Here is a 144,110-nt window from a genome sequence, read left to right as displayed (position 1 = left end):
GAGAGGGAGTAATCCGGAAATCACCTCCAAATGGGTGGATAAAAGCTAATTTTGATGGCTCTACTAAAGGTAACCCAGGGGGAGTTGGGTGTGGGGAAGTCCTTAGAGATCATAATTGTAGAGTGATAGATGTTGTGGTTGTTCCTATTGACATTGCTACTAGTCACAGTGCGGAAGTGATTGCGACTTTGTTTACTGTTTGTAAGGTTATGCAAACCATCATTAGGAAACTATGGTTGGAAGGGGATTCTTTGAATATTATTAATATGCTTAATAATAATTATTCGGTTACTTGGAATATTGAAATGATTATTGAAGAAATCAAGTCTTAATAATTTTGAAAAAGTAATTATCACACATATTTGCCATGAGGTAATAGGGTTACAGACTAGATTGCCAACAAAGCTGGGAGTGCGAACATACCACTTTTGTGGACAAATGACCTAAGCAAGGAAGCATCTTTAAAGGCGATCATTCGACTTGATGAGCTAAATGCAATTGAAGCTAAATATAATGCAAACTTTTATTAAGTTTTTTACTAATATCAAAGGAAGTTGTAACTTTAATGATAACAGAATTCTTTTTTCCAGGAGGTACCTCTTACTTATTACCTTCTTAACTTGGCACGTATTGTGGGTGATTTGTGATTGTAATGAGAAAGATTGATTTTCCTGTTATTGCTACCTCTTTCTTCATTGTAGGAGTTTGGCGATTGGAGTGAGTTACATAATAGGTGGTGAGCCAAGGAAGCAAGAGCCACCAAACTGTAAGCATTGGAAGGAGAAAATGATTGTTTAGACCGTTCTTCATAAAGGTAAGGTTAATGATTACTTTGAAAGATTGCATGGCTACAAACCCCATATTACTGAAGAATTTTTTAGAAACTAAGCTAGGGATGTTGTGACTTTGCATGGGGTTTCTATGAATATTAAGAAAGAGTTATTGTAAAAAATAAATGGGCTTTCTATTGGGGGAATAAAATTCAAGGAGAATAAAATCTCGAACGCTGCCTTGAATTTTTTTTCGAAGAACCTTGAAGAAGAGAGAAAACTAGTTAAGGAAGTGGACTTCTTCAATCTTAACTACAATAAGGTTTTGTGGGAAGATGTTTTGTCATGCATTCGTGAGTATTTCATCCTTGATGGGAGATCCAAAAGAGTGCATAATTTTCATTTTTGTTTTTTTAAATCACTTCAGATACAAGGACATGGTTTCTTTTCTATTCTACTTGAAGTATTCCTTGTTAAACAACCTCAATGCACATAGAAAATGATTTCTAGGCATGTTCTTCATGAAGGACCGATCCTTCTTATTGAGGAATATTGTAGGGAGAATGCTTTTAAGCTCTCTGTGTCAACTGGTAAAAGAAAGAAGACTTGTGGGAAGGAGACTTTGGATAAATCTAGTGTTAAAAAAGTCAACGCACAATGTTAAAATTGAGGAGATCAAGGACATTGACACTAAATCAAATAGTGACTGGGCTAGTGAGAAGAAAGGTGCAACGAAAAAGAAAAACATGAAGGTTAAAGGAGAAAGGAAAAGTAAGAACAAACGCGAGGTTGGAGAAGATAACTCGGTAGAGGAAAAGGGCCCACAGAAGCAAAGAATGAGAATGGAGAGGAAGGAGAAATAGAGAGTGGAGATTTTAGCTTGAACAATGATGGGTACTCGGGCAGTTAGGATGATTGTGTGGCTAAGTCAAGCGAGACAAGGAGTAATGTGGGTTCTTCAAACCTTGATATTAAGAACCTAGGCAATTCTTTGATTTCAAAGGACATTATTGTCTAACTCAGCACATATAGCTTTTTAATGCTTGGTCATGCTTGATCTTCATGTTGTCCCTCGACACATACTATCCTTAGCTTCTACTGTTTGGGTCGACCTCTATAGCACTCGGCTCATGTGTTGCCTCCTTTAAATCTCAAAAATCATTGTATACTCAGCGACACTTGGTTTGCTCGACAATCACTATATACTTGGTGATGCTTGGTTTGTTCGAAAATCACTGTATACTCGGTGACACTCGATTTGTTCGACAATCACGACTTCTCAACAAAAACTAAATATATAAATTTCTCCTTTACATAGCTCGACCTATATAGAATGGCTCGATTGTAGTGTTGACCGACCAACTCTACCTTGTAAATGACTAAGTCTTTTGCACTAATTGACAATATTGTGATTGACTTCAGCGTAAACAATCTCCCCCTTTGGCATTAGTGGCAAAAACACTTTCCATGATCAAAACTTGACATACCAAAAACTTCAAAAAATGGGTACTCCTCCTTAGTATGTACACCATACCTATAGCTTAGTCTACATATGTTGTTATGACTTGCTTTTTCAAAATCTTTTCCAAAATATTTTCTTTTGTGTTTCAACATCAGAACATAAAAATCCTTATTACTCCATTTCTTCTGAGTATAAATATATATGTATATACTCATAGTTACGTGATCATCATATACTATTTCCCCCTTATTTTTGTTACTTAGGATTAGAAATATTCAAATGGACCTCTAAGAGTATACTAAATACTTTTGAAAATGGATGGTGCAATATAATAATGATGTCCATTGTGTTGTCGCAATTAATATTCAATGTTTCAAGGACCTGCTTCTCAATCTCTATCTTGGCCATTAAATTCACCATGTTATCAGTAATAGATAAGTGTTGGTTCTGTACAAGATCCTCTGTAGTTTGTAGATGCCTTTGCATGACTTCCATATGAGGTAATAACCAAGCTTGAATAGTAGCTACCTCATCTCTAATATGGCACTCTTCATGTAATATTTCGGTTTTCTTACCTTGCAATAAATTGATCTATGTATAATAGACCAAGTTGGAATTTGAATCCATACTCAGTGTGTTGTTGTCCCTCTAAAGACCATCATCAATCTTATCCATTATTTCCCTGATAGTCCTATAGTATGAGGGGATATCATTGCATAATTTGGAAAACAATGTATTTGCAATTGTAACTAGTTTTTCCAAATCATTAATGAGAGTAGCTAACTCAACCTAGCATATTGCTATCTCCTTGGATACCCTTTGTAACACTCTATTTTCAAAATTTCTTTTTGACCACTACATGAGCTTTTCCTGTGTGTCAACGTGAGGGTCATTCAATTTCTCCACTATCTTAACTAATTGTTTAATTAGGGAGTTTTTTCATCTAAATCATCAACTACTATATCAAGAAATATGTCCTTGATGTCATATAATACTTGTCTTTGTTGATGTTCCCTCCTCATTTATGTTTACTTGGCCTTTCTTGCCAACAAATCACTCAAAATTCTCATATATTTTCTCCTCAGCCAATTTGGATGTATCCCAGTTAGGAATTATAATCTCCTCATCCAATATAACAGGTTTACCTTTAATTATTGATGGAGGCTTCTCTTTCTTCTTTAATATTTTACGTTTTGAGTTTGGAGTGCTTCTATTTGGCATTGTCTGTTGGAGATCTTTGAGTATGTACCATGACTCAATTTTTGTTGCTCCATCTTGGTTTCTGGACCTTTCTGTGACTCTTCACTTGTCTTTCTTTCCTCTCCTTTACTCTTGTCTTCATATTATTTCTCCTTATTGTCAATTGTATTGAGTTTACTAGTTGAACTCAACTTACCTACCTCCTTTTCTCCCTCCTGCTGAGGTCTTGAGGCACTTGGCCTCCTACATGTAGCAGAATGATCTTATTCATTTAAGTTCTTGACTCCATTCTCACCATCTACACTTACATGAACATTGCCCTCATTGGCATCTTTTTCTTTGACTAGCTCAAGTGTGTTGTTCCCTTCAATAGTCGACATACCCAATTTTCTTGACTTCACCATCTTTTGCTTCATCTTTGATAACATTTTGCCTTTCTGTAAAGAATAGTAGGAATAAATGGTGTGGAGTCTACCAGTTGTGAGCATGTATGTGTATCTATCTTAGGATAGTATTTTACTTGTATTAACATAGGGTTTGGATTAAGAAATACCTCTTGTGGTGATTTGAGTTGTGGATCTTGCTCCTTCTATTCTTGCTCGATCAACATAGTCTTTGCTGGTTCAAAATCTTTATTTGTTGTAGCCTTCAATAGATTCTCGTCAGGCTCATCCTCTATTTTCACTATTTGCATTTTCTCTCCCACCTTGTTGAACCACATCATCATCAAAATATTCTTGTCTATCCAATTCTACTTGTTCATCCTCCTTTTTCTCATCCTTCTTCTCATTTGTAGGAATTAATCCATATACCTTTTTCCATGTAGTTTTGCTCTCCTCCACTACATGTTCAATTTTATTTTTCAGAATCATAAAGGCTCTCATTTTAGGAATAAATTTCTTAGTGTAATCTTTCATATCTTTTGCAAATTTTTTCCTACTTGGTTCAAGCATAACTATAGCAAGTACACCCTCCCTAATTTGTCTTTAAGTTCTTAAGGAAAAATGCCATCTTTCATCAGCTTTTGCATAGTTCATTAGGAATCATGTTTCCTAACTCCAGTAGGGTATATTAAAACTTACCCATCATAACTAGAACAACTTCATCAACTTTGTTCTTTTCAACACCACCTAATTTTTCATACTTGATGAAATGAAATCCAAAAAGTCCAACACTTTCCCTAATGTTGTGACATATTTCATCAATCGTCTATGGGGGCTTGTGTACTACCACATTGAATTGGCTTTTATCTTTAGATTTAGTCTTCTTTGCATCATTATCAATTACAAGACTTCTCCTAGGATTCTCAATAGGCTTGCTCAACTCTGCCTCATTAACATCACTCTTCCTCTTAATTATAATCTTCCTCTAAATAGGTTAAGTAGCCTTAGCTAGCTCTTTCCTTTTCTTAGATACAACTGCAGTGGTGGAAACTCTAGTCCTGTCCCTAGTTACCCTTGGTGGTGCAAATGTAGGCTTAGAAACTATTTTTATGTTCTTCTACACTCGAGGCTCAATAATCACAATTTCTTTTCTTTTTCTCTTATGTGGCTCAGAAGCCACTATCTCTTTGTCCTTTCCTTATGCTTTTGCTTCTTCATTCTCATCTTGTTCTCTATCATCACCGCTCACATCCTCACCTTTTCCTTCAACTATTTATAGAGGAATTTCCTTCTAAGCTCCTTCTCCTAGTGCTTTATCCAAGTTTTTAATCATGTTCCTTCTCCTCTTATCTATCTTAGGAGCATGGAGTTGTAAAATAATTTTCAATTTTGTAGTTTCATATATGTCGAGTGTGTTGGCATCCTTATCCACTTCCTCGGCTAGTAAATAAGTAATTTGTGCAGTAACTTCATCAATGTTGACCTCATATGGTAGAGATATGTATGACTACATGTGCATATGTGTAATCTATGAAAACTAAGAAACATATAACTTTGTAATACTGATCAGTAAGGGATTGAGGAATCCTTGTTCTGTTATTCATCTTTCTCTTGAACTCTTCAAAATACCTATCCATAATGGTCTCAAAATTTTCACCCATCTGACTTATAAACTCATTTATTTATTGTGTTACAAGTCTCTTCCTATCCCAAACAATACTACCAATTGTAGGAAATGAATTCTGTACATAGAAGAAAATGCAAATAATTAGAGATCCTAACCTACACAAAATGTTCTTCTCTTTCCTAATACAACCCAAGTTCTTGGCTAATTGTGTTAACTGGAGATCTGTGAGGTCATAACTGTGATCTTTATTTATAATATTCTATGCCAATTCCACAACAACACAAGGCACGCTATCAAGTCAACTTGACTAATAAAATTTGTGAGCAATGACTCTGACATCAAACTCTATCTCCATATCCTTAATAGTAGATATTGTCATTCCTCTTTTATTCCATTTCACCAATGTGTTGGCTTGAATCACATCTTTTCCCTGATAGCGAATGGTCTTTAACCTATTCGTAACAGGGTAACTTGTGACATGATGGATGATCTTCTTTATAATCCTTACTGGTCCATCTTCAAACTATAGTTTCATGTCATGGATTTGGCTCAAGACAATATTTATCCATTCTACCTTAAAAACCCTTGGGAAATTTAGGGCATGTGTAAGCCTTTCTCGACAACATGTTTTTACTCATCTTTCAACCTTCTATTTTCGCATAACTTTTCGTATGCAACCCTCAATTTAAAATTACCTATCTCTATGATTTTGCACATGTAGCACAATCTTACATCGTGAATCATTATGACCCTAGGTGGGATCAATGACAAGGCACCCTAAGAATCACCCTTCATTGCAATCTATGGATATTATTTAAATATAGGTTGGGGACAAGCTTCATTTTTAACTAATTGAGCATTACTAACCTTTAGTTCCATGTTCTTCTCATATTTAGATGAACTTGATGCCATTCTTTTGTCTTAGGGTTCGATCACAATCTTCTTTGTAACTCGACCTTAACACAACTACACACAATTCACTCTTATCATCGAAGGCACACAACAAATCTTTTAGAAACTTGCACAAATTTCTTTGAAAATGCTTCAACTTAATTCACTGTTAGAAAACTTGAATGCAAAGTGCCTAAAATAATTCACAAAATTCATTATACAGCTTGAGAATTCAATTTTAGGGCCTCATTAATACTTTGTACCTCTAGTGGGTGTAATACAACTATCTCGACCTTCACTACAAAACTCAGAAATCTCACTTCCTTTTGTTTCTCGTGGCCAATACCATGACTCGATCAATACCAGCAATTATACTCAGCCACTTAACACTTTCAGGACTTCAATATTGGCACTCGAGTATCATTAAATCCTCAACTCGGTAACTAAATACATTACTTAGCTCAAACTTTGGATATTTCCTTATGCATGTAATATCATTCTAATTTGGATTTTCATGCATTCAGTCTTAGGAACCAATGTAAGATTTGACAAATTAGAATACAATTCCATACATACCTTTTTACCTTAGTTTGAGATGGGGGAATCACTTAATCCATTGGATTGGGTGATCACAACTTCACCATTTGCATTGTTGCTTCCATCATATTTCTTCTTCTAGGTTTAGTTCATATGGTTTCTCACTTCTTCAATATTGACCTTTGCTTTGCTAGTGTTTTCTTCATTCTTTGATACCAGTGCTTGATTCATGCAGTCCCTACTTAGATGACTGACCTTTTGATTGTTAAAACATTCTAGACCAATTTTTTTCCACTTTCCTGATCTCCCCCTGAGATGTATCCCTGCATAATTTTCTCCAATGTGTTCATACTTGCCACAAAATTGACAATTGACCCAAGTATGATAATCCCAATTTATAGTATTACCTTGCATAGTTGCATTATCTTGACCTTTAGGTGTCCAAATCTGTTTTGTATTAGATCTACAATCTTGTGCCTTATGACCATACTTCTAACATGTGTAACAATAACCTTATGATAGGGAGCTTCTTCACTTTAGAGCTTTCTTGCTCTTCCAAGGCTACTTCTAGCCTACTTGGGGTTACTATTCCAAACCCCAACCTAGAGGACTCCTTTCCAATCCCCTTTCATCAAGAAATTGACCCAAAAAAACCAGTTTTCCTTCCTCTCCCTTCAGTTCACCAACTATGTACTATTTAACCTAGAATGCCAAAAATTCACCAAATGCACCTAAAAGACCAAAATCAAGCTTGAACCACCGTTATGAGGTTCTTGACATTTCCTACCATTCTGCATCATTCTTGTGAGTTTCACACTCCCACAACTCCAAATTACCCTATTTAGCCTTGTAGCCCTAAGAGCTCCTATTAGCCCTCCTAAAAACAAGGAACAAGCTCCAACTCCCAAAAAATCTTAATAAGGCCACTTGGTGTCTTCAAAACTTTAATTTCCTATGACCTAAACTTGAAGATTTTTCACGTCTTAGCCCCTTGGGATGACCGTACAGTACAGCTTTAGAAAACCCTCATTTTAAGGGTTCTAAAGGCAATGACAAATAATCTTTCACCAAATGTTCCAAAATACACTTCCAACCTCCTCCTCTGAGTTATGGACTCTTAGTAGTCCCCTCCCACATTTCCCAAACAAGATTGGCTCGTGCCAATCCACTATTCATACCAAAACTTCATTTCAAGCCTTCATTGCTCCTTGCCAAGCCTTCAATGTTTGCCTATGGCTCACTTGAAAAATCCACTACTTGTCTTTCATAAATTCTAAAAACATTAATTACATAGTATAAAAAGGCCTTTTCTTGATTTCCAAGATCCATGGTGTTTAGACCAAGGAAATTCAAGGTTCGGCCATTAAAGTGTTGGAATCACAAAACTGGACAATAGGAACACAAAGCCAAAGAAATTTTTGAAATCTTGTAAGATGAATGCTGAAATCAAAAAAAAATGCACAAACTAAAAACATGACCCAAAGTCACTATTCCAATCAAAGTTGTAGGTTCTTCAATCAAGTTTCTTTAACAAATCCTTCAAACCACATTTATTGTCAATCAAAATTCTCCCTTAGATTGTGATGTCTATACAATGGAGTATCCAACCCTTTGCAATGAGTTGAAACATGTTTAAATAGGCTCCCTCCTTCATTCTGGCCTTTGGTTCAAACCATAACTACCCAAGTAGTTTGTTCTTCCAAATCGTCCAAAAAGTTGCTATGTAATTTTGCGAAAATTGCAAAGTTGTCAATGAGCAACTTTTTGACAACTTTTGCAGTTTTGTAAATGGAGCCTACAAACTTGACCAGTTTGTGTCCAAACCTTCCAAAATGATTTCAAAACACCTAAGGACCATGCTTGAACAATATTGCCCCTTTTTAGACCTTTTTTCCACAGTCTTCCTTTTGAGCAATTATAAGCAATTTTTGCCTACCAGGACCTAATAGACAAAATTTGACTCACATTCTAAATCCTCCCTATCCAAACCTCCTAAACCTACCTTGGGACTATATTCATAGTCCTTATTACCTCAATGGTTGGTTAGACCATTTACAAACCCACAAAAATGCATTAGGGTTTCACCTTTACCCCTAGGTGCTCCTGCACCATTCTCCCTCTATAAGAAGGAAACTAAGTTATTGCTAGAGAGAGGAATTCCTTGCTAATGCCATGCTTCTTGAAATCAGTCTTAGCAATCCAAGTGGCCTTAGCTTCAGGTGCATCCATCCACTTCACTAGATGTTCCTTGTACTTTTCTTCACCCTAGAATCCAAAATTCTCTCCACCAGTGGTTTCTTCTTTTCAAGCACTTGTAGGTCTAAGAAATCCTTACTTAGCTCTTCCTAACACTCTACTTCATCCATCTTAGGACCCTTATAATGTATGAGGTCCTTGACATTAAAGATGGGAGATATATCCATGTCCTTGGGTAAGTCTACCTTATAGGCATTGGGTACATACTTCTCAAGTAACTTGCATGGCCCAATACTCTTCATCTGCAACTTACTTGGGATGCCCTTTTGCAACCTGGCTTTGTTCAGATAAACCATCACCAAGTTTCCCACTTGAAACTGCAATTCTCTTCTCCCTTCATCCTTCTTCTCCTTCAATCTTTGATTTGCCTCCATCAATGTTTGTTTCACCCGATCATGCACTTTTTTCATGGATTGAACAAAGTCATCAATATGCCCACTAATGTTGGCATGAGTTGGTAAATCTCTAAGCTCCATGACGCCCCTTGGATGAGTTCCATACACTATTTGGAAAGGACATAACCCTGTTGTCCCATTCTTGCTATCATTGTAGCCAAATTAAGTTTGATGGATGACTTGTTCCCAACTTTGCCCATACTCCTTGGTTAGGTAGCTTAATAGGTTTCTTAGGACCCTATTGATGACTTTTGTCTACCATCTGTTTGTGGATGGTAGGAAGAACTATGTGATAAATTTATTCCAAGCCCCTTCCATAGGGTCGTCCAAAAGTGCCCCATAAAGTTGACATTTTTTTCAGCAACTATGCTCCTTGGTAAGCCATGTATCCTAACCACCTCCTTGAAGAATAGATTGGCAATATTACTTGCATCATGTGTTGTCTTACATGGGATGAAATGGCTCATCTTGTTGAACCTGTCCACCACCACAAGTACACTATCTAACCTTGTCCTAGTCCTTGGCAATCCACTATGAAGTCCATGTTGACGCACTCCCAAGGCCTATTAGGAATAGATAGAGTTTGGTAGAGTCTTGCATTTGATGAAGTTCCCTTTTCCTTCTAACATATGCCACACTAGTCAACATACCTCCTTACATCCCTTTGCATCTTGGGCCAATAATAGAACCTCTCTACAAGGTCTAGAGTCTTGTTAAGGCTAATGTGCTCACTCATGCTCCCATTATGCTTATCTATATGAGATTCTCCCTCATAGATCCCCTTGGATGCATAATTGTTGTCCCTCAAACAAGAACCCACTCTGTAAGGTGTATTCAACAAAGTCACTATGAAAATGATTGGCGAAATCAGGACATACCTTGCAGGCCTCTAAAAAATTAGTGTCTTCTTCATATAGGTCTTTGAATACATCCAATCCTATACTCTACAACTTGACCTCTTGTACTGTTAGCCACCTCCTTCTCAAAGTATTTTCCACCTTATTGTTTGTCCTCTTTTTGTGCTTGATAGTGAAGGTATAGGATTGCAAGAACTCCATCCATTTGATGTGCCTCAGACTTAGCTTCTCCTGTGAGTTGATAAAGCTTAGTGCTTGATTATCTATGAAGAACACAAACTCCTTAGGCAATATGTAATGCCTCCACTTCTTGAGGTCTTGGAGAAGTGCATAGAGCTCCAAGTAATATGTTGAATACCTTGTCTTAGCTTCATTAAGCCTCTCACTAAAAATTCTATGGGTCTACCCTCTTGTCTCAAAACTGCCCCAACTGCTATGTTGCTAGCATCACACTCCATCACAAATGGTTTCTCAAAACTAGGAAAAACCAATATTGGTTGTGTTGCCACTTCTTTCTTTAACCTCTCAAAACTTGCATTTGTTGTCTTGGTCCATGTGAACTTGGTCTTCATGCCTCCTTTGATGGTGTCATTCATGGGTGCACAAATATCACTAAACCTTCTCACAAACTTCCTATAGAACTAAGTTAGACCATGGAAGCTTTTGACCTCAACAGCAGATCTAGGAGTAGGCCAACTCAAGATTTCCTCCACCTTGTCCTTGTCCATCTTTAGATTCCCTTGGGATACTACAAATCCCAAATACATTAGCTCCTCCTTAATGAATTCACTCTTCTTTAGATTTACTATCGACTTTTCCTCTTGGAGCTTCCTTAGCACCAATTCTAAGTACTTCATTTGTTCCTCCTTTGTCTTGTTGAAGATGAGGATGTCATCTAAGCATACAACAACAAACACTCCTATGTAGTTTTTCAAGACCTTATTCATGACTCTCATGAAGGTACTTGGTGCACTGGTAAGACCAAATGGCATTACCAACCACTCATAAAGACCTTCAATAGTTTTAAATATAGACTTCCACACATTCCCCCCTTTCATCCTAATCTGGTAATATCCACTTTTGAGATCAATTTGGGAAAAATACCTAGCCCACATAGAAAATCCATCAAACCCTTTATCCTAGGAATGAGAAATCTGTATCTAATTGTGATTCTATTAATTGCCCTAGAATTAGTGCACATCCTCCACTTACCTCCCTTTTTAGGTTCTAGGACAATTGGTACAACACATGTATTGATGCTCTTCCTAATCAACTCCTGATTAAGCAACTCTTGAACTTGCTTGGCAATCTCCTTGTTATGCTGTGGAGTCATCTTGTATGCACCTTTGTTTGGCAGTGATGCTCCTGGTATGAAGTCAATTTGATGACTTATAGATCTCTTTGGGGGTAATATTGGTGGTGCTCCATCACAAATTATATCCTTGAACTAATCCAATAAGTTTTGTACCTCTGTAGGTATGGTTGTTTGTGAAGATGGCTTCTCCTCCGTGAGCTTCACCATGATGGAATAACCTACTCCTTCACCTTCCTTCAAGTCCTTGAGGAACTCTTTCCCACTCATCAATAATGTCTTGGTAGTAGTCTTCTCAACCTTGTCTTCTTCCAGTATGGACTACTTATTTTCCTTCCCGTGATGTATTGCCTTCTTGTAATACTACCAAGGCCTTCCTAAAAATAGATGGCAAGCATCCATGGGAAACACATGACATATGATCTTATCCTGATACTTACCAATAGCGATGTCTTCCCAAACTTGTTCATTCACTAAGATGTTCTACCCCTTGTTCAACCAAGTCACCCTATAAGAACACACATGTGGTATCTTTGTTAGTCCAAGTTTTTGTGCTGCTTCCTTTGACATTATATTGCCAGCATACCCTGAGTCTATAATTACCTTTCATACCTTATCTAGTATCTTGCAATAGTCCTAAATAGTGCTCTTCTCTATTTGGGTTCCTTCTTTACTGGTTCTTTAACCAAGACTCTCCTCAACATGATATTTTCTCTATTCTCTATGTCAAGGTCCACTTCACCTACCTTCTGATTATCTTCCTCTTGGATGTATGTGATCTTCTTTTCTCCATAGGAGGATGATGTCTTCTCTGGACATCTATAGGCAGGGTGCCCCAACTTTCCACAGTTATAACACTTTGTATTGCTGAAGTATGAGCCTCTGCTATTGTTCCTATATTTGCCTCTGCCACCATTGTTGGATCCTCTTCCTCTACTAGAGCCTCCCCTTGGACTAGTCTCACTGGCCTACTCATTCCATTTGGAATACCCATAGCTTCTCTGCTCATTAGTCTTCCCACTAGAGCCTTCTCCTGAGCCACCTCAGAAGTCCTTATGTCTGCCTTTGTTCTTGGAACTTGAGTCCCCTTTCTTCCTCAACTTATCTTCCACCTTCCTACCATTTGAAAACAACTCTACAATGTGGTGAGACTAAACATTCCAGTTAGCTATGGTTTCTTCGCTTCACTCTCTCTTTCGTCTTGCATAAACTCCCACCATGTAAATGCTTGACCTTTCAATCTAGATTTTGCAAATCTCACCTTTTGAGCCTTTTTTTGTCCCTTCACATTCAAGGTAGTTCTCAATGCTCTCAAGCCATTCTAGGACCACCTCTGCATTCATCTTGCCATGGAAAAGTGAGACATTTTCTAGGCTCTTTCCTCCAAAATCCTTGAGGGCTTTGAGGAATTGTTCTTTTTCACCAATTGGAGGATTTGGTTCAGGTATCTCATCCTCCAAACTCACCTTCTCTTTACCCTTGTTGAAGTCTTCATCTTCCTTAGCTTGGGTTGCATCTTCCATCTCCCTTATCTTATATTTCATCTCCTCTATGGCCTCATCAAAGACCCTAGTCTTCTCTTCTATGAGCTTCTTTTTCTCATCTACCTCCTTTGCCAACTCTGCATTGGTAACCATCTTTGATGATCCACTTGACTCAATGGAATACAATATAACACCACAAGCCACAATCTTATGGCTTTGATACCACTTTGAATGGGAGCTTCTTCACTCTAGAGCTTTCTTGCTCTTCCAAGGATACTCCTGTCTTATTGATGGTTACTATTCCAAACCCCAACCTAGAGTGCTCCTTCCCAATCCCCTTTCATTAAGAAACTTACCCAACAATTTAGTTTTCCTTCCTCTCTTTTTAGTTCACCATGTACTGCTTGACCTAGAATGCCAAAAATTCACCAAGTGCACCTAAAAGACCAAAATCAACCTTGAACCACCATTATGAGGTTTTTGATACATTTCCTACCATTCTGCATCATTCTTGTGAGTTTCACACTCCCACAACTCCACATTACCTTGTTTAGCCTTGTAGCCCTAAGAGCCCCTATTAGCCCTCCTAGAAATAAGGAACAAGCTCCAAATCCCAAAAAATATTAACAAGGACACTTGGTGTCTTTATAACTTTTATTCAGTATGACCTAATCTTGAAGATTTTTTAGGTCTTAGGCCCCTGGGATGACTGTATAGTACAACTTCATAAAACCCTCATTTTAAGGGTTTCAAAGGCAATGACAAAGAATCTTTCACTAGACATTCCAAACTCCACTTCCAACCTCCTCCTCTGAGTTATGGACTCTTAGTACTGCCCTCCTTCATTTCCCAAACAATATTGGCTCGTGTTAATCCACTGTTCATACCAAAACTTCATTTCAAGCCTTCATTGCTCTTTGCCAAGCCTTCAATGCTTACCTAGGGCTCACTTGAAAAATCCACTACTTGTCTTGCATAAAATCCAAAAACATTATTTAAATAGTATATAGAGGCCTTTTCTTGATTTCTAAGAGCAATGGTATTTACACTAAGGAAATTCAAGCTTCAACCATTAAAGTGTTGGAATAACAAAACTGGACAACAAGAACACAAAACCTAAGCAATTTTCTAAATATTTTAAGATGAATGCTTGGAATCAAAAAAATATGCAAAGATTCAAAACATGACCCAAAGTCACCATTCCAATCAAAATAGTAGGTTCTTTAATCAAGTTTCTTTAACAAATCCTTCAAACCACATTTACGGTCAATCATAATTCTCCTTCAGATTGTGTTGTCTATAAAATGGAGTATCCAACCCTTGGAAATGAGTTGGAACATGTTTAAATAGGCTCCCTCCTTCATTCTAGCCTTTGGTTTGAACCATAACTACCCAAGTAGTTCATTCTTCCAAACTGTCCAAAAAGTTGCTATGCAATTTTGCAAAAATTAAAGTTGTCAATGAGCAACTTTTTGACAACTTTTACAATTTTGCAAATGGAGCCTACAAAGTTAACCATTTTGTGTCCAAAACTTCTAAAATGATTTCAACACACCTAACAGCCATGTTTGACAACATCTTGGCCCTTTTTAGACCTTTTTTCCACATTTTTCCTTATTGAGAAATTCTAAGCAATTTTTGCCTATTAGGACCTGATAGACAAAATTTGACTCACATTCCAAATCCTACCTATACAAACCTCCTAAACCTACCTTGGGACTATATTCCTAGTCCTTATTACCTCAATGGTTGGTTAGACCATTTACAAACCGAAAAAATGCATTAGGATTTCATATTTACCCCTAGGTGCTCCTACACCACCTTCAAATCTAGATGCTTCTTGTATCTTAATGGTCTTAGATTTACATTCTTGTGCTTGATGTCCATGCTTGTTATGATTGAAATCATTACGTTGAATTTAAGCTTAGCATTAAACTTACCAATTATACTTTGACAAGTATTTGTTGTATGGCCCGATTTCCCATGGTGATAACATGTAGGCTTTTTTTCTTTGGTTTTGCATTTTTTATTTCTCCATGCTATGATGACTCTCCTTTCTTAGTAGATTATATGATGTCAGTATACCCTAACCTAGTAGTGTCATGAGGTCTTCTTTGTGCTCTTATTTGTTCATCAAGTTGTCTCATAACCTCTCGAGATCTATTTATTCTCTCCATGTTTTCTTTTTCATCTCTCAACTGAGCTTTCAATTGATTGTTCTCATATCTTAGATTTTCAATCTCTTCCAGCTTCGTAGAAATATCACAACTGGCACTTAATAACTGATTGATCATGTCAAATTTATTGTGAGTCATCCTTTGTACTTCATTTCTCCTTTCATCAAGACTTGTAGCCATCTTCATTTTATCTTCATCAACCATCACCTTATCTTCTCCAACCTTTTTCTTTTGTTCAATCTCTTCACATAGTCTTACTAACTGTATTTCATGTTCTCTTTTCAATTCTCTATATTACATCAGTTTCACAAGATCTGCCTTCATCACATAGGTCCTCAATGATTTTCTTCTTGTATTGTGTGTCATTTTTCTGGATAGCCATCTCCTTCCTTCTCTTTAACGATTTATTCAGTTTCTCCTTGGTAGCCTTGACTTTCTCAAATGCAAGCTACAATTCAATCTTTTGATTTTCAAAAACCTTTCCTAGTTTGTATGCCTACATATCCAAGATCTTTGATTCTCAAGTGGTTAGACTTATTTCTTAGAGAACACTGCTCTGATACTAATTGTTCAAAATCTAACTAGTAAAGTAAGAGAGATTGAGGCGGGGGGGAAGGGGGGTGGTGAATCAGAATCTATGAAACATTTACCACTTCAAACATAAACCATGTTCATACTTAATTCACCATACACATCTTTACCTTAACCTTAAACCTTAACATACAACACTATATATCATGTAATATTAGATCTAACATATAATAACATGAATAACACATATAAGCAATAATCAACACATGGGACCATATATGGTAATGTAAAAACCCTCCAAGGTGAAGGTAAACTTGCGGAAGGGATGACACCCACAAAATCTTCATTGTTGTAGCAATAAAGTTTGCTTGTTAGGGCCACAAAGTTTGATCACTTATGATGATCTACCCTATGAAGGGTCTATCCTATTAAGAGCTTACAAGATTGTTATTTCTATGTTGATTAAAGGATTTAAAATACACAATTAAGTGAGCACTCTATTAGGATGTTCACATAGGCTTGTTAGGACTCATCTTTCTAAAGGGATTGATTATGTAAATGGATCGTCTCATCCTAATGATAGATCATTATGTGTGATGTAACATGTTGATGCATATAATCTTACATAGTTGAGTCTAAAGAATTATAAATAGTTTTCTTTGATTTTCATCTCTGTGGGCTCTGGGAAATTCATGTCTATTATTAGTAATGTGGCCTTTCAGTGAAAAGACCACTCCCAACTATGGATATGCAACTAAAGATGGATTAGGATTGGGAAAATATTTTTTTTATTGTGTGATTGGGGATAATGAATGTAAGGAAGATGGAAATGGAGGTTGGATGAATGTTGTCAAAGAAACTATTCGTGCAAAAGAAAACCTATTATTTGTGTTAATAATGAAATTATGTATCACAATGATATATCAAGGATTTAAGAGAAGGATATCAAAGATATCAAAGGATACATAGCATAAGGAATGATATAATATGTTGATTGTGAAAGGATGCACAAGTACACAACAGATGTATCATAGGCTATTAGAGAGAGAAACAAAATTGGAGAAGATATAAAAGGACTTAAAGGATAAATACTTAAGCATTATTGATCATGATAAGACATTAAGTAAGGCATATGATGGATTGTAAATCTTAAGAAGTATAAAAGAAGAATCATTGAGAGGTTTAACTTATTTAGAGATCACTTGGCACCCAAGATTGTTTTTCTACAGAAGAAATTAGATATCTTACTAAGTGTAAAGAGATATTATGAGCACTTTGTACCAATAGACATCAATAGAGCTAAGGTAGATGATTATGGAATTTTCATAGTAATTTGTGTGGGACAATTTGTCAAAGCAACATGAGATGTTGGACTTCATACCCTGAAGAGGAAATTTTTTAATTGCATAAGACTTTTTTCCTTAAAGGACAGTTTTGGGAGCACCAATTTTTGACATGTATATAGATTTTTGACTCACCTTTGTCATATATTTCAAAGGGGGATAAGTAATCAATATGTTTTTCCTATAAAGGATAACAGATAATGGGAGGAATAGTAACTAAATATGAAAGGTCTATATAGATCACCAATTATATTATAAGGGGTAGCATATGCATAGAGTAAGGGAGAACATAGTAGTATTTATAGATTGTATGGATCACAATATCTGTATGGATAGATGGTATATATGGATGACCCACATTTTGGAAATTTGCAATTATGAAGAAGTATTACTTATACTTAGCCAAAATTTCATAGTGTTTCCATCAATGTCAAAGGGGGAGATTGTTGGAAATTTGGATGACGTAACTTGACAGGAGTTTTCATTAATGGAAACATGTTGTCAAGGTGAGGTTGTTGAATGAAAAGATTATGTTAATTATCCGATAACTATGAAAATTGTCTAAGTATCAAGAAAGATTACATTGCATAGTTAGATAGTTTATTTTGGAAAGCTTCATAGGGAGCATGTATAAGTCTAAAAATTGAAGGGAATTTAGTTTGTAAATAATAGAAGATATATCTAAATCCACTAAAAATAATGGTATGATTTGCATATATTTTGGCAAGATTTTCTAGATACAGTTTTACATTGTAGAAATAAGATAATTAGCTAAGTATTGGAAAATGGGTCAAGGAATTTATTTGACTTTTCAAATAAGAAACTTGAGAAGGTAGGGAAGACATCCTAGATGTTAACCCTTAGCTAAAATTTTCTAGTATTGATTTTTGGTAACATGTGAGGTAGTGCAAGGCCGACAATTTAAGGGTTTTAGTATAAAGGAAGGAGCTTTTGTTTATCGAAGTAGCCAATTGTCTTGTGATGATATGATTGACATATGCAATCCTTATTAGTATTGTATAGACATGAAAGTTTGATGATTATAAAAGATAAGAAAGTTGTATGCATGATTTGATGTAAGAAAATACAAAGGATTGATCAAATATTGAAGATATCAATACATTCAAGGTTTTGGTATTCATCTATACTACTTGCAAAGTTGTATATGCTTGCAAGAGTGGTGATCTTATCTTCTTATTGTAATCATAACTCATAACAAGGTTAAGTCTTCTAACAAGTCCTACCCTTTAACATGGACATATACACCCTATGTATGTAATAGACTCTTAACAGGGTCAACATATTTACAAGATAGTTTTGATTAGTCAGTCATTTTGTGGGTGTCATCCCCATAGGGGTTTTCCCAAGTAACAAAATATGGTGTTATGAATTTATTTATGTTATACTTGTTATTAATTTTTAGTTCACTCATTTATGAAAGTTTAAGGTTTTCATTTGATATCCATAGTTGGAAAAAAATAATTTGTGGAATACTTATTCAACAACAACTGCCTCCAACCTCTTAGTATTCCCTATTCCTAATAGTAAGAGCCTAGAGCCTTTGATTCAATTTCTTTGTCAATTTATTCACAAGAGTATCCTTTGGTACATCATGGTTTTGTCCCTTTATGTCTTCAAAATTTTGTTGTCACTCTTGGATGTGTTTCTACTACATGACTTTTTGAAAAGAAATAGATTTGACAAAGTTTTCATCATCCAAAAATTTTCTATATGCCTGCATTCTAAGATCCCTAGGCAACATACCTTTTATTTCTCAAGTAGTTAAATATGATGTTTGAGCAACATGAATGGGAGGAATTCCCTCCATCTATTAGCATGAATGTTGATGATACTACTTTGAGAGAGTATCCTAAGCATTGAAGAATATTGATATGTTGCATTCATGATTGTATTCGTCATTGATGTCAACACAACAATAATTATGTTAAGACTAGAAGAATAGCAGTTAATAATCTTAATCTGTGTAAGAGCACAGGAAGTTTCAAATGATGTGCAGTGGAAGAAATTGTCCTGAGGTTGTCTTGATGAAATGGTTCGAAGGACTAAGTCTGATTTGATGTTGTACAAAAGTTAAACCTATTTTGCTAGAAACTATGTGGAAACAAAGCATTGGAAGATAGAGTTTTGATGATCTATCGCTATCTTTCATCTGAGATGTAATGAAGGTGATGTGCAGATAATAGTGATAGAGAAAATTCGTATGGTGATGCCAGTGTGTGCGCAAGACATGGTTTCACATGTGTAAAGTTTGGTATAGACTCTGAGCTGACAATGTTGTTGTGATTGTGAATTAATTAATTATCTTTTTTTAATTAATTTTGAAAGCCTCAAGGCCAACTCAAGGAATTATTATGAAGATATGTTATAAAGGAAAGTGGTGTTTTGTATTTGTATAGAGACTTGACTTGAGAGAATCAAGTGGAATGTGAAGTATTAGTGCACAGTGCAAGAAGAAGCAAAATGTGTGTAAGCAATCCAAGGGATCATTGGATTTGGTCACAAGATCTGAAGGAGTAGAAGTCCAGTTGATAGGATAGAGATAGAGGAAGGAAGTACATTACAGTTATATTATTCTTCAAGGAATAATACATAGATCATTTGGATAGTGGGTTCTCTAGTTGTTTGGGTAATGGGTCCAGTTGTCTTCCACAACTCCTAATAGGGTTGGCACAACTCCTAACAAGGATTCAAAGACTCCTAACATGGACTCATATGTAATGAATTTTGTAACAGACTCCTAACAAGGTCTATCCTCTAACAAGGAATATTTATATTAGTACATCATCTTGTGGGTACCATCCCCACTGGGGTTTTCCCTAGACAACATATTTGGTGTTAATTGTGTATGAGTAATTTTTTGTGGTTTCAATTTATATTACTCACATGGTTAAGTTTGTTTAAGAGTATTGTAAGTGATGATAGTTGGATAACTAATTCACCACCCACCCAACCCCCCCCCCCCCCCACTCTCAATCATATTAGTGGACTATATATTCTAACACCATCATCATTTTTTAAGGAATAAAAATCACATCCTCTTTGTCAACCTCATCCTCACATTTGGAGCTAGGTGAATCTTAGTGATGTCCTTATCATCATCTTTGTCCTCCTTTTCAATTGGTTTCTCCTTTTTTTTAGCATTCACCAAAGCCACCTCTTTAGCAACCATTTTTTCTCTAGAGTAATCTCATGGTGATCTCTTGTGGGTGATGGATCGTGTGGATGAGGTGGAGGAGGAGAAGGAAATCTTCTAGGTGGATCAACTACATCCTCCCTACAACACTAGCCAATGGTCTTTGCCAAGGGGCCTTTCTCTAATACACCATCAATTCCTTTCCCTTTCTTCTTCTCTTAGATTCTTCAATCTCCTCAATCTTTTAATATTGTGTTGGTCTTTTATGCCCAATGTCACCCTAAGGGGATACCCTATCATCAATTTTCTTATGAAAATCAAGACCCTCTATAGATTCAACAAACACCACTTTGGCATTCTTGCACTTTCCAAGATTCTCATTTAATGTAAGATATATTTCAACAAAATTATCGAAACCTTTTCTCATTTTTAGTGCCATGTGTTCTCTTGAACTACATGGATCATATTTTGGGTCAATTTGGTGGATGTTAGGCATCATATCTCCATATGTGAACTATTTCTCCCTTTAGCCTATATTTTGAGATTGAATTGATTCTTTAATACATCCTCAGGGAAATGGAAAGTATGTGACCCTTGTGGTGATAATTTCACCCTTCTCGTGAATGCTTGATAGAAACATTTTGCATAATTCAATCTATACACACTAACTATCATCTTGTAAGGTTTAATGCATCACCAATCCCTATCCATCCTCCTTTAGTAATATAAAAATGATGAAAAAATAAGACACTTTTGGAAATAATGTGCCCTTTCCCTTCTTGGGTGGAAGATCTATAGCTTGCAATTCTCATGTTTGTCTCATTATCTTTAAAAATCTCATTCTTTGAGTGACATGGAAGGTCATGACAAGTGGAACATCTAGAAAACCATTAATTCTAAGCATAATACTTTAATGATAAGGGATGATATCTCTCCAATGGTGGGATATAGGAGGGAAACATCTCCACTCAATAAGGTCTCAAGATATGAACCAAAGGAGATGGGATTCTCTCCTTAGTTTTTACTATTTTTTACCTTAACATTTTAGCAAATTATTCATCAAATAGATTAAAGCTTGGCTTTGGAAAATTAGGGACATGAGAATGGACCATATTTGAATTGGCACCCTCTTCTTGAAGATTCAAAGTCATGGATTCTTTGAAATATGTCATGTTTTTACAAAGGATCATATGCATAAGTAAGGAAAACTGTTGGAATTTTGGTGTCTCCCCATTTTGTAACTATGTTAGCCCTTTATTTATTTTCTCCTCCAAATATGTGTAACTTATCTTAGGGTTTGAATCTAAAGATACATTCACAAATTTTCCGCGGTAAAATATCCATTGTTAGGTAATCCCAAGACTCGACATAAAGAAGTGTGTGTATCCCTAATTGACTTTTCATAGTTCTTCACTTCAAATATCCCTTCCCCTAAATCATTCACAGTGATCTTTATACCACCCACAGTCTTTAAATGTGCATAAATAATCCTTACCAAAACCTTTGAAGAAGTCTATGTAAAAGAGTTTTTAACTTTTCAAAATTAATGTCATCTATATTTAGGGAAATTTTGTTCAGACCAAAGGTAGCCTTAATCTCAATAGTAGTGATCTTTACTAGAGTCTCACCTTCTAAGTATTTGACATCCTTAGTAATTGGGTCATACCTGTTTTCTAGTGTAAGAAATAGATTGATGTCTAAGAAAACTGTTGGGACCACCAATTTACCCAAGTCATATTTCCATGCATTCCAGAGCAAGTTTCCCATATTCCATTGACCATACCATTGTCTGAAAACTTATAACCCTAGAGTTGGCATGAAAGACTCCCTTAACCACCCATATTTCATTGTTAGGCCAAGGAAAATCTTCATTCCTAAGTTTCTCCATTTAACTGGAGACAACTTCTTCATTGTTGATCCAAGAAATTGATCAAGAAAATTGTCAAAATTGTGTTTATCCTCATAATTAAGTTTTTTAGAATGGTTTTTTCATAGGTATAGTTACAATTTCATAGTTTCAACTTACTAGGATTTTTTTTCACAAGGGTACAACATGACTATGTTGTTGAACATTACCGTACAAGTTTCGAACTGTGCAAATTTTATTATGGGGGGGTACTATTTTAATTTTATGTTTCCTTTTATAAAACAAAAATTATTAAAAAAAATATATAAATTGGGAGAGGGGATATGAACTTCCCCCTAGTTGCAAGAGCAGTAGCCGTTGTAGCAGTGCATGCTACCAAGGCAACGACTGCCTTTGGTAGCCAAACTGTCTTTCGACTTCCCCATTAGGGGTTATGTGATATTACATCGGAGGTTGAAAATTGCATTTTCCAATGCATGGTAATTGCAATTTAGTTTTTTTTATAATAATTGTTATTTATTAAATTTAATTTATGAGTCTAGTTTTTTTTTTTTGATCGGTAAGAGGCCGAAGCCAAAATTAATTATTATGTATTGTTATTAATTATTATTATTATTTATTAATTTGCAATTAGATTCGAACCCAAGACCTCTTTGATAAGAGGCTCACAATTTACTATTGTGTTGTAGGCTCTTGCCTTATGAGTGTAGTTTTTTAAATATATTTAGTTTATGTTTATTTTATAATTGTTATTTTATTAAATTAAATTTATGAGTATAGTTTTTAAAATATATATTATATTTAATAATATTATGATTGATATTAATAATTTAATTATTACATTACTTAACTTAATATTTATTATTATTATTAATTTAATATATAAATATTATTTTATTAATAAAATTATGAATATTATAATTAATAATTATTATTATATTTTGATAATAGTATTTAATAAAATAAATTTATTTATTAAAATATTATTTTTTAAAATTTATTTTATATATTAAAATAAATGAATAGATATTTTCCTTTTGTAATTAAGAATATTTTTGTTATAACGAATGTTATTCTAGAAGGGATTTAGTTATGAAATATTTGAATACAAAAGAAATCTTATTTTATTGTAAACTTAGGAAAACTCAGACGTATAGGACACTTGAGGAAAACGAAAACTAAAACCCTTTTTGAAGAAAATGAATTGAACTATGAAAACAATTGTTAAAACTTTTGATGAGATGGGTGTTGTATTTCCTATTGGGGTTCGGGTTTTGACTTATTTCTTTGACCAAATCAAGATGCTTACTAGAGGCTTGGGAGTGTTTGTTCTATGATAATGTTATGGATAGTTTTTTATCACGATCTTTTATACTCGATTATGGTAATGTGTTACGTGTTTCTATGATGAGTTATGATCTGTTGGTGGTTATTACTTTCTAGTTTTCTTGTGTAGAACTGAGGTGAATGGTGTGACTTTCTGGTGTAACCTTTGAGTCTTGAATCAATTATCTTTGGATGCTTTCCAGTTGCTTGTATAAGACTGAGGTTCTTTTCCAGTCGCTTGTAAAGGATTGAGGTAAAAACTATGATTCTATGATTTGTACTTTTTTGAGCCTAGGGTGGGTAATCTATGTATATGTTGGAAGTCACTTGCAATGGAGGCCGAAGCCCTAAGTGGTTTCCTAGGTAACCCATTGTAGGTTATTTTAATAAGTGATAACATTTTATTTAAATGGGTTTAAAATGAATTAACAAGAATCATTATTTTTCCTTGTCTGTGCCTTGAGTGCTAGTATAGGCTAGGATGGGAGTAGAGAGGATGTTTGGTTGCAAGCTCGCTTCGCTAGTATGCCTTGTCAGTACGAGAGGATATTGGTGCCGCATAGAGACACTAGGGGGGCAGAGTCTAGAGAGGCTACCAAGGTAACCTTAGAGTTGGCTCATGCGATGACACTTGCCCACTTACATGGTAGATTTCCCATGTGTCTTTGTTGCCTCTAGGATTGGACGATACTTGTGTCTTGGTACCCTTTAAGATAGTTTGCTTTCAGGTGTTTCCTTGACCTATATGTTTTTTAAATTAAAAGTGACAAAAAACAAGTGGGTCGGCCCATATACAATCAAAAAGCTAGTAACCAGCACATTACCAGCCAGAAACAACAGCTGACAAAAGAAAAACTAAGCAAGGTTCCAAAAGTCTGCAGAAACAACCATAGACTAGCAGCTAAGCTAACACCATAAATGAAATAAACTAACTACGAAAGTTCCACAAAAACCAAAATGGCAACCGGGCCAACCCAAGTTGTAATTACAACTGAAAACCAACAAAACCAACACTGCCAGTAAGGTATTAAAAGTCTTGGATACAAAGATCCCAGTAACTGATAAAAACATTAAAAAAACTTAGTCTTCATTTTTCCCTTTCCCCTTTGCGTGTAGTAGGATCTGGGCCTAGTTATTGGCAAGGAACTTGAAGAGCAACATATGGTCTTCCATATCCAAGCCCACGTCCTCCTTTTCCTGTGCCAGCAATTGAAGGGTAGTGGCGGTAGCATGGGTAACTTTAAGGTCGAATTTGGAGAAGGTAAAGAACCCCTCCTCCAAAGCTTTAACCCTTTTTTCTAGGTACACGTATCGCTCCTCCATCACCTCGGTCCCATCCTTAGGCCCCGCTTCACCCTTTGCAGCATCCTCCTTCATATTTGCACCTGTAATTTATCCTACAAAACCCGTGGGTTAGAGGAAACCTTTGAATTATCCTTAACAGGGGATGAAATGGTTATGGAGGAATTATCCCTCTTGTTATTCTCCTCACAAAAGGTAATGGGTTTGAGGGAGAAGCTGGCAGACACATGGGTGGTCTTAGTTTTCACCGCTTTTCCAGTAGATGCCTGGGTCTGATTATCATCCATCGAATTGCCCCCAGAGTTAAAACTTTTCTCCCCCTCCTCATTACCATCATCCTTCTTTGATTTGTAAATATCTTCCTCCTCCCTTCTATCACTATTATTTCCATAACTATCTTCCTCAACCTCCTCAACTGGGTATCTAATGGACATCTGTTTGCTCCTAGCCTAGGTCTAAGTAAGCCTACCAGATCTTCTCCTAGCTTTACCCCCAGTTTCCTCCCCCAAATCCTCTCCAACAACCTCCACCAATTTTTCAATTTTTATCTTCTTGTTTCCCTTTTGTTCCATGACTATATCAGGTTTTTTATTTTTCTTATTTTCTTTACTAGGGGATGGCATGGGGGTATGAATTTTTGTCCCTGTACTTAAGCTCGGGGGGGAGTTCTAACCATGGCATGGGTTTTCCACAACCACCTCTCTAGGGGGGTACAAGGCGAGGTGAAACTGATAAAGGCGAAAGATTAAGCCTTGATGAATTATGGTGAAATTTAAACCTTTTACTCCTTTTTTCCCTAACACCAGTAACCATGTCGTCAAGAGAATGCAGCAGAAAAAAAGGAATAGAAATGAAATCCCTATTTCTAAAATGGTTCAATAAAGGGAAATGATAGTAATATCATACACCAAACCTGCCCTCTAGGGTCAAATACCTCATAAGGACTAGGCACGCATCATCCCAAGGGACGGGTAACTTGTCTCTTTTGAACGCTCCTCTATAACAAATCGACTCCTTATCCTCCACGAAGAAGTTATTCATGTTGGCCTCGTCAGTAATTTTGGTAACCTTTCTCCATTTTTCCCCTTCATGGAGAGGCCAATCGCCATGGCAATAACTTCTTCAATGACTTGGAAAGTGATACCATTGATGGTAACCTTCCTATCACTCTAGCTATTCACAAACTAGAGCGCGCAATTCTCATCATACCCAGCCATCGACTGCATGTAGGGTAAAAACCCCCCTTCCTTTAGTAAGAACCAAGTAGCCATTTTGTCCTTAAAATTCTCAATTTTTGTTGGTTCCAGCCGATTCAGGTCCCCCCCCCCCCAATATCAATTCCTCCAATTTCCGACACCCCTTCTTTAGTAATACGCATCTGAACCTTTTCAGCTTCAATCTTTCTACAACTACACTCCGCCTTATGCCTTTTGAAAAGATGTAAATAAAATGTGTAGACCCGTGCTTGATGAGCTCCAAAATCCCATACAATGTTATTATGGGATTCATGAATCTGTAAAATCATAATTTTCTCACCCTGACGAATTCTAACATCCTAATTAATAATATCTTTCGTACTTCCCTTTGGAAAGTAATTTGAAACTTGCAACGGGATACCATAATTATGAAATGATATTTCTCTTAATTCGTAATCACTCCATTTTTTGTTTGTACGACCACGTCTGCTCTTTATTTCCAAAACGCAATAGTTTAATTTAGTGATCAAAATCACCGTATTGCCAAATTTGGCCTTACTTTTAAAATTTGTAGACAATATCTTGAATTGTTCTTGCTTTTTTCATTGGATATCAATGACCTTATATCTTCTTTGAGATTAGCTAAATTCTCCCAACACGTGATTGCCATAGCATTAAACCCCATGGCAGTCGCTGCATCTACCACCTGATTGCCCTCCTAGTAGATGTGCTGCAGGTGGGCTATTTTCATTTCATTCAAGACTTGCTTGATATCCAAAATGATATTTCGAATCTTCCACCTCGATCTAGCCTCCCCCTTAACCAAGTTAATCACTAATTCGGAGTCCCCTTCTATTGTTAACTCCATAATTTGTCTTTCCCTAGAGAGTTGAAGACCCCATAATAATGTCATGGCCTCTGCCTCATTATTGCTACCATTCCCCACCTTTCCCACATATACCAATAGCACATCACCATTCTTGTCTTGCAGCACACCTCCCGCTGCTCCAATTCCTCCTTTTGCAGCACCATCAAAGTTTAGTTTATACTGTGTTATGGCGAGGGGTCTCCATCTTGTCTATTGTCTCCTTCTCATAGCTGAGTTATCAAAAAGGAAGAAATCCTCATGACGGCCCCAATTTTCTACCACAAGGCTTTCAAGTCTAAGTGGCTCCTCCTTTGGAATTTTACATTTAGCCACTCTTAAATTCTCCTTTAACAATTTGTTGATTATTCCAAATACCACTTCCACTGTTGGTTTTGACTTGTGTTTTGATATTTGTATGGGACTTGAGTTTATCTCTTCAGCATAGTGGGAGTGGACCATTTAGGTTCCACGAGGTCAAGTGGTAGTGCATTTTTCTTTTACCATTAAGATCCGATAGTTCAATGTCATTGCTAGAGTTCCTTGTTTTGTATTACCTTTATTTATGATCGTATATTTCTATTGGATGGTTATATCTTGTTATATTGTACTTGATTTATCATAGATCTTATGAGATGATGTATTTTATATATGTTGTATATTCTTTGAGCTTTTCATACCCTGTGACTTGTATAATGGATGATAATGCATTCTAGTTATGCCAAGTGGTAGCTTGTGTAATTGTATATTATTTAAATGGATTCATACTTGTGATTATTCCATGATGTGGTTTTGGTTATGTGTTATATTTAATATTAATAAAACTTAAATGTGATTCAACATCATTGACCCTTTAAGAGATGTAATATGTTATGTGCTTCTTATGTATATGTGTATGTTATTGCTTCCACTATATTATATTTGTTGATGTTATTTGGTTTTAAAAAAAAATGTTTGACAAACTTAGTGAAACTTTAGGTTAATTTCTTTCGGGTTCCCTAGTGAGGCGTTACATAGAAAAAGTTCTTTAATCAAGGTTGACCTTATAATCATTTTGTAAATCCTTTAATCAAGGTGACATTCCAATGGAATGATCCAAAGTCCTCTAACAAGGTCACTCCTAACAAGGTGATTAAATCCTTTAACAGGGACACATTTAACAATGTGTTGTATAACCTTTAATAGGGTTGGCTCTTAACTGAGCTCACCTTAGAAGAGCGAACAATTCACAACATGTAACTTGGTGGTTTTTCCCAAATTGAGTTTTCATGAGGTGTCAAAGTGTTATTTACATGTGTGAATGTTATTATTATGCATGCTATATTTTTATAGCAGTTTATTTACTTCTAGTCGACACATATAGGAAACAGAGAGTTAAGAGATTGCATGAAAAGTTAATTGTTGACTATATGCTATGTGGACAAAGTTGTTTTCTAAGATTGATTAAAATGTTTGAAGTTAGTAAAATTTCAATTGGTACATCTGGACCTGAGGATAATCGATTCACCCCCCATCTCAGTTATTCTAAATCATTATAACAAAATACCTTCAAAGACTCATACTTAAGGCATTAGAACAAAATGGGGGCCCATATTTTACATACAAGAAAAGTAGAGGTTGGAGGATAACTCGTGACTTTGATGTCCAAATAATTATTCAAAAAAGAGAACCAACCAAAAATGAGCTCATAAAGAAAGAAGTCCAAGAGTTGTGAAACCAACTCGCACATATGCAAATGGAGAAAGAAAAGCCAAAACCTCATTTGTTAAGACCATATGTGCTCTTTTGACAAAATTATTTACATGATGTCATTTCAAAGGGATATAGAGGTTCCTAAATATGATAAATATGATGGTAATTGTGACCCACACGATCATGTTAGATATTTTTATGCATGAAAACACATATCTCACGAGGCACTTTCCTAAAAGCTTGAATGTACAAGCCATGGAGTGGTTCACCAAACTCTCCCCTCCTCTTAAGGCATTTGATGAGCTTGAACAAAGGTTTATTAAATATTACTCATATAACATGCAACACCCCATTACCATGCTAGACTTATTCAATATCAAGTAAAAACATAAGGAGCCTTTTGTTACATACTTACAAAGGTGGAGAATCTTACACTCTAGGTACCCCCATTAAATCCCCGAGAATGAGAAAATCAACATTTTCATTAGCACTCTCATACTTGAGCTATACTATGATCTTAGGAAATAAGTGTTCACTGCATTCAATGACATGATTGAGAGCACTTATTGTATTGAAGATATTGTTGTAAAGAAAGGGGATATAATCCTAAACAAAGACAAAAATAGCAATGGGAATAGTACAGAAAAAGTAAAACCTTGGAATAAGAATTAGTATATAATTAATGATGGTGTTGTGGATGCATCTAAAACCAAGGAACTTTACTTTTGACTTAATTGATGATATCCTTACTACCATATAACAAGAGGTTACAAGAACAAATGACTCTAACAAGTCTCAAAGCTATGACAAACTTAAGTTCACAAAGTTCTCTAGGCTTAAGTGTAACTTCACTCCATTGGTTCATTCATACAATGTGATCTTAAAGACATTTCTTGTTAACAAGCTTGTTACATTACCCAATAATTCAAGACCCTATGATCTCATTGTCAAGCCTTCTTGGTGGAGATATGATCATTTTTGCAACTACCATAGGAACAAGGGTCATAACAAGGATAATTGCCTTAAGCTCAAAGATGTGATACAAGATATCATTGATGAAGGAAAAGTTAACATTGATGGGTTGGTTAAGAACTCCACTCATAAAGATTTCAAGGACCTTATCCCAAAATACGAGAAAATAAAAACTTCAAAAGCAAACAAGAAGAATCATGAGGTCAATATCAACTATACATACACCAACATAGACAACGTCATAAACATGCTTGAGCCTATTGAGGAGATTATTTATATGATGGGGTCTAAATTTGATGAGGAACCTAACTATGATACTGACAACGAAAGACCTAAGGTGATTTTGAGAAGTCTCGATTCCTACCAATCATTTGATGGCAATAGACCTATGGTTTCACTTAGAGTTGCAGATTCCTCTTTCTCCTATGGTGAAAGACTAAATGGTGTTACTAGGGTTCAATCCAAAGTTGTCCTTAAGGTCATAGATAATCCCAAACAAGATAATGCTAAACAAGCAGGGTCTTCCCCAAGTGCTATGTCCACCTATGATCTTGTAAACCAATTGCAATGTACTCCCACTTAGATTTCTATTTTTGACTTGCTAGAGTTATCTCCTTTGCACAGGGGGATCCTAGATAGCTAGTATCCCTACTGACACTGATGCAAACAAGTTCCAAGCTATGCTAAATCACATTTCTACTCCACATTTCCTAACATTTTTAAAAGAAGATGATAAAGGGCTTAGTCACCCTCACAACCTTGCATTGCACATTGAGGTCCAAATCTATCACACTCAAGCTAGGTGAGTGTTGATAGACAATGGGCAAGGTTAACTATAGTTTCTTTCAATTCTGTTCAAAAAAAATTACAGTAAAATATTATGATGAAGTTGAACACTCCTCCAAGGGTCTTATTATGCTTCCTATTTGAGTTGGTCCTGTACAAAAGGATTTGGTATTCCAAGTTCTTGAGATTTTTCTTACATACAATATTTTTTAAGGAAGACCTTGGATACAAGAAAAGCAAGTTTCCCCATCAACTTTCCATCAATGCATTAAGTTCCCCTTCAATGGTATTGATCTCTTGATTCCTAGGGATAATTACATGTCAATAAACACACTCACTGTTGTTGAATCTCTAGTTCAAAATAAAAAATCTGCCAATGAAGTTAGATCCTCACTCACTGACTAAGGGAAAAAGCTACAAATGATGAGCATTGGTGTAGGTAAATATATCTTACATTCAATTACTACATTACTAGTTTCGCCATACTCCTATGAGAAACTACATGAACACATGAAACTCTTGTCCTCATCTATGACTATTTATGATACATTTTTGTAATCCTTAGTCCTATTATAAGATTAAAAAACAAGACCAAGCTATTAGGGATTGGATGTATAGATAAGAAGACCCAGTTGATGGGGTTATACTTGCTACCTCTAAATCTCCCAAGAGCTATGGAAAAAGCTATCAATTTCTCGAGAAGATGGGTTACCTTGGACATGGAACTTTGAATGATAATAAACATGCTCTTGTTGAACCTATGAGTCATACTAAAGGTCACAAAAGTAAAGACACCACTAAATTGGGCTATTGGGTTGATGACATTCTTACTATTTATTATGAAGAACCTCCTACGACTAGTGATTTAGATGATGAGATTCAACCTATAGCTACTATTGTTCTAGAAGATGATTTCATTCCTTCCACCATCATCCTTTGGGGAGAAAATGAGCTATCTAATGGTCACATTGGTGAGACTTCCACTTCTAGACAGATTGAATTTGATGAGTTTGACATAGAAGACCACAATAGAGAATGGATCAAAAGAAATATTGCTCACTTTGCAGCTTGTGATCAAAGTACCAACTCAAATGAATATGAATGGGATTCCTTTTCTGATGTATCTCATGTAGTAGGAGTGGATTTTTGTACATGTCTATACTAATCAAACCGACATAGTTGATGAGTCTTTCATAGGGTTTGATGAGTTGAACTCTCAACTTACTCTAGTGGGCCATGTTGATTCTCCTAGGTCTCATTCGAATTTGGGTATCTTTAAAGATTTCCTTATAGGTCCTAACTCTCTTGTCACTAGAGATAATTCCTTCCATATCAATAATTTGGAACCTTCCACTTTGTTATCCCTTGTACACCTTGATATCATTGATTGGTCTGTAGAAAACCAAAGGCCTGAGCTACCATTTTTTCAAAATGACTATGAGATCACCTACTATGTAAGTGTTATTGAGCCCATAGCCTCTTCCAATGGCAAGCCAATTGTTTTCAAAAGGTGGCAAAGCCACTTGGTATATTATATATTATATGTATAATTTTCTTTTTATAATAGTATTGATTCTAACATAAGGAGCTCTTACAGAAAAGAACCAGGAAGAAAAACTTTGTTCATGACTCCATCAATATAAAACAAAAAAGAAATGAAGGACCACTAATTTGGGTAATAAAATAAAATCCCAAGATCAGTGCCTCTAATTTACATTTGATAGAAGAAAAAAGAAGAGGAACGTAAAACTATAATCTAACTAATACATACAAGTATCCCAAAAAGTCACAATATTCTAGAATCTATGACTTCATTTACATAATATACCTAGATATAGAGCCAAAAGATTGTTGAAGTAGTAATTCTTGGCCTCTATCATCGATCAAAACCATATTGTTGTAACAAAAGGAAAAATACAAGTGGCAAAAATATACAACATATTAAGCATCTTATTCCTCCATAAAACCTATTATAGGATCTGAATGACTGAGCTTAAGAGTAAGATCACAAAGAGGATGGGAAGAGGTCGAAATCTATGGGGAGATGAGTGGCTGAGAGGATGGGTCACTAGATGAATGATATTCCAAGAGATCCAAAATAGAAAATACAACCAGATGCAAACTGTTAAAATAATCTCTTGACAAGTGCAAACCATATTATTGTTGAGCAACTTTAGCCAGACGGAAGGACTATCTCTTGAGAGTCTTTTTAATACTCTCTAAAACCACATAAATACCATGATTGCTAAGAATTACATGATGGTGAAAAAGACCTCCTATGAGAGCATCACCCCCCAAAGATCATATTTCTAACAAGCTTTTGCAATCTTGCCTCCCTATGAAAAACTAGGCTTGACAAATCAACTAACAATCAACTCAAGATGAAATGAAGATTACAACATGTCCACAGCATTTGATAAGAATACTGACAAAATCTAAGAAGGGTAAATTATTCTCTCTTTCCTAGAGGAAAAAGAATGTCATGCCCAATGATCCTCTTTATACCTCTATGAATAATGTGGGCATTTACAGAAGAAAATAGATGCAATCATATCATCTTTGCTATAAGAAATGACATTCCCTACTCTTCAATTTCCAAAAAGACTGTAGTTTCTAGGATAATAGTCCATATGTAATGTTGAATAGACATAATAGAGCTCAAGTAAATAACTAACCCCTACCAAAGAATTGGTATGACATGACATAATGCTGACCACAAAGAAGAACCAGAGCACAAAGCCACAGAAAAAACCCCCTAGCATAAGTTTAGCAAGAAAACAACATACCCACAAAACCAAAACAACTCAAGCTTAAGGCAATTAAAAGCCTTAAATTTGCTATGATAACATTTAACACAAGAAGAAATGAAATCCCTTGCAATATATGAAAAAAGAAGAAGGCATGGATGAAGTACGTTTGCATAATAAGAGAGTAATGCTTGCATAATTTCGCACAAGCAACTAAAGTTAAGCCACTCAATGACACTCAAATAAAGTACACAATTCTAAAATACAAAGAGAAAATCATAATCCAAACATCAAATGAAAACTATTGTTTTCCTCCACATAATCATTCCAAATATATAATGATAAGCCACCAGACAACTATCAAATTAGATACACAAATGTGAAATATGGAAAGAAAATTAGAGTCCAAACATCAGAAGAAAATTGTTGGACATCTCCATGTAAGCATACCAAGTACAACTAACGAGGGCTACTCTAATTTAATGTTAGATCCACTAACTGTTAAGACCATCGCCATCTCATCTTAAAATATCCACTAGCCTCCAACTACTAATCCTATAATATCATGCCTAATACCCCCATATTAACATCATGAAATACATACTCATAACCATAATTGTTTATAAATATAAACTATATAACCAATTATGCATAAATATAACACACATGATGGCATTAAACATACTAAAATAAAATTAGTAGCTCGCAGTTAGCAAAACTAAGATGACTCATTCTTGATGATTGAGATTATGGTAGGAAATTTTTCTGATGAGCCAATTGTTAACATGAGTAAGTTAGATATAAAGTACCTTAGTCATAAATTAAAATGGAAAATGAAAAAAGAGGTTCTAATGGCGAAAACCACTTTCTGGCGGTGTCAAAGCCAAAATATCATAAAAACAAAGACATATTTGAGGATGAAAACCTCTTAGAGGTGACCAAATATGAGGTACTTGGTAATCTATCGAGCTATTTCCAAGATATATCATCAATTTTGATTGAACCCACACAACCTATCAACCATGGTACATAAGATTATCCTAAGATAATACATTTAGCTCAGTTGCTATTAGCTGAGGAAAAAGAGTAGTTTAATCAATTCTTCCAAGAAAATAAAATCAACTTCGATTGAACATATGTAGGCATGCTCGATCTTTACATTGACTTAATTATGAATAATTGTTCTATAGCTCCTAGTGTCAAACTTCTCAAACAAAAACTATGGAAAATGCATCCACTCATTGCCTTGTTAGTGAAAATTGAGCTCGAAAAGCTCCTAATTGCACAATTTATTAGAGCTATAGATTATGTTGAATGGATATCCAACATTATACCTATTTCAATGCATGACAAGTCCATTTGATTTTGCAATTTTTTTTGAGATTTAAACAAAGCCTTCCCTGATAATGACTTTCCACTTCCAAAACATGATAGTGGACATGACTACAGGCTATGAAATGTAGTCCTTGATGGATGGATTATCGGTATACAATTAGATAACAATAGCTCCTAAAGACCAAGAGAAGACAAATTTCACTTGTGATTGGGGTACCTTTTGTTGGAATGTTATGCCCTTTGGTCTTAAGAATGTGGGTTCCACTTATCAACTAGCTTTGACAACCATCTTTCATGACACACTGCACTAAAACATGGAGGATTGTGTAGATGACACCTTAGCTAAGCCTAAACAAAGAAATACACATTTAGATGACTTGAGTTTGATATTGGATTGTATGGAACAATTTTAGCTTAGGCTTAATCCTAAAAAAATGTGCTTTTTTTGTCACCTCTAGTAAGTTTTTAGGCTACATCATATCCGCTAAGGGCATCGAAGTTGATCCAAAGAAAGTACACACAATAATGGAAATACCACCTCCTAGAAATATAAGTCAATTAAGAAGTCTTCAAGGACATCTACAATCTATATGGAGGTTTATTTATTACTTGGTTGACAGGTCTTAACCATTCAATAATAATTTGCATAAGGGATCTATATTTGTGTGGAATGATGAATGTGAAAAGAGCCTAGCTCAAATCAAGAAATATTTGGCTAAACCATCTATTCTCATTCCTCTTATTCCTGGGAAGCCCTTGATTTTACACATTTCAGCTACAACTACTTCCCTAGGGGCATTACTAGTACCACATGATGAGAATGGAAAGGAATGAGCTATATACTATATCAATATGATATTAGTTACTTATAAGATCAACTATAATAACATTCCAGAAAGCTTGTCTCACTGTCATATTTGCCTCTCAAAAGTTGCGACATTATATGCTAGCTCATACTACACATCTGGTTGCAAAAATTGATCCTCTTAAGTACCTTCTAAGTAAAGATGTGCTTACAGGTAGGCTTGCTAAATGGATGATGGTTCTATCAAAATTTGACATTTAGTACATTGAATGTAAAGCCATCAAAGGACAAGCTATTGCAAACCAACTCCCTGATTTTCCTCTCCAAGATAATGTCCCTATGTAGATAGAGTTCCCGGATTCATAAATTATGTATGTCACAGATAGGACTTGGAAATTATTCTTTGATGGATCCCATACTCAAAATGGTGTTGGTGCTAGTATTCTATTCATTACACCTAATAGCTATACAATTATTAAGTCTTACAAGCTCTTGTTTCCATTCATAAATAACCTAGTAGAATATGAGCCTCTCACAAAAGGCAAAAAATTAGTTATTGAATGGAGGATAACTAAGCTACACATTTATGGAGACTCCCAACTTATCATAAATAAGATTAACAATGACTATCAAATCAAGGGTGACAAGTTGATTCCATACAAGAAACTAGTTGATGCTCTATGAAACTATTTCTCCTTTGCCACTTTTTAATAAATTCCGAGGGCTAAAAACAAGGCTCTAGATGTTATGGCTACCTTAGAAATCATCTTACAATTGAAAGAGCATGAATCTTGGTTCAAATTCTTGGTGGAAGGACTACATTATCCCACCTATAATTTCCCTGACAATTGAGTCATTTTCTTTGTCATTGGTCATGATTCTTCCTGTTAATGCTACCATCTACTCCACTCTTCATGATCAAATTGTCCCTGACAACCTCACTTGCAACAAGAAATGCTAACTCATTTGAAATGCTTCCCATTATACCCTTGTCTCTGGTAACTTGTATATGAAGGGTCTAGATGGAACACTCCTTAGGTGCTTAGAGATGCATAAGTCTGAATGGGCATTAGCTAAAGTCTACGATGACATTTGTGGGTCTCACTCGAATGAGCTTGCGCTTGCTCAAAAACTACTTAGGACTAGTTACTATTGGCTTACTATGCAAGAAATTGTCGTATGTTATGCTAAGTCCAACAAAAAGTGTTAGCTACACAATAACTTGATTCATGCCCCTGGACATGAATTAATCTCATTTATTACACATTGGTCTTTTCAACAATGTACCTCTGATCTAGCATAAAAAATACACCCTAGATCTTCAAGTGGATATAAGTTTATTATCATAGCTACAAAATAGTTCACTAAGTGGGTTGAGGTTGTCCCATTTTCTGCTATTATAGGGAAGCATGTTGCTTTGTTCATATTGAATCATATGATTTTTTGCTATGGCATTCACTCCTCCATAATCAATGGCAATGGAGGACAATTCAAAAATAAGGACCTTAGCCAACTCAATAAGAAGTTAAAAATTAAACAACATTGGCCCTCTATCTTCTACCCTTAAGGGAATGATCAAGCTGAGGCTTCAAACAAAACATTATTGAAAGTCTTGAATAGAATTGTGCATAAGTCTAGGAAAGATTGGTTGCAGATTAATCCTGCACTTTGGGCATATGGAACTAGCATACACATGCCTATTGGGGCTATGCCTTTTGCCCTAGTTTATGGGTCTGAGTTTGTTCTACCACTTGAGGTTGAGATTCCTTCCATGCGAGTCTCTCTAAAAAGCCTAATCACTGATAAAGATTATAGGGCTATGAGGATACATGAACTTGAGGTCCTAGATGAATGACGTAAAGTTGCTTTTGATCATATGAGGACTTAACAAAAATGCATGTCTACCAACTACAATAAGAAAGTTCATCCTAGAGAATTTTGAGTTGTTGATCTTGTCCTTAAATAAAATCCAAAAAATAGAAAAATATAGAATATAAGAGCAAGTTCAAATCTAATTGGTTGGGTCCCTAAATGGTTATTGTTGCATTTGGATCTAGTTCTTATCATCTCTCTACACCTGAGGGAGAATAGCTCCCCAAGCCCATTAACATACTTCACATCAAGAACTTATATGGTTAGTGCTTTTGCTTCTTAACACTTACACATATCTTATGATCCTAAAAATTTATATATGTTGCTGAAAAAAAACCCAAAAAATTAGAAAAATTGGCAGACTTGAGTCTTAAAGAGACAATCAAGTGACTCACACACACACACACACACACACACACTTAAACACTAAAACTGGATGAGATTTGTTGGCATTATTTCTCTTTGTGTGTTGTCTATGATGGTTTATCTATTAAGTTCTCCCTTCCTTATAGTCTCTCAAGGATGTCATGGACTAGAGGACTGGGAAAATTGAACATGTTTTCTTTTGCCTTTTGCTTGTGGGTATACCTTGTCGATCTTAGGTGTCCTAAGCATCTTGCTTGTCCCACTTGGCACTTGAGATCTTCAAATGTATCATCCTTGTCTGCTTTTTGCAAGTGCATTCATATGGTCATCTTGACATTTTGTATCTCAATGCAAGCACAATCTTGACACACTAAACTTAGGGAATCTAATTGCACTTCCATCTTGACCTTTATGTCTTTGATGCATACGTTGGGTTCCCGAACCCCTATATGATATATATCATATTCATATCCTTATAGTTTACACTAGTGATGATTATATGATTTTTCGATGTCCCTAATAAGGCTTGATGATAAAAACTATGACCTCATTATATAACCCTTGCAATTGCACCTTTACATACTAGCTTGCATTCTAGGGTTCATTTGTAGTTTAGCTTGCATTCTAAATGTTGAGAGGGTCCTCCCTATCTTTGTAGGTGTATCTTCTAACTACATTCCACTCCTCTTGCTTCTTCTTGAACATTCCCTTTGCTTCTTTTTAGTCATATCAACTTAATGCTTCTTTAATTCCTACCATCACGAAGGGTTAATCTCATAATCATATCTAATCTATCCATGTTTTAAGCTTTTAAATCATGAATCTATATCATAACATAAAGCCAAACATATGAGGTACATGTGGCTCCTGCCTCTACTCTTCTCTCTATTGTTGTCTCTCCACTTGAGGTCATCTCACTAGCCTCTCTTCATTTGTTGGCTCCTCCTCTTATCTGACCTTGCTCCTTGTTGTGATGTGGAGCCTAATCAGACTTAGAGGTTAATGTTTCCTCACTTTATTCGAGGTGGTTTCCCCCTAGATTTTACTATGGGGTTTTGGGGGTAACGCCCCCAAGACAAGATCAAAGGGGAAAACCCTAGGTGCTCTTAATGAACTTTATGATTATATTTGTATTTGATTTGTAATCCAATAGTCCTTGTTCAGGAGGCACAACAACTCTCCATACTACATAGCAATAGGTAGCTCTCACTCCATGATGCTCTGACTCTCACCTTGTTACATATCACTATCTCCAAAACTCCTCACCACAAATACACTCACCTATGAGTTGCTAGTCCTACACGACGATGGTAATGCATGCTTGCTAGAGTTTGGCCTTGAGTACTCTAATCCTTTGATCTCTCATATCCTATCCTCTAGTTGGTACATATAGCTCTTTCCTCTGCTCTTGTCTCTGTTGTTGTCTCTCCAATTGAGGTCATCTCACTAGCCTCTCTTCATTTGTTGGCTCCTCCTCCTCTCTGACCCTGCTCCTTTTTGTGATGTGGAGCCTAATCAAACTTAGAGATCAATGTTTCCTCACTTTATTCAAGGTGGTTTATCCCCAGATTTTACTATGGGGGTTTGGGGGCAATGCCCCCAAGACGGGGTCAAAGGGCAAAAACCCATGTGCTCTCAATGAACTTTATGATTGTAAAAGATGTCAGATGCTATTTTTTCTATTGGAATACTTATTCTAGCCCTAATTTTGTAAGCAACAAAAAGCTTGCATAAAATGGCTTAGGTTTAGGGATTTCACAATGTACGATGAGATTGTAGCTTCTTGTGGTGGTTTTGAGTTGTAAGCGATTGTAGATTGTAATAACTAGATAATAATAATATTGGACTTGACGTTGGTGGATGTAGCCCATGGATTGGGTGAACCACATTAAATCTGTGTGTCTTGTGTTCTCTTTTGTGTGATTTATTATTTTTTGATATTGGTTATATTTGCATGTAATTTTTATTTATGTCTATGGTTACTCCTAACACTTTTCAACCTAGTTTGACTATTGGATGGACCCCTGGAGCCACTAGGCCTATCTCTCCCTCTTCCTCCTCTCCCCTCGTCTCTTCCATCCTCGTTATCCCCACCTCTTCCATTATCCCCTAGCAAAGTATCTAACACTGTAAATCATGGGAATGACCTCCTTCTCATCTCTCTAAGGTAATCGAGAGAGATCCCCACATTTATTTGAGCTAGGAGATACTCCTAGGCTCTTTGTTGTAGCCATTGTGTCTCATCCAAACATTCTATGTAACACAACATGAGTAGCTACCCTAGGTCCTCCTCCATGAATCAAGTGTATGTCATCGTCTTCGTAGGTACTTGTTATCTTCACCCAAACTATCACCATACATGACTAATCACAAACCTCTCAATAATACCTATATGCATCCCTATCAATGGTCAATTGTAAAACATGTATCCTAGCTCATTTTGTGTCTCCTACCATGCCTCATATCCCACATATGGCTGCCACTCGAATGGGGCCAACTCATCTAGTATCCACCTGTAGAAGGATACATCTCCATTGCGTGACTGTGTAATAAACCCTAAATATCTATAGATATAGAGGAATCCCCTCTCTCGTGGCTATACCAGTCCCATGCCCACACATGTGCCAAAATTGCTTTGCATGCCCAACTCCTCCCCTACCTGTACATGATCTCATGTAGCTCATGGTACATGTCCACTAGGATAGATGGGCCACACACCATCCATCTCAGCCTTCGTATGAGATCCATAACCAATTCAGCCCATCCACATGGAAATACTCACTAACTCTTGTTTTTTATTAGTTCTTGTGCTATGAGGGAGCACATAATGTATGCTACCAAAAATTGGTCTCCATATTGGGTTATCATCTACACCCAACCTATATGTCTATATAAGATAGTAACATCACAAAACACCTCATGTAATGCGACTCTGCCATCTATTGGGGATTGATCAAAGTAACCCATGACATACAAAAGCTCACACATGTACTAATATCAAACAAACCTACATACACATTAGTACAGAATGTACTCTACTCAACTCACCAGGCCTCCATGGCATGACACTCGAAGGATGTGGTACACATTCTCTAGTATGATGGTGGCCTCTCTAGTGTGAAGATGAAAGGTGTTGTGTTTGTATGCCTCCTCTTGGCCAATGTTGTTAGTAATCCATGTTTTTCCCATATATGGGGCTACCACAATAAACCACTAAAACCCATGAATCTTAGTATGACTCTCTTGGTATCGTCTAGTTGGGGCACAAGTCTCAACCCCACTACCTCAGGTGCTCTAATCAATAGTGATCAATAATATCACATGATATTTTGTGATAACCTATTAAATCCCTTGAAACACATGCTAAAATGCTCAAAATAACTCAAACAAATTGCTCAAACGTTAGATACTTAGTGGTGGACTTCTTGTGGTTTCACAACGCACAACCCATTTCTTCCAAAAATGGGAACCCCTTAGTATTTTATTTTTTTGCTTTCCCAGACCCCTAGTTTGAGGTTTGAGTCTTTTTTTGGGGCTTTACTAGAGTTTATGTCTTGCTTGGTACCCTACCTGAAAAAACCCAGTTGTTAGACTTAAGTCATTTGGACCAGAAAGATGATTAAAAGGTTAAGGTGTGCACTAGTGCACCTAGCGCACATGCACACCTATCATGGGTTTGCAAGATGTGGAAGTATGCATGAGCACCCTTTGGAGGTGCACACATACATGCCCACTTATCCAAGGTGCATAGGTGCACACCTTTCACAAAACTTAAGCTAAGAAACCTATGTAATTGTGTGCATATGCACACTATTTCTAACCCTTTAACCTAAACACAAGTATGGGTGCACACATGAGAAACCCATCAAGGTGTGCATGTGCAAACCCTTCACGCTCCCTCACATCACACATTGCAATGTGTGTAGTAGCGCACATGCGCATGTGCATGCTCCATAAGGGTGCTACACACTTAATAACCTTGTAAAGGTTATTTAGCACACCTAGCACATCTATTAAGGTGTGCAAGGTGCGCTAAACTACATAAACATAGTTAAAAGGGGGGTTTGACTAGTTTTGTGAGGGTTTTAGGGTTTTGGGTCTGGTTTTTGGCAATTAGGGTTTTATTTTCACCCCTCCAGACTAATGTGTTTATGTTTTTTGTAGATAGAATGGCTTCCTCGTCCACATCACTTGCAGAGAAGATGACTCTAAAACTAGTTATTTTCAAGTTTCAAGGGGCACCTAGGAAATCATGCTTTCAGGATGCACATTTGGAGATTAGAGATACAAAATTGGGACATATAGATTGGAGCACGTTCCTAGTACTTTGCAACAAGCCTAAGGAGAGGTCCTTGATGGTCTCAACACTTTTAACATTAGGCTTGGTTAATTGAGCTTCACATCCCACATTAGTGAAATATTTAGAGTTTCTCATGGCCTTGGTAGAGAATTACATGGCAGAAGAAAGAGTTGTGAAGAGTATAATAGGGGAGATAGTCCTAGAATTAAGATCGAGGAACATTGAGAAAATCTTCCATCTTCCGAGAGTGGATCACTATGTGAAAATTACTTATCATCAAGCCAAAAGATGGTATAGGGAACATGAAAAGGAAGCTAAAGAGATCACACAATCATCATTCTTGATTGATAGAACACTGGTGGGAAGAAGAGCAAGCAAGGTATTCCATGAAGGTATTACATGTAGGACTAGAGGATACATGAAGGATGACATCGAGTATTCCATTGTGTTTCTGAGTAGGGTTCTAGGTTTACCGACAGTTGGGCACCTGAATATTTGGATGGTACATTTCATCAAGACCATCAGAACAACTAAAGTGTCAATTGATTGGGCCACAATACTAAGTGAAAACTTAGATGAACACTTGGTAGGAGTCAAATTCAACCCTAAGTTTTACGTGACATCATTATTAGTGTATTTACTGGCGATAAGGACAACTAAATATCCATGATTGTATAAGAAGGGACACATGCAAGATGCTAATGCTTGGCCTTACATGATGTATCCCCAATTGGTAAAGAAGAAGCTTTCAGATTAGAGAAAATAATACAAAATAGTCAATGATGCTTTCATTTTTGTAATCATTAGGTTCATTAAGGGTGATTATGCCAAGAGGATGTCAGTAGAGGCAACAACAAGGATTGCAAAGATGGGTGCCTATTACATCCAGTTCAAGACATTCACCTACCTAATGGTAGTAGGCACAATGGTGAATTTGAGGAAACTCTTGAGATATCCATCAGATAAGCTTATTTTATTGGAGATTACAAGACAATTCATATCTACATATGATAGATTGAGGAAACAACATAAGAAGACCTGGGTATGGCCCATCACTATAGGTTTGTTTGAAGTAGAAAGGAAATAGGATATCATGACCTTTTATGTAGAATGGGATCAATATTCCTTGCGAGATTACAACTCTTCTCATCTATTTTTTGATAATATTGGCAGAGTTCAAATTTTGGCAGGGAAACAATTTGTTTGCGAAGATGTAGTAGAGGATCATTAGATGAATGCAACAAATGAATATGCTATCCAAATTAGGGATTATTGTAGGATGACTCTATATCTGGCGGGTAGCACCTTGAAAATAAAGATCCCACTTAAGGTTGTCCAACAAGACACTCAAGAGGTCTTGGATCCCTTGTACAATCATGATAAGATATTTGATAGGCCAATCATGAATACAAAGGTTGACATGGAAGAGAATGTAGATGCCAATCATAGGGTGAGACATTAATCCAATTGACAAAGGGTTGAATCAAGAAGCCCTTTAAGTTGGACCTAGTTCCTTAGATTGTAATATTTTAGGCCACATCATGCCCAGCTAAGAGTAAAGGTGCAAAAATAATAGTACCAACTTTCCCTGCGCAATCTCTAGTTAGGTTGGAAATGATATATAAGCATGACATGGAAGTTGGTTACTTTATGGCGAATAAAGGGAACAATAAGAGGAAAAGAGTTTCTCCATAGCAAGTTGAACCCAAAGTTGAAGAACCTCAACAAGAAGAGGCTACTCAAGCCCAAGAGGTAGATCAATCACCTAAGAACCAAGAGCCTCAAAATGTAGAGGCAACTCAAACTCAAGATATTCCACCGGTGCCTCCCTTAGAACAAGCCCCAAAATAGGAAGCATAGGAGCTATCCCCACCTGTACAAGAGGAACAAGCCCCTCCTTCACCTACTAAGAAAGCTAGAGTTCGATCTACTATTAGAAGAACTAGTAGGAAAAAGATACAAAGATAGATTATACCTATTCTTCTAGTTCTAGAAACCATCCTTGAAGAGGATGAAGAGGATGAAGAAGATGAAAAAGACTATCTCCCATTGAGTCAAAGGACACGCTTGGCAAGGGTTGCCCAAGAAGAGAAGAGGAGGAGCTCCACCATCATGCCACCATCTATTCCTAGGCAACCTATTGAGGTTACAACTTTAGAGGATGAGCAACAATAGTGGATAGATGAGCAAGAGGGGCAAGGAACAAGTATTTTCAAAATATCTGATTTTGACTTTATGTCAGTAGGGACTAAAATGGTGGGTGATAAAATATGACATATACCCATGAACCAACCTTTGGGAGAGGATTGGAATCAAATGTAACCTCTACCACAAGGATCTTTAGGTACCTCACCACCACCATTTCAAGATTTGTCATATTTGGACAAAGTATCAACCACTCCTCTCCCTCACTGAAGAAGAAAGAGCGGTGTGTGAAGAAGAGCCTAAACAAAGACCAATCAATGAAGTATCTGAGGAAGGACAAATACTTGAAGAACCTCAACAAACTTCTCAAGATACAAAGGTTGGGACTTTTGATACAACAGATGCAGGGACACCAAATTTAGATCTCTCGCAGAAGGAGAAGACTCTGGAAAGGAGTGATAAGGGAAAAGGGCTTGTTGGAGAAACCTCCTCTTCAACCAAATACTTGTCTCCTATGGGCACTTCACCAACCTAGTTGAAGAGGGAAGTTATGGTCTGACAAAAGTGATATCTGAACCTAAATGAAGAGCAGACTATGGATGCACTAGTAGAAGCCATCAAGAGGCTTGAGCCACCTATGGGTGATGCACAAAAATTGACCTTCATAATGACAAATAGAGATCAAGACCTACTTTCTCACATAGTCATTCCTCCTCCACATGTTAAGACCAAAGGTTTCACTCCTGTGGACTATCAAATTACAAAGTCCTATTAGGAAAGCCCACAATAGATACAACCAAAGTAATGATCACTAAGGGCACCAGGGAGGTGTTCAGGCATTTTGATGATATTGAGAATGACTTAATAAAGTTGCACAAAGAAAATGAGCTACTAAGAGGATATCTACATGGAATTGTCTGTCCATTGGATCAAGACCACCCAGAGGTTACTCTCATTGTGACACTAGAAAGGAGAGATAAGGGGAGTGTTCAAGTTGATTTATTTTTGGGAGCATATCAGCAATGGTGTAACAATTTTGAGTAGAAGGGTGTAGAGATAATACAAGCTAATTTGAACCTATTGCATAATGTTTATTCTAATGCAGAGAAACTGGTATCTATAGTAGTCCAGGATTTTGGGCTTATTGATGAGGTACATACTTGGGGAAAAGCCCTCCAAGCACTCTAAACAATAAAAGGTCAAAGGTATCATACACTCACAGAAGTGTATACAATAGATGAAATTGATAAATTTGAGGATTGGATTGAGAAGATAGCTATTAGAAATAAGGTCATGGAAGAACTTCATGAAGATATTTAGAAGTTAAAAGGTTAGTCTCAAGAGAAAATTTTGGATGCAGATATGTATTATGATGTTATTTCCCTTGAGATTTTTGAAGATGAGCCAAAGATGAAGCTCAAATCAGCATAAGCAGTAGATGAACAATTTTGAAGAACTTTCAAGGATGCTTAACTTCCCAAGTAGCAAAGATTATAGAGAAATTTAGGAAAAAACATCTAGACATCGCTCTAGTGTAATGGAGAGGAAAACCTAGAAGCTAGAAATTCAATTTTGACACTTGGGGATTTTTTATTTTTATTTTTTTGAACTTGCTGCGCAGTTGTACTATTCCAAAGGTGCACCATAAATTTTGAAGAAGTCAGAGATGTGTCGATAATTAACTACCAATTCCAAATTTAGAGCTTTCCATGCACTAGAAATGTATTCTGATGATAATTTAACTCCTAGAAACATTCAGAGAAGGCCAAGCTTCCATTTTTAGAGCTTCCAGTGACTCCCAGATCCTCTTATAGCTTCCTTCTTCTTATCTAATGCTTCTTTATTTGTTTTAAGACATGAAAAGGCTCATGCACCCATTAATTGGTACAAACAAGGACAAAGTTCTATTTTAACGCCATTTAGAGAGTCAATTTATACATAATTAGATTAGTTTTATTAGTTTTAAGCATATATTTGCATGAAGAGATCTCTCACTCTCAACACAAATTGAGGAGATGATTTTTTATAAATTGAGGAATGTAACATGTATTCCAGCTTGTTATTTTGATGCAATGATATATGCTTTTGGTGCTCTCATGCTGCGTGTAGTTATTCTTGCTAGAGTGTGTTATTTTTTGTGGATTCTTGTTCATGATAATAATGGACCAATAGTTTTGTTGTGTTGATTTGATTGTGCAATATTTTAGTTCTGGTGTTTGCTATGTGTTGACAAATTTTGCTTACATACAGAGTTGGAGAAGAGATCACCCTATTGTTCCTACATAGCTTCTCATCTCGCTTGAGGGCACTTTTTGTGGCCTTGCAATTGAGGAAGCACTGCTCCTATTTTCTTTGGTTTCCTACCCAATCTTTTCAATGATTTAACTTGCAGACGTGTTGTTACCATGGTTTATGTCTGTTAGGAATTTTCCTTTCATGTTATTTGCTTTCATCTCTCCTTACTTAATCTTCATTATTTTCTTTGCTAACCTTTGGTTAAATTAGGAACTCATATAGTTGGATTATTAGATTGCATTCATTTAAAAATAGAAAGTACCATAAACATATTTTTTTTGTGGTTAATTTTGAAATAGCAAGCAAATTAATCATCTTATTTGAAATTGGTTCGAACCAACAAAGGCCTCTTTGTGAATAAAAAACATTTATCTTCAACTAAGCGGATTCTAGTAGGTTGCAAGGTCACCTGGAACCTTGGAGTTGATCCCATATCAGATTTTCAAGAGAGGAGTTTAAAAGGATTCCTACCATTAAGCATTGTGTAAAATGACAGCTCAACAAGACTGTACTACAGAGGCTAGTTGTGCAACTAGTTGCACTTGAATTAGTGTGTCTTAGTCAAAACTCTCCTCTGAGCCATCGTTCTCTCTCTCTTTCTCTCTATTACCTAAGCTCTCAAAACTTGAATAAGAAAAATGACCCCTTGGGCCCCTTATATAACCTTTTGACCCTATTTTGACCTAATTTTTTACCTCCTTGGGTTTCTGTGAAAATTGCACCCCTACCTAATTTTGACATCTTGGATCCATTTTTGGGATCAAAATTGAAATCCGAGTTTATCTTGCTAGTTAAAATTGTATTTTAAAATTCTTCCTTCTTCTATGTAGCTGGCTAACTTTCAGAGGTTTAATCTTTGAATCTTGTTAGGGCAATCATCATTTCTACTCTCTCTCACTTTTCTTACTCATTCCATTTTATTCCATCTTCCTTCTTTATTTGACCTAATTCTTATGCTTTACCTTTCTTAGTCAAACTCAATCAAACTTGGGCACATATTTATTGCTTGGTGGTCACTCTTTAGTATTAATCACTTATTTGTCCTTGGGGACTTTGCTTTATCTCAATTTGATCTAGATTCAACTCATTCTTGCATCTCCTCTATCTCATTTCAATTTCTATCCCGAGGGGGCAAGAATATTCTATCATTGCTGCAAATTGCTTTTTCTACTGTGACTATCTATTTCTTAGGAGCATATGCTTGACCTTTCCATTTTCCCTTCATTCATCTACTTGCTTTGGCTACTTGGCTTGTTGTATTGGTGCTTGTCTCAAGTATTTATATTGTTTATCTCTCTCCTAATGTTCAAATTTGCTGCTAACTGACTGTACATTCAAGATTTTCTATCTCTCTGCACTTCATTCTTTGAAGTAAGATCTCTTTATCTACTGCTTTCTTCGCTTCTTCATTCTTTGACTTAATGTTTTCCCAAATCAATTCCATGTCAAAGAGTGGTAAATGTAATCACTCAAAAATGGTCATTTAGGCTATGACCCCCCTTTCTAGCATTTTTTCTTTATTTATCCATCATTTGTTTTTTATCAAATCATTTCTTCATCATTTATTTGATTATAACCTATGGTTCGATCACTATATCTTAAGTTCCTATTTAATTAAATTAACTTGCTCCCTTTTAATTAAATAAAGCCTCTAAAATTCTCTTAGCTTGAGTGTGCACAAATAAAACATTATTCCTATTTTAAAAAGAAAAGAAAAGTCATTTTGTCTCACATGAGGGAAACACTTTCCAAGATGGGTGGAATCTTTATTCTCCTCCACACATATTTTTCCTCTTAAACATCACTATTGATCTTTCTCAGGTGAGATGCTTACGCGCATGGATCTCTCAAGCTGCATTCTCCACCCTTGATAAGAGTTCTCTCGCCTCTTAATATCAACTATCCATTTATCTTTAAAAGGGATGGCTCTCTCCTCATTCTCTAACCTTATGTTTATACTAATGTTATGCTGTAGGATTTTTAGGTGACTTTAAAGCTTTTGAGAACTTGGAGTATCCTCATTCGTGCATCTTGCATTCTCATACTTGCATTATAGCTTACTTGCATATGGTTTAGCTTTCTTTTGTGCTTTAGTTTAGCTCACATAGTCTAAGTAGGAAGGCTTGTAAGTCTTTATATTTTATTAGCTTAGCTTGCATCTTTCATTTCATGTTAGTATAGCTTGCATTGCATTGCACTTGCATTGTGATTCTTGGATATTATCATCCTTGTTCTTATCTTTGAATCTCTCACTGTATGGTGTACCTTGCAAGGGTCGCATAGCATGGGCCATTTGAGATCCACCATAATATTATTTTGCACCTTTGCATGTCATAGATAGAGAGCTATAAGTTGCCTCTTGAGATGCTCTCTTTTATGAGTATTCTTGAGAATAAGGGTTTATAGAAGTGTGCTTGATTTTTGGTATACACAAAGTAGGTTGTGGAGGAGGGTTAACCATAGAGTTGGATAAGGAGGAAATGAGAAAAAGGGCATTGGAATGTAGAGTATCTTTAATGACAAAGTAGAGGGAGTCCAATTCATAAATAATGGAATGGGAATGAACAAACTATGGGGTAGAAGATGCTTACAGGGGAGAAGACAAACTAGGTGAAGTTGGTGAAGGATGATGAGTGTTGATAGGAGGGATGAAGTGTTAACATGAATGTTGATGGTATTCCTTTGGGGGAGTATCATAAACATTGCCAGAGCATGTGGAGATTAATAGTTACATTTATGATTGTGTTTCTCATTGATGACAACATAGTATGGTTTCTGTGAAGATTGGCAGAGTTGTAGACAAAGAATGAGGTTGCATGAATAATGTACGAATGGTCAAGTGAGGTGTAGTTAAGGACATGTTCTATATTGTGTCTTAGTGGCAAGGTTAGGTGGGAATCAAGTGAGTTAAAGAAATACAAAAGATATGTCTGATCTATAGAGAGCAATATACAAACAAAGTATTTGAGAAGTAGTTTCTGATAAATGGATTATATCTCCTAACAAAGATAGAATCACGATGTGCAAAGTTGTACAGTGAAAATAGATAGTTTGATGGTGACATTAGTGAGTGTGCAAGGTCTGGAGTCACACGTGTGAAAAGTTGCAAAGACTATGAGTCAATAGTGTTGTGTAATTGCAAAATAATTAATTATCTTAATGTAGTTCTATTATAATTAGTTGGGAAACCCTCAAGGCCGACTCAAGGAATTGTTTTGAGGACATGGTATAAAGGAAAGTATTTTCCTTGATTGTAAGAATGAAATGTGATTGAGATAGTACAAACAAGTGCAGAGCATTTGGTAAATGTGAGTAAGCGATCTAAGTGATTATTGGATGCAAAGTTTGTGACCTGGCATCAAGATTAGAAGAAGAAGCAAAAGTCCAGTTGAAAGGACATAAGAAGAGGAAGTTCAAGTATAGTTCATTTCTATTATTCTATAAGGAATAATACAAATATCATTTGGACACTAGGCTCATTGGTCTTGCCCCTGAAGCTATTTGGATAATGGGTTCATCTGCCTTCTACAACTCCTAACAGGGATTCAAAGTCTCTTAATAGGGACTAATATGTACTGAATGCTTTTATTGACTCCTAATAGGGTCTAACCTCTAATAAGGAATATTTATATTAGTACATCATTTTGTGGGTACCATCCCCATTGGAGTTTTCCCTCTGATCAACAATTTCCCTAGTTAACATATTTGGTGTTATTGTGTATGAGTATCTTGTTATGGTTGCTGATTATATTGCTCATATGGTCAAGGATTAATAAGGTTGATAAGTGTTATAATATTTGGATAACTTATTCACCCCCTCTTAGTTATATTGGCGGACTTACATTCTAACACGAGGGATAAATGACCAGTAAGCATCTCTATATCATGTTGATCAAGAGGACTAGGGACATGAGCCCTAGATTTGTGCCTCTTCTTACCCTTAATATTCTTTTTAATTGTAGGGCAATTTATTCTCACATGCCCTTTCCATTAAGGCCACCAAGGTATTCAATAGAGAATTTCAATTGTTTATCTTCATGTTCTATACAAGGCAAATTTGGAAGGTCAATAACTAGTTTGACAGTAGGAAGAGCCCTAGTATTGTGGAAGACAATGAAAGGAGACTCATCCATCCTAAGTGGGTAAAATCACATATATCTGTCACCTTTTAGGACATCTAAATCTATTTTAGCCAAATCTCATTTCTCTATCAAAACTCAACTTTCTTCATAAAGTAAAAATATACTTTTATAGATCTCAGAGTGAAGATCATCATCATATAAATTTTGTAGTGTTTTGATTAGTTATAATATGTTATGATTTCAGAATATTGCAAATAGGTATTTTAATATTTGAGAAGATGCTACCTCAAAAAAGGAAAAAAATAGTAAATCATATAAAAAAATATTTAAAATTTATATTTAGAATAAGAGAAGAGAGTGCTCTTCAAGAATATGTAATTTTTTTTGAAAAGGTTTAAATTTGATAGGGAATTTTGAGTGCAGAAAAAAGCTATTGATATAAGTTCAACTTTGAATACCTATAATAAAGAAAATATACTTCAAAAACCAATGTTTGTCTTTTTTGCATTAGCTATAGATGTCATCTATAACATATTTTTAAATCACATATATTTGTTTGACGTGAACTACACCCCATACTTTTCACAGTAAATAAAAGGACTTTAGAAATTTAAAACAAAGAATAAATTCTTGCTCAAAATAAAAAATAAATTTTTTATAGGCATAGAATTCATTCAATTTTACACATTTCATCAATTTACATCATCTTCAAATTTTAAACACAAATGCCACTTTTATGTCGTTAAAGTTGAATAGTTTGCGTTTTGTCATCCTTTTTCTTAATAAAAGCTGACACAGGTTTGTCCTTTTACTCAAACACATTACTAATAGATTCTAGGGTTTTGGGTATCCATCTCCAAAGCAGTGGCATAACATTTTTAATGGTCACCCATCTAGGAGACAATAAAGTGACAACTTCATAATTATTAGTTTCGAGTGTCCATCCAATGGCCCCAAAGGATACAACCCAATAGAACAAAACTATTTCTTTAAGATTTGAGCCTGACTATGGGCTTCATAGAAAAGAAAGAATGGAAAACCTTTTTGAATCATGTGGTAGTAGGAAAATGAAAACCCTAGTTTTCGCACCAAGTAATATAAAACCATTTGTTAAGAAAACTCTTAGAAGGAAACATAGAGGGGTCCAAGACAATAACATAGATATCAATATTTCTTAGTCTACCCTTTTCCAAGACAACAATAAACTCTCTGCATTCTTTTAATTACATATCCATGAGTTATACACTTAGTTGTCAATATCTACTTTTAATTTAGCTAATACTCCCCCTTCCACTAGTTTGCTACCATATATTAGAAACAACTAAGATGTAGTTGTATCTATCTATTATAACTATTAAGACATCACCATTTATAAATTATCTTCTACTATATAAACATAAATCTTGACACCTCCTTTTATTGATTGATACACAGATATAAAATTGTACTTCCTTTTATTTTTATTATTATTTTATTATTATTATGTCCATCTTTTATTAAGCCATCGATTAAAAAAATCAAATAAACATAAATTTAATGCTAACACCGCCTTTTATTGATTGATACATATATATAATAAAAAATTGTACTTCCCTTTATTATTATTATTATTATTATTAGTTCCTGCCTACGACATGAATACTTATGGATCTCTTCAATTTCTAAAACCAATTAATTTGTCCAATAAGATTTCAGAATTATTCTGAGTTCAAAATTTATTATAAAGTTCACATTTTCATCTTATTTAATGAAAAAACAAAATACCATTAAACTGAAATCTTATTGGCTCATAATGAAAAAAGCAATGAAAAAATTCATTTTCCTTTAAACAAAAATACAACTATTTTTTGAACACCTCTATTAATGCAAGCATTAATTGTAACTTTATCTCTATTAATGAATGCATTAATTTCAATCTTATCTTTTCCACATTTGTGACAAGTGGATAAACTTTATAAAAGAAGATAATAGTTTTAATTGATGTTTATTTTTTTCATTTGTAAAATGTTATTCAAATATAGATATTTTAATCAAATATAACATTTTAACTCTTTTAAATTGTCAAATTTTGAAAATTATTTTTTATATGCTTTAATTTCATATTTATTTTTATTTTAATTTATATATAGTTTAAATTAGAATTTAATTATTTTTATTTTTACATATCTAAACGAATGCTTTTAATAGATTTTTTTTTTTTTAATATAATTTTATTAAATTATACATTTATCTAACATATATAATTTTTATTATATTGATATTTTTATAAGTGTATTTCGTTTTTTTAAAGCATAAATATTATTTTTAAATTAATTTATGTTTATTTATTTTTATGCATTAGTCAGGAAGTAAATTTAATACCTTTGTTTTTTATCCCTTTTTAGATACCCGTTTGAGTGCTTCCCACGCTATTTTATAAGATCAATTAAATGTCAAAGTAATTGGTAAATTAGTAATTAGTCAATTGAAATAGAAATTATGCTTTATTTATTTATTAAATTGGTTTTCAAAAAATTCTCATGTATGTATTTTATATTTACATTACTAAAAAAAACTACGAAGTTTGAAAAACTTTATTATGTCCACATCATGCAATAACTCTACTATAACAAAGTTCTCAAATTCTCGCAGCTTCCAAGATTCTGAAGATTTGAAAACATTACATTAAATTGCATGTACAAAAAAATCTACTCGTGTGCATAAGTGTGATTTTAGTAATTAAAAAAATCTTCAAATTTCTAAAACTTTCCTGTTATTTTCAATTTTGTTGCTATTTTTACTACTTTTGCTCTTTAGAACATTTAATTAAGCAAAACTTATACATATCTTTTGAAGGAAGCAATTGAAAGTATAATATTCATGTTTATTTTTAATTCAACCTTATTTTATGGTTATTATTTTTCTGCACAATGCAAATTGAACAATCATAAATATATTCTTAGAAATTATAAAACTTCTAAACAAACATTTCATATCTCACAAACTCAACTTCATAGATCTTTAGACTACGACACATTTAATATCTTAAATCATCATATTCGGCAAGAACTTAGGCGCTTGCGCCTCTTGTTATTATTATTATTATGTCGATCTTCCTAAAACATATTGAGCCATCGATTCGGAAAAATCAAATAATAGGTAAAATGTTGAGATAGGTCAAACTATAAAGAGAAGAGTGTGAGGGTATACATAATATTTTCAAAAATTTTATTGGAGAACACCTGCAACTGGAATCCGTATAATTATTGTATTTTATTCTCTGCTCGTTGTTTCAACATTCGTTCTTCTTTCACCATGGAAATTTTTGCCCCCGAGCTACGAAAGAGCAGATCGAAGGCGGTTCTTAATACGGCGAGAAGGATATAAAGATTTGCAGAAATCACAGATGAGTTTTACTATTATCCACAGAACATTTGTTCTTGACACATTTATGGGCGGAAAGATTAAGCAGCAGCCAAAGCAGAGCCAGCGTTGGGATAATTACCCCCGCTCGGTATCATCATTCTCACGAAGGAATCTTAATCGTCAAAATGGGCAGCGGGGGGATTCGAACTGTGGACTCTCTAGAAGAAGAATCAAGTCTGCTGGATCTTCCTACAGAGGTGTTATTGAGTATAATGGAGCGGGTGAATGATGTGGTGGACTTGGGAGCCGTGGTCTGCACATGCCGCCAGTTTCGGATCATGGCTAGGGTTGTGCCTTTCACTGTCAAATTAAACCATTTGAAGTGCTTGCCTTCCTCCAGGGTTTTGACAAGGGCGGTTCTAAAGAGCATAAGATCATATATGCCCTCCACTAGGGTTTTGGACTTAGCCGGGACCTGGATTATTGATGACGACGTGGCAGCTGTCTTGGCAGATTTGAAGAACTTGGACTGTCTTGTTTTAGACACTTGCCAGAAACTGTGAGTTGCTTTGCAAAATCCTTTAAATGGAGAGATAAATTTTACAAGAAAATTCAGTGTTTTCTGGACTACTTTGATTTTGCATGCAATAATTTTGCAGTACTCTTCTAGGCCTCACACGGGAACGGATATCATCACCAAACGTATATGAATCACCAAACGTATATGAATCAAACACAACAATTTGAGAGTTTGGAATTTTCACTCTTCGGGTCGACGTAGAGTTTTCGACTATATCATACAGTAAATTCTGCATTCATTTTTTTTTTTTTTGGGTTCTACAGCTTTGCCGCATTTTTACTGGAGTAATGTGCCAACTTATATAGGGGAGAATTTGAACCTTGGGCATGGACTATCTGTTAAGGATTAACAATATTAAAATATAAAACAGAATAAGAGGCAAAAATAATAATAAAAAAACACAATAACACAATGGTGGAATGTGTTCACGTAATTTGGACTACATACACTAGAGAAACAGTTGTGCACTTCTTTCTTTTATCCAACGAAGTGCAAATTACAATATGATTGTCTCACATTACACAACCACTTATTTGTAGGCCTTTCAAGGTAGATTACAAAGATTGGTCTACATGCCAAGATAGTAGCTGACTTCTTAATCAAATAATAAACAACTTTGGCTTTGGGTCACTTCCCTCTAAATACCCCAAATGCCTAGCATGGGCTCTAGCCTCGGTCTTCTGGGCCTTGTAGGAGGGACTTTAACCTTCTGCACTATCTTGTTAACTGATTTAAGGGGAAAATGTGGCTGATGAAGTCACTAAAATTTGAACCTAGTAGCATGATCAGCTGCAACATTCCAACAATCTCCCACTTGGAGATTGTGCTGACTCTACACCAAACAATCTCCCTCTTGGAGATATGATCTTGGATGAACATCGCTGCACTTGTAGCTCCCATTGGATTGACACACTTGGACTTGACTTGACTCTCTTTTTCACTAGTATCATGCTTGAAGGCCAACAAAAACTAAGCAAAAAGTCAGTTTATCTCAAGTTGCTACCTTGGTCAACATGTATGCAGGAGTATATTTTCCAACTTCAACTGCCCATCATTTGAAATTGAGCATATGAAATCTTATCACAACTGTATATGTTCCATCTTAGAGTGAAGGGTTGAGTTCTTCGCAATTTGAATGACATTTTGACTATCACTATACATCCTGCTATTCTCTTGCTGTTTGCCCAATTGCTTGTTAAACCTTTGTAACAAATCATCTCCTTACTAGCCTCGGTAGTAGCAACATTCTCTGATTTGTGGTGGAAAGTGCAACAACTTTTTTCAATTGTGAAATCCAACTAACTTGTTTTCTTTCCACCTATATAGTCATACCTTGTTGTGCTCTTCCTGCGATCAATATCTCTTGTTAGATTTGAATTAAAATACCCTTGGAGAGTAGAGTTAAAACCTTTAAAACATGGTGACTTTGTAGTCATACTTCTTAAATACCGGAGAATCAACTTTATAGCATTCCTGCTTATAACCCCCATTGCATGTGCAATATCTGGCCTTGTGTACGGCCTGACATACATCAAATCGCTAATTGCAATATCTGGCCTTGTTTACTCCCTGACATACATCAAATTGCTAATTGCTGAAGAGTTATGAAACCTTGGACATATAGTCCATACCTTCTTGTGTCTTAGGACACAATCTACTTAGCCAATTTTAATTTTAAAATGATCGGGCAAAGGCGTACTGATTGCTTTTTGCATATTGCATTTAAAATTTTTTCAACACCTTTTGTATGTAAACATTTCGAGACAACAACTTGTGTAAACATCTTGAGACAATGTTAAATGTGTAATTTTTCTTGTCTCCAGTTATTCTCATACCAAGAATTTGTTTTGTTGCACCCAAATCCTTCACAACAAATGTCTTTGCTATTTTTTGCTTAAGCTCATTTATATACTATATGTTAGATCTGACAACAAGCATGTATTCAAAATATAATAACAAGATGCTATAGCTACCATTATCCAAATTTGAAAATAAACACAATGATGAAACTGACATTTGCTGTAGCCATGTTCAGCCATAAAACTATCAAATTTTAAATACCATTCCCTAGGTGCTTGCTTTAGGTGATACAAGCTCTTTTTAAGTGACACACAAAGTCCTTACCTTTGACCTCATATCCTTGTGGTTGCTACATAGAAATCTCTTCTTACAAGTCTCCATGGAGGAAAGTTTACTTTACATCTAATTGTTCAAGATGCAAGTCTTTCGTAGCTACAAGACCTAAAATAGCGCAAATGGAAGTCATTCTAATATAGGAGAAAATATTTCATCAAATTGATACCTTTTTTGTTCAAAATCTCTTACCCTAAGTTTGGCCCTATAAGGGTTCTTGCCTTGATGTACTTCTTTTAACTTGTAGACCTACTTGTTTCGTAGTGCTGTTTTACCTTTAGATAATTCAACTAAGCCCCAAGTTTGATTATGTATCAAAGAGAGTACATTGCCTCTGTCTTTCCTTGCGCCCACTTCTTTCTGCTTTCAACTTGCATTGCGTTTGCATAACTTTTTGGCTCACCAAAATTAGTCAATACTGCATAATATAATGAGAGAGAGAATCATTCAGGGGGTCTACTTATCCTAGTAGATATTCTTGTAGAAGTTTGAGATACTTGTTTTGGTTGTGCTATTTTTTTTGGAATTGACTGTAGTATTTTTTTGGGATCTCATCAAGCATTGTGTATTCTCTATTTTCCTTTTCTTATTTCTTTTCCTTCAAGCGATCTTTATACATGACCTTCTCATTGAAAATGACGTATCTCTTGTTTTTTAAGAAATAAATCTAAGTCTTTCGAGAACAGTAATCAATAAAAATCACATAATATTGAAATCTGCTCAAAGATGCCACAGATATTGGTTCACATAAATCAGATTGAATCAGATTTAATTTATTTTTATAGAAAATAACCTTTAACATTCTTATCCAATGCGAATAAGCTTTGGTAAACCAACAACCATCTACTCAACCATCTACTCAATGGATGGAAGAGCTTTGGAGTGTAAGTGAGCAAGTTTCCTATGTCATAGCTAACTCGAATTGATGGAGTCATGCTTTAATGCTTGAATAAGATGAAGAGAAAGTTTGAATAAACTCTCTTGACAAACACCAGTTACATGGGCAGATTTGATGCTAGAGTTCTTTGTCCAAGCAAGAACTTTTCCTTCAGAAAATGCAACTTGATACCGTTTGTCCTCCAATGTTGAAATCGAAAGCACATTTCTTTTGATTTTTGGAACAACCAAGACTTCACTCAAAAGAAGAGGGATGCCAGAATCTAGATGTAACATCCCATTTTTCCCAGCCTTAACTAACAACTATCATAACATTGAACATAGTCACTTGTTCATATTCATGAGCATGAGAAGGCCATTATAACAGCTATTTAGATGTTCATATGAAAGAGTTTAACGACAATAGTAGATTAAAGAAGCATTCAATCAACAAATGCAATGTATATAACTGCCATCATAACTAACCATTATTGTAACAAGCTATTTCTCCATAACAATTTAAACATAAATAAAAGATACATTACTTCTCATAATCATATGAAAGACAGTTATAACAGATTAACTGAATTGTAGTCAATTGAAAAGAGAGTAACTACTTTAACCATATTAACCATCTAAACATATCTTCAACTGAACTCGCAAGAACACAAGAGTAAAATACCCGTTAAAAGAAGATAACTTGAATGTGAATCATGTCTCTGTCTTGTACAAGTCCTGGCATTTGGTGGAGAGGAGAAGCATTGTCAAAGACTTAACCTCCCAACTGTGGACCCTTAACTATCCCCACACAATCTCAACTGAAAAAGGGCCCTCCCTACCCAGGATTTGGCATGGAAAAACGCTGTCTTGCCATTGAGCATCTTGGTTTTAGAGTGTCGGCTATGCAACCCGCTAGGATATGGAGTTCTTCCCATCAGCCCATCTATCCAACTGCTAGCAACTTTGACCTCTAGTGATCACAACAAGAAGCATGCCATTAAATCTACCTTGGCCCGAAACAAGACTTATACCTATTGATCACCATGAGCTGACTCAGTCTAAATTACTTGCTTATGTTCAATATTGATTTGTTTAGTGCTGATTATTCTTTTTCTCTTGCAGATTATTTCACATAATCATTGATTATTAGACCACACCTTTTATCTCGACCTTGCTGGTCATCCTTGATGAATCTTGGTGTAGTTTTCCCTTCATTTTTGATTAGCTCTGTTTATTATAGAGATGATTTCCCAGCCCAACCTAGGTGTATAACAGATTTATAACAGAAGGTTCTTCAACATTTAATTATCATTATTAATAATATCTATGATGGTGCCCTTCCTTATCTCAGAGACATACGAGTAATGCCGCTGTGTAGGGATTGCACAACAATGTAATCTTCCAAACAATTTAAATTTTGATATGAAACATGTAAATATACAGCAAACAGTTCAAACTCTTTTCATAAGAGCAATTCATGGTAATGGCTGAACAATAATGAAATTTTTATCAACATGGATTCTAATCCATCAGGCTCTGCTCATGACATTAGTATTTAGTCATGCTATATGCCTAACTCAGAACCCATTCTCATATAAAGAAATGGAAAAAGATGGGTAGAAAGGAAGCACGACCTGGCTTGCAAATAGAGGTCTCGTCAGCCTCAACGTTGGTAAGAATTGTTATGCCCGACACAACTCCTTGGCTCACAATGGATTCAACTCATAGGTGAATCAATGACACTATATGTGTGAATCACAGATGAGAAACAGTTAACTAATATGAATTTTATCTCAGAAATAAATCAATGGTTTATGGAATGAAATTGCAGATAATAACAATGGCTCGGATATAATTCAAGGGCTCATGGAATGTAATCGTAGGTAAGAATAGTAGAATGAAATCTCAGATATGTAGCACTATGAATGCAGAGTGTGGATAGTAAAAACAATTGCTCTGATTGGGAGTGAATATGTTTTGCTAAATAAGAATGCCAATCGCATAAATAAAGAATGCTTTTCTCCTTCAAATGCATTCTTAGTGCCAAGATATGCACTCCTGGTAGAAGTTACAAACAAGATGAGGAAGGTGGCAGAAATGAGAGTTGTTGGAATAATGATACATTTGTCATTAGTTACAACACTTATTTGATTCTGAATGCTTACCGAGTTCATCACTCAGTTTACAGTTCATACCGAGCATTCGTTGGTTACCAAGTATGTTCAGCAGTGTTTACCGAGTCAGGAAGGTAAACAAAGGTTTTAGTTATCGAGTTTGACTCAAAATCACATAGTTAAATCCTGATATTCACATCACAAAAAGGTTTGTGTTTACCGAGTCAGAAAGGTAAACAAAGGTTTTAGTGTTTACTGAGTCAAGAAAGTAAACGAAGGTTTTAATGTTTACCGAGTCAGAAAGGTAAACAAAGGATTTAGTGTTTACCGAGTCAGGAAGGTAAACGAAGGATTTAGTATTTACCGAGTCAGGAAGGTAAATGAAGGTTTCAGTGATTACCAAGACAGAAAGGTAAAAGAAGTATTCAGTGCTTACCAAGTGAATCGAAGGAGTTAGTTTCTACCGAGTGACACAATGTTTACCCAGTCACCAGTGGTTACCAAGTTCCAAGCTACTCAGAGTGATTAGTATGGACCGAGCCCCTACCTCTACCGAGTGCATGACGATGTTGTGTAATGTAGTGGATGCCGAGTGTCAGAAGGTCACCGAGTGAGTTTGAGGAACCTGAGTTTTCTACTATCTGACCGACTCAGTAATGTTTTGTCCACTTGTGTTTGGCCGACCTTGTTGCTGTAAATATTGGAATGGTATATATGTAATGTATTGTGCCATTTGCAATATAGAAATGATGAAGAGAAGTAACAGTGAAGTAAGAGCGAATTGAAAGAGAATCAGCAACGGAGTATTCAACAAGGTTATCAAGGAGCAGCAAAGATATATCCATCACATCAAGTGATCAGTACATAAGATCTAATCAGCAAACTAGTTGCAAGCAGATCCACTGCTTCATCCTAACAGGTGAATCAGTTTTGTAAATCCTTTAACAGGGTAGACTTAACAGTCTTTTGTAAATCTCCTAACAGAGTGCATACTTCATTGTATGTTTGTAAATCCTCTAACAAGGTGGATCTAGCAGTCCTACTTGCTCCTAACAGGGCAGATCACCAGAAGTGATCACTGTAAGCCTTAACCGGCCAACTTTATACTGCAGTATTGAAGTTTCGTGGGCATCATCCCCACCCCAGTTTTACTTTCAATTTGAAAGGTTTCTGGGTCACCAAATCAGTGTGTTAATCTTTTCATGCGTTTAGTAAAGTAGATGAATGAATGGTGAATTTGTTATTATGCTGAATTGGTTTTAATTTTAAAGCTTACTGATTCACCCCTCCCCTCTCAGTAACATTGTTAGACCTGAATATTTCCAACAATTGGTATCAGAACTTTGTGGTTCTCAGGACAGAGCTTGACAGCTTGAGCAAAGATCAAGGACAATGGAGATATTCAGACTTGACAAAACTATTGAGAATGAGAAGCTAGATTTGGAGATGGCCATGGTTCAACTCAAAGAAGCAAAGGAACATCTTTCTCAATCCCTAAAAAGAAGAAAGGAACTTGCAAGACAAATAAATGACCATTTTTATGTTGAAGAAAGGATTGAAGATTTGTTACCATCAAGTAATTGAGAAGAAGCTGACAAAGCAATCAAAGAACTTTTAGAAAAGAATGGATCTCTGCAAGAAGAGGTAAGAAAGCTTAAAAGAGAGCAAGAAATACAGTCAATCAGGCTATGTGAAGTTTTGGAACAAAGAAACAAAGCACAAGAAGAATTGGAAGATAGAAGTCATGAAACTCAAAATCAATCCCTTGAACATGAAGATCTAGCAGATCAACTATCCAATGCAAATGAAGAAATCAGGATTCTCAGAGCACAAAATGAAAGTTTATAGAATGACTTAAGAACTGAGAGACAAACCAGTGAAAGCTTGGAAAATGATCTAAAAATTGAAAAACAAGTCAATGAAAGGATGATGAAATCTCAAGCAGACATGAATCAATTGAATCAGCAAAATGAGCAGAATTTCTATAAGCAAAAAGGTAAAGCTGGTCTTGGATACAAGGAAGAAGGTGAATCTTCTGAACAAGGTACTCAAAGGAATCAAAGACCTACTTGTAATCATTGTGGCAAGATAGGTCATACATTTAATAAATGTTGGAGTAATGGTAAAGGTAAATTCAATGGCAAATGTTTCAATTGCAATCAGCATGGTCACAAAGCCAATGAATGCAAGGAGAAACCAAAGTTTGAAGGCAAGTGTCACAAATGCAAGAAACAAGGACATAAGGCATCTGAATGCAGATCAAAATCACTCAATCCAGCATAACAAATTGTCAAAGCAATATTTGGTTGGGATTACAATACTTGGTGTAGATGTCACTATTGTGGAGAATATGGACACATAGGAACAAACTATAGAAGGCATCACCTAAGGAAGAAAGATACAGCCATAAGATGCTATACTTGTACTGAACTTGGTCATATAGCCAAGAATTGCATGAATATAGGAAAGGTTGAAGATTAAAAGAAAACTAGAGCTAATAATATTCGAAAGCAAATGAAACAACAGTGGATTCCTAAGTCTACAGAGCAAGAAAATTCAAATGATGGAAATGTCACTCTAAGAATGGGTGACTCCACCATTCCTAATTAGACTTATCAAGAAGGATAAGGGACTGCATCTTCAAGCCATATCCTAAGCAGTTCCAGAAAGAAGGAGTGGAAATGATAAATCAGTATTGCAGATACAAGTCATAATTCACAGTGTCGCATCTACCGAGTAGGGTTGATTTTCAGACTTTACCGAGCTTGGTCGGGAAAATAAGAAAGGTTTTGTGTGTTCACCGAGCTGCAAGGTTTACCAAGTAAGTCGGTGACTATTTATAAAACCCTAATTCTCATCTACCTACGTACCCGAGCATTAATGACAGGATTTCGATCAAAAAGGGCAGAATTTGATCTCATTTTTCACCGCGAATTCAGAGTTCACAAAGCAAATATATTTTCAAGTGCATCCAAGCGAGTTCAAGTGATTTGAAGCGATTTTCCAGCAAAGAAATTGTGTTACGAAATCGTTCTCTCACCGAGTAGCAATGGCATCCGCAAGCACCAGTGGCAGCAAGGCGAAGAGAGGTTCTGAAATGCTTGTGAAGGGAGTCGAATGGAAGGCGCCCAATTTCAAAATTGTTCCTGCCATCGCTGAATCACTCGACCCGCATGGAGCTCAATTGCAGATCCCTCCAAAGGTACTTCTAATCAATGATATTCGTACTCATTTCAAGTGTACTATGCAAGAAATAGGGACACTAGATATGGATAGTACCCTAGCCGAGTTATGCGTGGATGGAACCCTAAAACCTGAGTTCAAACATTTGGAAACCAAAGGCTTAACCCATATCATCTGCCAAGGAGTTTCCAAGTGAAATGGGTGAGGTATATCTTAAGCCGTGTGCATAATGGACAATTGTGGTTAGAACAACCCATCCTCATAACAAAGAAGATGATCCACAAGATCACGGGTTTACCAATGTTGACCAAAGCCAAAACCACCAAAACCCTAGGTCGAGATGAACTCCAGAAATTAACCCAAGCTGAATGGGATGGCAGAGGTTTAAAGCTCAACAATGTTTCAGATATAGAACTGAAATTTGGTATTTGTGTTATTGCATACAAACTGTATAGTTCCAGCAGGTTGAATAGTGTACCCTGTGAGGCTGTAGATTTGGCATATAAAATTGTAAAGAAAAATATGGAGTTTGACCTAGCTGATGTGCTATTAAAACAATTCAATAAAAACATGGATAACATAAGGACTGCAAAGACAAACCCTTGTAAATTTGGTTCTTTGCTAGTTTGTTTATTTTTCTATGTACAGAAATTCTTTCCATCTAAGGGTGCAGTTGTATGGAGGAAAGATACTCCAATTTTGTATCAAATAAACGAATTCATAGCAGAAATGGGTATGAATTTTGACAAAGTAATGGATAATTATTTTGAAGATTTCAAGGAAAGGATGAACAACAGATTCAGAATACCTCCAAAACTTGTTGAAGAGTATAAGGATGATGTCTGTTTCATGGTTGACTGTGACAGAGTCTACATCCAGGCAGTCAAACCCCGAGTGGCATGGGTAAAACCATTGCCCTATGAACTGAATATTGATGATGCCAGAGACATCATTGAGGCACTGGTAAATGAACCAGTGGATCCCAAGTTGCCTGCATTTGGAACCTATGAAGAGGCTAAGGTTAGAATAGAGCTTGAAATCAAGCTTCCTCAAGCAATCTCTAAAGGCAAGAGAAAGATAAAAAAGCTAAAAGCTGATACTGGACCTCTTATGCTTACCGAGGGCAACGATGAGGATGAAGAAAAAGAAGAAGAAGAAGAGGAGCCAGAAAAGGAAGCAGAACCAGCAAAGAAAAAGGGTAGGGTAATCATTACCAAACCTCATGCGGTGTTCACAAGGAGAACCAGGAGAGGCAAGAAAGAAGTTGTGTTCAGCAAACCTACTCTAACATTTGAAGAAAGGATGAAACAACTAAGGATTGGTGCAGGAATCAACAATTTCAAGGCATTGAAATATGAAACCAGAACTCCTGCTGAGCAAAAAGAAATTGAGATCTGGTAATGGAGAAGTTGGGAACTTGGAAATTCTCCCCAGACCAATTTGTTTCCCAAATTCCTGCTGAACTGTTTGATAAAATAAAGGTGAGATGGGAGAACGCCGAGCAAACAGTTAAAGACATTTTTGAGCAAAGATTACGAGAACTGGTCCCCAGCCTAACAGATGCAGAAATCAAAAGGGCATTGAAGGATCATGAAGGCAGAATGAATATGAGATTTAATACATGTCTCATATTGCTAAAAAGCATTGAGCCAGTTGTTAAAAATGCAACTGATGTCTGGAGTGATGCATATAAACTGCATAAGACAACTGAGGAACCCATAGAGATCAAGGATGATGATGACAATGGTGATGATGAAGAGGATATGGATGGTGGCAACATCATTTCCATGGAAGTAACTGATGAAGACCTTGAACAGGTAATGAAAAAGAAGGAAGAAGAAGAAAAGGAAGAAGAAAATGTTGAGGAAGAGGATGATGCAGTCAAAATTGCAGCAGCTGTCATTGCCTCCCTTCCTCACTCTCCACCAAAGACTGTAAAATCTACTATGGAGATAGGATCTTCAAGCAAGATTGTGAGCACAACAGAGACATCCATTGCTCAATTTCCTCTAGTCTCCTCTCAGCTCCAGGTTTCTGTAATACAAGTGCCAAGCACTTCATCTACCGAGCTGGCGGTCACTTCTTCAGTTACCGAGCTTCCAAGCACATCATCAGCCACCGAGTCATCCACTGCAGCAGCCACTTCACCGAGTGTATCTCTTCCACCTGCAGCTTGTACAGTAAGTCTTCCAAGTTTCATATCAATTTTGTCTTCCTCAGCCACATTGGCCCCAATTTTTGCTCTAGTCAGTTCTCCAACTGTAAATATACCAGTATGTACATCATTTTTGAGTAGTACATCATTTTTGGGAAGTATATCAAGTTTTGATACAGCCAACACTTCTCTTAGTTTACCTTTAGTTGGTCCCATTCCAGTTTTGACAACCAGTCCAGCATCATCAACTATTGTTTCAATTTCAAAGGGCAAAAGTGCAGTCACTGCAGAAAAACCAAAGAGATACATGTTTTCCAGTAAGGCAGTAGATGAAGAAATAGATCTAGATAAGGACATTGTCATTCCTAAGATAGATCTAGATACTGCATCAGTTGATGAAATGAGAATGATCAGTCAGCTATTAGAGCAAAAGGCACAGCAAATGCAGCTAAGGAATGAAAGGGACAGAGAATTCAATATAATTGAGAGTGCTAAAAACATAATAACTGAGGCTATAAGTGTTGATGTGGATTCATCTCAACACATTTTGTTACAGCTAGAAGAAGCGGTGAATAAATTCAATGAGGATATCTCAGGACAAGAAAAATTAATAGAGAAAGCAGAAAAGAAATTTGAATATAAGGTGCTTGAGCACATTGCTCAGCACTTAGCAATAAAACAGGTTGAATTAACCTCAATTTTGTCTGACATTGAAAATTCTTTTAATAATGTAACCTCACTTTTTGCAAAACTTTGTGATGTTACCGAGTATACAAAGGAAGTAAAAGAAAAGTTGAATAAAATTGATGCGGATATGAAGGTCAGTGCCCAAATGCTGCAATCTGACCACAGTGCAAGTTCATCCCATCATCTGAGAATCAAATTTTTGTCAGAGAAACAGGCAGAATTGTTGAGAGAGGAAGCAAGGATCAGGTCTACTCTGATTGGCATCCAGAATATGATCCTTCCTATCATGAACACAATGCAGAAGCACATTGCATATTCAAAAACATTGATCCATGACAATAATTTCTCTGTTGCAGACCATGTGATTGAACTTTCTGCAAAAGTTCAAGTAGCTTTCTCCACATGTAAAATCCTGCAAGACAATTGGGATAAAACTCTGCAACTAATTCTTCAGGTACATTCTGAGTTTATCACACATTTTGGTGTCTCCATGTAAATACATTCTTTATTCTTTGGCATTATTGTCAAAAAGGGGGAGAAAGCAATATATAGAGGAAAATCAGAAAATCAGACACAGAAGGGGAGAAGGTAATAAAGTAATAAAGAATAAAGTCATATAACTCATGTAAAAACCTTGTGTATATTGTATGGGGGAGTTATATGTAAGGTAGCCCATGTATATTCAGCACAGCAGAATCAAATCAGTTTTGTCAGATCTTGTATATAAATTTTGGCTCATAAGTGTTTTTGTCACTAATGCCAAAGGGGGAGATTGTTGGAATAATGATACATTTGTCATTAGTTACAACACTTATTTGATTCTGAATGCTTACCGAGTTCATCACTCAGTTTACAGTTCATACCGAGCATTCGTTGGTTACCAAGTATGTTCAACAGTGTTTACCGAGTCAGGAAGGTAAACAAAAGTTTTAGTGTTTACCGAGTCAGAAAGGTAAACAAAGGTTTTAGTGTTTACCGAGTCAAGAAGGTAAACGAAGGTTTTAATGTTTACCGAGTCAGAAAGGTAAACGAAGGATTTAGTGTTTACCGAGTCAGGAAGGTAAACGAAGGATTTAGTATTTACCGAGTCAGGAAGGTAAATGAAGGTTTCAGTGATTACCAAGACATAAAGGTAAAAGAAGTATTCAGTGCTTACCAAGTGAATCGAAGGAGTTAGTTTCTACCGAGTGACACAATGTTTACCGAGTCACCAGTGGTTACCAAGTTCCAAGCTACTCAGAGTGATTAGTATGGACCGAGCCCCTACCTCTACCGAGTGCATGACAATGTCGTGTAATGTAGTGGATGCCGAGTGTTAGAAGGTCACCGAGTGAGTTTGAGGAACTTGAGTTTTCTACTATCTGGCCGACTCAGTAATGTTTTGTCCACTTGTGTTTGGCCGACCTTGTTGCTGTAAATATTGGAATGGTATATATGTAATGTATTGTGCCATTTGCAATATAGAAATGATGAAGAGAAGTAACAGTGAAGTAAGAGCGAATTGAAAGAGAATCAGCAGCGGAGTATTCAACAAGGTTATCAAGGAGCAACAAAGATATATCCATCACATCAAGTGATCAGTACATAAGATCTAATCAGCAAACCAGTTGCAAGCAGATCCACTGCTTCATCCTAACAGGTGAATCAGTTTTGTAAATCCTTTAACAGGGTAGATTTAACAGTCTTTTGTAAATCTCTTAACAGAGTGCATACTTCATTGTATGTTTGTAAATCCTCTAACAAGGTGGATCTAGCAGTCCTACTTGCTCCTAACAGGGCAGATCACCAGAAGTGATCATTGTAAGCCTTAACCGACCAACTTTATATTGCAGTATTGAAGTTTCGTGGGCATCATCCCCACCCCAGTTACCTCCAAGAGCCATCAATAATATAAAAATAGGCTGGTGGAAAAAAATAAAGAGCAATGACTTAAAATAATAATAATCTTAAAACATTGAAGAGCTGGAATAATCATAAAACATTGACATAGGAGGGAAGTAATAATTTTGCTCCTTATGTTTTACAAATTACAATTGTTCTTAGTTTGTTCTTGCTCAAGTGAAGACTTTTAATTGTCTTATTAAATATGTTGATCTATTTAGCTCATGGTGATCACTTGGTATACCCTTTGCTTGCCTAGTTCATTTGCCATTGGCCATGGTGGTTGAGGACTCATACTGTTAACTCAATGGCAGGTGGTGCTCCCATACCCAATGCCCTCTCTGACAATGCTTTTTCCCCCCCTCTTTGTTGTATTCCTACTAAATAAAATTGCCATGGTAATAACATTATTCTCAAATCATTTTAACAAAATCAAATTACCATGGCAACTAACCATTTCCAATTCATAGGACATCTTAACTTTTAACCAATATGTCTTATTCCCATGAAATCATAACAAATAACCAATACTTCAATTTCACATGAAACCATAATGAATAACCGATTTTCACCAATGAATTCATGATCGCATGAAGTCTCAATGACTATATGGAATATTTTAAAATTGAGGGAAATAGGGGATGTAACAGTAGATGAAGAGAAGTGGTTTAACACCTTTTACTAAATAACTCACACTATCTCCAGTTATCATTTGTAAGTTGGCCTTTCTTTCTACCAAATCAGAAAGATACTCTCGATATCTTGTAATGTGACGAGAAGCACCACTATCAATCAACCAAGTGTTGTTGTCGATTAGAACATTGCTTAAAAGAGCTGAGATGAAGAGAATTCCTCTTGAGTTGTCATTGGATTATATTTTTAGGTGACACCTCATTGTTGGTGTAAATAAGTATTTACTTATTACACTTACTTAAGTTTTGCTTAGGTTAATGCATTATTTAATTATTTTGCATTATTCTATTATTATTTTAGGTGAGACACTTAGGAGTTTGTGTACTCTCATTGAGTTACGCAACTCTAATTATGCACATGGTGTCTACAACACAGGAGTATGCATCATTCACTGAGTTGTCATGTTGACAACACAGTTATCCACACTCCTCATTTAGCACATGTTGTCTACACCATTGATTTGCGTGCTAGACCATTGTAGGCTTATCCTCACATCATCGCACTTAATCCCGTGCTTAATGGAGGATAATCCATATCTGGTGGACATGTGCCTGGTTGTATGACATATCATGATGCTAACTTCTATGCATTCTAGAAGCTCTCCTGAGGCCTTTATATTCAGGCACTCCTAGTGTACTCTTGAATCCAATTATTGAATGAATATCGTCATTCTGATCATACTCTGTCTATTTTGGTCTACTGTATGCTTGTGTTGAGTTCTTTAGTTCTTGGGTGAATTCTGGCCTAAGCCAAATTCTTACACTCATCAACATTTGCAGTAGAAACATGATGTTTAGATCTTTTTGCACAATCACAAGTATAGAGACCATACTTGTTACATTTGAAACATTGAATGTGAGGGAGGTCCTTCTTCTTCTTTGGTTCCACAGTTGAATCAAATTTCTATTTCTATTCCTCTCGATATTGTGTTTCTCCCTTCACTTCCTTTCATTATGAGAGTTTCGTCCATTTCCTTTTGCTGCCAACCTGGATTCTTCTTAATGCAATCAACTCTAAAATGATTAAACTTGGGAATTTTAGATCTTCCACAAATACCTTGGATAAAGGACTCCCAAGCTTGAGGAAGACCATTCATTGTCAACATAACTAGGTCCCTATCTTCAACTTTATCTTCAATGACATAGAACTGATCTTTTAATTCGAAAATCGTCATGAAGAAAGACATGAAAGACTCTACTTTAGCTGTTTTTATATGATGAGTCAGTTGTCTTAAGGCAAGAGCTATACTGGTATGGTTGATCTCGTACATATCTTGAAGAAAATTTTGATGATTTATTGTAAGTTCACGACTACTCCCACGGAGACAAATTTGAGGAAGTTGACAGTTGTTGCAGCTAGCTCTGATATGGTAAATACCGTCATGTATAGACATCTGATTGGTTTTGATATATCTAGTGAATTCTAGGCCAAATATTTGTTACGCAGTGAGTGCCATTTGTCAGTTCAATGTGAACCAAGACAAATTCATTTAGTTGCAGCCAAGCATAACTTGAGATACTTGTGAGGCTCAACTGGATATGGCTTCAGATATACTTCAGATGTAGATATGAATTTACAATGTTATTTTGATTCTGTTTAGGCTACGTGTGTAACTGATATGAAAAACACTTCTAAATGTTGCCAAAGTTTGGGGTCTTCCATGATTTCCTGCTGTAGCAAGCAGCAGACCTCTGTGACTTAAATCACGCAGAAGCCATTTTGATTCTGATTAGGCTACGTGTGCAACTGATATGAAAAACACTTCTAAATGTTGCCAAAGTTTGGGGTCTTCCATGATTTCCTGCTGTAGCAAGCAGCAGACCTCTGCGACTTAAATCACGCAGAAGCCGAATACATTGCATCATGGGTAGCAGGTCGAGAAGCAGTGTGGCTCAGAAGCTTCTTGGAGGATTGTTTGGTTAAGCATTAGAGCCAACTGTGATTCATTGTGATAATCAAAGTTGTGGGAAGCTATTTTTGAATCCAGTGTTTCATGATAGAACAAAATATGTTGAGATTAAATATTCTTACATCAGAGATATGGTGCTGGGAAAAGCAATTCAACTCAAGTATAATTTCACTATTTTTACTGATGGACAAATGGTTGACATTCCAATCAACCCTCTCTCTCGGGTGAAATTCGCACCTTTTGGACACAAGCTTGGGGTTGTGGAGAATGTTCTTCTTGCTGAGAGGGAGTCTTAACATAAGTTATCTTTACTATGTGCTAAAATGCATATTTCTTCGAGAAGGAGAAATATGAGGTAAAAGCCCTTCAGAGATATTGCTCTTTCCACTTATGGGAGTAGCCATGGTGGACATCATGTTGAGAGAGTCCATGATGACATCATGTTGAGTGACTCCATGACAAGTGTGTGCTAGTTTCATACGTGGGAGTAGCCATGGTGGACATCATGTTGAGTGATTCCATGATGTTATCATGTTGAGAGATTCTGTGATAAAAAACTTTTCCACAAATGGGTGCAGTCATTGTGGATGTCATGTTGAGAGATGCCATAACATGGATTGCTGGAAAGATCCTCCCTAGCTAAGAGGGAGTGTTGCAGATATAGTTGGAGGAGATATTTTTCTCTGCAAAATACAACTAAACAAATGACTGATGCTGCATTCCCTGTAATGTGTTTCGATCCATTTCCTGTTGGTGTTGATTCACTCCAAATATCAGTTCATATTTCCTTTTGTTGTCAATGTTTACTCGTGTATCAACAGGCACTTGAAGATAATGAGGTGTCATATCCTTGGTAACTGCTGACATTTCAAGTTGACACAATAGACTTGCCCACCTCTTCGTCTGGGAAGTTATATTCTCTCTTCTTGTTGACATTTGCTCTTCTTTGAGGTGGTCAACTTGGAAATCTTTTAGCTGGGAAGTTCCTATGTTCATCTATTCTCTTTCTTGTCTATAAAGATGCTGGATATACTCTATTTTGTTGTCTCAGTTAAGATTTTGGTTTGTGAATAATGTCTGAGAGAGATTGTGATTGCATTACTTTAGTGATATATTTTTGGTGTGTATTGTAAAATTAGACTTCTATTATTGATTGATAAAGTGATAGTTATTTTCATAATCGTATGACTGATAACCCAAATCATTAACTGCATACCCAATAAAAGTACACTTCTTGGATTTTGCCTCAAGCTTTGCTCTTTTCAAAACATGTGGGTGGCCTAGATACTTTATACAACACTCAAGTAAACAAACAAAAGCATAACCTATGAATCCCCTGATACATCATTGGAAGATGATGCTGAGGTCAAGACACCTCAAGCCATTGAATTGGTGGGCATTGCAAATCCACTCTTTAATAGGAATGCTTCTGTAATGATATGGCAAAGATGGCTGAGAACTTGAAAGGGCAACCAGTTGATATTTAATGTTAAACAAAGGAGAGGTATTACTAAATAAGCAATTGCAAGAAGATCTTTCTATAACAGAAGTGATTAAGAACTAAAGACAAAATCTGCAAGTCATTTGTCCATGAATACAAAGAGGGTTGACACTTCAGAATGTTTTGTGATATGAGCCTATTGCTGAGAGCATCTGTCATCCCTTCTGTTATATTTAGGTATCGAGATCAGCTTCTTAAAAAAACTTCGATTTTTGTTGATAAAACATTGGCAAAAGACTCTAAAACCATGATTTTGCCAAAAATTGTCAAAAGCACTTGCTTCTAACAACAAAATGCACTATGATTTTGTGGAAAAATAATCAAATGCTCAATCTAATGCTGAAGCTACACATGATTTTGTGAAAAAATTGTCAAATATCTTTGTTTTGTGGGATTTGGAGAAAACCCGCTATGATTTTTTGTGGAGGAAAATATCAGAAAAGCCTCCCATAAATTTTTTTGTGGAAAAAAACTAGAAACCCTTCCATGATTTTTTTTTGTGGAAATTTTCTAAGAAAACCCTTCCATGTTTTTTTGAAGAAAAATATGGCAAAACCCAGCTCCAAAAATCCATTAGTTTCGCAGAAAAATCGCCCTCTGTGATTAGAAAAACTAGCTACACTCAATCACAAGAATATTGAATTCTTGCAAATTTGAAGAAACTTCATTTTTTTGGTGAGAAATAGTGAACAAATCTGTAGAAGCACAATTTTTGTTTTTAAAGAATGCCAAAAACAAAAAAGCCTTGATTTTATTAAAAAAATACAGAGCAAAAGACTTCAGAAAATTCTTTATGAGATGTTTAGGAAAAACTGCAAATTTATTCTATTAAACTATTGGCAAAACAACTGACAATTTTTTTCTAAAACAATCAGGCAAAAAACTTCTTTAAATTTCCTCGAAAGCTTTAGGTAATTATACCATGATTCTTATTGGAAAAACTCTCCAAAAACCAACCTATGCTCCAATATCATGAAATGATAATTAATTGATTTCAGTATTTCACAAAGGAGAGGAATACCCCTTATATAAACATTTACAAGCTGATCTTTCTGTAAAGGAAACGATTGAGAACTGACAATATAATAGAAAGTTCCTAAGCTAATTAAACAACTTAAAGAACATAAGTTATTGAAAACTAAGGGATTGACTTAAAAGTTACACACATTACCATTATACTAAATATTACAATATCACTTAATAGAACTTAAATGGTATCTTGAGGACAAAGAATTTGGAAACCTTGAGGGCCTTCAAAAAATTATCCATTTTTTAGGAAGGTGTAATTAAAAGGGCCTTCAAAAAATTATCCATTTTTTAGGAAGGTGTAATAAAACTAACACAATTACTTAGACCTTGGAGTAATGTTGGTTGATAAGATAAGATAATGATATTAATGTCTAACAAAAGACCACCAAAAGGTCTATGGGACTGGAAGATTACGACAATGAGGCGGCAACAACAGGAGCACCAAATGGTGTCCGAAAACAAAAGCATACAACAAAACAATAAAAACATAGAAATAGAGAGAAGGCCAAGAAAAGACTAGGAGTCCTTTTTAGGTAGAAAGAAATCAGTCACAGAAGGATATGCCTGCTGATGGGTAGAAGCTATGCTCTATCTCTGGGAACTCGGAGAGGAGTGTCGCTGCTGCAAATAGCCGGTACAAAATCTGACAGATTTGGATGTAATATCCCAAACCGGAGATTTACTAAACTTTCCATTCAACAATATATTCTGAAATAAAACATTGCAGATCTTTTCCGGCACAATCGTAACCAGTAAAAATCTCAATAGATATTTAATCAAATTCTTCTTAAATATAATATCCAACTCGACATAGATAGATATAATACGATGTAACAATAAAACCAGCAGATTCTCCACAAGAAAATAACCGTCTTTCCAAGATATTATTCAGGATTTGAACATATGAAAGTATGTCAGAAATCAGTAATATAAAACCAGCAATGTAAACCATAGGAAATAATCCAACAGATAGATATCTAGTTGTTTCCTGAAACTGATATTCAACACTTGAATACATGAAGATGTATTACGAAACACAATAGAAAATCAGAAGATTGACCATAAGATATTAACCTGTTCTTCTCATAATAGCATTCAAGATCCAAGCAAATAAAATGCGTTACAAACCAGTAATATAAAGGACCAACAAACTCTTATACAACTCCTTAGAATACATTATTGCATTATACAGCAACAATACAATAACAGACTTCCAACGTCCAATCCTAAATACAGCTTAATAGTTAGATTGGAAAAACTTAAGAAAAGAGCCTGGTAAGCATTTGCAAAACACCTGAATTGATGTCTCCTCGGACAATGGGTTTGCATCCACTATTTGCCGGCACGAGAGGCGACGTCCTCATACTGGCTAAAAGCTGAAGCTTTTCAAACACTCTCACAAGAGAGAAACTGAAATCTGAAATAATTAATCAAGCACGCCTACCAATGAGCCTCTTTCCCCATTTAATACACAAACTAAGACTCTTTGACTCCCCTTTGGCTTTCGTCCTATTCCCTTGTGACTTCAACTTCCTTCTGATTATTCTTCTTATTCCTCCTTGACCTTTTGCCCTCTTTATAACATTAAATTGATCTTTTAATATTTTGAGTCTATGTCTCAGAGTCAATTTTAACATTATATTAATAAGGCTTCAATATTTCTAATGTCCCAGAAAAGGGACATTACACTGGAATGACCGAAAGAGTTGGTAGAACTAGATGACCTTTTCACACCACACAAAGGAGATAAGGGTGTGAAAAAGGCAGTAATGAGCTGAGAAGATGTATGCCAGTGAGGAAGTAGTGACTGTAGCATACTGTCACGGAGTGTAGTGTCCTCCTGAAGATAAAGTGTAAGACACCTTTGATCATAGTAACTGAAAAAATCATAAAGAGAGAAACACGCCAGGAAGAGATAGAGAAATCTCCCTTTGATCTCATAGCATATAGGGCAACGAAAAATAAAGTGAGTCTCTGTCTCATTCTCATCCAAAGTACACAGCCTACAGATCCGCTTCTCGATGTTAATATGATGGTCGGTCCAAGCCCGAAGGAAGTGAGAACCAACTTTGAAAGACCCTAGGGGGATACGTAGGGCGTGAGACCACCGCTGAGAAAGGTAGCGAGGATGAACAATAATCCCATCAAAGATCTCCAAAAAGTGCTCCACATAAAAGGACATCCTCGGGTGTAAACCACCAGGCGGGTTAACCTAGGTAGTGGTAATGTACTATCTGTAAATGTCAAGTTTGACATGCTCATTTAACTCCTACTGTGAGGGGAGAAGATGAGCAGGGGCATTCAACGAGAACTGGTAAGGGGGGAGGCAGTCAATGTCAATACCAATCAAACCCAACAAAGAAGCTTGTGCATACCTGCAGGGAGCTCGTGAACCAGACTTAGAACTCGCAGTAGTAACCGAAGACCAATATGCCAAGTAGGAGTACCGATAAGTAAAAGCTATATTAATACAACTTTAGTATTGTAGTATAGAGTGTAGTTTTTCAATGGAATATAAATGTGAAAACACCACAACTACCTTATATTAAATATTTTGTTTTCTTTGTTCAATAAAAGGCTTTTGACTTGTATTTTATTGATATTAGATTAATTTTACATTTTTAGCCCTGTTCAAAGTGCAGGCACCGGGGGAAAAACAACGGGAAAGAAAACTTCTGATATTGCCTAGGAAATAACTTCCCATCAAATAGAAAACACAAGGATATTTGAGAAGGCATACTTTCTTTTTGCATCGGTTATCAGGCCCTTAATGGATTAAATAGTTTCAGCAGTGAAAGTTTCATTTCCTTGCCATGATGTGGGTTTCAAAAGGCATTCCTTCTTTATGCGAGGAAATACAATTCATAAGATGTCAATGCTTATTTGTTCATTTGAAGTAATGTCTTTTACTGTTGCTGTCCATTCCTCTTATTTGTGCCCTGTAAAAACTCATCATTTGACTAAGACCAAGACCATTGTTAGATACTTAGATACATAAATTGTTATAATATTTTATATATGTAAGTCTAGTATTTATACATATATACATATACATGTATATATGTATATATGTATATATCTATCTATCTATATATATGTATGTATGTATGTATATAAATGATTTCTACTGTTAGTATACATGCATATATAAATGATTGATAAATGATTTCTATTGTTAGTGTATATATGTAAATGATTTCTATTGTTAGTATACATGCATATATAAATGATTTATAAATGATTTCTATTGTTAGTATACATGCATATATAAATGATTTATAAATGATTTCTATTGTTAGTGTATATATATATGTATGTGTTGATGCGAGTTTTGTGTCACTACATAACATATTAGTAATTGGATGCTTGATACAAAATATCAAATACACAATTCCTCTCTTGAAAAGTTATCTCTCATGGGACATGAGTATAACTCCAATGTTCTTTACACCGTTGGATACTCGCTCAGTTTTATCAATGTGATTTGCTGGTAATCACGTAGGCGGCCTTACGTTTTCTTGTTTGAGAAAAATTTGGATCTTGGTGAGAAAATGGAGATGGTGGTTCGGTGTGAATGCTAGATGATGTTGATGGCGCGATGATGGCAATGTAGGGTGAATAGCGATGGAAGGTGAGAATGCCGATGTTTTGGTTTACTTCTCTAACTAACCTCTTCTAAGCATGAAATTTGGCTGCTCAACTACTCCTACTCCTAAGAATGGAAGGTTAGCAGATGGACGGGGATCGAATCTAATGAAGGCTAACCAGCGGCCCTACCTCCATAGATGCAACGCTTCAAAGGAAAGTAAACTAGATCACCACACAAAGCCTCCCAACCAGCCGCTAGGATGCTAGTGGCCTAGTGTTGACCCCTATCAAACATCTACCAAAGCTACCATGCAACTATCCATTTTATTTTACTCTTACTCTAACAACTTGAAATGAAATTGCTTCAACTTAAAAAGAAAAATTTAACTATGTGGAAGTAGAAAACATGCAATAACACCCAATGTTCTTAGTCAACATGCAATGAAAAAGAGAGCACTTTGGTATTATTTTCGCAACAATTTCTCCAACCCCTCTCTTACAAATGAGAGCCAATGGCCTTATATAAAGGTCCAAAATACAATGGACGGTAGAGATCAAAACAAGATCGACGATCCAGATTGGATCCAAAACCCTAATTAGGGTTGCCACCCCATCGGCCAATGAGAAGGCACCAAAATGGTGGCCAATCAGAAACAAACACTTGTCCCATTCTAGAAGAAAGAGAAAGTTGCCACTTGGGCTTACATAAGATGATCGTCTAATATAATTCTTCCTTTCTCTTTTGTTCTTTTAGCTAAGGCAATGAACTTAGCTAGCCTTTCGTTAACTTCTTCCATAGGAGGACAAGGTGTGTGCTTCGCTCGGAGTTCTGCTGACTTTGCCACGCTGTTTGCTGCTTGTAGTATCCTTTCGTGATCCTTCTCATATTCCTTTGCAAACCCAATAAAAGCATTGAGTGAGGAAAGGGTGTTCAGATGTTTCCTTTTGACGGCAGCCTTTCCTAACTCATCCAATCTCGATCCAAGTCCTGTCTCACTGACATCCTCCTCTCTAATACCCTCAAAATCAAGCGCCACCCCAACGTCGCTCATCATGGTCGAAATGGAAGTGTCGACGCTTGGGCCTTGTTGTGCAATCTCATCATGAATTTCTTCAAGTGTTCTGAATCTGGTAGTCAATGCGACATACCAAGATTCAACTATGCTCAATCCTCTCTCATCAACCAACCGGGCTCTTTCCAAATATGCCTTCGGTAGCCTAATGAACGCCTGCAGCCTAGGAATAACCAAATCCTTGATGGGAAGAAAATTCTTCCATTCCTCTTCAAATAATCTGAATTTGTTTCTAACAGTCACCAATGACTGGAATGTTGAGATGAAGGAGGGCAAGAAATTTCGCCCATCTTGGATTGTATCATAGATCCAACCCCTTACTTCATGTAACTGAGCTGATACCTCTTCTGAATTGCTCCCGCTGTCTTGAGGAAGGGTTGCCTGATGCAGCTGTTGGATTGGCTGGCAATCTCTCCAATATTTGTTTTCGGCCTCCAACTTTACTATCTTTTCGTTTTCCTTCCTCAATCTTTCTCCGATTGATGCTATGCCTTCCTGAACCTCCTCACATTCCATATCATCTGTATTTCTTCCCAAATTATGTTCTACTATTTCGTACTCCTGGGCTGCAATCTCATCCGCTGCCTTATTGACTATTGGTATAGCAATCTGAACCCTTCGGTGACCATTACTGTGGCTTCTGATTACCCTTGCCACCGTATTTGCCATCTGTTTTTGGTTCTCGCTATCATCCTTTTCTATTAGTCCTTGTATATCATCAACTGCGTGAGCCATTACCACCTCGCCTCTCGGCATAAGCATTTGCCTTAACCATAGTGGTGCAGTGCATCTCCCCAAATCCGGATTCGGTTCGACCAACAAAGCATCACCAACGGCCTTAGACGCCTGACTTATCTCTTCAATATCAATCGGCCCATCTTCTTCTCTACTAGTTTTTGCCATATTTCCTTGCTGGTTCTCCGAGAGAGGGGAGTACTCCGTACTTTCACTGTAGCCACTTGATTCCGAATCAGAGCTCACCTCCACTACGGCCCCTTTATCACTCGAATTGACCTCTTGGCTTCTAGCCTTAGTTATACTCTCCCTTGACGGCGCTGCCCGCTGTCTCTTGGCTGGAGGCTCCGAATGTTCTTGGCTTTTCTCTACCTCCAAAGCCCTCTTCTTGCTATTTCTAACTGTCTCCGATTGCCGGCCACTTCCTTCACCCTTCTGTCCGATTGATTCTACTAGACCTTCCTTCGGTTTCATCATCTCATAAGTAAGGAGAACCTTTTGTCTTTGTAGCTTTCTCAACTTGGCATTATACCACGACTCGGTATGCCAATCTACTGTCCTTGTGACTGCCTCCAAGGAAGGATCCCGATGATCGTCCCAATCCACTGGATTCAACTCTGTTCCAACTACTGTCTCATAGTCTTCTCTCAACACACTACGATCATCCTCCAATTGATCGGGAATATCAAGGCCTCTCCATCTGATATCTCTCATCATGTTCACCGACAATCTCGAGAAAGCTAGCTTTCTCACGTGAAAATCATCCTTTGCATTGGCTCAAAAGTCCTCTATAGTGGGAACATGCTTAAATTTGCTTTCATGAGATGCCTTGATAAGACCAACAGGGTCGAATCCTTGCCTTGCTCTGTACCATCCTAGATGATACCACTCCAATTCCTTTTCCGCAGCCTCAAAGGCGGCCCGATTTGGGCAACTATCATTGCCAATTATAATTGAGAAGGAAACGCCTGTTTTCTCCTCATTCCTCATTACTCTATCATAGTGCTCAAGCTGCCTAGCCAATTCCATCAAAACTACCTTGTCGGGCGAGTATCTTGGAAGCCTCTTGGGACAAACTGTACTTCCTGCCACTCTAATGTATGTGAATTGCGGGAATTGGATGAACCAACTCCCAAACTTCTTAATCCTTGCTTCTGCTTCCGATGAAAGTCTCTTAGCAGGCGCCCCTTGTAATACCCTTACTGTCTTCATGGCGAATGCATCGCAAAACATCTTGTAATCCTTGTTATTGTGCAAATGAAGCTGCGGATAGCATTCATGCACCAAATATTGCCCCGGCCCATTACCAACCTCTCCTAAGGCCCTAAGTCCCGGACTCTCATACAATCTAGCAATTAAGTAAAACAGATAGGATCCCATGTAGAATTGCCTTTGGTTTTGAACTGTTCTAAGTTGCAACTCTAAATTTTCACTTATGATCCTAGCCCAATCAAATTTTCCTTTTCCCTTTCCAATTTCATCAATGAAGAAGTACATCCAGTTTTCGAATTGCATAGCTTGAGCTAGGCCCATGATCCGGCTGAGAAGAACAATGAGATCGCCATATTCTGGCTTGAAATCTGCCACTGTAAGCCTTGTTGATTTGTTAACTCCTTTCCTTCCTTCGTGTATCCAATTCCGCTTTAGATGTGAGAAGTAGGCCTCTTGGTTACCTTGAAATGATTTGGCCGCCTGATCCACCATTACAACTGTCATGCCCTTGCTCTGGGGAATATTAAATGTCTCTTCAATTGCTTGTTCGCCAATGTTCGCCAACACTCTCTTCCCTTCGCCAAAAATGATGGATTTACTGTCTAGATCAAATCTGGATGCACACTCCATAATCAATTCCGGACAAGGCAAAGTAGGAGGAAAAGCTGCTGCATGTACAATTCCGCTCTTGTATATCCTCTTTGCCAAGGGGGATTGTCCTTCCTTTAGTCTGTCCCTCATCCGTATCATGTCCACTGTAGCGATATTAGTATCGGTTATTTTCTTCATTTTGGAGAAGAAGGAAGTTTTGGGCGTCATATCCTCTTTGTCTTTCTTAGCGTTTGCCCGCTTGGGATTCTTACTTGCACTATCATCCTCCATGCTCGTCGCCCTATTACGGGATGGTAGAGTGGTGGACCAAAAGGCAAGAAGAACCAAGTAGTGCAATTCTTAGAAAAGAGCGAAAGAATGGATGTCAGCTTAAGCACTCCTTGCAACTCTAGATGATGACTTTCACCTTAACTAATAATCTTACAGCAACTTTTCGGAACCTGGGATATGACATCAAAGAATTACAAATCCCTTTGCAAATTAGAAAACAAAGCCTCTAAGCTTATCCAACACTTGCCTTCTATGCAAAAATCAAACTTTCATATGTATCTCTTCTCCCAACAAAATTGCCCAAATCTGATATAAAAATTGCAACCCCTCTAGAAAATCAGAATTTTGTCTTCCACAAATTTCGGCCCCCACAAAATTCGGCTCCCACAAAATTCGGCTAAGCATGAAAAAAAATCTGCCCTTCCACAAAATTCGCCCAAGCAAAGAAGGAGCAAAATCTGTAAAATCTGCCACCTAGGGCACAAATCGCAGCCCACAAAGTGGAGCAAAAATCCCCAAAAACGCAAAAAATCTGGCCCTTAGACAAATCACCCAACAATGGCAATGGAGAAATTGCCCAAAAATCGCCAAAAAACTGCCTTCCACCAATTTCGCCCAAGTTTGGAAATCTGCCCTTGCTTCAAATTCGCCCAAGCATGAGGAGCAAATGAATTGATGAAAATGAAATGGGAGGGGACTCCCTTTATAGTAGCTTTCACCTTCCTCTCAGGCTGGCCGACTTGGTCCTATAGAAAAAAAAAAACCAAAATTAAAGCTAAGTTAGTGGCCCACTTTAAATACTTTGCCAAAATTTTAATTTTCTAAAATGAAAACTGCACTTTTAATTTACTAATTAACCACAAATTGCAAAACGAAATTGAATGGTGCCTTGGGGATGCTAAAAATTTCTATTTAATGAGGGTTTGCTAATTAATACATCCTTGAAGTTGAATTTTGGCTAACCAAAAGCCATTTCTTAATATTAATTTACCAATTTCATTAAATACCAAAAGCTTTCAAGGCAAATTTAATCTATTGAAGCCAATTTTTGCAATTTTCCTCTAAATCGATTTTGCTAAATAATTAAAATTTTATGACAAAAAATAAAATTGCCTCTAGAGTAAAAATCGATTTTGCAATTTAACTTCATCTTACAAAATTAAATTCTATTTCACCAAAAAAAATAAGATTTTCCAAGAACCTAAGTCTAACGAAAAATTTCCTTATTTGAAAATCATTCAAATTTACAATTAAATCCAAATTTTCAAAAGAAATCGTCTAAGTACAAAATTCACAATCTTATCCTGCCAAGTTGAAATCAATTTTGAACTTATTCGGCCTAAGGATAGAACTGATAGCTCTGGAAAATCAAGTTGAAACCGGGTGAAAAATACATCTAACCTTCTCCACTGGCCCTAAAGGCGATTAAAAAGGGGGTCCCCAAGATTTTGGGGCGATGTGTGAAAACCTCACAATAGTATGTATGTATGTATATATGTATATAAATCATTTCTACTGTTAGTATACATGCATATATAAATGATTTATAAATGGTTTCTATTGTTAGTGTGTGTGTGTATATATATATATGTGTGTGTGTGCATAAAAATGATTTCTATTGTTAGTATACATATACATATATATTTATGCATATAAATGATTTCTATTGTTAGTATATACACATATACACACACATATGTATGTATGTATGTATATGTTTACATACATACATATGTGTGTGTGTGGGGGGTGTTGGTTCACAAAACCACATATTGGAAATCCAAGAGCTTGTCAATTGTCCAACAAGATTCCACAATTACATCTGGCCAATGAATGAAAATATTTTTAAATTCCCCTGCACTTCAGGCTTCGCTACACTTAGGCGGTAAACCTTCACTTTGAACCTGATTGCTCAGTTCAAAGTTTTTATATGGCGAATTTGATGAATATGAATTCTTAGGTTGGCAAAATATTTAAAACTTGTTGAAAATGAAATTTGTATGAATGCTTTTATATTTGTTTGTGAAATGAATGTTATTTGAATGGAAGGAATAATGGTTATGAATTATGTATATGAGGGATATTGAACTTCAAGACTTTAGATGGTAACCCATTTTCTTAACATAAAATGCAGACCTGTCCCTTATTCCACCTTTAGCAAATAGAGTCAAATGTTAGGAACCTGTGTGTTCCTTCTGTTTATTTTGTTAGAGTAGTGTTGTTGGACGCATATGCTTTGTAAGTCGTCCCGTGAGTATATTTTATCATCCCACATGCATAGGTAGTATTACTTTTCTAGATCGTACCCAGTATATAAGAATAGGTTGAGGCCCTTGATGGGTACGGACGAATTTATTGTATTGAGCTTGCTCAAAGGAGGTTACCCCCTCGAAGTGGCCTGCGATCAGTAGATTCATTCTGAGTTCTGCTATCACTTGGTATTCTGTTATTTCGAGCATTCTCACGATATTGCTATAAGGAGGTTCTTCACATCTGGTATCAGAGCACTCTCTTGGGCTCGCTGGGTGGAAATTACATCAAATTTTTTTTCTGTCGTGGCCTTCAGGTTCCTCTCACTTCTAATATCTGTTATTATTGCAATAACTCTTTTCAGTTGTTCTGTCTGTGAGTGAATTTTTCTAAGTCGACTGTTCAAAAAAAAAAAAAAAAAAAAAAAAAAAAAAAAAAAAAAAGAAAAGAAAAAAGAGAGTAAAAATTTTTCTGTTTTTTAGTCGTAGCTTCCTTGTTTGCTTTCTGTTTCTGCTCATACTTTCGCAGAACGTCTGCAATATCATTTCGCATACTTCCTTCCTTGGCGACCCAACCCCAAATTTTACATATCAAAGCCCTAAATCCCTCATTTATCTAATTTTAGGGTTTGCCCTATCTTTTTCACCTCTCATCCAATCGCCACCAAACTGAGCCACAATATTCGATTCCTCATTTTGCTCCCTTATCCCTCTTGGACTGTTCGCCTCATTTCGCCTCCCTACCCTTGAAACCCTCATTTTTCTTTTTCCCTTGTCCCCAGGTAGTCTCCCACCACCAGTCGAACACCCATTTCCTATATAAGTTTTACCCAAATCCAAGTTTGCCGTAACTAAAAAAGTTTTTGTTTCTCATCTTCTACCCATTCCAAAAAAAAAAAAAAAAAAAAAAAAAAAACCTTGTTTTATGGTTGTTATGCGTACAGGAGCAAAAATCATGGAAGAGGAAATTGCATCCCTCAAAACCAAACTTCAAGATCTGGATGACAAAATTCTGGGTCTTAACTTTCAGCAGTCAGCCATGAGCCGAAACCATTCAGGAGATACTGGGTCCTCTTTTGGCAATTTCCGTGGACCAAAGCTTGATTTTCCACGCTTCGATGGTTCTGATCCGACTGGATGGATCTATAGGGCAGAGCAGTATTTCAGCTTGCATAATACTTTGGATAACCACAAAGTCCCCCTTGCATCTTTTCATTTGGAACATGAAGCTCTTCAATGGTTCCGTTGGTACATCAAGGCTAATGTAGGCCCAACGTGGAGCGAATTGTGCACCCTCATTTTGGAGCGCTTTGGCCCTAGTTCCTTTGATGATTTCACAGGAGCACTCACTAAACTGCGTCAAACAGGCACTGTAAGAGAATACCAGACAGAGTTTGAAAAATTAGCTAATCACACAGAGGGCTTGTCTGACGAATTCTTCCGTAGTTGTTTTGTCAGTGGTCTGAAGGATGCACTTCGCTCAGAAGTCAAAATGTTTCGACCTACTACAATGATGGAAGCCCTTGGGTTGGCTAAGTTAGCGGAAGACAAGATTAGTGCTCTACAACGCTCCAGATCTAATTTTGTTCCATTCAGAAATACAGGTTCTCACAACCCTCCAGTCATACCAGCTCCCAGAACTACTCCGATCAAGCACTTGTCTGAAACAGAGATGCGAGTCAGGCGAGACAAAGGGCTTTGTTATAATTGTGATGAGAAATGGTCTCGGGGCCATAGATGTGTTCAGCAAAAGCTCTATCTCTTGGATGTGGATTCTCCACCGGAACTGGAAGAATATGTAGATGCTCAGGAAACAGTGGATGATGAGGTTGAGCCTCACCAGCCTGAACCTCCTTCACCAGAAGCTCCACCAGAGATATCTGTCCATGCTTTGGCAGGAGTCACTACTCCACAAACCATGCGGGTCCAGGGTTTCTTCAAGAAGATCCCTCTTACTATACTCATTGATTCTGGTAGCACTCATAACTTCATTGATCCACGAATAGCCAAACAGGCTGATTGCTTTATCCATCCCTGCTCTAGCTTTGAAGTCATGATTGCCAATGGGGGCACTTTACCTTGTAAAGGGAAATGTCGCAATGTGCGTCTCTCTATTGGAGATTATAACATGCGCTCTGACATGTTTGCCTTACCCTTAGGTGGCTGTGATGTGGTTTTGGGTGCCCAATGGTTACGCACTCTTGGCCCCATTCTCTGGGATTTTGCTGAACTTTGGATGTAGTTTTCAGCCGAGGGGCACCAACACACTTTGAAAGGCTTACAACCAGGGTCTCTCAGCATCATCAGTTCACACCGTATGGAAAAACTTCTTAAGAAGAATTCACATGGTGTCATCGCTCAGCTCCATTCCATTCAGATGCAGCCATCAACAGTCTCTAGCACTCCTGCCGATCTCCAACACATTTTGGACAAGTATTCTGGTATATTTGCTGAACCTGTGGGATTACCTCCTTCTCGTCCAGAGGACCACCGTATTCAGCTCCTTCCTGGCAGTGTTCCGCCCAACATCAGGCCCTACCGCTACCCATTTCATCAGAAGACCGAAATCGAGATACTTGTCTGTGACTTACTGAAGCAAGGTATTATTCGCCCTAGTACCAGTTCCTTTTCTTCTCCAGTTCTGCTTGTTCGCAAAAAAGATGGGTCATGGCGACTCTGCATTGATTTTCGAGCACTTAATCATCTCACTATAAAGGACAAGTTTCCCATTCCAGTTGTTGATGAACTTCTTGATGAACTTCATGGGGCTCATTTTTTCTCCAAGTTAGATCTTCGTTCTGGGTATCATCAAATTCAGGTTCATGAGGAGGATATACCTAAAACTGCCTTCCGCACACATGATGGTCACTATGAATTTTTAGTCATGCCCTTCGGCCTCACGAATGCTCCTTCAACATTTCAGGCAGTGATGAATAACATATTTCGACCATACCTCCGGAAATTCATTCTAGTCTTCTTTGATGATATCCTCATATATAGCAAAACTTGGGCTGAGCATCTCCATCATCTGGAGCTTGTCTTGCAACTTCTCTCTGATCATCAACTCTGTGCAAAACTATCTAAATGTGTGTTTGGCCAGGAGGAAGTGGAGTATCTCGGGCATATTGTTGCACACCATGGAGTGCGGGTGGATCCTACAAAAATAGATGCCATGAAAACTTGGCCGCATCCTAAAACTCTCAAGAGCCTTCGGGGTTTTTTGGGGTTGACTGGCTACTACCGCAAGTTTGTCAAAGATTACGGGAAAATTGCAGCACCATTGACAGCTCTGTTAAAAAAGGATGCCTTCTCCTGGACCCCTGTTGCTGAGACTGCATTTGAACAACTGAAACAGGCTATGTGCAGTACACCTGTTCTCGCGATGCCAGATTTTTCCAAACCCTTCACTATTGAGAGTGATGCTTGCGGCAATGGATTGGGTGCTGTTCTCCTGCAAGATGACCATCCTATTGCGTTCACTAGCAAAGCCCTCTCTGGTAAGAATCTAGCCCTCTCTACTTATGAAAAAGAAATGATGGCTATTTTGCATGCTGTACAGAAGTGGCGGCCATACCTCTTAGGGAGTCATTTTTGCATCAGAACCGATCACCAAAGTCTGAAATACTTCCTGGAACAACGGGTATCCTCTCCTACACAACAGAAATGGGTCAGCAAACTCATGGGGTATGATTATGAGATCACCTACAAGAAGGGTAAGGAGAATATTGTGGCAGATGCTCTTTCTCGCACATTTGATAATCAAGCTTCCCTTTCCGCTATTTCTATGCCCATTCCCAATTGGTTAGCGTCTGTTCAGCAGGGCTATGACAGTGACTCTTCTTTATCTCAAATCATTCACCAGCTAGCCAATAATCCTTCTGCTATACCACATTACTCTTGGGATGGTGCTTCTCTTCGATACAAGGGTCGGCTAGTGCTTCCTCAGAACCCAGCTCTACATCAGGCTATTTTTTATGAACTCCATGCTTCTCCTTCAGCAGGGCACTCAGGCTTCCTCAAAACTTATGCGCGAGCAAGGAGAAACTTCTTTTGGAAAGGGATGAAACAGACGATTCAACAGATGGTGGCTGAATGTGATACTTGCCAACACCACAAGGGTGAAACGACCCTCCTTCCTGGCTTGCTCGAACCATTGCCCATCCCTACACGGATTTGGACTGATATTTCTATGGATTTCATTGAAGGGCTTCCTAAATCCGGTGGCAAGACAGTGATCTTGGTTGTGGTTGATCGTCTCTCGAAATATAGTCATTTTTGTGCCCTCAGCCACCCCTATACTGCCTCCTCTGTTGCACAACTCTTCATGGACCAGATATTTCGTCTTCATGGACTCCCTTCTTCCATTGTCTCTGATCGTGATGCAACTTTTACCAGTCATTTTTGGACTGAACTGTTTCAGAAAACTGGCACCAAACTGAAGATGAGTTCGGGCTATCACCCACAAACTGATGGTCAAACTGAAATTGTCAATAAATGCTTGGAAACTTATCTTCGTTGCTTCACTTCCGAGCAGCAACATCAGTGGGCCAAGTGGCTCCCTTTAGCTGAATGGTGGTACAATACCTCTTACCACACTGCCTCTAAAATGACTCCATATGAAGCAGTCTATGGTCAGGCACCTCCAGTGCTCCTTCCCTACACTCCCAACAGCTCACCAGTCCAGGCAGTTGACATAGTTCTCCGCAGCAGGGATCAGATTCTTCGTACCTTACAGGATAATCTTCACATGGCCCGTAATCGGATGAAACAGCAAGCAGATCAACACCGTTCTGAGCGCTCATTTCAAGTTGGGGATATGGTTTTTCTTCGTCTACAGCCATACAAACAATCCTCCCTAAAGCTGAAAGGGCGTCATAAGCTGGCCCCAAAATTTTATGGGCCTTATAAGGTTCTGCAGAAGATTGGTTCAGTTGCTTATAAACTGGAACTTCCTCCTTCTTCCCGCATTCATCCAGTCTTTCATGTTTTTTGTCTAAAGAAAGTTCTGGGTACCACTGTCAGAGCACAAACTACTCTCCCTGAAATGGATACGGAAGGATCCATTATCCTGGAGCCGGTGGCAATCATTGACCAGCGCACTCGCCAGCTTCGCTCTCGCTCCATCTCTGAGGTCTTGATTCAGTGGCATGGCATGCAACCAGAGGATGCTACCTGGGAACCCCTTCTTCAGATTCAACAACAATTTCCACACCTTAAGCTTTGAGGACAAAGCTTTTTTCTAAGGGAGAGGGGATGTTAGGAACCTGTGTGTTCCTTCTGTTTATTTTGTTAGAGTAGTGTTGTTGGACGCATATGCTTTGTAAGTCGTCCCGTGAGTATATTTTATTATCCCACATGCATAGGTAGTATTACTTTTCTAGATCGTACCCAGTATATAAGAATAGGTTGAGGCCCTTGATGGGTACGGACGAATTTATTGTATTGAGCTTGCTCAAAGGAGGTTACCCCCTCGAAGTGGCCTGCGATCAGTAGATTCATTCTGAGTTCTGCTATCACTTGGTATTCTGTTATTTCGAGCATTCTCACGATATTGCTATAAGGAGGTTCTTCACATCAAACTCCTTCAAATCCTTATGTACAACCCTGAGAGACAGTATTATTATTTATATCATCCGCTACTTCATAGGCTAAAACTTCTAATTGAATTTAATTTCTTCGGAGAACCAATTAGACAAAATTCCCATAGACAACATCTCGTCTGCAAATTTTGATAATCAAAGACTTATATTGGAATCAAATTTTTAACTTTAGCAACAATTGATTTAAAATCAATAATCACATAGGACAAATCCGAACAAAATATCTGAACTTCAATTTTCAAGACGAATAAGAAAAACAGGGTTCTTGCATTAAATTTATAAAATGAGTACAAATGATCTTTACTTATTTACAGTATTTTACATATCCAAATTTCAAATAATATTTTATTCCTCCTTATAACTAAATTACATCTCATTGGTACTTCTCTTCCGAATATATCTTTCTTCTTCTTTTTTTCTTATTATTTACAAATAAATCGCACCCGTTTGAATTAAGAAATCTCTGGTTTAGATATATTCTTTCTTAAATGTGCATCTTAAGAATGACATCACTTCATAAAATATTGTAGCTAATAATCTTTGACATTATCGGGTATGAAATTTTTGTAATACTTCATCTGCTTAACACTGGCAAACCAATTTGTGAGTGTTTTGATGCCGTGAATGACTCACTGAATCATGACGGTGGAGCTTTTCTTCATGTGGGTCTTTTGTGAGTGTTTTGATTCCACGAATGACTCACTGAATCGTGACAGCGGAGCTTTTCTTCATGTGGGTCATTCTCTGTCACACGAGGCTTCCTGTCCATAAAAAATAATTACTTGGCGTTGGATTCCAGTTGACGGAATTGTTTCTTGAATTCCTCTACCCTTCCACATGTGCAATATGAATACACACACACCTATATATTGTTGCTGCTGTATTCTAATTTCAAATGAGTTCATGATTAACGCTACATATGTCTTTAATATTCCATGTCACTGCTTATATGATGTTGCTTAGTTAAATGATTTCTTTGCTTTTTTTTAAATGTTGTTGTATGGTCACCACTTTTCTAGTTTAAAAACATATGTGATTCTTGTTCATACTAAGAACTCCAATCTTTCATCTGCTGACTGAGCATTTTCTTGCTGCTGCTTGAACATCTTTGCATTTGAGAACATATGATTCATTGACCATCGCTGCATATCACTCTAAACATTGGTCCATGTTTTGTAGACTTATATTCAGCGCTGCAAACAGTATATTAAGAATTATTATTGCTGCTACTATAAGTTAACTTCACCATGACATGACTGACATGATTATTGTTGTTGACTGCTCATCAACATGTAATGTTGTCTTATTTGTATTTACTTTATCCTGATATTTATATACGTTGCACATCTTTTCCTTGCCATATTCGCATGTAGACTTCACATGTTGATGTATTTTCTGTTTAGACGTCTAAAGGTTTGGTCTGAGTTCCTTTTATTTTCTTTATCATAATTAGTTACTCCATCTGCTAAATGAATTCTCTATTGATGCATCCTCAAAATCATACTTGTTCTTCTTACGTCACTAGCCTCAAAGCTATGAATGTTAACACTAGAAGTCTCCTGCTCAAGTTCATCTTGTTTAAACACATCAGTGTGATGTATGCAATTTCCTTTTTCCAGATCTTTAGAGGATTCAATGTAAGAACTATCTCCAGACGTTCCTGATACACTGGACACAATAGATTGAAGGCTATTATTGCAGATATAAGTTATAGCATTTAGAACACTCCAGTTTAATGTGTTTTGTATTCTCAAAAAATATCATTGTTTACTCTTCAATTTTCTTCTTCATTATGTTGAAATTCTTTAGAGTGACAACCATCAAGGCCAACTAAATCTGCATTTGTTCTTGCTCTATTGGTTTACATTTATCAAGTCTGACTTTAGAAGTTTCTGAATGTAAATTTTCTAACATTATTTCATAAATGGAGGTCCTAATTTAGGGCCCCATCATGTGGTGCTTATTTAAAGATATGTATTTAAATGATTTTGAAATTTGTTTGTATATACACGTGTGTGTGGTGCTTATTTATAGATATGCATATAAATGATTTTGAAATTTATGTTTATATTTCTTTGATGTAGAGTCCATCGGCTCCTTGGTTACCCAATTCATCTGCCATTTTATTCCCTTCTCTGTATATGTGCTTAATTTCATTTCTTCGTGTATATCTAATAGCTCAATTGTTCTTTCTAATATAGAATTTAATTTCAAATATTGGGTTCCATGATCTGATTGAGTTAATATTTATTTGAGAGTCTCTTTCTATTTCTAGCTGTTTTGTCCCTAATTATTTTTCTAATAAAAATCCTGTAGCCAATTCCCCAATTTGTGCTATGTATTTACTATTATTATTTCCTCCAATTAAATACTTAACATGTAATATTTGTTCTTGATAGGTAGAGGGTTAGGCTCTGTTTGTTTGAATTAATTAACAAAAAAGATTTTGCATACACTGTTGTTGATAACAAAAGAATCTGTTCAAGTGTCTGGAAACAACTTTTGTTTTGAATCAATGTTTTGGATTGCATCAGAATCGTTGACAAAACAAGAAGAAACTATCAAACCAGGAAGAAACAAGAGATTATAGTGTCACCATAGACCCATGATAGAAACCAATTGGGAAACACGAGCTTGTTAATGAAGCAATTGTGATATGAGTATTTACATACATGATAATTGATCCACGAGTTGACATTATACTATCAACTGGAAAACATTTTAGAGAACTGCACTACATATGATTGGAATTTACACGGAAGTAAATGGAACAGCAAAAAAAGAAACTAGCTTGGTAATACCCTTGCACTGGCCAGACCATCAAATTGTTAGCATCTTGGCTTCAGACCAAAGGAGTCTTCATTGCTTGACCAACACATTCTTTAAAGCAATTTGATAGCCTTTTTGGCCTTGGCAACATTGAACCTCTTGCATAAGAAAGCTTTTCATAGGGTGTGTTAGCTCCTCCATTTCCAGTGTTGAAGTTTTATAGCCGTGAGAGATAATATGCACCTGAGATGATATGTTGTGGTTTCTTGAGATTCATCTTCTGTTCTTTATATGAAGAGACATGCGACATGTGAAGAGACACAGGTTTGGAAATATGAAAAGGTATGCAACATGCAAAGGGACATGCATTTGGAAATATGAAGAGACTCACATTTGGAGAAGTAAGAGACTTTTGGTTATGTATGAAGAGTCTCTTAATTCAAGATATATATGATTCCTTTTTGTGATGAGTGTGGTATTCAGTTAGAAGCATTGGACTCAGATCTCTATTATTTAATAAAAGAGGTATATTATTGGTGTGGCTGGGTGTGTCCCCTCAAAGTGGAGGGTTTTCCCAAGATAAATTGTTGTGTCTTTCTGTGTCTTATTGTTCTTCATTTTGTTTATTGCTATTTATCTTTATTTCTGGGCAATACATTAGCATGGTATCAGAGTGAGTTGGATAATAGCACATAAGGGTATTCAAGTTTTGGTAGTTTTCAAGATTGATTGGGGGCTGTATCAGACTAGTGTGTAATCATTGGAAGGAAGGAAAGATATCTGATTGCAGGTGATTGCAGGGAAGAGGGAGTGTGTCTCTTGCAGGGGATGAGACACCTTCATTTTTGTCTGCTTGGTTTTGATATTTTTTGTGGAAGTTGGGAGCTACAGGATTTCAGTTTAGAATTAATTATGACGATGAAACCCAACTCCAGTTGAAGCTTGTTGCTGTGAGCCTAAGGTAACATGGAATAACAATGGTTAATGTTTTTAAAAGATGAGACTTAGCTTCCTGAGCATTACAACATTCATGCTTTACTATTGGCAATATCCTCTTCTAGAATCAAACTCTACTACAGTTACAGGGGCTCAGATCAGATTGAAGATGAATTACATTCAGAATGACTTTTCTGGGTTCATGGTTAATAGAGGTGCAGTTGCATTGTACCATCGAGCAGGTTTGGCTCTGTCTTAGAAGTCACAATTGAACTATATTAAACATTCAGCATAGGGAGATGGTTGGGGAGAGTTTTGTACAGATTCTGTAGACATGAATATCATGCAAATTTTTCCAAATATGTTTATCATTTTTTTAAATGAAGAACAAACCATTATTAAAGATGTTTCTGTATTGCCTTAGAACCATATGGAAACGTCACTAGGAGTTGTGTTGGTCGATTCCTGTAAATGTATTGCTAAAAGCAATTTGAAGCTGAGGTCGTTTATCATCGTAGGGAGGTAGTAACAAATTGTGCTTTCTAGATGCTGTGGCTGAGAGGCACACCAAATTGAAGGAAGCTAACAAGACCTAGCTTGTTGTTAGTGTGAAAACTTTTGTATGAAGAGGGTGACATACACTTTATAATTCCCATGTGAGATGGTATTACTGGAACATAAGTATCTACAGGACACAGCAGGAAATGTTTAGAGAGCATTTCTTACAGTGTGTAAAAACTCTGTCCCATTAATCTTTTGCTTATTGATCTCAGAGGCGCCTTTCCCCAAGTCATTGGAAATTGAGTTTTGTCAGAGAGTTTCAGTGCGGCTGTGGGCAAGTGATGAGAGTCATATCAGGCTGTATATACTTAATGTTTATTTATAAATACAATAAAAATGTTCTATTATTTAAAATCATATCGATAGCTGGCAGTAGAGAGTTTGGAGAAGGATGCTGGCCATGTTCTCCAACCCATCTTTGATAATCACTGATTGTTCACATTGATTCCTTAGCCAAACCTGGGAAAACTTGGGATCACCAAGATGACTACTTGTTCTTTGAAACTTATTAATTTGAGCAACTCCCTAGTTAATGTATCAGATATACATTTAGTTTTTCCTGGAATATATTTAATATCAAACCCATACTGTATCAGAAATGATTGCCAACATGCATTATCTTTATGGTAGCTCATATTTTATTTTTTAATGTGGTAAGGTTGATTTGATTTATTTGGTGCAGGACATCATGTGTGGCAGATGCATTGGCAGTTTCGGTAAGAACAGGTCCTCGAACCATTAGCTTGCAGAGGTGCTTTGGAATAGGACACACAGCTGCCGGTAACTTACTTGCTGCAGCAGCTGTGAGTGGATCACGTCTAGAATGCATTCTGTTTAGTCATCTTGATCGCTTGGATATTCCCAGGGATATCCCTCTAGTTGAGAGAGAGGAAACCAACTTTCATGTAAACTCACATTGGTCAAGAATGACCAATGTTGGTGCTGGATTACGCATTCTTGCATTAAACAATTGTGCAAGTCTCAGTTTATTTGAGTTGGTATCTGTGGTAAGTGCTCAGCTTTATAATTTCAAACTTATTTGAGGCTGTATGTAATGTGTTTTCTTTTGTTTAAGAATTGATGGTCAAGTTGTTTAATTTGTGAGTTAGGCTATGACATGTCCACTGCTGGAAATTTGGATGCTTGGAGGCACGATTGAAGGTCTCGGTCTTCTCCGTGGTGAGAATCTGCCAGAAGAAAGAGTACATACAGCTGTTTCAGCTCTAGTCAAGGCGACTAAACGTCTTCCAGAATTACGTGTCCTTGAAACCACTTTTTTTCCGAGCAGCATTGTTCAATCGTTAAGGTATACATTTAAATTTGTAGAGTAATTTTACATTGTATGCTTCTGTTTTATGATAGATGTGCTTCAATAAAAAATTGAAAGGTTAATAGAAAAGTTAATGAATATTTCTCAATTTATGTTTATATAATGTAATTATTATATGAACACAATAAAAGGAGCCTATTAAGGTAAGCACTGAAGTAATTTCATAATAATGATTCATTCAAACCGCAATAATTTCTTTGTAATAAAATGACATCAAACCATTAAGGATATTCATTTACTTTCAGGAATATTCTGAGAGCAAATGGTCTAAATGTTGAGAATTGAATATCTCCATTTGGCTTGATGCTTCATATGAGTCAGCTTATTGCGTCACCCCTGAAAATGACAATGAGGCAATACAATTAGTTGTTTTAGGGTTAGGACTACTGATATTTCTCTTAGAACTGCTGAGGAACTTATTGCAGTGATCTGTGACCATGTGAGCTTCGTCCTTATATAAATATCTACCATTACTCATGGCTCAATTTTAAGATGCATTTTCCGACTCTAATTAAAATTTAAATGGACTACTTGAGGTGTCATCCTGGATGTGAAGAGCACACATGCAACACTTAGAAGGGTGGTGAATCGGTATTGCAGTTTGTTTTTAACCTTCTAACCTTGAAATTACATAAAACATGAAATGAACAAATCAGTTTTCTTGTGGAAAATCCTTTCCATTAAAAAACCACGGTATCAAATAGCTTTCATTAACTTAATGAGCGTAACCCAGATTACAAAAGTGAGCACTGACTCATGGAGAGCATCAACCCTCCATTTTTTTAAACATACACAGCATTTTAAAAACCTGAATACTGCTGTAGCTATGTATGATATTCTCTTACTTCAATCCACGTGTCACTTTCATAGCATACTCAACTCACTTTTTAGTACAGCCCGGTCAGTCCCCAAAATAATTATCGCACCACTCTTTGTGCTGAAATGACGTCTACAGCTCAATGATATAACTCAGCATCAATGATACACCCTTATAATTTGAAATGCAGCTCCCACTGCTTTCAGCAGAAAACAGCAAGGAGCTCAAGTTAGCTGCTGGTAAAGCTCAAGACATAGAAGGACTACAGGCTGAATATTTAAAGTGGGATGCTGAAACCCTGGCACCACACATCACTAGGATTTTCAACAGTGTCAATAGGGAAGACTTTCCTATAAATTGGACAACTAGTGCAGTGATTCCACACCACAAAGGCGGAGACATAAACAACCCTTCTAACTATCGAACTATCATGATCAATCCCCTCTTCGGAAAGTTATTTGGCAGCATGGTAGAACAGAAAATCAGTAAATGGGCTGAAACAAAAGGTAAAAGAGTAAAGGGGCAAGCGGGCTTTAGACCGAAACACTCTACTATAGATCACGGCCTCAAATATTTGGTAGAGAAAACTTGGGACACTCAGGGGGCCGAGGATTTTTGCTGCTTTGTGGACTTTAAAAAAGCATTTGACACAATGCCACGTAACGAACTTTTTTGTATAGAATGGAAGAGTTGGAAGTTCCCAAGGAACTTAGGACTATTGTTCACAGATTATAAAAATAGGTCAAAGCTAAAATTAGAACGATGGAAGGGCTATCCAAAGGTTTTGGCAGCAACATCGGGGTTAAATGGGGGTGTCCGCTATCTCCAACCTTATTTGGACTTTATATTGACAAGCTGGAAGAATGGATAAAAAAGATCAATGGCAAGGAGGTGTAGCTGGCTCACTTTGCGATAAGATTGCTCCTATACGTAGATGATCTCATCATACTTGCTAAGACGACTAAGGGTTTCAAAGAACACTGAAAGCACTAGAAAGTTTTTGCCATGAAGTGGGATTGCCAGTGAACACTAGCAAAACAAAAGTTATGATCTTCTCGCTGAAAAAGAATAGGGGTACATTGGACGAGTTTCTGTTTGAGGGTAACCCTCTTGAGATTGTGAAGAGTACAAATACTTGGGTATAGATTTTCAAAACAAATTCAATTGGGATACATGCAAATCAAATAGGATTCAAGGGGGCCGAAAGGCGTTGTATTCTCTACAAAACAAGTGTAGGAACGCAAAATTATGGGATTGGATGTCTATGAAAACCCTTTTTGGTCTGCTGATCATTTGAGTGATTCTGTACAAGTGTGAAGTTTGGGGCAGTAGTATGTCCGAACAGAAATGGCGACAGGTAGAAAGAATTCAAAAGCACTTCATTACATGCAATCCCAAAATCAAGATTACGGTGCCCTATCAGATCTTTTTGGCCGAGGTGGGCTCTTTTCCGTTAGAAGCTGTTGCATTGGTTTGGATGCTAAGTTATTTGAAGAAACTCAAGGTTTGGAAAAACATTGTTAGTCCAAGCTAGTCATGGATGAAAAACTTGTCGGGCAAAAAGTCACATGGATGAAGCAAAATGACAAGTGGATGTGAAAATGGGATGTTAACATCTACACTTGCCTGGATAGCAATAAAGAAATAAAGAAGTTTGTCATGGAAAAATTTCGCAATATTATTTGGACAAGACACAAGGGGCTGAAAAATCCTACTACACTAAAGAATTTAACCCCACTTCTAGTCATGATGAAAATGCCTATATAAGGGCTCCTATTAATTGGAGAGCAAAAATGTTGATAGCGCAACTCAAAACTAGTTCATAGTGGCTGAGATGTGAAACTGGTAGATGGTAGGTTCGAAAAGAAGAGTGGGCAAACATAACTTGTTTATTCTATAATATGGGGGTGGTACGGAGCACCGCTTTGTCAAGGATTGCCTGACGTATAGTGACATCAGATTTGGGTATGTAGAGATATTAGAGAAAAGAGACTTAACTACCTATTTGAGGAGAATCAATTGAAGAGAACGATGACTCTGATTATCAAAATTCAGCGACGGAGAGACGAGTCAACCAAAAGTTTACGACTAGATTAATTACTCCTCTCCTTTGGGGGGGTGCCTATGTGGGTCCCATAGGCTTCCTTAGCCTTGTGGACGTTATTAAAATCTTTCATTTCATTTCATTTCAACCAAGAAGAGCAACAACTCCATTTGACCATAATGCATAATCAGCAAATTGGCAATCTCAATCAAATCTTTGACATCAATGATAAGAATTCTAAGAGGATGTGCTTTTACTTGATACTCATACTGTACCTAGTACAAGTATATAATCCTAAATGATTGTATGTAAATGTACAAACTTTTTTAGTCAATATAATACATGAGTTCATATCAATTTGTGCTAGAACCTTGTTGAGGCTATATAAGTTTATTCTTTCTCTATTTTGTTTTTTCTCAGCCCCTACTCCAAGTTTGTCTCCGCACATAGACTCTTTCTTTCTTTCCATTATAAATAACATGAGATGACAGATATATTCTTAAACAATGTTTTAGTTTTGGGTTGTTTTCTCTTGAATTCAACCTTGTTATGGGTCAATTTTGATGCCTTTTGTGATTAGGGGTTACTTTCTCAGTTTCCTTGGTGGTGTGTGTATCTGTAACTTGCTGTCATTTGCATTATGAGGTGGTATTGCTCAGATCTAGAGCTCAGTCGGGAATGAGGGTAAATTTTTTAAGACACAGGCAGTGTTGGGGTTTGCGATAGGGATTCTAGGTTTGGAGAACAAGATTAGGGGGTTTACAAAACTGAAAGAAATGAATAATAAAGCTTTAATGGGGTATTACCATATTAGTGATGATGAGGACGATTCTTAGAGACTTGATAGTTTATGTAGCTCCTATTCTATGGCTATTTGTGATACTAGAGAATATATTGCATGAGATGTTGCTTATGTTCTATCAATGTCTGTTGTTTTGGAGAAACTCATGCATGATTTTCGTCTTCTATTCTATGGGTGCTTATGCTTTAAGAAAAAATTGAGAGATCAATAGAGTTGGTATATATATTTCACAATAACCTGCTATTTGTATCCTATGTGACCTTTGTAAAGAGGAAACTTAACCTTAAAATTAAGAGGAGCATAGGGAGGAAGTCTGCAATCAATTTCTTTGTTATTAGTGGGTTGTCAATGCTGTATTTACATATGGATTTTTATAGATGTGCCTATTTTTGCAATACCCAAGGGTTGGCTTATTATGAGGTAATTGGTAAAATGCTTGATATTAACAGAGACCAAAAGGTCAATATATACAAAAGAATGAGATGATGTTTCTTTAGGAAACGATCGTAAAGAATAGAACATTCTATTCTAGAGGAAGCAAAAAACGAAAGCAAACTAATGCTTAAGATATTTACAAGAGATAACCATTAACTAATAATAGACGACTTATCTATAATTGTAATATGGCTTGTCCTTGGCGATTTATGTTTGGATGTAATTTATAAAGGTAAGTCCATTCGCGAATTGTTCCCCAACTATAGTGTGCAATTTTTTTTTTCTTAAATTGCTCGACCTGCATTGGATAGTTTATGTAGCTCCTATTCTATGGCTATTTGTGATACTAGAGAATATATTGCATGACATGCTACTTATGTTCTGTTGATGCCTGTTGTTTTGGAGAAACTCATGCATGATTTTTGTCTTCTATGCTATGGTTGCTTATGCTTTAAGAAAAAATTGGAAGATCAACAGATTTGGTATATATATCTCACAATATCTTGCTATTTGTACCCTATGTGACCTTTGTAAAGAGGAACCTTAACCATAAAATTAAGGGAAGGAGCATAGGGAGGAAGTTTGCAATCAATTTCTTTATTAGTAGTGGGTTGTCAATGCTGTATTTACATATGGATGTTTACAAATGTGTCTATTTTTACAATACCCAAGAGTTGGCTTGTCCTTGTCGATCTATGTTTGGGTGTAATTTATAAAGTCCATTTGCGAATTGTTCCCTAACTATAGTGTGCAATTTTTTCTTCTTAAATTGTCCGACCTTCAATCCTCCTTTTATTTAATTGTAATAAAGTATTAGGAAGGATATTGATTACCTTTCTTATACATGTTACAAGATTCAAGAATTGGCAGATTAACGGATTTCCGGAGTATTGATTGAGTAACAGAGGAACAAATGTGTTCCTTATAAAGAATTACAAGGACGTTGTTTCTTAATGTATACTGAAGATGAAATTAGAAACAAAACTGAAGACAGGATAGGAAACATTCCTATTTGGACTTAAGACAAAAGAGATAGGATAGGAAACATTCCTATCTAGACTGAAAGACGGACTATAGACAAGTAGTTGACCATTATAGAAAGTATTTAACTAATCTTAATACCCTCCCTTAATGGCCAACGTACGGATGTCGGAACATTCTGGGATTATTAAGACCCTCCCTGGATCTATAGAATGCTGAAACCAAGAAGCTTTGCCAGAAGAGTGGTATGACTCAAAACAATTCACAATACAAAACTTCATTTTTGTGGAAAAAACGGTAAAACCTAGAATCTCACGCAATCTTGCGTATTATAGACAACATGAAATGTTTTTTAAGGAGAAAATCAACAAACCCAAAAAAATAGAAACAGATTTAGAAGGCAAAAAATGTAGCTTCGCTTTGATCAGGAAGCTCGACAACTTGTGCTATTTCCAATGGTTATAATTACGGCCATTGAATTGTAGGTTGCCCTCCAATATTAGATTAGTCAAAGATGACATTTTGAAGAATTTAGGTACAAACTTCAAGATTGAAATTCAATAGGCAGAGATTTCAAGGCAAATTCCTAGCTGACCCAAAAAAATCAGAAAGTGACCCAAAAGAGAGCTCAAAGAACCTAGAAGGAATCTGTTGTCGTTTTTTGGATCTGAGGCACAAAAATCGAGGCACTTGGAAAAAATGGATGACAACCCAGTTGAGCTCTCGAAAAACCCACGAAGAATTTGGAATCAAAAATTTTTCCGACACCAAAAATTAGGGTTTCGAAAAAATGGCCCTGGCTGAAAAAAGCTTGAGAAAAACTCAGATTTTTTGATAATGATGGCGGATTTGTTAAACAAAACGCTGTTGGCTTTCACCCATGAAGTCGTTTTTGGATTGTGAAATAAAAAATGACACTGTTTGTGCAAGAAAGACACCATAAACTGCACTCAGAAAAGACTATGCCTAGATTTTCAAAAAATTTCGAAAGGAAATAGACGCAAAGAATTTCGAAAATTTCAATCATGAAATTATAAGAGTTTTCGAAAAATTCTTTATAATGGCTTTGATACCATGTTACAAGATTTAAGAATTGGCAGATTAATGGATTTCTGGATTATTGATTGATTAACAGAGGAAATGTGTTCCTTATAAAGAATTACAAGGACGTTGTCTTTAAAAGAAACAATGTAGATTGAAGACGAAATTAGAAACAAAACTGAAGATAGGATAGGAAACATTCCTATCTGGATTGAAGACAAAAGAGACAGGATAGGAAACATTCCTATCTGGACTAAAAGACGAACTACAGACAAGTAGTTGACCATTATAGAATGTTTTTAACTAATCTTAATATTACATTTAGAAAGCAATGGATGACTACATCTTGAAAATGAATTAAATATCTTAGTCGAACTTGATGCTTCATATTAATCATTTAATTGACCATAGTTACACTACCGTAGGGGACGACGGGACGGGGGGACAAGTTTCCAGGATGGGGGGACGAAGGGCCTTAATATGGGGACAGTGGGAGGATGGTGGTGGGGAACAAGAGGGTTGTACATATTACACATATGCTAGTAAAAGTTATAGTTATGAAAAGATGTTTTGTGATATAAGATATAAAGATGTAAAAGAGTAAATACTTGAATATTGCATTGAATTGGAACATCGAACATTGAACATAAATAGTCAAATAAGCAAATAGTCAACACCGGGACGTCCCCCCATCTTTGATGAGGTGGTGGAATCTTGTGGTGCTACTGGGGATTGGGGAACGAAGCCCCCAAGTCCTCAGCATGTCCTTGCCTCTTGAACGTGGGGCTAAAAGGGGGGGGGACGCATCCCCATGTTACCATGTTTAACTCATAGAGCATATGCAACTTGAGATTACTTGTAGGAAAAAATCATTGCCATTATGCTTGCCTATTTACATGCTTATTTAAAATTTTGTTCAGTTGATCAATTTAATTATATTTTAAAGATTGTCAAGTTTTTAGCTATTATTGAGTTTTTGCTAAGTTCATGGGTATGGGCCAAATTTGAGTCTTTCAAGCTTTATAATCTAGGATGTCTCATTTGCCCAAAAGGGAGTCCTAGACCAGCTGCATTACAAACTAGTACATGGTTTTGGTCTAGTCTACATGTGGGGCCTGATAGGCTTTGACCCATAAGGGGTGTTTCGAACTAGACCACACCTGCTTAGTTTGGACCTAGGCGAACCAAGCTATAAAACATGGAACCACTAGCAAACTTGGTCTTGTAGACGATTGAAGTCATGGGCAAAGTTGGTTCTTTTTGCTAATAAATTTTTGACATCCATTGTTACTATTAGAATATGTCAATGAATAGAAAAATAATTCCTGGTGCCTTTTTACAATACTTTAATTTGTTTTTGATTTTGTGGAGCACTACCCCTTGACCCTACCTTGTATTGCAATAGGGACCACCTCATATAATTATATATATCCATAATTATATCTGACTGAAGCTACCAAACATCGACACTCCCTCTTAACTAGGGAGGATAAACACGAGAGATATTACACCATTGACAATCTTTAGGAATGACACATTAAAGAAATCTTTGATTAAAAGATTTCTGCTATCTTGATATCATGAGTATTGTCTTTTAGAATATCAACATATGATATTCACCAAATAATCCGAGTAATGGTCTCCAGAATATCAACACCTGACATTCACCATGTACTCAATAAGGTAATGGTCTGTAGAACATCAACATATGATATTCACCATTTTGATATCACAATTGAGTATTGGTCTCCAAAATATTAACATATGATATTCACTAGATACTCTTTGAGTAATGGCCTTCATAATGAGATGCAAGATATTCACCAAGTATTGTGAGTAATGGCCTCCATAACATCAAGTCGTATGTTATTCACCAAGTACTGTGAGTAATGGCCTCCAGAACATGAAGTCGTATGCTATTCACGATGTACTTTGTGTCATGGCCTCTAGAACATCAATTTGCATAACATTCACCATATGCTCAAGAAATGTTTATAAGGTATTTGCACACGCATTCTCATAATGCTTACCATATAAACATCCATCATGCAAGGTATGATCTATCATGCTCTGCATAGACATCATAAGATATCCTTCATAATAGAAAATTAAGTTATCATAAGATTGCCACCTTTTAATGTCACTTCCTCATGATGTACACATGGGGTAGGCCCATTATAGTCACGAGGTATATTTATGAATCACAATCCTCTTGATTGCTATAATTTATTGATCATTTGGAGAATCCATCTCCACATGGTTTACTTCCTCTAAATCAATATGACCAAGATTATTGAAGGTTGACTGAATCACATCCTCTATTTGCTCCTTGTCTTTCAAGGTTGCCTTTGATGAAGTGTTAGACTCCCTTTGAATCCTACAATAACAATCTCAGAAAAGATCAAGGAAAAATAGCTCTTATAATACAACAAAGACTCTTAGTAGTTTAACTCATGCATGTTATAACAAGATAAATACATCTCATTATTATCATGATTCACATATAATTTCTCAATTGTATAAATTTTTATATTTATACTTTTATATAAATTTATATTCAATAATCTACAATCGTGAGAAAATGGTTCAACATTTATAAAATGAGAATTGATAATGATCAAATTATATATACAACATAATACAGCTCAAATAAATATTTAAATATATACTTATATTCAATATGCATATTTTAACCTACGCTTTCAATATATTATTTCCTCATTTTAAAATATACTCCCTAACCTTTTCTCTATCAATATTCACTTAAATGCCCATTCACAATGAAATAGATAAAAACTTACCTCCTTGTCACATTTACCGTGTGTTATCCACTCCAATTGGGTGATTCGTCACCTTTGACAAGACGTCCAATGCATTTTGGTCCTTTTTAATTTCCTTACTTATCAATGCTTATTGTCAACGTCATTCTATTGAGTTGTGTATGATAAATGATAATTCACAGTGCAGACTAATTTTGTTCGTACTGTTCAAATTCCCAATCACTCACTGTTCTATCTAGTTGGTCTGTAGTAGTCATATCTGGAGCACGAATTCTATTTATTTCTGGGCTGAGATACCTGTCGTGTGATGTCTCTTTGACTTCCTCCATGTCATTTCTACTGCTATCAAATTTCTTTTTTAAATGCCTGTCATCAGTATAGAAATCACTTTCCCTTTATTCTCCTTGAGTATAATCCCCTATTGCAAGGTATATACTGAGGATGAAGGTGTATAATTTCAAATTTATATTCGCTGTAGATTCTACAGTTCTAATTTTATGCAGTGACCGCCTATAAAGAAATGTGTTTTCTTTCTTTTGTCCTTTGTATTTCCTTTGTGTTGAAATGGAAAAATTGACGCACTATAAGTTGGTATTAGGTGGTTCCAAAGGACTAAGATATGGCTCATGATTTTATATCCACTGCTGATTGGGTTCTTTCCATTCCCTTGATTTTTGTATTTGTCTGACCTGTTTTCTTGTTAGCTTCTGGAATTTTCTTACCTCTTGCTGAGTCAAATGGCTAGTTGAATCTCTTATCCTTTTTTGGTATCTTCTATAATATTCGTTGTGTATTGCTGCATCCGTCCCTGCAAATAATTCTAGTTGCTCTTGCTTATGTATTGTGTTTGTTACTTTTCATTGTGATGAATCAATTAACGCATGTTGAACAACTCACTTGGGAGATAATACTTTGCTCTCTCTATACTTCTTTCTTTGTGCACATTTAACACTTTTCAGCAATCCCATAGTCTGTTTCCCCATTCGCCAAATTAAATTTTAAGCATGGTCAAAATGAGAAGGGTTGCGTATTTTTTTGTTGCATCTCAGTTCCATTTGGTCGCCAAGTATCAAATAGGATTTGTTTTATACGAATCTTAGTCAACTATAATATTCATATGATTTTCAGACCTGTCTTTATCCATGCAAGGATTACATTCTATATTTTGATCTCGTCTAGCCAATTTGTCCCCCAATATTAGTCTTATGCAATGCGCTTGATTACCAAGAAAATCCAAATTCCCAACTTTAGCTTCAAATCTTAGCATCAAGAATAGGCAACAATAATAATAACCAAGAACAAGTTTGATAAAGAAAGTGTGGAGGATATGATGGAACTATGTCTCTCTATCTTCAAAACCAAAATGTCTTATTGTTCGAGTCTCTACCAATGGTTCTTCTATTGGTCAATGTCTAGAAATTATATACTCTTTTACGAAGAACATCGGGAAGTTATAACTTGACTTGACGTCAATATAATTAGATAAGCCATATAGCCCGCCATCTAACACCACCTGTGTGAATGGCGTGGAGGAAAGAGATGGAGCATTGCACATCATAGAAATCCTGCCCAGTCACTGGAAAGACAAGAGCCTAGTCCAAAATTATCAAAGGAATATCCAAACCTTCCCCCTATGGATCCATTCCATCCCATAGGAAAGTCAATTGGGTATGACTCCCTTGCATTTAGTGATGTCTTAAATCCCTTAGGTATGTCATTTACACTCTGGTTCCATGTAGTTATACCTGGCCACATAGGGAACGAACATTTGTTATCTAACATTACATGGGTATCTTCTCATAGAATAGAGAACGAATCAATAAGATTTTCAATGAAATAGAACATGCAAAAATAGTTATGCATTAGTGTATTCCCGACTTCATGTTGATTAATCCTCATGCGTAAAAGCCCAACACTTCTTCATCGATGCCACTCTCCTTTCTTTTTGGCTTTCATACATCTATAGTAGGCTCTAATACCATGTTGTGATGTTGAAAATCGCTGTAGATGTACTAAGCACTACCTATGTACGTGGTATGTGTTTTCCAAATGGCAACAACCTCTTATATAAATTGAGAATAAGCCATGAAGAGACATGTCTCATTCATGGGACATATCTATTCGTTAATTATATAATTAATATAATAAGATTCAATCGTTGTTATATACACACAAACACACAGTATTATATATATTATTATATTAATTTCTCTCATATAATAACCTTATATCTCATATGTAATTATATCCCATATAATTATATATATCCATATTTGTATCCAACTGAAGCTACCAAACATCCACAGAAAGAATATGTTGTCGGTTTCTGGATCTGCTGGCTCAAAAATTGAGGGGCAAAAATCGAGGCACCAAAAAAAATAGACAACCTAGTTGAGATCTCAAAAGCTTGTGTAATTTTTTTTGATCCAGTATAGAAAATTAGGGCTTTGAACAAAAATTACCTGTTGCATAAAAACCACAAAAAAATGACGGAAATATGTAGAAAAAACAGACAACAATTGCAAAGAAATGGCTGTAAGTAGCAAATATTACAGAAAATAATTTTGAAAAATATTGCTTTGATAATTTTGAACAAGAAATTATAATATTTTTGGAAAAAATTCAAAGAATTGGCACTGATACCATATTATGATGTAATTGGTAAAATACTTTCTTAATATTAACAAAGATAGAGAGGTCTATACATACAAAAGAATGAAACGATATTTCCTTAGGAAAGGATTGTAAAGAATATAAACTTTCTATGCTAGCTAAAAGAGAGCTAATAGATAACTACAGAGTAACTAATATTAGAAACATTCTAATATTTACAGTAGAGTAGAAATAGATAACCATTAACTAATAATAGAATCTTATCTATTATTATAATAAACCATACATCAAAGAAAACTCATAACATTATGATCTCGTTCTCGAGGAAACCATGGCCAAGGGATTTCCCAAGTGGGGATGGTACCCACAAGATGATGCACTGATCTGAAAATTCACTGTTAAGATGTCTGACCCTATTAGGAGTCGTTACATAGCATATAGTACATATGTGTTTTTTAAAGGACTAGACCTTGTTAGAGGCCTACAACCTCGTTAGGAGGTGAGAACAAAAAGGGAGCACACTTGCTTGTGAATGAGGGCTAAAACCACCTTCTGAACTCATTATCCAAATACAAAGGAAGTGTTATAAAAATACAAAACTACACATGACTTCACAATGTCTGATTTGTCCTCAATAAAGTTTGCATCTGATCAGATCAAGCATCAAGGCTCACACATCACATATATCACATATTACATCATGCATCATACTACTATACTCGCATACAAAGAAATGATTTACCCGGTTGGCTTACATAACTCTTAACCAAATGTGTTTACACAAATTCCAACATTTAAAATAGAACCATGTTATCCAAGATTTAAGACCTTGGATGTTGTCCCTCCTTTGCCAAGCAATTGAATTGTCCAAACAATTCAATTTGCTAGGCCAAAATACCTGATCACATAAACTGCCCTGTAACACTGTTGTACTGCACCAGTTATATTTCACACAACCAAAACTCGTGCTAATCATCACTATACCAGAATTATATATAGACTATATACCATATTCCCAAAGTTTTTGCCATATTTGATAGCTCTGTCATTGTCACTGACCAAAACTGTTCAATTGTATGCTGAATTCCTATTCTGGACAGACTTTTTTCAAGTTCAATCCTTAACAAAATTGATTGTCAATCCAAGCGATCATGCCAATGAGATATATTGCCATCAATGACAACACCTAAACTCTCATTCAACACTCACTTGCCAACAATAGCACTAGTATTTTTACGAGGAACATAATTTCTTCTAAACTGATAACAATCATCCTCATAATGGCCTATAATTTTATAATTGTTACACACATAGTTGGAAAACACAGACTTGACAAAAACTCCCCAAGGCCTGAAAAAATATTTGGGAAAATCTTGGCCAGTTATTGAAAAAAAAAGCTCGAGAACTATAAAAGCAGTTTAATTCTAATCAGAAATGCATTTTTTTTTTTTGCAATATTTAATGAGAGGATGCATCCAACGATTTAATCAATGAGAACACAATAGAAAAAAGGGAGTTTATATATATATATATATATATATATATATATATATATATATATCAATGCAAAGTGGGTACAACACCACATTCTCTTAAATTATGTCTCTGTAAAGACAACAGCCCTTGTCAAATGAAAAGTTGGAATGATGCAAAAAAAATAGTTGGCTTCAGTTTTAATTTAAAAAAAAACTAAAAATTAAGATTTGATTCATTGCTTGAGTTAGGTGTATTCTTAATAGAAACTATTTCCGTTGGATCAGAAAGCCTTTCATTTTGTAGATGGTCTGCAGCTTCATTTTAAACTCACAGCATTTTCACCTGACTTATAATTGAAAGTAGTAGTTAGACATTTATCCCAAAATAGAGTGGGTGATTTAAGTAAGGCATTACAAATTGGAAGTCCATGTGTGTAAAGAAAAGACTTTACAAGGTCATTTAGAAGATAAAGTACATCTTAAATGATGAGTGAATTTTCAAATGTTATGTTTAGGATAGAATAGTGGATAGGAGTAGACTACAGTGATGACAATACCAGGTTAGTGTTGAGTGGTCATTTTACACGATGTTGAACGAATGATCTCTCTTGAAAAGCTGATCAATGACCAACTCGGAGGTTCCAGATGGTTGTTTTTCAACCTCCTGGGTAACTCAATCGAAGATAAATGTTTATGTTCACAAGGAGGCCTTTGCTGGCTCCAACCAATCTGCACACCTATTACTGAAATGTAACCACAAAGAGATATGCTTTTTTATTTTCTGTTTTATAATGCAATTTATCAATGCAACTATATGAATTCCTATTTTGACCAAATGTTTGAAAAGAAAATAACAAAGATAGAGTAACAAGAGATTTTAAGCAAATAATTTAAAGGGAAATTCCTAACGGACATAAGCCAAAGTAACAACACGTCTACGAATTAAATTATCAAAAGGATTTGGTAGGAACCAATGAAATTAAGAGCAACGCTTCCTCAACTCCACTAATGCAATCGTCGATGGGAACTTAAATAATAACTGAAATATGTTTCACGTTTCATCAAATCATGAGGCCATGGAAAGTGCGCTCACACGAGACAAAATGCTATGCAAGAGCAAAGATGATCCTTTCTCCAATTTGTTACAACAACGGAATTCGTTAACATAAGGAAAACACCGGAACTAAAAGATTGCTGAATCATAACAACACAATAAAACCATTGGCTAAATTATTATTCATGAACATACATTCACAAAAATAACGTACTCTGGCAAGAATAACTACACTCAAAATGAGAGCACCAATAATATATATTATTGCATCAAAATAGCGATTTGGAGTACATGTTACATCCATGTATTTAAAAGAAATCCTCTCCTCCTTTTGTGTTAGGAGTGAGAGCTCTTCTAGTGCAAACTCATGCTAAAAAACTAATAAAATAAAGCTAATTATATACAAACTGACTCTCTAAATGGTGTTAGGTCTCCACCCATGTTTATATCAATTAATGGGTGCATGAACCTTACACGACTTAAAACAATACAAGAAGGAGGAGATAAGAAGATAGAAGTCATGACATGATCTAGGAGTAACTGAAAGCTCTAAAAATGGAAGCTCGACCTTCTCTAGGGGTCTTTGGGAGTTGAACTGCCGTCAAAATGCGTTTCCGATTCATGAAATTCTCTAAAATAGCAACTGGCAGTTAACTGTCGGTGCACTACTTCTTCAAACCTGTTGGCGCACCTTGGAAAAACGCACCTTTGCACCTGCGCACCTTGGTGATAGGATCCAAAAATCCTAAAATTCAAGTGTTAAAACTTGATTCCCAACATTTGGGTTTTTTTCCCCTTTGTACCAAAAGGATGTGTGGATGTTTCGCTTTGAACTTTTGGATGACAGAGGTGATTTATTGAGGAGCTAGTAAGTCTAAAGCTTCATACATTACCCTCACTTCCTTGTGGAAATCATGAAGTGTGACTTCTTGGGCATTCTTTGGAACTTGAAAGTCATGGGTTTGAGTGTGATCTTAGTTGTTGCAGAAGATGAGGAAGTCATGGTAATGTTGGGGGCCTCGGGGCCTCTGGATGTTTTAGATATGTGCACATGCGCACCTTTAGAGACAACTCATTCACCAAATCTTCAAATTGCCCACTTGTGCACCTTTAGGGAAGTGTGCAAGGTGTTCAATTCACCAAAAAATCAAAGTTCTCAATTTTAAAAATAGTTTCTAGGTTTTGCTCAAATGGGGTTTTAGATCAATCTTGTGTATTTATTTTGATCTTTTTGATAATTTAGGCTCATTTGCGCACCTTGCACACCTATGCGTTTTGCTCTTCAAAACTTTGTAAAATTATGTACTTGCGCACCTTAGCATCTTTGGGCATCTTCAAGACTTTTAGAATTGTGCATCTCCGCACATTCGCAAATGCACACCTTTGCACCTTGGACCTTCAGGAGACAATTCTTTGACCTAATTATCAAATTGCGCACTTGGGCAAGGTGCTTAATTCACAAAAAAATCAAAGTTTTCAATTTTGAAAACAATTTTTGGATTTTTCTCAGACGAGGTCTAGGAGTACTCTAGTGTACTTATTTTGATCTTTTTGATGATTTAGGCTCAATAGCCCACCATTGTCGTAGACTTGAACTCTTTCTTTTTCTATCTGAAATCCCAAGGTGCTTATTTTGAAAATACACATGCAATACCATGGTAATTTTTTTGTGCTATGGATGATGAGGATGCCATGATGACCTACACAAAAAATAAACATCAAAATACTAGTGTTAGGGTTTAAAAATGACGCTAACTGAATAGACTCCTAAACCCAAACTACAAAATTTCCACCCTTAAAGCACCTTGAAAGATACCATATTCTTCCGAACGAGCTTCTGCGAGCTAGAAAAAAAGGGGATCCCCATTTTCGACATCAAAAACGGGGCAAGTGTTGTGGAACCACAATAGTTAGGTATAATTCTGTCATTGGAGAGACTTAGAGTATTCGTGCAAAGGTTTTGAATATGATTAAAATGAATGCTATCAATGCAAACATAGTTTTAGAAATATGATTATAGAGGCATGTGCATTCCCAAAATAGATTGTATGTGCAAATCCTAGTGGTATCAATGGGACAACTATTTCTCGTAGATAATAAAATGAATTGTGCTGTTTTATGAGTTTTAACGCTAAACAAAAAATGAGGGCAAGGTAAGACTTTTTGGCGATTCCTCCTATGAAAAACTCACCCAACTGAAGAACTTGGCAAAAAATTGGAACTTGGCCAATTGGCGACTAGTCCAATTATGGTTGCAAAATGCTGAGCATTATATGTTGGGACTTGGGAGATATTCACCTATAAAGAGTTCTTTAAGGAAGAGTTTGTCCACATAATGCAATGTGGTGATATGCAGGGACTTTTAGGTGTCGTAGTCTACCATACAGTTTTTTACATAGTGGTGCTATGGCAATGATTGTGGGTCATTTGGAGAAGAACTCAACCACATGAAAATTATTTTCTAAGATGGCACAAGGTATTGCATGCTGTTAGAGGTATGTTATGTGTGTATAGGTTAAGTGCATAACTGGTTATGTTTGCTTTAGAGTATAACATGAATTGATTGATGAGTATGTAACTATTATTTCCTAGTGCATGGTAGTGTTTGAGAAGTTCCGCACATTCGTGGCCCTTCTTGGATCAAGGGGCTTGTTAGCTCTTGGTAGTATTTGTGGATGGTTTAATTGTTGAAAGTGGTGGGGCTAGTGTGCACGAACAAGTTCTCTATCATAGCCCACGTTCGTTGACATTAACTCCTGCTTGCAAATAAGATATTGCAAAAATGCTACCGTCTCTGTCATTATTTCCCATTCACTGGTGTGCTACCAGTCTTCACCAAACAAATTGTAACTCATCCATAACATAACATAAAGCATAGTGAACATAAGTATAATATCTATACTCATTCTTCTGTACACATGTAAGCTCGCACACATAACACTATCACCAACTAACATCACTGAATTGATAATCAATCCCCGATATACAAAATTTGTGTCTGTCATGAGCATACAAGCACATGACATAAATGACAAAACTAGTCATTAATATGACATCTCAGATACTTGGAGAGTGCCAACAAAGGCCTCAATTCCTAACAATTAGTTTGGTCTGTTCTAGGTGAATGGGAACATTTGGTGGAGCTGTTTCATTAGATGTTATTATTGGCTATTTTGTCCAATTCATGCAGTTCAATCCATTGTTTAAATTGATGTAATAAGGGAGAAATGTTGGGATTAGGTTTACATTCATATTATTAGGCAAGTATAGTTTATAAATAAATTATCATGTTTGCTTTTATTAGCATTCAATAATGTTGCTAGTATTATATTGTTGGGTGTGATGCTTGTGGATGAGAATCTATTTTAAGCTAGTAATAGAGTAGGTGATGGGAAGAGGATTTATAAAGTGAAGGCAAACAATATAATAATTATTTTGGGAAAATACAATATTATTATTTTTATTTGGTGTTATTATCTATATGCAGTCATGACACATCTGAAATATTTACTTGCTCCACTATTTTTATAGTCAGTGTAGTTTTCAAATTTATTGATACAATGTATGCTTTGTACTCCTTTTATGTATTCCGAGGGGCATTTGTGTTACATAGTAGTTAGTAAGACATTGGTAGTTTGGAGGTATTTTACATCAGATATTTTAGTTGAGTTAAGAAGTATGGTACTTCATGTTTGTTTTTAAGCTGATGTTAAGTTTGTGGTTAACCTTACCTAGACTATTTTTAAGAAGAATTGTAGACTCAATCAAGCTATACTTGGAAGATATTCAAGAAAAACTTGATTCTACGAGAGAGAATAATAAAAACAGAAATCTTCTTTGAATCTTGTCTACATATTTTGGTAAAGGGGAAAACATGTAGAGGATGGAACAATTTTAACACGACTATTTTTTGGGTACTTATGCTTTTAATGCTAAGTTGCATGACATGTAGTCATTGAGAAGAGATGCCTTCATATGAGGATAGATAGGTAATGGAGTTCTGGGATTTGGTGAATGGAATTAATTTTTTGCAAGCAATAATATTACTTGCTTTGGGTGCCTATTATGATATGTTTGCGCAAAGAAAGATCCAATAGGGAGGTGGTAGAATGTTTGGGTGAAGTATTAAAGTTGCAATATGAGTACTTTCACAAGTGGGAATTTGTTAATCTTGTGAGAGCAGTTAGAGTAATTGTGGTTTTATTCATTCATTTAAGAGGAATTAAGTAGGGTCAACTAATGAGGAGATCTAAGCTCAAATTACAGCACATGGTGCTTTCCCTCTTCTATAGTTTTGGGTATAAGTAGTTCTCTTCATTAAAACAAGACTAAATTATACTTGACAGAGCAGTTGTACTTTTAGAGGATGAGGTAAATGGGTTGATCGTCTTTGACAATTGCACTCTAATGTGATTGCCTTTAGAGGAATGCAAACTTGAAGACTTGGATATTGATGACATAGCCAATGCGCATGCTTTTGTATGCCTACATATTGCAATTTGAAGGTGTCGCGTGTATTCTTGATACAATAATCTTCACACTATATTGGATTTTTCTGTAGGACCAGATTTGGGGTTTAGATCCTTTGAATTAATAAGGGTAAAATATTTCATTGGTGTCAGCTTACTTCTTTGCACTATCCCAAATTGGTCCTATACATCCACATCTCATTATATTATTACTATCTCATACACATTTAATAAAAATAACTATAGATAGCAGTGTAACACCTGTATTGGGGTATGTCGGTATGGCTGGACACTAGGCCTCATTTTTGGGACGGGGGGACAATGGGCCTCATTTCCGGGATGACAGGGGAACGACGGGGTAGGTTAGGGAGGGGTGTTGTATAGTATATATATAGAACTTGAAATGCTAGTTATGAAATGCTGTTTTGGTAGAACATACCAAATTAAAATACTTAAATATAACAAAATTGCTGGATGAACTAGAACAATTAAACGTTCAACATTAGTAGCATATTATATACCCAATAGTAACATTTAAAAATGAAAATTCAAATTCTCATCCCAGCGGCGGCATGGTTTCGGAATGACAGAGTTGAGGGTATTTGGGTGCTCAAGTACCCTATGCGGGGACGTCTCGGGGATGAATACTTTGAGGTTTGGGAGGGGGTGCGAGTCCATGTGTTTCACTAATAGATAGGCTTATTTGTTAACATTGCATAGATATTAAACAATGCAAATTGAACACTTTAATCCTCCATTTTAGCTAGAGGTATCTCCACTGTCTCATTGGTAATTTTTTTTTACAACACCCTAGAGTCCGCATGCTTCAACTAGCATATCTTTGCCAACTTTCAAGCCTACCATTGTTAATGATGTTTCTCTATATTATAAATGATTATAAAGGAATTGTGAAGCTATTGTTGATTTGTGGCTAGTTTCCACTTTGTGCTCAAAAACCTACACTTACAGGCATTTCTATGTCTCTTCGCCGCTGCTCCATGATTCACCACAGCTTCATGATTGGTTTCCTCTCAGCTTTAGTTTGTGAACTCTTTTGAAGCAATACCCACATTGGTTTGGTATTTGAAATCTATATTAAGAAACGTGTCTCTTTGTAACCATTGAATTTCTTGCAAAATCATGGGACAATGCTGCAAAATACATTCTTCAATATTTCATTGGTTTGTCACTCTCTTGCCCTTAGAATAAAATTTCCCTTTTTTGGGATAATAAATTCAGTTGTGCTCCATTTAAAACACACCTTGCTACTACCTCCTATTTGACACTGCTACTTGCCACATACTTTTAGCTTGTCCTTTCTTCTTGATAATATCTACTCTGCATTAATACTGGTTAATTCGTTGTAATATTTATCATTCCCATTCCTCAAGAAAAATGCAAAATACATTCTTCAATATTTCATTGGTTTGTCACTCTCTTGCCCGTAGAATAAAAGTTGCCTTTTTGAGATAATAAAATCAGTTGTGCTCCATTTAAAACACACCTCACTATCTACCGCCTATTTGACACTGCTACTTGCCGCATACTTTTAGCTCATCCTTTCTTCTTGATAACATTCACTCTGCATTAATACTGGTTAATTTGTTGTAATATTTCTCATTCCCATTCCTCAAGCAAATGCCATACATCCTATAAGTATAAACCACCATCTACTTCTTCCTTGTATGTGGCTCACAATGCCAAAAATATTCGTTGTAGTATTGGCCTCAGTATAAATACACGAGATTCATAAATCATCACATTCATCTAATAAATGCCAACGTGGCCCAAAAAACTAAACTAGTCTTTAATAGTGTTAACTAGGGATGCCTCCCCACTATAAAAACACTTTTCCCTATATCGGAAATGTTTTGGGGACTTGGGATAGGAATAAAAAAAGGCATCTTTGTTCTTTCTCATATTTGTAGAAGATTTTTCTCTTTACGAGTAGTGTCGGCTTAGCAAACATAGATTTACATTGATATGTGGTTACCATAAGATATATTTGAACAAGAACTCTATAGCAACCATCATAAGAAAAGGGGACTTATCTTGTGACTTGACTTGGAATAGTGAGAGAAAGGAAATGAATCATGGCAGTCGAAGACTAATAAAGATATGGTATGCAAAGAAACTAAGATGCCTTCAAATGTTGATAGGAAACTAACCATATGGTGGTTCTGCTCGGTGATTAGAAGAAACCCCTAACAATTAATAATCAATCTTTGGTATAGGGAATAATGAACTTATCAACAATTGTATAATGGACAAGATTATGCTACTGTGATAAGACACATGATTGAAAATCCTTATGTTAGACAGTGGATACAAAATAGTGGTGCATTACATTAACGAAGAACTAATCAGAAGACTACAGGGATAAAATACTATAGATTTGATTATTATTTCTGCATTATGAGACAACATTCACGTATACCACGAGAAACCTTTATATATTGGGGACATTATCGAGTATGGAGGAAGTGCGATTCAAGTTTCTGATCAAGAATTATTGAGCAACACAATCATGTTTCTAGCAAGGGATATTACATACAAAGTCATAAGATGAACACATTAGCGATGAAGAGGACAATCAAGGATGTTGATGTGCAAATATGTATTTATTATCTTTTGAGTATTACATTTATGTACTCACTATAGTCTCTCAATTATATTTCTATACGGACTATAAGAACTATTTGCTTTGATCTTTTCCTTTCATCAGAGGCAACATTGGATGAGGAGCTCAGAAGATTGATATTCAAAGGGACTTTGAAAATCCATGTGTGTGACTGCACGATTTTAATGGGCTTGCCTCCTATGTACATCATGAGGAAGTGACGACTTCCAAATGATTTTCACTTGTATTTGTAGAAGTTATTGAAAGTTGACAATCTTACATTAACTTAATCTTCTATTATGATGGCTAATTTCTGATGTCTAAGTAGACCATGATAGAGTATATCTTGCATGGTGGATTAGTTTCCTTTAAATAGACTATGAATATAATGTTTATATGGTAAGTATAATTGAGGATACTTATGCACCTACCTTATGGACATTTTGAGTATTTAGTGAATGTCATGCAACTTGATGTTTAGGAGGTCATCACATAGAGTACTTAGTGAATATCATGCGACTTCATGTCTAGGAGGCTATTACTTAGAGTACTTGATGAATATCATGGGACTTGATATTTAGAGGCTATTACTCTTGATACAATGAGATGATATCTAACTGGTGGGTATCTGCCGATCAAAGATATCCTTAATCATGTGAATTTGATATTACATTGAGGTAATTTCTAACCATGTGTTTATCCTCCCTAGCTAAGAGGGAGTGTTGATGTTTTGTAGCTTCAATTGGAAAAATGCTGAGTCAAAACTAGTGAAAACATGTATATATATATTTAATATATATGAGATGTATATATAAAAAGCAAATATTAGAGAAATCAATATAGTAATGATGAGATATTATGTATATAGTAATATGCATATGCATATGCATAGACTTATATAATATATTATATACATTATTACAGAGTAGTGCTGGGATGGGTGACCTCCTGGGAAGTCCTGATGCTTCATCTTTGTGAGCATCACCTAGATCCAATGAGTGCTAAGTTTCCATTTATTCTCATGAGAGATGGTTTCATATGTAAATCACTACTCATGAAACATGGGTCGATGAGTTTGACTCAAAAACTACACAGTTAAATCCTGATAGCAATATCACAACTGTAATGGAGTTAGCATAAATCACTTAAACATGATCTTTGCTATAAATATTCATAAGGAAAAGTATCACAACATTTTGTGTATTAATATTCCGGATTTTGATCACGAATAAATTTGTTTACTGTCATTAACTTATGCAATAGTGGGAGATGGTACCGTTTCTGATCATATCATTGATAATGCTAAAATATCATCAATTTGATCAGGTTTAAGTTTATCGAAGTCAATTTTGTTTGGAAAAAAGATTGAGAAATTTATATCTTTTCTCCTTGTGAGGTTCTTGTTGAGATCATGTTTGTTAAATATCTTTATTGTCAGAAAAAGATTGATTGTATCATTAACAGCCATTGCTGGGCATGACAGAGTTGTATAGAATCTGTGAGTGCTAAGCTGTGATAAACAGGGGCTGGCAGGTAATTTGTAGCTGCTAGAAATTAGGAAACTTTTTTATATGTTAACTCTGTGAATTATTGGTAACTGCACAGTTGCATCCTGATAGCAATATCATAATTTGACTTGCTGTGGAAAATATCTCCTACTTATCAATTGATGAGCTTAAGGGGCATTTTAATGAATGGTTCATAAGGCACAGCACTTGATGAAGGTTTTGTGAATGGGGTTGCAATCAGAATGGGTCTAAACCATGCACAAACTCCATAGGTAATCACGCTTCAGCTGGAGTAAATGCTCGAATGAAGAAATATTCATACCTTTATTAGTTAAGTTGCTGGTTCGGGTTCGGTTCCAAGTTTGAGAACCGATTTGCAAGTTCGACAAACTTTTGGAAAGGGATTTAGGTTCGTTCGTACAAAAACATGTAAATTTAAAAAAAATAAATAAATATATATATATACACATTTTTATGACCTAAGAACCTAAATAGACCCTAGAAGTCATTGTTTTTATAAAGTTTTAAAAATATCCATGCTTTATTTTGCCATCTAGTTCCCTTTGCCTCTCCTTCTTCTTTGTCTTCACTGATCCCTATCCTGCTGCATCCGGTACCATAAATCATACAGTTATTGGAAATGATATATGTAAAATTATATCTTTACAGCAATAGCATTTACACAACTGAGTGACAAGAAAATCCAAACAGTCCTGTGAATCGGACTAATAGCATCATCAAAAGAATGAGATATCGTGTAAATTAAATACAACAACAGAAAAAACAATTCTTAAGATTCAAAGCAGCATTAGGAATAGTTACATATAAATTTTTCTACCACAGCGATCCTTGTTCCATAAGCTATTATAAAAATCAATTTTACACTTGCTGCATTACATATAATATTGAAGCAAGCTGTGTACTATAAAGTATAAAACAGATAGCAGAATGTGAAGAAACCTAAGGGTGTTAAGCAATAACTGAGAGTCTTGATATACAAACCTCATAAGTAAACCTTCATCACAATAATAATGGAATCTCATAAAAATGATTCAGCTTAGCTGCGGTCGAAAATTTCAAGGTGGTTCACCCGGGTTCGAACCTAGTTCGAACCAGGAATGCAAAAATCACATCCTAGTCGAGCCAAGTTTGAACAGGACCCAAACTTCGAACTGGTTCGAACTTTCCTGGGTCTGGAGGGTGGGGGGAGGCACCCGTGCAACTTAGATTATTAGATTATTAGTTACTGATTTGTGTGGATTGCTCATTTAACTTTGCATCTATATTCTTGTGCCTGGTTGCTTGTCAATTGTACAGTGTTGAATATTGAAAGATACACTGTTTGTGCTGTTTCTGCTCTTTGTGACCTCTGGAATCTGAGCATAATGGTTGAATTACAAACGAATTGCTGCTAGATGGAATCACTTAGTGCTGACCATGAAGGTTGTATTTAATATAATGGCAAGCGAACAGGTCTGTAAAAGAAAATTGGGTTCCACCATAAAGTAAATCAAATCAGAAGGGTAAGAATATTGTTATTACTAACTATTGACTGTATATCTTTATATAATTATTTAATGGATATAGTGTTAACTGATATGAGAACTGATCATGCTTAAAGCAAGTTTACGATGATGGTTTTGTGTATGTCGAAATTTAGATGATTATTATGTTGCCGCTTTGATCTATATTGCATTCTTTCAAGAAGGATTGCATAATATAATTTGATCATGATACTTGGTATCATTGAATTATTTTTGTAACAAGACTGCCGTGGAGCCATATTGGAGATTTGCATGATTAATGGATGGTGACATATTTTGATTGCTATCGCCCGTGCTATGATATGATATGATTGATTTTTTTAGATTGACTATGTTAGTGATTAGAGATTTCCACAATCCACAATATCAAGAGATATTGCTGCTTTTGGATTAAATTGTGTTGAAGATTTTGGATCAATGTTTTGTATCACACTCGCATGATCCACCATCAGGACGAAGAGAGTTAAATGAATCTAAATAAATGTGATAGTTATGAACCCAGATTATTTAAAATAGCTGACTACTCCTATCTCTTTTAGATGGTCTCAGTCTTCATATTCACATCTATTTGAATTCCTTTAGCTCTTTTTGTCCCGATGATGGATCATGGAGTGTGAATCGAAAGGTTGATTCAAAAATCTTTAGTGCAGTTTAATACAAAAAACTTTAAACCAAAAACAACACTATCTATTGGCTATGTTGTTAAGCAGAACATCTATATGTGGATTTCGTTTCAAACAGTACTATGGTTTAAGATAGGTTGTTTAAGATCAGTGATATTTTTAGTGTAAAATCAAGTATAAAGATGGTTAATATAAAGGACCATTTCATGTAGAGGTTTTCTAGTATAGTCCATAACATATTGAATTGATTCATTACAGTGGAATCATATATATATATATATATATTTGTGCTTTGTTTCATTTAGATGTTATTTAGTTTCTCTAGAGAAATCATTTGTCAAGATTGGGAATCCTTGAGGGCTATAGCTTTTTTGATTTTGTGACAAAATGATGGTATCTATTATTTGTATAGATCATCCTAATTTTTCAAAGTGCAAGTTTGCATCCGAAAAGTTGAATGAACAATCGTTCAGATTATTTCACGAGTTTATATCTGTTTATGTATTTGTGATAAGATACAAACCAACTAACGTGGGTTCAATGTGTTACTACTGCATTGGTGATTTTGACCCCAAAATGTAAAAGAGAGTGCTATGGGTTAATCATTAATGAATCCTTCTATGTCATATTGTAAGAACTAACTTGTCTAATTTGTAACCCTTAGGACAATAATTTAAAAATAAATGTTCTTGTTCCTTCTAAATATCAGAATGTTGTATCAAGATCAATATGGGAGCTGACTTCTGGGCATCACAACTTCTGGGCATCACAACTAGAGTTGAGAAAGAGACTCTACAAGGGCATAGGTAGAGAATAATTTTTCTGTTAGGGTAGCTTGTATTTCTCATCCCAAGGAGATCATTGCAATTGCTTAACACATGAGTTAGGGAGCATTTGCTGCGGAATGAAGTGTAGAAGTATTTGGTGAAATCATAGGATTACCCATCTTTCACTAGTAGCATGTGGTACCAGCCAAAAGCAACCTAATTTTATGGCTTTAAACAAGGAGTATGAGAAGCTGATTTCATACGAAATTAAATAATTCCACAATCAATTGATCCAATGATCAATGGCAAGAATCTGTAGTATAATATGCATATCACGTATCAAGTTAACAATATAAAATATACTGTACATTGCAATGAAGTAACATTGATACCATAGTTCCAAGAATCATGGTGATTCATGCGATTCACGCGATTCGGCGATTCGATTCAAGCCAAACGATTTTTTGTGAATCGGCGAATCGAATCAGCGATAAAGGGTTTATGAAATAAGTTACTCACTAAATTTCAAGGGTTTTTTAAATTTTCCGATTCATGGCCGATTCGATTCCGATTCATGGCCGATTCACGATTTGATTCGGCCTTGCCGATTTCGATCCGATTCCGATTCTTGTTACTTTGATTGATACACAATAATACAATATGATGGGTATTCTAAATCATTGTCCGATGCAAACAAATTTGGGCTTGTGTTCTTAAGTTTTTTTTAAGACCTCTTTAGGTATAGCTTAGAGGTACAACTTTATTATTTTATTTGGTCTATTTTAAAACAAAAAGAAAAATAAATTGAATGCCCCCCAAAACGCTAAGGATATTTAAAAGAATCAGAATCTCGTTAACAAACTTTGGGCAATCGAGAGAAATAATATGGCAAATAATGTGAGATTTTTGAAGTTACTATGCCATATAATGGGCAACTAGAGAAACAATGCTGCAAATGTTGTTGCTTTTTGGTAAGTTACTATGCCATATATTATGCATGTACGATGTGCATTTTTTGAAATCATTTTGTTTTTCAGGGTAGAAATTGGGAGAGAAATTCAAGTCTGGGATTTTTGTCAGAAGCAGTCTGTTATGGATGCTCTTTTGTGTATAAGCAGTTGCATGGAGCATTCCAAAACAAAGAACAGCATTATGGATACGTCTGCTGGAACGTCTAAGTCATCTGAAAATATTGAAGAGGATCTTGGTTCGAAAAGAGGTTACTGTCAGGATGAGAACAGGAAGTCTACGTTTTTCAGGGAGGATTTGGTGTTTGCAGCTCATGCTGCTGTGAACTGTTCTGACATGAGAAAGAGAACCCCCTTGCATGTTGCTGCACTATCTGGAGATTCTGTAACTGTACAAGGCCTATTAGCAATTGGTGCTGAGGCCAAAGGAATGAAAGATTCAGGAGGAGCGACTGCTTTGTTTGTGGCTGCTGAATGTGGCCATGCAGATGCCTGCGAATTGCTTTTACAAGGTGGGGCGGATGTTTTGGCCTGTAACAGGGCTGGGGAGAATCCTCTGTACATTGCAGCTTTAAGAGGTCATTCCAATGCTGTAGATATTTTGGTGAGACACTGTTGTAAAACTAATATCAATTGGCAGATTGCAAAAGCTTATGGTATAGTCCTCTTTCCTTAATTTTTTTTCATGTATATATTGGGATTATATTTGTCCACTTTTTGAAATCTCTGTTTAGATGAATGCATTTTTTAAATTTGATTTGCCACTGTAGGTGATGGGTGGACACCCCTAATGGCAGCTGCAGTTGCTGATCGACAAGATGTTGCAAAGGTTTTACTTAAAGCTGTAAATATAGACCTGAGCACCAATCTGGAAGATATTATTTTAAGTGAAAATGTAATCTGCACGGCAAAGAAAGTAGCAAGAACAAACCTAATCAGCCACTTGGATAATAATTTTGTCAGTGAAAATGCCACCTGCTTGAAGGATAATAAAATGACCACTGACAAAAGTGATATCTATGTTAGCACAATGCTCAAAATTTTGCAGAAGTACCGATCTGCCTGTGCAAGTTTTCACTTTCAGTTGTTGGATGCCCAAAATCGATATGGCCAAACAGCTCTTCATATTGCTGCTAGGAGGGACTCTATTTGGTTTGTCTGTAATCTCCTCATAGCAGGAGCTTCTATGGATATACGTGATTGCTATATGATGCGAGCTGTTGATGTTGCTCACCACCATAAACACAAAGTGGTTGCGAATATATTAAGGAAATGGGATGCAATCCAGAGGAACCGTGATCTATTCAGAACTCAGCAACAGTCGAATAAGATACTCAAAGGTTTAAGATCCAAAGATGAACAGAATGACAATGATGCAAGAAAATCTCTGTCTATGTATATGTCAAAGAAGAAAAATCCAAACGTCCATAGAAATGAAGAAAATACTGCAACAAGCTCAAGTATTAAGCTTCTAGAAGATCCTGGGAGACCTGTTGCAGCATACCGGTGGAGGGTGAAACGTGAACAGAAAAGGGAAGCTACAACCACAGAGTCACCATCTGACATATAGTAAATAGCTGATTGATCTTGAACCAGTCAATACTCTAGGCCAGCGGTGTAATCTTCTAATCCAGAATGATGTTTGGCACAAATTGTGTAAAATTCTTGTGGAGGTAATGAAAAATAGAATATAGAGGCACATGGAAACAATTTTCCTTTGTTGTTCTAGATTTCCTCAATATTTTCTACAATTTTTGGGTCTATAATTAACAGACAGTGCAATAGTCATGCAAGTCTTTTTTATTTTGTAACATCATGTTTCTGCTCTTCTGGCTAGTAAATCGGTTTTAGTTCTTTCTCAGTTTATTCACTGTAACATCTTGAATATATTTTGTTGCACGCTAAAGCATGTCTGGTATGCTTTGTCTTTCCATTTGGATATGAAGATTCTTTTTCTGCATTTGATAATATTTCATTTTGGTTGGCGCATTCATGTGTGAATAATGTTAATTAGTCAAGTCTTATGATCATCCTTGTCTCAGGTATGTGAATTTGCCTTTGTTTGTTGTGTATTTCCGGTTTCTTAAACATTATTGCAAGATATGTGCATTCTGGCTGCTGTAGAGGACATGACAGTAATTCTTTAATCAAATTTTTTTTTCAATAATCAAGGATAATCTGTTTGTTTTTTAAGACAACAGTTCAGGTCATTCATTTAATTTGATATTGGTAATTTATCTTTAATTCAATAAACGAATATCATCTTTTTTCTATCTACTCATTCCATGGAACTCATATCTTTGTTTGAGATAGTGGATCTGATCAGGATATTAATTAAAAATGATTTAGAGTGCTAATATTTGTGGTTAGATGTTGCATTCTTCAAACAACAGAGTGGTTCCTGCCAGCAGTTGACTGTAATGCTATCTGCACGCTGTCATTTAAAAAGTAGAAGTAAAAATTAAATCATCTATGTTATGTTTTGTGTTTACTTGTACCTGATTTTTTTTGAATACGCTGGCGAGGGTATATAATATGGCTATATTTATTATGGCACTATCTGTATGTTGACTGCCATGTATGCTACCATCTTCTATCAAACTTATATTTGGTACTTCCTATTATAATAATTTAGTGTTTAATTTGTCCTGACAATTGAAGATATTAAATCGGTTAATGGTGAATACCATAGGTGCGCCTTTTGCCATTTCCACTGTGTTATCCCCAGATGAATGTCACAAATGTCGCATGTTAGCCATGAAAATGTGGTGGTCAAACATCCCTAAGTCAGGAGCGTGGGCAATTTAGGCACTCATCATTGGAAAAGTCAAATGATTCGCACGGTAAAGCTTCCTTAAGTTGTATTATAAATAGTTACCTGGTGCTGGTATGTGAGATATGGATGGGTACTGGCAAACTCTTTTTAAGAGAGAATTATAATATATAAAATTTGAATTATAAGAAAATTCGTGCATTAGATATACAATATACAATTTAAAGAATTATTAAAATACTAAAATGCTTGAAAGTAACAATTGAACATTATAAAGCATTGAAACAGATGTCAACTAAAATAAATGTTTTAATATATTGATATTTGATAATCTATTTCTTGTTCGATAAGATGCTACAATAAGGATACCACTCTTGATGTTGAGAGTAGAAATTGTGAATTACATTACTTTATTTTTCTGCGATTGCTACGTTCCGGAGAAATTTACTTTTGTGGGCTTGTGGTTGATGAGGGGAAGAGACCATTAGCCGCACCAACGAAAATTTCCTCTGCTGTTGGATATTGAAGAGAAGAGCGATGAGCAATGAAGAAACTATAAGTTTAGAGTCATCCTTTACTAATTGTTACTAAAACATGATGATTGCATGCTTCATATTTTTCGTTTGCTTTTGTAGTTGCATTACCAAATACTGCTGCTCTCCCAAGCACCTAGTTCGTAGTCTTTTATTGGATGTAGAGACTGTCTAAAGCTAGCTTTGTCAATGGATCTTTGACATTGCAGTAGTAGGCAACATTTTCCATCATTTCCTTCCAAGAATTAAAATGTGATTGGCGAGAAACAACTCCATACTGTGTTTGTCCTGTACACGTCTGCATTCAAAGACATTATTATCGACAATCATCCTGGCCACTGCTTTAATTCCATTGTATTAAAATATAAAATATTCTTCTTAGTTGAATTGAAAACTCCTCAATTAGACGAGGCCGGTTATTGCTAGGCAATTGCATTTTGCAGTGTGATTTTGATGAGCGTGAATTATTGTAGCTCATAAAAAAAGAGGCATCTAACATGTTAAACTTGTGAATATGTACCTTTTGGAGTTGTTATTCTAGGCCATACCTAATCGTTATGCCTGGGAAAGGAGATGTCCACTCTATGTTCGCTAGGCCTTCCGCTTGGCAATGGCTAAAGGGTAAACTATTTTGTTTGCCCCCTGCCGCGATGCCTAGGCCATGTACTGCCCTCTGCTGTCAGTGCATCTGACATCTAGCTGGGCAGACCTTTCTTGGGAGCTCCCCTGCCATTTTACACGTGGAGAAAAGGCTTGAGTTTGGCGTCCTCACATCGGCGTATATTAATATTAAAATTGGGGTAGTTGGCATATACAAATAGTTGTTGATTCAATTAACTTCCGCTTGCAGAGAATGGCAAGACATTTAAGGCTATTAAAATTGGAGGGAATGCCATTTTTTTTTGGAGGGAATGTGTCTTGTAGGGAACGAGGATGGCGAGCGCCATGATCAAGTTCATTCCTCTTTGTTTATAGATCAGCCCCCACAGAAAGACAGGTAATTCTAACATTTTACATCTTTTCTGCAGATTTTTTTGGCATTTTAATGTGTGTTTCTTTAAATTTAGCTTTAAATTTTAGATGTATGGTGAATAGTTTGAAAATAATTTAAATGTCCTTATTTAAATTTATATGAGTTTTTGGGTGCAGAATTTGATATAGTAATCGACCCAGTCACTTGAAGTTTTTCTCTGCGTTTAAAGGTACCCAGAAAAACTTGTTTAGCTACATTAGAATTCAATTTGTTTCTTGTTTTTAAAAAAAAATCTCACTTATAGGATATTATATTATATAAAATCTCACTTACAGGATATTATATAAAATTATATAAAATAGGAAAGATGTGCTGAAACAAATTATCAGTAATTAATATTCCAAATCCTGATCGGGCTATTTGAATGTTAAAGCTGAGATAATTTTTTGGGTTCCTTTCTCACTTTGAAAATGACCAGATTTCGGACAGTATTTTGAAATAATTACACAATACACTTCTCATATAATTACTCACTCTGCCATATTTACATAAAAGATTTTAGTTCTCAAGTCATATAAAAATACTCTAAAATTTTTTACTGTTTAGACGTGCATATGCTAGTAACTCTTTCCTATTAGTTAAAAATCAAAATACTTTATGTTTGTAACCTTAGGATGCACAATAATCTAACGTAAACATACTTTGATAATTGATTTTATATATTTTGAATATTTGACCTGTCTATATATATATATATATATATATATATATATATGTATCTGTAACCAATATTGTAACCATTTCTATGGAACTCTAGGCAGCCCTGGTATTTAGTTTCTTTATTTTATAAGGCAGTTTGAAGCTTCTAAAGCTCATATTCCAAGAAAACCTTTCTAAATTCATCTTCTAATACATTGAGAAATTAGTCTCAACCTCTTGAATGGTGCTACATAATACATTGTCAAGATGTAGATTTTTGTAGGATTGCAGATGAATCTATTTATATAAGTATTTAAATCTTATATGGAAACCTAGGAACGAGTGACCCCACCTGTTGTCCAAGTACATGGCATACAATTTTCTCGTTAATTGCTTCTCACTATTGGTAGAATCAACTTCTACACAATTTTGAAAAAAATGTGAAACATCCTATAAAGCATAATTTGCAAAGCTCATAATCAGTCGTAAGTGTAATTTTATATAATATCCTATAAACAAATTGTGAAATATCCTATAAAGCATAATTTGCAAAGCTCATAAAAAATAATGAATATCTAATGTAAATGTAATTAAATATAATACATCATTATTAATAGAATTTAAAATATAAATATAATGAAATATGGTATTATAACATATATCATGAAAAATATCTTAAATGAAATGTAAAATATATCATCTACATGTTTATATTTCTAAGTTTTGAATTTATAATACAATTGAAAAATCACAACTAAATGGAAAAAGTTTATATTTCTAAAACCTTTTAGCTAATGAAAGAAAGGTAAACAATTTTTTTCAAAATGTTTAGTTAAAATAATTGCATCTCTATTTAAGTAAATTAAAAAAAATTCAAATGTAGAAAAATCTTCACAATTGATTGGTTAAAAAAATCACTTTTAATAACAAGTTAACTTCAATGAATGCCTATAAGAGTACTATTATATGAAATTGATCAAATATTATTATATTAGTTAATCCATCTTTGAATTTTTTGTATTGAATTTTTTGTATCATATGTTTTTTTGTTACAAATGAAGTATAATTTTGTTAGTTTTCATGTCATAAGATGTATAATGTGAAATTACACATAACGAAATTTATGCATTCAATCTAATAATATAATCATTGTATAATTGTAATAGATTTTCACAATCCATGCTATTCTTATTTGTGTTTCTGGTGAGATTGTGTGTAAGTTTTTTTTTAGCTCTCTCATCCTGATGATGGATCATGGAGTATGATCTGAAACGTTGATGCTGAAAAACTTACACACAATTTCACCAGAAACACAAATAAGAATAATCATTGTAGTAGTCATATATGGTGAAGCAATTTTTCCCCTCATTACAGACCAGAAATCGAGTAGTAAACTTATTTGATGTCTTTTTGAATATTTCGAGGTGTACACTACCATCATATTATCTATACTCTATAACATCTTCGTAGATATTCATTATCTATGAATTTGTTATTGCTCATCATCTCCAAAATAGGTTTTACTTTATGATAAAATCGTCCCGTAAATCTATCACCTCTTGATAAAATCATAATATATTATTAAAGATATAATAGTATCAATGTATTTTTCATGCATGTTTTAACAAGAAAGAGGGTTAGTGACCAATTAAATATTGTATAGAATGACTAGAGGATGAAAATGAAAATCAAGTTCATTCAACTAGTTATCTAGGAAAGAAAATTAGTTTTCAATGAATGATCTTGAATGGACACCTATCAAAAATTAAAATGTCCTGATTTATGTGTTACTATGCCTCTTGGGAGACTCATTGACTTTATCAAAGGAGAAGGTTGCAATAAAATATAATGGATACAAATGTAAGTAATGGTTTCCTTCGTTATAGAGAGTTTACACTCAATCTTATCAAAAACTCCTATTTCATATTGGAAAGTGGAAATTCTAATTATGTTTTAAACTCAAATGACCTCATAATATTCCTCTAAGCTATGAGATAAATAGTTTTGAAAAGTAAATGGTCTAGTGTCTATGAATTTACTATTGACATCTCAGTCAAGTTTGTTTATTAGTGACACACACACACTTATTCATATGGTTAATTGCTATTGTTTATTATGAATTTGTTTCCCTAAGTTCTTCTCATGTGTCAACTACCATGGAGAATAAGTTCATTGATGATATTATTGTAGTATCCTAATCCCTTTGGATTGCTGAAAACCCTTATATTTGTAGCAAGGAAAAAAATTGATATAAGTTGAAGGTGGAAAAAATGAGTTTATTTTTTTTCAAAGAAAATATCTTTAGGGTTTAGTGCTATAGATGAGACATAATAGGAATACAATTATATTCATAGTTTTTATGTATCAACTAAATTTTTTTTGGCACCACCGTAGCATTAGTTGATACTTATTTATAACCATAAACTTTATCAAAACTTGACCATAATCTAGTTAATTCGTAGCCTTAATTGAACCTCAATCATGACCCTAACCCACAAATTTTTATAAAGATTTAATCCTAATTCATTATTCCATTGTTCACAATTTTGGACTATTAATGAACCTTCTCCTTTTAATTGAAATATCTTTGTATTTTCTTTTAAATATGTATAGTTATTTATATATCTTTATGACATATAATTTAAAACTATTTAATTTAATGAATTTGAATAACTTAACTAATAAATATTATATTGAAGATAGAACTTTGAAAATTTTCAATTTGTTTGCTTATGTTAGTTGGGTTAAGTGTAAGTGTTAAATTAGTATTATGGCTATATAGTTTTATTTAGTAATATTGTGTTAGAAATTAATGTTTTTTAACAAATGGCATCAATTATGTATAAGATGGGGGTTGAGATTAGTAACTAATGTTTCATTCTATTTATCTCTCTTCCCCTAATTACTCTCTAACATTGTCTCCCCTACCTACTTTCACCATATCTTCCTTTTTTAACACTTCTCTGTCTTTCTATCTCTCTGTCTTTCTGTCTCTCTCCCTCCTTCCCTCCCTCTAGGATATGCTCCATAACCTCCCTCCCCTCTCTCGAGATACACCTGCTAATCTCTCTCTCTAGATATGCCCCTGTTACCTCTCTATCCCTCATTGCTCTATAAATACACCCTCTAATATCTCTCTCTCCCACACACACACATGCCTTTCCATTCTCCCTAGATATCTCCCCTAATCACCCTCTCTCTCTCTCTCTCTCTCTCTCTCTCGATATGCCCCATAATCTCCCTCCCTCCCTCACTATTCTCTAGATACACCACCTCATCTCTCTCTCTCTCTCTCTCTCTCTCTCTCTCTCTCTCTCTCTTAGCTTTTTTTTTTCATATTGCACACTAGATATCAAGTATTGAATTTATTTGATGCTTCTTTTCCAATATTTTTCTTTTAGAAATCTCCTCTAGGATTATACCACCATCATATTATCTATAGTCACACAACATGTTCGTAGACCTCCATTATCCATTAATTTGTCGTTGTTCCTCATTTTCAATATAGATTTTACTTTCTTATAGAATCATCCCCTAAATCTATCACCTCTTGATAGGAAAAATTATATATTATGATATGATAGAATAAATGTATTTTTCATGCATGTTTTAACAAGATAAAGGGTTACTAATTAGCCAAATATTGTACAGAATGAGTGGGGTATTGAAATGAGAATCACTCATTAGATTAGATGTCCAAGACATTCCAAAAAAAGGAAATATTTTTTCAATGAATAATCTTGAATGTACACTTATTGGAAATGAAAATATCTAGGAGCTTGACTTATGTGCTGCTATCCCTCTTGGGAGACTTGCTCACTTTATCAAAGGAGAAGGTATATTGCAGGATGACATAGAGACAACATTTCTATGTAAAGCTCATAGAGAGCCCAAATTGGAAAACCCTACCGACCATAGTACCATAATGTATTCAAAGTATGCTTAAAAATTTCCATATAATTAAGCACGTCATATATTTTTATTTATTTATTTATCATGTTGATTAATGTATTGTTTTCTACATGTCCTTAAATAGATATCATTGTGCTTTTGGGCCCAAGGATAATAGAAAAAAACTTAAAGACATTAAAAAGGTGAAAAGGATATGAAAGTTTATACAAAAAAGAGGTTGCCAAACCCACTTTCATGTTAGAGTTATGTATGGTAGACCACAGGTTGCTATTATCACATATAATGAATTTACCCATCAAGATGTTAATGGTGAATTTTATCGTGGAAAGAATGACCCTTCTAGAGATCCAAGGACTAGCTTTGCACTAAGACTATCAAATGAATGTCAATCATACATTGAGTCCTTATTAATGATGGGTGTTGGAATTGACACAATTTGTGAGCAACATTACTTAGACCATGGTCTAATAGAGTTGATGAATAAGAGAGATGCTTGTTTACTAAGGAAAGATGTATTAAATGCATGAAAAAGAGTACGCTCATTTCGATCACAAAAAAATGAGGATGATGCAAAGTGTTAGTTTGTGGCATATAGAAGAGAAACATAACTTCTTTTACAAAACACCAAACAACATGAGAGGTGTTCCATTTATTGTAAGCATCCAAACACCCTGGATGAGAGAAATGATGTCAAGCATTCACATAACTCTATTATAGCAATGGATTTGACATTTTCAACAAACAAATATGGTGTGAGTATAGAAATGTTAACTATATTTATTGATTTTATTTTACTCATTCATTTGTTTTATTTCAATAAATTAATTTTTTTAAAGTTGAACTCATGTGCAACATGAGTTATATACATTGCTTGTTTTTGATAAACAAGAGGTTGGTGTGCTTATTGCATGGGCAATATCTTCAAGAAGTAGAGTTGAGGATATAAATGAATGGTTAACAATAATCTATAGACAGGGGAAGCAATTGAGAGATGATTGGCATTTCAACGCATTTATGATAGATGATGCTAGTGTAGAAATTGAAGCTATCAGATTTTTATTGGCCTTAATTTCTACATTTAAATCAAAATTAACTCAATTTTAGTCATGATTTATGATATAAACTACAATTTTGCATTCATTTTCTTAGAATGTTATTGATCAATTTTTGCAATGTATACAGATCATCTTTTAATTGTCGAGTGCTTTTATGTATTTGGCATGTGCGTAGAGCATGGCCAAAAAATGTGTACAGATGAGTCAATATTTAATCAGAATATGTCAAGCATCACTTATTTGAGTATGCAACTTCATATTATCTTTTCTAATATAGATTCGCAAGCAATAGGGATGTTGGAACAAACATGTTTGATAGATTGGGCGACATAATGCATGCAATGGGTGATAATGAAAATACCGCTAGTCAATTAATCAAACAATTCATCAAGGAGTTCAAAGAAGAGCAAACATTCATTGATTATTTTCTAAAAACTTGGTGCCATGATGAAACCTGTATTGGTAAGTTTGTCAGTACTTTTTTTTTTTTGTATATTTGTATTTACATGATTAAATTTATTATTTTTAGTTAATAATATGTTTTTATGTTTTCTTGTATAGCAATATGAGCAAATTTTTTTTGAAATTTTTCACATGCCAATCAAGAAACTAATGCATCTATAGAGTCTTATCATTTCCATATCAAGAGTCATTATTTAAGTGACTATGCCAAAAAATGTACAAGGAGAATGGATTGACTTATCCATACACTTCTTCATAGGATAGAGCCATTTTATAAAAATAAAAGATATTTGCAGTTATTTGGATTTATCACTAACTTTAAAAAAGAAAGATATTATAGAACCACACTAGAGAGATAAAAAACAATACCAGATTCAAATTGTTATCCTTATGATCTCCCCAATACATACAAAATAAGAAGTCAATCTAATCCTATGAAGTGGTACATTGTTAGAAAATTTGGACCAGATTTGCACGTGTGTGATTGTCAATGGGCACAAAGAGGAAACACATGTGTTGAAGATTTTAGATCTTATAAAGAGAAACCAAGCAAATGGGAAAGATCAAGTTGTTTGTAAGTTTCTTCTAGCATTTGACTATTATATAGATTTATTTTCAAAGTTTATGTTTTCTTTGAACTAACAAAAAATGAATTGAACTACAAAAGGTGTTACTCCATTGGTTGATCATGGTAATAATGGTGGAGAGAGTTCCTATCATGAGAATAATATCATTGGTAATGTTTATTTATCTTTCATAGTAAAAATAATTATTTTTTATGGTTCTTAAGCTTAATAAACTATTATTCAAAGTGCAGGTGCATATAATCCATTAGAAGATCAAGAAGTGATTGGAGTTGGAAGTGTTCAAGACCAAAGAATTGGTAACTCTCAATGCCATGAATTCTCAATTAAAAAAAAAATATTTTTTCATTTATTTAACTTAATTGTTATTTTTGTATAGATGGTTGGAATTCGTCAAGTCTTTCCAATGATGTGTATCAAAGTGCTTTGGATTATATGAATTTATTATTCCAAAATCTACCATCTGGAGAAGATGTAAGACTCATATTTACTAAATGTTTTGAAAGATTTTAAAAAGATTTCCATGCATCTATGTCTTCGCTTTCAAAGTTTACAACAATCCTTGGTACTGAGAACATGCCCATGAGACGAATACCACCATGGTTTAGTCCAACCAAACTACATAAAAAATATATTGTTCTCCAAAGACATAGTGACATTTATCAAGAATCAAATGAAAGAGCCGTAGAGCAGGAAGAGTTTCAGTTTCCTTCCATATCTCATAGAAAGAAAAAGAAAAAGGTCTTACATTGTTCGAACATAGCCATACAAGAAGAAACAACTACTATCATGGAACATGGTTAGTACATTTATTCTAATTTTTTTTAGTAATTTTCATAATAATAATTCTTCCTCTTATTTATGTGTAAAATTATTTGATTGTAGCTTTGAAGGATGCAGAGAATACACGACAACATCGACTGTCCTTCTCTATTGATTTGAACCAATCAACAATAGATGAAATGCAAACTATAGATGGTAATATTTAATGATTAAATATGTTAATTCATTAATTATAATATTTCCATTCTTTGTTGCTTCTAACCTTCTGTCTATACTTAATCAAACAATTAACATGTACAAATATTGAAACTCAACCATCATCAACTATTGGCGTTATCCCCACTCAAGTGTTTGAACAAAGGATTTCAGGTAATTAAGATTTCAATATTACTAATATATTAATTACATATTATACTTCTAAATGAATGACTAATTTGTGTTGACTAATTAATTATACATGTCATTACAAGTTAAGATGGTGAAAAGAATAGTGGACAACATGGGCTACCATTTTGTATTGATCTTAATTAGCTACCAAGAACAATGTAAGCAATGCAAACTAGTGAAGGTAAAATTATTATTAAATGTTTTTCCTTACGATTTTAAAACTTAATTTTATACATTTTTTTAACAATCAAAGTATATGTTTATATGCAAGTTTTAATGAAATTAGCATAGGGAGTTATCATCAACACTATTACAAATAATCAGTATACTTTACTCAACTTTCCAATGTTTTGATAGTTTAGAATACATTTAATACTACAATGTTGAGTGGGGAGGAAAGAGACTTAGTCAACGTGTAAGTTTAATTACCTCTCATGTAGACAATGATATTTTGGATGGAGTAGCTTGATAATTCACAATAGATTCATCATTTATATAGGTACTTTATATATGACATATAAAAATGATTTTTATTACAATTATGGATGTTCTTGACCTTAACTTATTTGGGAAAAGAGAATATAATCTTGCCATCTTGTTTTATTTTTTACTATAATTTTCTTTTGTAGCTTGAATGACTATTTTACTTATAAATTCTCTATTAGAGGTTAATGAACTTGCATTTTTCGTTACCAACCTAATATTACATGGAGTCAAGAAACAAGTGATGTTATGCAACAATGTTGAAGTGATTTAATTTCTAAGTTTTCAAATGCATTTACTTGATATCTTCATTTAAAAATTTAAATGTCTTGTAAATGCTTTTCTAGTTAACTAGGACTATCTATGAATACATAGTTGTAAGTTCTCAAGTCAAGGTATTTATCTTATAGGTTAGTGGGATAACATTCAAAAGAATGCTTCAAAAGTACTTATATTTAATTTTTTTACTAGATGGACTATTCTAGGTTAGTAGAATATTTAAGGTTCAATCTTAGTAATTCAAAAAATTTCTCTTTTTATTTCATAAAGTTGTGTAGTTTGAATCATAGTATACTTAACAATTAATGTTTTCTTTGCAACAAAAGTCTAAATAGAGACATGATAGCTTCAAATCAACTATACATTCACTTATAGGGGTTGAAGACTACATTGGAGAAGTGTTAAATGCTAGTAATTAAAAAATTAGGTCGTGTTATTTCATAAATTTGTATAGTTGGAATCATAGCCTATTTAACAAGTATTATTCTTTTTCCAACAAAAGTCTAAATGGGGAAGGGATAACTTGAAATCAAAAAAAAATCATGTATAGTAACTTTGAAACACAACCTTTGATTTGTTATGTTAAGAAAACTTTATTACCTATAGGTTTATGTTATGTTGCAATACCAAAGTAAATATAATATATTTTACATTTAAATATAATATAATATAAGACTTTAACCTAAATCTAATTTTTTGATTTTAATAAAAATATATTATAAAATTTATTTTAAGTATAATATAAAAAATAAACTTTAATCTAATTTTAAATATAATATTATTTAAGTTTATATCTAAGAATAATATTAATCCTAAGAATAAGTTTATCACTAAGAATAAGTTTATAAAGATTAATCACACTTTATTTGATAAATTGTCTTCTTCTTTTTCTACTTTACAAAGTTCATTTAGATAAAGCTCTAAAAATTTGGTTGTAAGAATTAATTATACAAATATTCTAAAATTGTATGTAAAAATATGCATTTTAATGTAATCCAATCTAAATATTCAAAAGGTCTCTTTAGTAAATATGATTGATCTTTAATGCTTTATTATTATAAAATTGAGTATAGTTAAATGATCTCAAATCTAATATAAAAGTTTAAAAAAAATATATGAAGTCAATTTAAAACTAGTTCAAAATTTAAAAAATAATCTAACATTTATAAGATTAATTTAAAATTCATAATTACATTACAATGTTCTCTACAATATACAAGCTAAAATAAGGTTTCGATTCAATTCTATTGGTTTAATTTTTTTTTTGCATGCGAACAAACTAATCTTCAAACTAATCATCATTTAGGGATAGCCATTTCAATAAGACAATAGTTGCTATTCTATTAAAATATATAATAAGTGGCACCAAACTATGGAGAAATAATTTTTGTGAGTCAAGTGGAGAATGAATAATGAATAAATGAATATATGCTGATGTGAGGACGCCAAACTCAACTACTCGTGTAAAATAGCAGGGGGAGCTCCCAAGAAAGGGTTGCCTGACTAGATGTTAGATGCAGTAATGGCAAGGGGCGGTACATGGCCTAGGCATAGAGGCAGGGGGCAGACAAAATAGTTTACCATTTAGCCGTTGCTGTTGATGAGTGTGAATTGTTTTGATGAGTGAGAATTATTGTAGCTCATAAAAAAAGAGGCATCCAACATGTCAAACTTGTTAATATGTACCTTTTGGAGTTGTTATTCTAGGCGATACCTAATTGTTATGCCTGGGAAAGGACATGTCCACTTTATGTTCGCTAGGCCTTCTGCTCTGCCAACTCCCACCACCTACCCATTATGCCTTATATTCAAAATTTAAATTTGTCACATAATGTCTTTTCAAACAACACACTAGGCATTTAACACGCTTGATGTGTCACACATGTGAGGCTTAATCATTGTACACCAAGCAACGCATTGGTTCGCCTCACTGTGACAAAATATATTCAGAGTATGAAGGAGAATTTTAAATAATTAAAATTGCTTAATAGATTGCCTTGGTTAACAAATGCTTGATGTCTCTCTCACAGGTCTTCGAATTTTGGGAAAGGGGTATCCCATCTTTCAAGCTAAGGTAGTATCATTCATACGAAGGTATGTTTCTCTTGGTACTCTTGCACATTTTTCTTTTGATTAAGGAAAACATGTTTTGAAGGGTGCTTGAAACCCTTTACAAATAATGAAATTTTTGATGAAGCCCAAACCAAACAAAACTATAGGCCAAAGGTGAAATAGGTCACAAACCAAGATAAAGTGACCAAGGTGGCATCACAGATAACACAATAATCTTCATCCACATAAACATGTTTTGAACGTACACCTGAAGCCCCATGGTAAAAAGAGGAATAGATATTAAGTCCCTTACCATGTTAGACAATAAGTTCCTTACTCTTGTATATTTTGTTAAGTATGGAACTTATTATGTGTTTTTCCATATTCTAGGTTTTGGGTTGCATCTAACATGAATAACTATTCCTAATGTATCATCAACCCCGACACTCGAATTCCAGAGTATTTTAAGATTCTTAATAAATCGTGTTTCTATTTTAAAATTTATTCATTCATGTTCGATTGTGTAAAAATAATGACTTCATCCTCATCTGGTATAAACTTGATTAACAAAACTTTTCCAACCTTTGGAAAAAAAGTCTAAGTAGAGTGAGAAATGGAGAAACTCTCACTGATTTCCAATTATAAGGAGCATGGGGTCTTCCACTCTTCAAATATTTCCAACCCACATGAATACAGTCAGAGAATGGGGATAATTATAGAAGATTTGGGAAGACTTGAGGCCCAAAAAAGCAAAAATGATACATTTTCCTTCCAAGTTGCCACCTCTAGATTGGTATAACCATATATCTTCCAAATTCCTTCTAACATCCAGAGCTTATTGTGCTATTAGTAAAGAATTACAAGCTAGACAACAAGATGGTGTTACAACCAATAGGTGAATGACCCCTACTCACCCTTGATGTAGAATTAGTTGGGATGACACTCCACATTCCACATTGAGGAGATAAAGCCCTCAGAATGAGTCGAGTGGACACTCACAAGGAGTTTTAGAAATAAGATTTGAAGGCTCATGGATGGTTGAACACTCATTGGCTGAAAAAACTTCATAGAGAAGTCCACAGATTGTCACTATGATTCCTCTAGTTGGATTTCATAGAGCACATCCAGGCCTGCATTTTCTTCTTATGCAGGGGCTTGAAAGAGCCATGTGCCAAGGAGTTCATGTCTTGGATGTATTATTTGATTGATTGTATTACCACCATTATCTATGGACATATCCACCAACAACTAAAGGAATGAGAGAAGAAGAAATGTTTCTACATGACATCCTATGTGGTATGGTTATTGGTGTGAGAGATACCTGATCTCTAGGGTATAACAATTGAGCATATAGTGACCACCATGCCTGAAGATACTACTCCGCGGGAGTACTATGCTCAATTATCGTTTGATGCCAACTTTGCCCATTTTTTGCATGTCAATGATTATTTAGTGACATATCAGATGGTAATGATCATTAGCGATATTGGAAGTTTGCTCTTGAAGGAGGCTTACTTTGTTCAAAATCAAAGAGTGACTACATTTGGGTTGATGGGTTCACGAGCCAACCCTACTTACTGCTGTGGGTTTGTAGTGACATGATTTCCTAGTTAGAATTTTGCACACAAGCCCCAGATGTGAACCATTTGTGGAGTTTGAAGAAGATGAAAAATGTGCATTTCCTTGTCAAATGCGAGATTACACTTGCACATTTGGCGAGAGCAAGAAAGACAACCAATGAATTGAGCACATACAATTTTGATATTTGTTATATTTTACTTGGGTTAATTTTGATTTGGAATGGTAGATAGAAAAATTAATTCCATGGGGAATGCCATATGCCCAACTTGGAGGATTATCAAGTGAATTGCCAAGATTATATTGAAGTTTTGGTAGAAGAAATATATCCGCCTGAGTGCCAAGAAAATGAAAACCTTTGGCTTGCATACCTTCCCAAAGTGCTTCAATGATGATTGTAGGGTGGACCATTATATATAGAGAAAATAATGTATCAAAAAAGTCCTCATCCAGCACATTGGAACACAACAAAGAATGTGGAGATCAAGGAAGTAACAAGGGAGGTGGTGGAAAGAAGCCACAAGTAATTTGAACATGTGTGTTAAACCATTTTGTGGATGCCCATGCCTCCCCAGAATGCTATGCAATCAAGACCACCAACACCGTAGGCATCAACCCACCGACCAACAAATCAAGTGAAAAGAAAAAGAAAAGAAACTTGAAGAAGACATCTCACCTTTTTTAGTTGGCCAAAGATCTAGTCATCCATTACCGGTGCCTTCTTCCTCATAGTCGTCAAACTCTCAACCTCCCTTGGTAGAATGGGGGTTTAAGAGGTTAATGCCATGGGCATCACTGACGATTTCAATTTCTAGAGGACTATCTTCAAACCTATATTTTTAGCCTCTAAGGCCCTTTTCTTTTCCCCTTCTTAGTCATGTTGCTCTCCAACTCTGGAACAAACCTCATTGATCACGGTCAACTTTGCCTCCTTGTTCCTTTGTTCCAAGGGGATTTCGTGTATGGTAACTTTGTCCCATCCACATTTGACTTGTCTCAGCCTTCTTAAGGTACTATAGTACTAGTAGTGACCTCCCTCGTCGGTCCACTTTGAATGTGATGGAGTATCTTGTCCTTCTTTTGGGGATTTGAGGCAAGCACTATTACCTCTGTCATTAACTCACTTAGGGATGATATGGACGACTAATTTTCATGCTTCTTCCACTCTCGAGATTGTACTACCCAATCTAGTGGTGTTGGAAGGACCAAGGATATTGCTAAGGAACTTAGTTGTATGTTGGTTGTGCCCTCTAACGCCTCTGATGTTGATGGTTCCTTCTCTTTATTTACTTTTTTCAGAGGCAATTCCTTTGGGATCCCATGTCAAAATTGTTGCTCCTAGCCTATTGTCCTCTACCCATTCCTCATTCAAGTTCAATCATAGAGGGCTTGGATAATAACTCTACCACTCTTTATTGGTGTTCTGCTTCCTTCCTTCTTTTAGCAACTTCTCTCTCGATGAGCTTTTGTTTCTTTCTAGCCTTCTCATCCACCTTTAGTGGGACTTCCTCTATCCTGGTATGTTCTTCCTCCTTGAAAAATATTTTTGCTTCGCATGCCTCTTCCTCTTTCTTCTCTTCTTCTTCTTAGGAAATGCTCTCCCCATCTTCCTTTCAGAGTCTTTCTTCCTCTACTTTTTGGGTTAACTCTTATATGGCTTGCACTTCAACATTTTCCTTTTCCTTTGCCTCAACCTCTACCCTAAGTCATGCTTCTTTGGCAAGGTGCCTTAGCTCTCCATCATCAAAAATCTTGTTGATGTTCATCTTCAATAATCAAGACCAACTACTCTAGAGGGAGCTCCCACTATGGCATCTCTTTCTCATCATCCAAATTTTTTAGAGAAGTTCTCATCTCTCCTTCCTCCAAGGCGAAACTATAAATTCCCTTTGGTCTATGGCTCTTCTTCTTTGGTCTCCAGGTTTTGCCTAATGGAGGATTGTCAACTTTTTCTCTTGTCTCAGTGAAAGAGTTAAGCCAAAAAATCCCTACACTACACAATTTCTAAGAAGTCCTCTCAAGAGGTGGATAATTTATTAGAAGAGGCTTCTTAAGAGCCAATACTATGTGATGGCTTGGATTCAATTGTTTCTAACTCAACTCTGACGTAGAAGGATGTGATTAATTTTGGTCTCATTGCTAATTCTATTTTAGATGGGTTTGTCTAGTGATATGCCATTTTGAATGATTTTATTGGCTCGATTTAGTGAGATGGTGAGGTTACTCATCTTGGTGTGGATGAATCTGCTGATTTTTCTCAAAAGGCTATTTCTATCCAAACATCTCTTTTTGGTTCTCGTTCTAGTATTGTTTCTAGGACCCAACATGGTGCTAGCCCTACCTTCTAGACCTTCTATTTTTGAATCACATGTTTGGAAGGACAAGGCTACCAAAGTGGAGGGGTGGATATTAGTTTTAAGTAAACATTCTAGGAAATTTCCCCCTCATTTTGATATGAATCTCCACTCCCCATTATAACATTTGGGGTCAAATTGCAATGACAATTTGTGGTGATGATCTAATTTGTGGTGATTTTCATTTTTTTTTTTTTGCAATTTTCCCCAACGCCATTGCAATACCGACGTAAGTGTTGTAATTGCAATGGCCGTGTAAGTATAAACCAAAAAAAAGAAAATATGACATAAATCATTCCCCATTTGTTTTGATTGTGGAGAGCTAGGTGCGAAATAAGGTGGAGATCTTTGAACAAGGGTGGAGAGATGTAAACATCATCATGACCCTATGCTTGGTGCATTTTGTTCCTGTGAAATATCTTTGCATTTCATTTCTGTGCCCTTGCTCTATGAATTTGGTGCTGTTATCTTTGCATTTCATTTCCATGCCTTTGCTCTATGATTTGGTTGCCGTGCCCTTGTGATCTTTGTGTTTCATTGTTGTGTCCTTGCTCTATGATTTGGTTGCTGTGCCCTTGTCATCTTTGCATTTTGTTGCCATGCCCCTACTCTGCGATTTCAGTGTCATGCCCTTACTTTGCAATTTTGTTGCCATGCTGTGCCCTTGCTCTGTGATTTCATTGCTATGTTGTACCCTTGCTCTACGATTTTGTTGCCATGCCCTAGCTCTGCGATTTTCTTCAAGGGTATGTAAATTTTGGTTTATTTTCCTTCTAAACATGTATTTCTTTATATCTCCTTCTGAACATGTACATTTAGAGATCTTTTTAAAGGTTCTTATTACATCTTAGCTACGTAATAAAAAAATTGATCCAACTACATACATATTCCAGAATCCAAAAATAAAATAAAATAAAACTCACTCAACTTGTGCTAAGTGACTCACCTCAAGATCCTCCAAAAAAATAGTGCAAACTAAGAAAAATGGGCAGAATTCACTAGAAATTTTACAAAAGCATATTATAGCAGATATTTTAAGAAAGAAACAAGCCATAACTAGTTAAATGGATTAGTTGTTGATTAGATGGGTTGATATATATGTATATCTAACTGGGTTATGGCTTTTGCAAGGGAATGAGCCTCATGATTATGCATATGTTCTTGGTGCATTTCATTCTTGTGATATATCTCTACATTTCGTTGTCGTGCCCTTGCTTTGTGATCTCGTTGTTGTGATCACTACATTTTGTTGTCATGCCTTTGCTCTGTGTTTTATTTTTGTGCCCTTGCTTTGTGATTTTGGTGCCATGCCGTTGCTCTGTGATTTTTTTGCCATGTCGTGCCCTTGCTCTGTGATTTTGTTGTCGTGTTGTGCCCTTGCTTTGCAATTTTTTTGCCATGCCCTAGCTCTGCGATTTTCTTCAAGGGTATGTAAATGTTGGTTTCTTTTCCTTCTAAATATGTATCTCTTTATATCTCCTTCTGAATATGTATATCTAGAGATCTTTTTAAAAGTGCTTATTACATCTTAGCTACACAACGAAAAAATTGATCCAGCCACATACATATTCCAAAATCCAAATAAAATAAAATAAAACCCACTCAACCCGTGCTAAGTGACTTACCTCAAGATTGTCCACAAAAATAATGCAGACCAGGAAAAATGAGCAGAGTTTGTAAGAAATTTTACAAAAAAATATCATAGAAGATATTTTTAGAAACAAACTAGCTATAACCAGTTAAATGGATGTAGTTGCTGATTAGCTGGGTTGATTACAAATTCCTATAGAACTATCATCAAATTCAGTACAATAAAATGAACAATCAGCTATTCCCAGCTAGCAGGATCAAATATGATTTTCCTAGGTGATAAAATTGCATATGCAAGGAATCAAAGACTAACTTCAGTGAAGAGTTGAATGTAAGGAATTAAAGTAGCAAGTTTTGCGTCTATGTAGATGCCATAATCATGAGGCTCATTCCCTTGCAAAGCCTCTACCACAATTACATTACCTTTAAACCATGCAAAAGGATGTTGAAGTGGTTCCTAACCTTGAAACACTCTTATAAGCATTTGATACTTGGGATCATTGTAGGGAGATTGTGCCAATACTTGAAACACTCTTATAACCATTTGATATTTGGACTGTAATTTCTCAAAGAAACTTGAAAGTAATTCCAATGTAATAGTACCTACCACAACACTTTCATGGATTCTATCCAGTGACTCCCATAATATCCTCTATGTTGTCTAGCTATTGTTTTTGTCATATAGTCTCTTTCTAAAACCGCTCCTTCTCGTACTCTTTCTCAAACCACTCCTTAAATTTCTTAAATCTAACTTCTAAATATCTACGTCTACCTTATCTAAAATCAACTTCATAGTGTGTTGTAAATTTGGCACAGGTGTTTGATCATTGATAGCTTTCATTTCAGCATTCAAGTTTTCAGGATTGGTCAACATGCTCACTTGCAGACCTTTCATGTCAAGTAATTTTTGTATTGTTTCAACACCATGTTCTTGCTTCTGAGCTAATAGTTTTTCACATGCCTTTTCTTGTAAAACATTAATTTTGTTGAACAATTGTAAACTCTTAGAAAGTGCATTGTTATTTTCATGTGTGTGTGTGTGTGTGCGTGTGTGTGTGTCTATATATATATATATATATATATATATATATATATATATATATATATATATATATATATATATATATATATATGAATTTATGTATGTATGTATGTATGTATGTTTGTATGTATATATATAGAGAGATCTTGTGGATTGTGGATTATGGATTATAAATAAAAAAGAAAAGAAAAGAAACATTAATCATTCCCCATTTGTTTTGATTGATTGTAGAGAGTTGTGTGCGAAAGAGGGTGGAAAGCTTTGAACGAGGGTGGAATGAGGGTGGAGAGCTCTAAACGTTGTTGGAGATCAATGGAGATTTAGGATTTTGTTGCCATTCCCTTGTGATCTCTGTGCCCTTTCTATGTGATTTTCTTCAAGGGGAGAAGAGGTACCTATGTAAATGTTCTTTTCTTTTCCTTCTAAACATGTATCTCTTGTTCATATATAATAGCTTAGGCTAGATTCAAGGATAACTAATTATGATGATTGTATGCATATGTGCATGCATGTATGTAAATCGGTTCACTATGTGAACTGCTTTACATGCATACATAAAAACCTGCATAGTACTTGTGCTAAATTAAATTAATCATTCATGTTTGAATTCACACAAGAAACTATCCTTGCATTCAATCAAATTTATTCATACCAAGTTAAGTATGCAAAAATCTATACTTACAGATTATATTATCTCTCGGTGATTGAGTAAAGATCTCGTGCATAATATCATCCAGGTAATGATTGGATACATTCACATTAAGTCATAATAAGATCAAACATATGATCCATTTGTGTTACTTCATACTTGTTTTATTGAACATTTTGTTTAATGTAATTAGTAATACTAGAATTATACAGCTACAACTAGTACTCTTGTTTATTTTATTTAATCATATACATTTAAGACTATTATTTTTCTTAAAATTAGACTGTATATTTGTTATCACTAAAACATAAATATAGATCTTTGATAGTTATCATTTTTAATTTCAAGATCTTCATATTTAACGTGAAGAGTTTTCACTATTGGACAATGGAATAGGTACAATGTGGAGCCACATAGCTCATGGCTTTTTCCACCAAATTATATTTTTATTATATTGTTGTCCTTCAAAAATATTATAGGTGAATGTTCTTCTAATTTTTCATATATTTAATAATTTTTTGTCATTTGAGGTAATTTTCTATTATGAGATAGAGACATCTATCATAAGGATGAACATGCCAATTTTGATAATCTTGCTTTCAAAGCTGACTCCCTTATCAAATTAATGAAACTAATTGCAGCTGACACCCTAATTTTTTTCAATTTTCTCGACCAACCATTCAGACAACAATCTTCCTCCTACCCCACCATAGCATGCAACTCTTGTTTGAGGTTTATATCTTAGTCCCACAATTTCAGAAGACCAAGTCTAGTGATTTGTATCTAGCAAATTAATGATATAGAAATTCAATACGGAGGAGGATATATTGGCATCACAAATGAACCATCCCATATCCATAAACAATATCTAATCTTCTATAAGTGTCTCTCCTTTAAAGATCCAGTACATGGAGCCATTATCATCATGAGTAGACTCACTCTCCTCAGATGAATTCAATTGAAACTATTCATACCAAACTAAGTATGTAGAAATCTCTACTTACAAATTATATTATCTCTTGGTGATTGAGTAAAGATCAAATACAATTTTACAAGGTGATTAAATTGCATATGCAGATGTATGTATGTATGTATTATGTGTATATGTATCTCTACATCTGGTTGCTATGCCCTTGTGATATCTATATATGTATGTTTGTATGTATGTATATACATATGTATATGTATATATGTGTATATATGCATATATACACATGTATCTATCTATGTATGTATATAAACAAGATCTCTTTGTTTATATACATACATACATACATATGTAGACACACATATATGTGTCTGTATGTATATATACACATACACATACATAAAGAGAAGCTTCTCTATATATACATACGTACATAGACACACACACACATGTGTGTGTATCTATCTATGTATATATATACACATACATATACATAAAGATAAGCTTCTCTAATAATCTATTAGGGGAATATAAAGAGATACATGTTTAGAAGGAAAAGAAAAAAAACATTTACATAGGTACCTCTTCTCTCCTTGAAGAAAATCACAGAGCAAGCACTACTACATTTTGGCTTATCGTCGCAAATTATTGTCAGAATTTGACCCGAAATGTTGTACTGGCTGAAAAGGGCACATAGATCAAAAGGGTATGACACGACAATAGAATCACAGAGCAAGGCTATGAAGATCACAAGGGAATGACAATGAAATGCAGAGATCACAAGGGCACAACAACGAAATCCTAGATCTCCATTGATCTCCATCAAGGGAATGATAAAAAAATGCAGAGATCATAAGAGCATGACAATGAAATTTAGCCATCACAAGGGCATGACAATGAAATCTCCACCAACGTTCAAAAATCTCCACCCTCGTTCAGAGCTCTCCACACTCTTTCACACATAGCTCTCCACAATCAAAATAAATGGGTAATGATTAATGTCATGTTTTTTGTTTTTTGTTTGTTTGTTTAGTTTATATCTAAAATCAACCTCACATTTTGTTGTAACTCTTCCATAGGTGTTTGATCCTCGATAGCTT

The 144,110-nt window shown here is 35.5% G+C and overlaps 1 protein-coding gene across 1 annotated transcript; it reads left to right on the top strand.

Annotated features, from left to right (window-relative positions):
- Positions 1-53,377: 53,377 nt before the first annotated feature.
- LOC149572650 (uncharacterized) lies at positions 53,378-121,800 on the top strand. Its single transcript, XM_089813755.1, has 5 exons — positions 53,378-54,236; positions 92,706-93,030; positions 93,133-93,329; positions 119,964-120,550; positions 120,665-121,800. Exons 1-5 carry the CDS (start codon positions 53,863-53,865, stop codon positions 121,462-121,464), a joined length of 2,283 nt encoding a protein of 760 aa, XP_089669881.1. The 5' UTR covers positions 53,378-53,862; the 3' UTR covers positions 121,465-121,800.
- The last annotated feature ends 22,310 nt before the right edge of the window (positions 121,801-144,110 follow it).

Source organism: Cupressus sempervirens, chromosome 2 (genome assembly GCF_028749045.1).
Source record: "Cupressus sempervirens isolate cs-2001-9-10 chromosome 2, ASM2874904v1, whole genome shotgun sequence".
Taxonomy (NCBI): Eukaryota; Viridiplantae; Streptophyta; class Pinopsida; order Cupressales; family Cupressaceae; genus Cupressus; species Cupressus sempervirens.
The sequence above is the reverse complement of the archived record's forward strand: the minus strand, read 5'-3'. Positions and strand labels throughout refer to the sequence as shown.

What these genes read in the sequence shown, in the direction of transcription:
- LOC149572650 (XM_089813755.1), top strand. Translation starts at nt 53,863, where the DNA reads ATGGGCAGCGGGGGGATTCGAACTGTGGACTCTCTAGAAGAAGAATCA. An exon ending in TTAGACACTTGCCAGAAACT is followed by an intron (nt 54,237 to 92,705) that starts GTGAGTTGCTTT and finishes TATTTGGTGCAG; the next exon opens with GACATCATGTGTGGCAGATG. An exon ending in TATTTGAGTTGGTATCTGTG is followed by an intron (nt 93,031 to 93,132) that starts GTAAGTGCTCAG and finishes TTTGTGAGTTAG; the next exon opens with GCTATGACATGTCCACTGCT.